Source organism: Megalops cyprinoides, chromosome 17 (genome assembly GCF_013368585.1).
Source record: "Megalops cyprinoides isolate fMegCyp1 chromosome 17, fMegCyp1.pri, whole genome shotgun sequence".
NCBI classification, from domain to species: domain Eukaryota; kingdom Metazoa; phylum Chordata; class Actinopteri; order Elopiformes; family Megalopidae; genus Megalops; species Megalops cyprinoides.
The window spans coordinates 12,065,252-12,168,339 of NC_050599.1; the positions used below are offsets into that span (position 1 = coordinate 12,065,252).

General features: G+C 42.5%; 4 protein-coding genes across 4 annotated transcripts in view; 2 read left to right on the plus strand and 2 right to left on the minus strand.

The window, feature by feature from the left end:
* usta (uronyl 2-sulfotransferase a) overlaps positions 1-6,819 on the plus strand; it is a 63,807-nt gene extending 56,988 nt beyond the window's left edge. Inside the window, exons 6-8 of the mRNA XM_036549866.1 lie at positions 604-701; positions 2,684-2,841; positions 4,626-6,819. Of these exons, the coding sequence (XP_036405759.1) occupies positions 604-701; positions 2,684-2,841; positions 4,626-4,921 (552 nt within the window). The 3' untranslated portion in view covers positions 4,922-6,819. The remainder of the gene's footprint in view (positions 1-603; positions 702-2,683; positions 2,842-4,625) is intronic.
* An 8,392-nt stretch (positions 6,820-15,211) lies between these two features.
* slc22a16 (solute carrier family 22 member 16) lies at positions 15,212-25,215 on the minus strand. Its single transcript, XM_036550059.1, has 8 exons — positions 25,062-25,215; positions 24,024-24,500; positions 22,206-22,323; positions 20,659-21,208; positions 19,756-19,883; positions 17,362-17,471; positions 17,045-17,144; positions 15,212-16,042 (listed from the first exon to the last, which is right to left on the minus strand). Exons 1-8 carry the CDS (start codon positions 25,106-25,108, stop codon positions 15,842-15,844), a joined length of 1,731 nt encoding a protein of 576 aa, XP_036405952.1. The 5' UTR covers positions 25,109-25,215; the 3' UTR covers positions 15,212-15,841.
* Positions 25,216-35,473: 10,258 nt separating this feature from the next.
* Positions 35,474-72,346, plus strand: mettl24 (methyltransferase like 24). The gene is made up of 5 exons (XM_036549483.1): positions 35,474-36,079; positions 51,865-51,963; positions 55,715-55,854; positions 61,786-62,011; positions 71,324-72,346. Exons 1-5 carry the CDS (start codon positions 35,696-35,698, stop codon positions 71,639-71,641), a joined length of 1,167 nt encoding a protein of 388 aa, XP_036405376.1. The 5' UTR covers positions 35,474-35,695; the 3' UTR covers positions 71,642-72,346.
* A 78-nt stretch (positions 72,347-72,424) lies between these two features.
* Positions 72,425-102,519, minus strand: cdc40 (cell division cycle 40 homolog (S. cerevisiae)). Its single transcript, XM_036549482.1, has 15 exons — positions 102,337-102,519; positions 101,673-101,759; positions 101,087-101,216; positions 99,257-99,343; positions 98,446-98,585; positions 96,461-96,557; positions 95,373-95,512; positions 91,290-91,364; positions 89,841-89,886; positions 86,816-86,917; positions 84,556-84,671; positions 83,472-83,605; positions 76,143-76,219; positions 75,238-75,382; positions 72,425-73,776 (listed from the first exon to the last, which is right to left on the minus strand). Exons 1-15 carry the CDS (start codon positions 102,517-102,519, stop codon positions 73,599-73,601), a joined length of 1,737 nt encoding a protein of 578 aa, XP_036405375.1. The 3' UTR covers positions 72,425-73,598.
* Positions 102,520-103,088: the final 569 nt, after the last annotated feature.

Here is a 103,088-nt window from a genome sequence, read left to right on the forward strand (position 1 = left end):
GGTGAAATTGTGTCAGTGCTCAGCTGTTTATCCTGTTGTACACATGCTGTAAACAAATGATGTAAATTTAAGTTTACTTTTAGCGCTGCCCCTGAATACAAAACTTGTCTGAAATGTAGTTGATGCAGTTGTAATACATGTATTTTCACTACCAAAAAAGGCCTGTGTTACACACAGTATCTCATTTGGACAACATGCCCATTGTGCTACCATCAAAAATCTTAATAACCTATATCAGAGTTCACTGCTCACAAAACTCTTAGAATGAAGGATCCCCAGTGATCAGCTCTTTTGGAGCTGAAAGACGGCATGCTCTGGTGTTTTTCCTCTTCCTGTGGTTAAGCAGAGGAGGCAACTCAAGTTTTTGTTATTCTCTCAGTAGCACAGTCAGTCTGTCACACGATGCAACTGAAGCAGTAAAGATCCCTCCATGGCTGAGAAGAGGGGTCTGAGGCTAGGTGTAAGAATGTCAATATTGCTGTGAGGATTATGTGGTGTGGCCTGGGTTCTCTTTGCTGGCTGGGCTTTGTGGACCCATCTTCATAGTGGCAATGACCTGTATGTGCTAGGGGGCCGTCTAAAATCTCCCATTTCCTTTCCCAGGACATCAACGTGTGCATCCTGGAGAATTACCCAGAGTGCTCAAACCCCCGCCTCTTTTACATCATTCCCTATTTCTGTGGACAGCACCCCCAGTGCAGGTAAGGGATTTTGACTTGTACTATGATGTGGAGACAACACGTATGTGTCTTATGATGCAAACAGGCAAACATGCTAATAACCTTATTAACATAATTGCCCTGTCAGTTAGGGGATTGGTTTCGTATCTTACTTCCTCCTGAAATTCTTGTTAGCTTCAAGATACCCTTTTTGTAGCAGTTGCAAATTTTTCGATTAAAAGTGTTTTGCTGTGACAGTTACTGCCTTCTTCCAGAACCAGACTGCCCAGGGACCTTAATATTCCATTTTGTTTTAACATTATTTTGTTTACTTGACATTGTTAACCCATATCCATGGAGTGTTACATAGGTTGCAGTTAATGTTCTGTATATTTATACAGCTGGATGTTTGCCGCAGCATTGTGGGTTCATTACACTGCCTACGGGTATAATAGCAGTGACCCACTGGGGAATTGAACCCGCAGCCTTCTGGTTAGATTACATTACTGCTATGCCACATGTCTGCCTCATTTTACTGTTTACTGTAGTTCACCGCAGCTCATTTCTTTGTACGCATTTTTCTGCTTCCACACGTGGCAAGCATGCATACTGCCTGTCTACTGTACGTATGTCTAAGGGTATTTCATAGATACTTCTTGAATGCTTCAGACTCCCCATAGGAATAGCCCTCTTGCACGCAGAAGTAATATTTGTATTAGGTTAAAAAGGGGGCATGGGAAAAGAGTCTCTTTCCTGTGTATGGGCCCAGCTATAGCATTCTAATATGGCTTTAGATCCAGCCTGACTGTTTGGCTTCTTGCCTCCAGTGTACCTGATCAGCTCATTATGTTTTTTCTATATTCTGTAATCTTTTTTTTTTTGATGTATTAAAATAATATGTACAAATGCACAATATCACACTGAATGCCATAATTCAAATGTAAAGACATTTTCTTTCATTTGTTTGGAGCACTTTTGTTTGATTACAACTATACTCGTGTACTGTTTAGAAATTGTACATGACAAAAAATTCATCAAGTGTGAAATGTACATCTTACAGATGAATGAATAAATAATCATGTCAGTAGTAATAGTAATTATTATTATTGTGCTGGAGCCCTTATCCAGCAGAAGGAGGTACAAGTGCAGACTATGAAATAGCCAAGCAGGCACAGTACAACAAAAACAACACCCAACTCCAAAAAGACACCACAATGCTGCAAATACACTTTTTTTTGCACAAATTCCCAAATATAATTACACTAAATTACTACCACCTGCTTCTTTAAAATAACTCCTGGTGATTTGGAGTCTACATATGGTGTGCTGAAAGACCTGAAAGAAAAGCATCTTCCCTGTGAGGCTGGATTTCATCCTGTCCTTGTTATCAAGCAGCTAATTGCAATTTAGGTGGTTCACAGTTGGGTCCTCTCATTTCACTGAGGGTTTGAATTTATTTGTCCAGCTGCTCCTAGTGTGTGGGCAATGTAGGCACCCCTGAAGTGCTCTTACAAATCACTGAGTATTGTTCCTGTCTGATGTTTATGGTGGCCTTTTTTCTTTGATTGCGCTGAAATGAAAGATGTATGATGCAGTAGATATTTCTGGTTGTGATAACAGTGATTGTGGTTGAATCTGAGCCTGCATCTTAGAGCACAACATCTCACCTCTGTTGACCCATTTATTGGTCCTGTACTTTGAGCAGTGTCTTCAGGAAAGTTTGGTAAAGTTTGAAATGTTAAAGCTTGTGTAAAATGTTAATTACATTAGTAATAGTTTCAGTCAAAGTGATGCTTTGGGATTAAATTGAGGCAGTAGTGGCTATTAAATAGCAGTAGTGACTGTTGCAGTGGTGGTAGGGATTGTTGGTGTCATGGTAGTGACTGTTGCAGTGGCGTTAATGACTGGTGGAGTGGCGGTAGTGACTGTTTGAATGGCGGTAGTGACCGTAAGAGTGACAGCAGTGGCTGTTGAACAGTAATGAATGTGTCTCTAACAGTGAGAGTGGCTTATCTTACGCGCAGGGAGCCTGGCATCTGGGCGTTGGAGCGCGCCAAGCAGAACGTTATGGAGAACTTCCTCCTGGTGGGCATCCTGGAGGAGCTGGAGGACGTTCTCCTCCTCCTGGAGCGTCTCTTACCTCACTTCTTCACTGACGTCCTCAGTATCTACAAGAGCCCAGGTAGCCTACTCTCCTCGCCTCAGTTCCTCATCCTGTCTCCTTCCCACAGCACTGACACATACACGCCTAGAACAAAATGCCCATTTTGGGGTGTGCTCACTCAATACACCAACAGAGTTCTAATGGAATGGTGAGAACTCTCCTCTCTTCACATCATGTGGCCTATGTGAACATCAAACCATGTTTTGATGTGAATGGAACATGTTCCCCTTTAATTATATACATGTAACTGCTTGAATGATTTTCTCTTCTTTCACTTGAGTGAGAGCTTTTTTTGTTAGTGGACATGTAATTAGGCTTGGTGCCATACAGATCCATAGGATTTGATGTTGCACGGAATGTGTAACAGCAGTCTGTGTCTTCTGTTAAAATACATAAGCAAGGAACTGGCATATGAGCTTCAAAAGACAATAATGGCCCAAATGATATTTCATAAGCACAAGCTAGGAGTTTAATATATTACGTTCACACTGCTTTATGACAATAATCTTTTCAAATTTCTTTTCAGCCCATGGGTTAGGATGTGCAATACATACATCAAAACTTTGCCCGCGGACATGATTATGATGCAAATAAAGCTGTCAGATTTGTCTTGCTCCAACACGTTTGTCTTCCTCCAACAGACTTTTTATGGGATGTCTTGTCTGCATTTGACATGACATGGCTTTGAGAATTCACCTCGTATATAACAGATTGAACATTTTACAAACACTTTCCACTTAATAGGCCAGACTCCCCTCCCCATGCTGCAAAGTCCAGGGCTGAGTGTGACTCTCAGTTCAGTGGTAATTGAAAACGTAGGAGGGCATTGCGTAGGGAACTGGGCCTGTCTTGTGTAACGCTTAAGGAGGTCAGGTGATCTTAGGCGGGGGAACAATAGCCCAGGCTGTGTACGCCCCTCCACCTACTGCGGCATGGGGGCTTTATTGAACCCACACGGAAGTCACATTGTTATGGTGACTGTTACGACACAAAGCACTTTTTCCCGCCAAAGCCAAGTCCCCCGTGTCAGGCCGCTGAAAGAACAAAGCGCTTAACGGTGTTTAGCATTCCAGAAAAAGGGATCTTCACAGTAAAAAGCAACGTAACATTTTGTGCTCAGTCATATACTGTAGATGTATCCTTCAGCTTGACTTCATTTTTTATTTCAACTGAAAGCAGTTTTCAGCAGTTATGGGGGAAGAGAACCACTTTCTGTCTGAGGTTACCACATGCTAGCAATAAGTCACTAATCTGAACCTGTCACAGCGTTTTGCTGTGGAGGGAAAAGCATTTTGATTGATTTAGATTAGTTGTTGATTGACAACACGTGGTGGCTCAACTCAATAAGTGGTTCTCATGCCCATCATTAGAAAACCATCTGTCAAAGACATCTGTCAGTTGTCCTCTGTCATGTGGAATTAGTTTTTGCTGCAGTTTCCAGCTGTGGACACTTGGTGGAGACATGGGGTCTGTTGTGGAGTAATGAGGTTTTAACGTCACAAACAGCAAACCAAGACAACAGAATGATATATATTTATATATATATATATAATTTTTAATTTTTTATTTTTTTATTCATTCAAGCTAAGAAAATATATAAAGAGATCCACTTCTGTAGTTCTTTGAAAATCGACTGATCTATTAATCAGCTTATATTTATTAGTTGCATTTTCACAACTGTCGTAGAGCACTGATCGTCCATTTTCTACAAGATTCCATTTTGGCTTTGGCGATGGGTGTTTGTGCTGGGCCCGTCACATTCCTGCATGTAACACCTCTGTCTATCGCTCTCCGCCTCGCAGAGTACAGGAAGATGGGCAACTTGACAGGAACGGTGCGCAAGCACACGCCCACCCTGGAGGCCCTTCAGGTGCTTTACCAGCGTATGAGGTACGAGTACGAATTTTACAACTTCATCAGGGACCAGTTCCACCTCATGAAGAAGAAGATCGGCCTCAAGTCAGTCTCCCCGCCCACGAACCAGCCCAGCTTCCTGATGAACTTGGCCCTGAAGACTCAGGAGCCCCTGGAAGAGGAGGAGGAGCAGGAGCTGGAGGAGGAGCTGGAGGACGCCAACAGCTGGTTGGTGCAGCCCTGAGCGTCAGCCGGGAGGAGGAGGCGCGGCCAGCGTTTCGGGAGGGAGGGGGAAGGGGCGCAGCCCTGTTTCAGCATTCCCAGGAGCTGGGGGTGTGGATGACGACAATATCCGTGTTTTTACGGGTACCCATTCTAGCCAGTGGGACACAAGCATTTTGCTAAGGTGTGCAGGATTTCAGAGTCTTCAAAAATGGACTTTATTGTCTTTCAACGATCAGTCTCAAGCAGTTTGTTTTTTTTTTTGCTCAGTTCAGGAGACTGTTCTGTGTGAATTTCTCCAGGTGTGGTGTGTGAGATGAATATGGACTTCTCAGAAAGATGTGCTGTCAGGAGAAAGCTGTGTGTAAGTGGATGCAAAGTAAGGCAATGCCAGCCGGAGGTGGAGGACAAGTGCTTCAAAAGTTGCCAGGGAAACGCCAGTCAGGGAGGTTCCAAGGCTGCCACAAGGGCTGATGGGAAGGCAGTGTACAGTATGAAATACATGTGAGCCCTCACTCACACGGATGCACTGTGAGAACTTCCCTATTCAGCGAAGCTCAGTGCAATCATGTGTCCGCTACAGAGAGTGATTGTCACCCCCTTCAGTAAGGATAAGAGCATAGTAACTCATGCATTGCAAGGATAAGGATGTTGATGTTGATGATTTACAGTTAGTTAATTGTGTCTTTGTCAAGACTTGTGCTGTGTCTCTCCTCTTTTCTGACCAAGTCAGATACATGTGGATTCTGCTGGAGTTGAGACGCCCTACTCTGCAGCATGAGTGGGCATGTAAATGCCCACTGCAGAGTGTGACGCCGCTCCCTAGAGCCAGAACAGGAGATTGATTAGGTGATTAGGTCCCTGGCCTTAGTTACCCGGGCCTTGCTTTTTTTTACTCAGCGAGTGAATCATTTCTCTTTGCGTGCTGTCCCCTCTGTGAAAAAAGAGAGGTGCTCATGTGGTGGCCGTTGGAACTCCTCTGAACGCAGTCGTGCCAAACCGTGACGCTGTGCCAGACCTGTCCAGGAATTCTCTCAATGCAGGCTAGCGCACTGCTTGGGGATGGTGACGTGGTGACAGGTGCTTTCAAATGCAAATGCACAACTTTTCAAAACCAAAACAAAGAATGGTGATATTCTGACCGTGCGTGTGAATCCACGTCTGAAACAGTTGTGGTGGCGCTGAGGTGCAAATAGGGGAGGCAGAGAGCTGGCCTTCAAACTGATTACAGTCCTGATAATAATCCTTCATTAATATGATTATCAGTGTTATCAAGAGCACCCATCAGCAGCTGATTCCCTTTGACCTGATTGTCTCTAAAGTAGTAACCCAACCTTCATGCGCTTCCTGTTACATCATTAAAGGTCAATGTAGCATCATTTTGAGTATAACAACAATCTCTATTTAACTAAACCAATTATTTTATTTTTTGTCATTGTAACTAATGATTATGTGAAGTGCACAAAGAGTTTTTTTAATGTTTGTTCATCCTGCAAAAAATGGTTCAGGATCACTTTCAAATGGTCTCTCCTTCTCCTGTTTGTAGCTCACAGACGGCCACTGAGATACATATACCTGTAACATACCGGTACACATGTGTATATACGCTTGTGTATATACAGGTAATGTGCCAATACATATACATCCTAATCATTGTTCAGAGTTGTGTCTGTTCAGCTCACAATGCCTCGTTATTTGCAATTTTTTATTTCAGTGCTGTTGTGTGCATCGATTAAAAGGATGACAAAATGTTGGTGGTTGAACAGAATTGCCAAAGCACTGGAGACATCAAGGCGAATCCATCAAACTTCACAAAAAAATTAACAGTATTTGAAAGTGAATTTGTGATTTGAGTGCTATTGTAGAGAAATGTTGACTTAAACACAATGATTATTCAGTAGAATCAGACACCAAGTACACCAAAATATGAATTCAGAGAATTCAAATTTGAATGTGTTTGCCTTTTGAACTGACACATAGTGGGTTGTGACATTAGTAAGACCATGTAAAAAAAAAAAAAAGAAAAAACAGAAAATAAGCTGTTTTCGCGATTTGAAAAACGTTATGGAACAGTTATGTTCCATTGCCTTTCCATTGTTATGTTTGTGCATTCTTAAACAGGTCACAGTATGATCTTAATGTTGTTTAATGATGATGTTTGTCAAAGCTTTGCCATAAACTAAATCAGCCGTTTACAGCAAAAAGCCAAGCATGTATGCTGGACAACTGCCATATTTCAGGTAACACAGAACTGAGAGCTGAAATTTTCCAAACCAAATCTCTAACAAACTGTCAGCCATAGGTTTACTGTTACATTATGTATATAAAACTAACTGACATTCATAATATCTAACGTATTTCAGATTTCAAAAGACCGAACCTATAGTTTTTTGCTCAACATCAATAAATACCGTTCCCTTCCTTACATCCCCATATGAATTTGTCACAAGAGAAGTTGGCACATAATATAAGAGGTCATTTGCTATAATCTGGTATAACTACACATGCCATAATACATGCCAGTTTAATATACAGCTGTTTATATTTAAAAATTGTACTGTGTTCTGGATTATCTTTTGACAGTTTAATTTATTATATGTGTACATTGCATTCCAGATGTATGTTTCTCAGGAAAGAAAACAAAAAGGTGTTTTAGAGAGAATTTGTGCTTCAGCATTCGGCATCTAACAATTATCAAGTATGTGTTATTAGCATTTAGCAGAGTTTTAAGTACTTTAATAAATCTTTGAACTGCTTAAATGCCCATTTCCTTGAGGAAAAAAGGTTTTCTAGAAATGGAACACTCCATTTTCTTGGACATCTTTGAAAATAAATATCTTCTAAATGTTGTGTTCTTAGTTTGTGATCTCACTGTTATTTCTTGAAATGTGTTTTTAGCCACATAACGTAACATAACCTCCACTCCAATGCCTTCCCAATGATTCCTCTTCTCTTTGCCAACTAAACTAATCCAGATCTTTACAGCATCACATGGCTGTAAACCTGCTGGTCAAAGCAGCTGTTTTTACTTCATTGACAGGAAATGTTTGTCTATTCATTGGCTCAGTGATCTGGCAATTAATAGAGATTTTTTTTTTTTTTTGCTCTGCAGGCATCTCTGAATATTTTGGGAGAGTTTGCATAAAATAAATGTAGATGATTCACTAACTGGCAGTATGTGGCTTGAGATTAACTAAATAATTTAGGAGACCATGGTGTCCTGGTGGGCCATGTTTGGCAGTGAGGGGGAATACACTCACCACATTTAGCAGAGTTGGCAGTGTTTATTTAAAGAAGAGGCGCTTCTCTGTTTGAGGACCAAATAATATTTGTTACCCAGGGAGCAGAGTACAGCACTACTTATTTCCACTGTTTTACCCTCATATTCATGTGACGCTGGTACATGTCAAATATTGACCCATTTAGAGACTTCACGCTGCCTGTTAGCTGTGGACTAGACTATAGTGCTGTTGAGGCTAGTATTTTTGGCTGAAAGCTCGCAAAGAGAGTAATGTGAGTTTGTTTAATAACGTTCAGTTCAAACTACTTTAGAGCCATATACACACACAGTAGATGTATGTGGCTTTGAAAGCTTTGAAAAATTGTTGGAAACGCTGCTTTTCATTTTTTGTAGTGTGCTTATGCAGTATATGATGACTGAAATGCACAGCCGTTGAAAAACAATATTTGTAATGTTTTGTGATAGCTGCAGTTAATTATGCCCTCTATCAACCTCTGTGACTTTTCTTTATGTGTAGTTTCTTTTGAGTCAGTCACTGCCCCACTGGTATCCCTCTTGTATAGACCTCCACTTAGCTTCTTCTCACCGGCTTCTTCTGTTCCTCTCTTCCATTGGCTATTCATATTCCACTACCCGCTCCCTTCCCATCATGTGTGGCTCCTATCAGCTGTTCCTTAAGTTCCACTCACTGACCATCGGGCCTGTCTATTGGCTGTTTCCTCAGGCTCCTCTCACTGACTCCACTTTTGTGTGTCTGCTGTTGGCTGTTGCTCAGGTTGCCCCCCTCTGGTGCTGTCTCTCTTGGAATCCTGGCCCTGCCTGCTTGAGTAGGTTCTATTTTTTCATCATGGACTCCTCTCCTTGCTGGGATCGGAGCCATCAACCCTGACAGACTCGAGCTTCATTCCAGCAACCAAAGAGCACCCCTTAGGCCGGCAGCCAGCAGGTTAATTATAAACTGATGGGGGTGGAGCCACAGAACAGCCACTATCTCTGCAGCACCCACGCAAGTCCAGATCTGTGCACTGCACACTGGTTTCTACCAGAACCACTGATAGCCTGCAACATGTCTTCATTTTACAGACAGCTTATCAGCACTGGACCTTAAATGGCTTGATACAAAACTTCTACACCACACTGAACACTATCATTTTACCCTAATAATAATGCCATCAGGAATTTTAACCTGCAACAAGTCCAGTCCCTGTAACCACAACTTAATACTGTTTCCACATGTTTAGCAAGAAATACAGTATGTGTAGACAGTTACATAAAAAGTGAGTTTTTATGTTGGTATTTGACAGCAAGGGGAAAATGCCACTAAGGGTGGACCCCCAGTCAACCTGAGGCATTAGAAGCATTGTTTGTTTTTAAATTACATTTGCATAGACCAGAGATCTCTTTGTCTCTGGGAACCTTCCAAAATCTGCCATTTTGAGAAGGAAGCTTAGATGTGACTGTTGAACTTTGTCAGGCCTGTAGCCAATGTGGTGAATACAGTGGTGTGAAAGTTAGAGTACAGTGCCGAACCTGCGCTCCTTGACAGGAAATGCACGCTTCTAGTGGGAGTTCTATCTGAATGCACTGAACAGCTGATGTCTCTGCCAGATGTGGGACTGAAGTCTTTTTTTATTGCTCGTCTGTGGTCAGAATGTCATGTGTGGGTGAGTGCGAATGCAGGGCTGTCCAGCGTCTGCGGCCTGAGAGGTCTCGGGGCTGGAACGTGCTCCACATACAGCACGGGCCCGAGCGCAAGGCAGCAATCCCTCTGTGTCTAATCCGGGATTTCCAGGTACGGTCCGCCCACCCTTTTCCACGCATAGCCACAAAGCTGCACCTGCGCCCAATGTGCGGTCCACCCCGCTATCTCTACCCGATGCAGCTGCGGCGCCTTTGCGCAATGCGTACCTGATTTGGCCGTACGTGCCTTGCTTTATGACCCCTGGAAATAGCAGATGGCAGACACGGTGGTGACCGATTGATCACGGCTGTCACGCTCATTGACATAGATCCGGCTGTCCAGCTGTGGCTTTGCAGACTATTACTCAGCGCTAAGAGCTATGTGGTATGTGACAGACCCAGAGCCCCTGTGACCTGACAGGGATCTCTAAGCAGGCAGTTTGATGACACTAAGCGGTACGCCGCTTACATCATTTGACCTTATGGCAGCGCTGGTATTTCAAGGGAAGTTCTACGTGTAAGTACTTTTCACACGCAAACATGACTGTGCCAACTTCAAAATAACAAGTGCAACAACTGGCAGTTATCTCAAATTCTGTGCTGGCTAGTGCATGGCGGTAACGGTTACTTTCAGAAAGTATTTTTGTGAAGCAGTATGTTTTGTGTTTCGTGTGTATATTGTGTTCTCTGAGAAACTGGAACCCATTTTATAAGCACAATAAGGCATTTTAGGCATTATATCATATAACAGCATACTCAGGGTCTTGTTGCACATGCACACCACAAAGACTAGATGTATGGTCTGCACCATATGATGAGGCCTTTCAAGATGAAGCAGTAAGTGAAAGTTCAAAATGATCGGCACAAACTTTTGATTCTCTAAACAGAGGCATTGGCCAAGGCCAAGCTAACACAGGGGCAAGTTTTATCCAGATACAGGGCTGGAATTTTTTTCTGTTTTTTTTTTTTTTTTGACCTGTTTTTTGGACTCCAGCTCCTCAGTTCTTAAAGCATATTTGTAAAGCGTATTCATATTTGTTAAACTATTTATTCAGAGTTGTTTAGGCATACATTACTGGTTTATATCAGTTGTACATTTACAGAATTGATTTGGGTGCAGTATTTTGCTCAAAGGTAAAATGGCACTTTTAGAAACTGAACCCTGCTTACAGTGGGCTCTTTCTCCACAGTGCTGCTGCTTGGAAAAACAGTCCACACAGGGTCATAATTTTCCCAATGATTCCATGCCCAAACAGAGATCTGTAGACTGCTTCAGTTTGTGCAGTTGTTCCAAATTTCACTTTACTCTTTGACGGTCGGCCGGGTGAATGTCATCTAAGTCTGATGTGTAATAGCTGCCCTGTGCCACAGAAGCCAAAAAATGCCAAGCTGTTTGCCAGGGGACCTGTTTATCTTTTTTTAGCATTGGCGCAATTGTGTTAAAATGACATCACAGAGCACAGCATGTTCCTCCGTACCATCTGAAAGCGGAATGGTTTAAGGAGGCACAACCTTTGAGTTAGTGGTAGAAACTGAGCTCAAGTGGTCCTCTTTTGTTTTTAGTAATGAAACATTCCAGGAGGCCTTCTTCCGTCTGCTTACAGTGAGACTGCAGTAAAAATATTTCATCCCTTCTGAAGAAGCTGCTTCCATTCCTGTTTTTTGCACTTCATGTAAACTCCCTATGCCTGTGTAACACCCTCTGTAATCCAGAAAAAAAAACATACCCACTTACTTGTGTTTTCAAGGTTAGAGTCTGAAATCCTTACCACTTAAGAGCCAGAAAAAAACTGAACACATCTGATCCCTCAAATAGATCTGTGATTTCCTTTAACACCCTCCATGAAGCCTTCACTCGTAAATAAGAAAATAAGAAGTTTAATGATGAAAACAGGCCATTCAACCCAGCCAGGAGAATTGTGCAAGCATGAGCTCCTTCTGCTTTATGATAGATTCCAAAATATTACCTGAGATGAAAGTTAAAGTAACTGTCCTGTTGGTCCCAAGGATCAGTATGATCCCTTTTTCTGTATACTGGTATCATACTTCTGTATTTCCAGTCCTCAGAAATATCCAAAGATTGCATAAATATTTCTGCCGGTAGTTTACATAAAATCTCTCCTAGTCCTTTAAATACTCCATGATATATACCATCATGGCTGTAGCGAAAGGCGAGAGCAGTCACCCCACCCGGCCTCCAACCCGGGTGCCAAACCTGCAGCTTGACCGCAACACCAAAGAGCCTGGCTCTCCTAGGGCCTGCTGACATATTTGTCTTAAGTGTTTGTAATTTGCTCTTACTCCTTGTTGCCTGTTTTGCAGAACCTCAGACTAACACTTAATTTGCCATTATTTCCAGCATGAACCATCACCATTGGCCCTACATGTTCCTCATCCTGCTAGGGCTGGAAACGCTTGGAAATCACAATTTCTGGAGTAGTTTCCCCATTACACTGCACGCACCCCTGCCTACAGTCACAGCCAACAGGCACCCAACTCTCTTAATCCCCCTTCTCCACACATTCCCTTCTCCCCCTCACTGGCATGCATGCAATCCGCTAAAATGGAATACAGGCAAGTTCCTGGAACTAATTCATTACCTCATCCGTTCTGCTGAGTCGCTCTCTGTCTTCAGGAAACATCTGAAGACACAGCTGTTCCACTCTCACCTGAGCACCTGACACACTTCCACCCTATCTCTTACTAAACTATCGTGTTGTAATGGTTTGGTTGTATGGTTTAACGTAATGGTTTGGTTGTAATGGTTTAATGCGCTTGCAAGCTCTACCTGCTAGTTGGTACCTCGCCTGGACAACCTTTGTAACTTTGTCATGCAGTACTTCTAATATTGTTGACTGTATGTATGGTTTTTCGCTTGTGTTGTATCATACCTCACTTGTAAGTCGCTTTGGATAAAAGCATCTGCCAAATGAATAAATCTAAATGTAAATGTAAACTATGGTGAAGGCTAGCCAGTTGGACCTTATTCTGACTTATTCTGAGGGCTTATTCTGAAGTTGCTCATCCAGACAGCAACGATCACAAATGAATTCATCCTTGATGGCTCCTCTGCCATCTTGCTGTAACTCACAAACTGCATCCACCACATATTTTTATGCCATGGCTTACCCTGAAGCTGTTTAACATACTACCCAGACAGATATACCAAGGTGAGGTGGCTCCAAACAAGCACCTACCTAGCAAGAAAAGAACAAGAAAACACTTCATTTTGCTAGCTAGCCAGCTAAATTTGGATCACTACTTCTGGCAAAAAACTAGTACTAAAAAGCACTACTAAAAAAGTGAAAAGGAGTCCGAAAATATTGAGATAGCACTAATTTATCACCTGTGCAGATTAGTAGCTATGAAAAGCAGTCTTTTTTAAGTGAAGATTTACTCTTCAGAGGCCGAAGAACCACAAAAAACTCCCATATTTCCATAATATCTCAGTTACAGTGTGCAGTATTTAAAGTGATACATTCATGAATTCATCAAAGGATAAATTGAATATAATTTGGCAGGAGCCATAACTGGAATTTGGAACTGCACCTTCATGGATAAGCGTAAGACAAAGGCTTTCCCTAGTACTGTAGCTATTTATACTATAGCCATGCAGCTCTAAGCTTGAGTTCTAACTATCTCCTAATTCCAGCAAAATGTATCAGCCCTTTGCACACAACACAGCTGTAAACTGTTGCACTTCCTGTTCTTGAGATTGTAATATAGTTTTGGAATGGATTCTAGATGAAGGATGCCTTATTCACCCTTAAAACAGAAGTTAACCACGCATATGTTTGTACAACAGGATAAAAAGTCTTTGATTGCTAGCAAGGTTCTATGTATATAATACCTGGGCTGCATGTATCTCCAGATTTATCTAGTAGACATTTTAGTGTCTTTTGGATCTTTCACCTCAGTGCTATTCCTCCATTGTTTTCCTTTAGGCCTTGTTTTTTGGCAGCCTTCTGGCAGAGGAGCTGCGTGGAGGGTAACTTTATCCATAATTCGTCACTAACCTCATTCTTCTTTTTGCTTGTCATACTGGTCAGAGGCCAGTTTAAACAAACATTTCCTGATTTTTACAGGACTTCCTGGTTTGTAAGCATGTGACCAGTGTGCCCCCCTGTATCTGTAATTAGTTCTCTTAATTCAGCCACACTTTGTGTGCTCTTCTAGCATTGTGTGCTTCATTTCTTTATATTGTAATTCTTGCTTTTCCTTTGAGTATTGATAACAACCCTGTGTGTGACTTGAATTATATACATTTCTCCTAGGGTTTAAACTAAAGGGCTCTTGTGAAAAATTACTACATTTGAAGTTCTGAAGTAAATTAGAAGGTAAACAGTGTCTTTTGAATGTGATTTAAGGTCTTGTCTAATCCATTTCTAATATCTGATATCCAGAACTTTTTAAAACCATCACATATGAAATGACTCAGAGGACACCATTTTCAACACAGTTTCAGTACCACTAAGGAAGCAACCAAACATACATATTTATTTGTCAGTTCATTTCTGTCATATTCAATATAAAACTGATTCTCAATATGAAAAATGCCATTAGAAAACTGAATCTATACATACACATGGTCAATATTAAGACTACAATAAGAAAACAACATCTGAATTCTGAGGTTTGAGAAATGAGGTGATTACTATCTGTGAAATACTATTGATCACATGTTATCAGAGGTTGGATGGTTATTTAGTCTCTCATGTTAGAAAGGTATCAAAATAATGCACACCACAGCTAAAGCTACGTATAGTGCACATCAGTACAGTGAAAAATGTTGATGGCTGATCCAGAATAGCTAAAATATCTGGTTCACCAGAGGTTACATATGTACAGTATCTCTTTAGTTTATGCTGTATTCCTTCAAAGGTTGTATTTGACTCAAATTTTGTTTCTTATTAATCTGTCATTTAATATACAAGATTTATCTTCAGTTCCATCTAACACCTAGCACTTTCTATAAGGCATAGATATTAAGTCTGTACTCCTGAATAACTGCTACATAATATCTTAATTTAGACACAAGCTACAAACGCAAATATGCTTTAGTGGTAATATCTTGCCACAGGCATCACATGCCCTTTTCAAATGCTGCGCTACAATTTATTAAATATTGAAAACATAATATTTATTTAAAATAAACTGAACCACAAGCAGACCACACATACCATTAATATCTAAATATTTGGGATCTGAGATTCCAGAAAGATAAACAGAACTACAGACCTGGAAAACAGATTAAATCATCAGAAGCTACATTTGCACGTATGTCAAAGACCAATCGATTATGTATCGTAATTTTTTTTTTTAAATGTTGTAAGGACATTCCCCATATTCAACAACCAAAAGGCTTTTCCTTCACACAGAATAGAAAATGTGTTGTGCGACTTTCACCATTATCTGGTCCTATTATTCTGATAACTTTGAATACAAAATGGCACACTAAGGACTAAATTGCATCAGCCCCAAATAACCAGCATGAGCACAGACATTGAGAAACACACCTTTATACTCCCTTGCTCTCTCACAGACACGCACCACCTTAAAGGACCTGTCCTTTTTTATTTGTGTTTATTGGTAGCAGTTTCTGAATCACTGGAGGGTCCACAGCCTCAGAGTATTACTGACAGATGCTCTCAGAGGTGATTTAAGAGGCTGCTGAGTGGCCATACAAGTTCCCCGGCAAAGAGTCAGACAGGTGTAAAATTCTCCCTGCAGAAGAGCAAAAATCCACTTTAGCACAAGACACGGCACAGTACCATTCTGCTCAGCCCAAACAGCAGTGTAGATTCAAGCTTGTGCACGTGAACAGCGTCAGGGGTCGGAAATTTTACCAGAGTCCTCTCATCGACATGTGATGACAGAGCAGCCATGGGGACTGGCTGCTCCCCAGAACGTGCCACACTCAAACTGGTCACTTGCAGATCTTTTTTTTTCACTATGTAACGTGGATGTGGTTACAGAAAGTCACATGTGTGAGTCCTGCTCTGTGGAAAGTCTTCCTGTTCCTCACGCCTTTGAGCAGTCTGTGTTCCCATCAGGCCGAGCGCACAGCTGCATCTCCACTTTCTCCTCCGGCCCGCTCTTCTCACTGTGGCTGGATCCTAGCGTCGCCGCCTCCTCAAGAGTGTTGGTCAGCGGCTTTCCGAGCGTCTCCGGCAGCAACAGCGTCAACACGCCAATCACAAATGCCAGGATTCCCACAATAAGCTGGGGGCAAAAAAGTGGGAAAAATGAAACTAATTTATTCACACCATTCATTCGACACTCTGCAAGCAGTTAATCAAAGTTGGTAATATAGCCACCACGTCTATGAATATATACGGGTCTTCAAATTTTCATGGAGGAGAAATGATAACATGTTGAAGACAGTAGTCCACATGTATACATTGTAAAACGTGAATTACTGTGTTGTCATAGGCAGGAAACAGACATAGTTAGGCGCAACAGTAGCTGCGCAAGTGTAGCTGGGCAGAATATGGATGAGATGGGCAAAACAGCCATGACACATATTTATTTCATGGTGTTAATGAATGTCCAGTATTGCCGTGTGCACTTATAGAGGTTCCTCCTCACTGTGGCATAACAGACAGTGAATGGGTAGAAACTGTATTAATCTATATGTCAATGAATGTCAATGACACAACAAGTCCCATCTTTTTTAAATAACTAGTCAAAATGTGTTCCTGTACAGGCTCCAGGTTTCTCATAAAATATACAAATTAACAGGAAAAGGAAAGGAATGAAATGAATTTGTTTCAATTTTCTGCTCATGAGTGGAAAACATCATTTTGAATACTAAACTGTGGATGCCTGGTTTTAATGTGGTCCAGCTGTCTGGGCCAGTATGTGCCAGAATACACTGAACTGTACTCAAGCCACAAAACCACAAATATTGGACTTGTATTACTCTTTATATTTTGGTCACTGTGAGCCTCTTTATTTTACCAGTATGCCACAGACTGCAATCCTAAAACATAGTTCTTAATTTGTTTTTGTTGTGATCCAGGATAGTTCCTTTACACATATCAACCACACAGTTCAGATGTGGTTTAAAATCAGCTTTTTGATCAGAAAAAAAGTTGCATCTATGGCTGGTAGATCCAAATGTCAGATACACGCCATTTTACCTGCAGCAAGTAGATCAAGATAGACACACAGTGTTACCTGTGGCAGACTGTGTGCATCCCTTAACCTCAAGATCAGTCTTACCTGTGGCAGGTAGATCCAAATGTCAGCTAGATACACGCAGAAGGGAGCCACAACGCTCCCAACACGACACATCATGCTTCCACTGCCAACAGCCAGAGACCTGAGGAAGCAGAATAGGGAGAGAGATGGTGGGCCACAAATGGAGCATGCTGCTACTGCCATCTTTATGCAGTATTGTGTGGAAGAACAGCTAACAACCTCTCTGGGAAAAAAAAATTGTTTGCAAAGAGTTCTGTGATAGGTCATTTTTGGAAGTGCTAAAAACAGAGTCAAACAAATAGCTACATTTGATTAAACCTTATTGTGAACAGACATACCTTATGACGGTTGGGTATAGCTCACAGCTGTACAGGTAGATTAATCCAAAGGCAATAGCAATGGCAAACTTTCCAGTCATACTTAAGATGATTACCAGCACTTCAATGTCCTTTGAATAAAAACACAGACATATGAACATGTATTATTACTCTGTACGTGGAAACAACTGTTTCTAACACACTATGAATTACTCTAATGAGTTATGAGTCTTCTTGCCAGTTCAGTTAATCTGGTTGATTTAACAGGGAATGGCCACAATACAAAGCCAATGCAATTCCAATTAGGAAAGTTCATTATGAAACCTACCACTTTGTGTATGGGTTAAATAAGTACCCAGCTTAATTACTATCATCAGTAATCACAAGATGTGGGACCTGCTCAAAACATGCAGCTCCACTTTCAAGCATGGCTGTTGTTTGCACGCCAAGATAAATTTGCTTCCCCGTTCTAATGGAAAAATTGAAGCAATGTGCGTAATTTAACTACAGTGCTTTTAGTAGTGGTTGTGTTTCCTTTTAAGAACTTGGACTGGAATGTTGGCCTGATTCATGACACTGTGGAAGGCAGTTCTGTGTGCTAAAATCCTCAGTAATAAGCTTTTATGTACCCCAGATGCTGTATCCTTTGGAAAAACCCTATTTAGTAAAGGGGCATCACAGCTCCTGGGCAGGGTGACCAAATGTATCCACAGAAAAAGATTTTTGACCCAACATCTGTGTCATGCTTGGTGAAGACAGAATCTGCTCCTCTGATTGACATCCCAGATGTTCCTACCACCCAGAAATACGTAACTCATGCTGCTGGCATGAAATCAGCTAGCAGTATGCCACCCAAGAACGGATTCACCCACTGAGTGCCGTAACTCCAGACAGTGACCTGACAGCATGCACTCACTACGCTGGACGCCTGGTGTATATCTGTCTGGAATAGTCTCATTCAGCTGCCAAGCACTTTGTTGGCTGAAAGTCTGACGAGTTACACAGAGCACAGAGGAGTCACCAGAGGAGGACAGCAACCAATTGCCACATTTTAGCAAGAGGTGAGCTGGGGAAAAAGAGAACGTGTTGCGTCCGTAAATTTGTCACTCATTTAAAGATGCAAATGTTGATAATGATACATCAAGTCTGACATGACTTAGAGCATCAGCACATATCTCATGCTCAGTCCTCATAATCTCACACGTTTGAGGGTGGATGTTTTTTCTTCTCATTTTTTCATGTTAACTGTGAAGAGAATTTCAATTGACTTACAGACAAAAGAGAAAATAGCAGGAGTGGCACTTCCAAGACACACTTCCTACGCATGGATTGTGAACATTAAAACTTGCTACTGCGGTACATTCAAATCATCACCTTGCGTAGCAATTAAGCTTCTGCCCTTTAAATAGATTTTTATAGCTGCTATTTAAAGCTGGGAATTCCTCCCCTGTTCAAGGATAGCCCAGTCTCATTTTGCCACATGACATTGCCACATTGCAAAGCTGAGGCAACTACGCTACACTGACCGTGCACTTCAGCTGCTTTCTGCACTCTTCTCTTTTAACTTTAACTGTCTTTCACTGTTTACGTTGTGGGCTATTTTCCCAGAGTGGAGGGGTTAGAAAGGTCAAAGGTCAAAATTGATGTTTCTGTTTGACATTTTTAATTCATTACCACTAGTATTTCAGAGCTGATCAGGGCACACATACACTTTAAACACCGCAGCAAATGTTTAGACATCATAGTAAATAGACTGGTTATGATTGGATTGTAACAGCTGAAAGAGGTTGGGTGTTAAATTTTCATTGAGGAATCCTTAGTGGTTCAGTCAGAAAACGTGCTGGTTCTGAGCACAGGTTCAAGGTTTTGTTGTATCACAAGAGGACAATGAGAGGAACATAGTTGTCCTAGCTCCGCAGTGAGAAGGGTGGTTTATCTTGGCCAGGCTTCCTTTATCACGCCATTCATTAACACCCTCTAGCGACTTGTGAATGGTGTCAATGGAAATGCATCTTTTCTCCATTCAGTGTTTTCTCCAATGTGGTGCACTGTGGCTTCACGTGAGTGTATTGGAAGATTGCACGACATTACATTACATTATTGTCATTTAGCAAACGCTCTTATCCAGAGCGACTTACACAGGTTACAATTTTTATATGCTAGCCATTTATACAGCTGGATTTTTACTGAGGTGATTCTGGGTAAAGGACCTTGCCCAAGGGTACAGCAGCAGTGTCCCAGTGGGGGAACTGAACCAGCAACCTTTCAGTTACAAGTCCTGCTCCTTATCACCATGCCACACTGCTGCCCCGGTTGCTTGCACTCATCATGCCCCTGCGTGATCACAGTTAGCAACTCCAAAATTGGGGGGCAGAAGTGGGGTAAAGCCTTAAAAAAACTTCAGTGCATGTTTACCTTCGGCACAACGATTATGAGCATGCAGGCGACGCCGCTCAGCAGCAGGGCTGGGGCGCAGGTCTTCTTCCTGCCCACCCTGTCCATAGCGGCACAGCCAATCAGGTAAGAGGGAAGCTCCACGGCACCTGGCAACACACAACACCAAGAAGATCAGCACGCAGCGATAAGGGCCTGTGTGCATTGCCTGCTAGATCAATGCCTTTTGGTGATGACCACTTCTCCAAGTAACATCTTAGTCAACCTAGAAATCTTACTTCAAGATATGGTAAAAAAAAAAAATATTAGCACCACATGTTTAAGATAAGGTGTGAGTCACACACAAAGTCACTTCAAAAATCATTTCTTTACTGTGATTCTGTTAAGTGTAAGATTTAATATAATTTTTGTATGTAAGACCTACAAATCATTATGTATTAGTCTCCTTGTGTATTTCTATTTTTTTAATCATATTATTAAATTCTCCAGTCAGTCGAATTAGAACAGAGTAGCAAAAGAGGCCTAAGCTGTTTATTTTGTAATTTGAACAGCGGTGCATTATATTTACATATCAACATTGCATAGTCTGTTACTAGGAAACTTCATTTCTTTCCAATGGATTTTTACCAGAGACAGATTCATGTGCAATGTCTAAACAAAGTGTACCACAGAAATGGCTCAGTGAGGTTTGTTTACATGGGCAGTAAGTGGGTAGTTAAAAATACATTTCAGGGCCACTCCTGCTGACACCGCAGGACTGACCCCTTGTGCCCCACATCCTCTAGCCTGCACATGTGTTTTTGTGAAATTCTGCTTATGTGCTGTGGTGGATATTATGCATCATCGAAGTCAACTATTACATATACACACAACATACATACTGTATAAAATCTCCTGTTATATTTTAACAAGGACAGGTCATACCTGCCAGGAACAGGTTGATGTACTGGTTTCCACCCAGATTTACGGACCCCAGCGAGAAGACGTAGTAGCCTAGGCTTCCGATGAACCACACCGCCCACACTGTCAGCGTCCTGCCTGCCATCCTCCAGGTGCCAAACAGGTCCAGGATGCTGAGCTTCTTCTGAGGCTTCTCCTCCTCGGGTTTGTCACCCTTGGTCAGAGAGGCGTCCTCCTCCGTGTCCATGAGGTCAGACACCTTCAAGGAGACGGGGAGGCCGTTGAAGCGGGCGATGCTGTCCAGCAGGGCCTGAGCCTCGTGGTACTTGCCCTTGGCCAGCAGGTAGAAGGGGGTCTCGGGGAACTTCCAGCAGAAGAAGAGGAAGGGGAAGGTGCTGAGGGAGAGGATGATCTGGTAGATCCACCAGACCCGGACCAGGTAGCCCACCAGGGCCACCACCATGATGCCTACGGCAAAGGCTGCGTGGACATGCATGGAAGTCCAGGTGCGTACCTTGATCCCCGTGAATTCTGTCACGTAGACGAACACCACCACCAAGTAACCGCTGGATACCTGTCAGAGAAACCAGAGACCTTTGAACACGGACAACCTAACAATGTACACAGCAAGGGGGTACATTTGGAATCAGCTTAACAAGGTCCTTTTTTCCCTCAGACCTGTGTTTGGTACAAATTCTACAAGCCTCCTTCCAAGACTATTTGAGTTTGCAGATTCCACATTACCAGCCTTATTGCACATGGAACAGCGAATTAAATCCCTGTGATTTACAACAAACCCCCCAGCTGTCCATCTATTCAACAGTAAGGGGAAAGTGAAACTTCATGACCCCCCACTGTGGGTGGAGCTACTATGCATGGTCAGTCACTCGTATGAACTAATCAAAAGATTGCAACACACTGTAAATGCTTCACATCAGCAAGCCATTGATAGCATGAAGTGGGTTAATGAGGTCCTAGTCTCCTACCACTAATCCCCCTAAGGTCTAGTTTTATACTATAGTAAAATTAACAGTATTTCCAATTTTCAATACAGTAAATAAAATTAAATCAAAGCCATTCACTTGACTCTTGATGCCTAATACTTATGTTTACACACTAATTCAGCAACTCTAAAAAAGATTTTCACTGAAACGCTGCACAAATGGCCACGATTTAAAACAATAAATAAATAAAAGCCCTCTGTGAAGTTCAACAACAACTGAAGGACACGTGGCTGAAAAAAATATCATTGTGGATGTGTAATAATGATCTGGGCAGGGAAGGTATTGAGCTTTGGAGAAAAGCAACAGCTGTAGAGGGCAGACGGTGCCAAAAAAACAGGGTAGAGATGGATATGCTACAGGCGAAAACAAGGGCCGTGTTTATGTGTCTCATAGTAAATTGAAACCATATCTTTCTACATTACTATGAGGATAAAACTGCATCTTTTTATCTGAGAAATGGCCAGATACAATTTTGAAGCCAGTTCTGCATGTCTTCCATATACTCCTGACATCTGTGGTTCATTTTTGACATTATCCTGTCTCAAAAAGCCTGATTTTCTCACTTACCATGGCTAGGAGAAATCGCAGGACAACAAAAAAGTAATAGTTTCCTGAAAAGGCAACACAAACTCCAAATCCAAACTGGCAAAAGCTGGTAAGCATCAAAATTGGACGTCTTCCAACTCTAGAGATGGGGGGGGGGGGGGGGGGGGAGAAGATCTGTTACATGGCACAAACATCACATGTATGTGCACGCACACATATATGCGCGCACATTCATCAGTTTCATTTAACAAGGCTATTTCATCAAATAATTTCACAAAATGACATATAACAGAAAATTACTATTTATGATCAAAGTAGTCTGGTTTCAAATATATTTTTTGTTCTGGTTTAATAGATTTGGTCCTATGTGCCCTTGAACATGAATGAACATACATAGAGACTCTGTAAATGCAAGACACATTTCTGAATAAATAACATTAGGCTACTCACAAATAAGATAAGTGAATAAGATTTAATGTTTGTCAAATTCCTCAGCTCTAAATAGGATATGTGATGCTGTCGACCCTTCTTATATTTTTCTCACTGAGTAATATCTTTTAGCAGATGCCCCTCAGCTAACAATGTTTGTGGCAATTACAACAAACACACATCATCAATAACCCAGTATGATTCCACAAATAAAACATTGCACTTCATAATTCACAATTATTCTAAAATACCCATACTGTAAAACACTCAAAGAAACAATTCACTAAATCAAGGGCTATTTAGAAACTAGTGTTTTCCTTCTGCACTATAGGAGAGAAATATAAATGAAAAATAACAATTTTCAACAGCTTTTACACATACTATCAGAGTTAGCAAATGACATTTGCTAGATATGTCCAGGTATTGTTTTAGCAAAGAGAAGATATACCAACAATAACACTGGTATGGAAAAATTACAACATACATCTGCATTGCAGCCACCTACATGTGAGTTTAGGCAGTACATGAGTTACAGCACCTTGGGGTAAAGTCAGGTAAAAGAGAGGCCAGTCTTCCAACAGACATCCACAGGCCATATACAATATTGCTAAATGACTGAACAGTTCTAGTGATATATGAAATATGAAATATGGTGTCTTGTACAGCTGTGTGCTTTGGAGGATTGTGATATTAAAACACATGATAAAAGATGTTTCTATGGCTTAAAAACAGTTTATTTTCTATGTAAATATACCAGAGCCCCAATGTACTAGATGTTTCATACATTCACACAGGATATATGTATGTCTGCAGATAACACAATTTCAACTGGAATAGAATTAAAATGAAACAGCAGGACTTACAGTAAAATGTGATTTATACAATTTCCTATTTTTGCTGTTTGACAACCCCCCACCCATGTGGCTGGTTAGATTTAATGGTAACACACAACTCTACTAACCCCAGTTGTGAGGATGGAATCTTCAGTATTCTTAGAACACCCATAATGTGCAGCTTTATGTCCCTCATGTGCAGCTTTAAGCCCTAAATCTTGCAGGGGCATCTTCCTGTCAGAGTACTGACAGCTGCTCTGTGGGAAAACCGGTGTCCTAATAGATCTACACTTCCTGACATGCCTAGATCTGCTCGTAATTTACCATGAGCATCTGCAGCAGTGAAGGAAACAATTAATCAGAGCTCCAAACAACCTCAACTCTTCTCAGAAGAGCCATCTTAGTACACTGACATCATTTCCTTAACTGTGTGTTTCTCTTGCATTTAAGGTCTCTATCTCTCTGGGCTTTTGGCATGGCATGGCTTATCTTACTACAAGGAACTGTATGCATTTAAAGGTGGTTGTGGTGTGGGACCTCATCTGACTAGGAAACTATAATAGGATGTTAACCTTACCTATCAGCGATGTCACCAAAAACCAGGGCTCCAATGAGGACTCCCAGCATAAAGGTTGGCTGGCAAAGCTTGGCTAGCCATTCCCTCTCGCACACCAAGTCCCAGTCCATCACTATGCTTTGCTGGACCTCACTGTTGTCATAGACAAACCTGCCCATGCAAGAGTGCATCGTCTTACTGCCGTCGAAATGGTACTCAAATCCCGTGCTGTTTATCCTTAGGGCTCGCCTGCACTGACTCAACTCCCATTGCTCTCCACTCACTGTCTGTACCACAACGGGTCCGTTGCCTATACTGAAGAACGGCCAGATGTCCTGGAGAGCTCCCACGCTGTGGTTTCCGTAGAGGACAGCGGTGACATTGTCGGGAGCTTCGCAGAGGAACTTCGGCGTCTCCACCAAGAACACGGAGGCCAGGTAGTGGATTCCACATGCGACAGACTGGAACACAGCGGCAAAATACAAACACGCCTGAAACCTAAACGGAGAAGCAGAAGTGAAACGAGTTTTAGGTCAATGATATACAAGCCAGGCATCATTAACTCAAACGACTTGCTTTCCATCCTTTACATACTCGCTAAAAAACAAATCACACTATCATAATTGCTAAACAAGTATGGTTTTGCATCCAAAATACGGTAACCACATGCGGACAGCCATCTGATCCATACTACAGAAACAACCATTTAATATTTAAAACAACAATAAGAAAACAATATAGTTATACGGCAATTATAGTGGACATGTGCCAACTGGGTTATATCGTAAATTACTAACCACACGTATGACACATGCAGCTACGGAACAACCAATAAAACTTAATACAACAAGAGCATTCAGTTCGAATTGCGAATTTAATCATTTTACAAATCTACCCAAAAAATCTACAATTGCGTTGCGCGGATGCAGTCAAGTTTTCAACAATTTATTATAACAGATATAGAACCAAGTTGTCCACCAACAAACTGACAATGTCCTAAGAATAAAACTTTATCAAATTTTGTTAATTAAAGTTTCATATTTGGACAACTTTACATACCTTTTAAAGTGTCCAAGTTCATCGAAAATTCGCTCCACATATTTCATGACTTCACGCACTTCAGGTCTGTGCCTCGGTCCTGTCCGTGGGCTAGGGATATAGCGAATGACCACCGACAAGTTGTTAATGCTGGCTATCAGACACTAGGGTAGGAGGAGCAGTTACGGCGTGGAGGAAATTTCCACTCAAGAAAAACGCTACCTCTGTTACGCACTCTTGGCACCGCTATATTGTGGGTGCGCGAGTTTACTCCTGCTGTTGTTTTAGTATTATTTGTCGCAGAAGTAACCTGATTTTGCGTACGTTTGAAAGTTGCAAAGTAAAATCGTTCAGCATCTTCCTAGTGCGTGATTTTTGTTTCCCTTTCCTCTTTGGCCGTGTTTTAAGGCTGACACTGCCGCGGTGCCGCCTTCTCAAAAACGGAGATGCGTCAGTAAGTAGTTTACGTTAGCCCCTAAAATAAAAGTACAGTGCAACGGTACGTCGATCCAGGAATTAGGCTTCTGTAGCTTCATTACAATGAACGAGTCTTGTGTCTAGTGAAATGAAAAACTGAAAACCAATATGCTAATGGTGACATCAGTCTTGCTACTTTTAAGACATATATATTAACATTGCGGTTGAAATTACTGGGTTCTCCTCTAGCAGACTGCTGAGTGCCGGGATTGTTGTTAAATCATACAGAGTTCATTGTAGCAAATACTTTGTAAAGTTTAATAACAATATCATGTTAAATGCATAGCATGAGAAGAACTGGTTCTCCAACATATTGGCTGTTGACCCAAATAACAGAGCCGCAATCGAAGGTGACAGTCGTCTAAAACCATGAATGAACGGTAAATTAAAAAATTTAAAAATACTTGCCTTTAGCCCACCACCCTGTAAAATGGAGAAACTACAGGAACAACAGCTATCAGCTCAGCAGCTATCACTATACTACCCTAAAACATCTCCACATTAATCAAGAGGTATTAATTGTTCCATGCACAACCCATTCTTAACATTTAAATTGTGTCTTCAATTGTGTGTCTTGAGTTGAGCACTGACTTTTGGGTTTGGAGAGTGGAGATTCAAGCAACTGTATGCAAATGAGGTATAAGAAAAAAATGTCCTGAATCACAGGAATCATCTGTAGTGTTTATGCTGATAGTGCTAGACAGCAAGATGAATTCAATTGAACCCCAACCCTTCAGGGTTTTATGAAAAACATTTTTAAAACATCTATGAAATACATGAATTCAACTGGGTTGACCTTAATGTTGGAGGCCATTGACATTGAATGGCAAGATGGTCGACTTCCAGACAAATGTGCACATCAGCTGACAGCACCCTGTAGTTTCATAGTAACAAGCACTGTGGCAACCAACCCAGCTGACAACATTTCAAATAGCATTTGGCCCACAAATTTATTTTTATGTGCTTTGTCATGTTGTGCCAATGAACTTGAGTTTTTAAAACTTGCTCAACAACACTGCAGTTCCCCAAGTGGATGTCATTGAGGATTCTCAACATAATGTCTTCGGTCAGTCAGTTAACAATCCGCTTCAACTGGTGACCTTCTTGTTTGACCTGTTTTATTTTTTCTCACTTTTGTGATGCATGATAGTGGTTTGAAGAGAGATCTGAAAAATATTCAAGACCACAGTCCTTCAAGAGTCCTGCTGTATATTCAATAAACCTTTTTATTGAATTAAAGAGGGAGTTAGCTTATTTATAATGACCTTCATAACATGGGTATCGATGGGTTTATTTTTCTTTGAGGGTGCCAAAAAGCTTGTAAAATAACTGATCCAGATCTGTTTAACTAGTATCTAATAGAAGAATTAATGGATAAGTGGTAACCAATAAAACAGCACCACACACTTTACAGAGCTATATGCAGAAGGAAACTAACACAGTTGCAAATTCATCAACATCAGCAAGACTGCTTTCATCCCACTTTTTTTACAAGATGTTATTGGGACCATTTGCCCATTTTCTCCTTTGTTCTATGTAACCAGTGATGTCTGATAAATATGCTCCTAAATCCAACGGTCACACTGGTGACTGTGCATGTTATTGCCACACTGACTGTGGAGTGAGGATCCCAATACAGACATTGTTCAAGACTGGCTTGACTCCAAGCAGACCATGTGCTGTTTTCCCTCACACTCCCAGTGACACAGATAAACCCTCAATGTAAGTCATGTACAGAACTCAGTTATGGGAACTCCTCACATGTATGTGATGGTATCACAGAAAACAGATTGTGAATTTCACAGAAACCTCAAATGATCCAGGGTAGAAACAGTAGAGAATTTTCTTTTTTTTTTGGTTTGGAAAATGGAGACAACACAAAGTGTCCATTGCTTTCTACACTGCCAAATATCCTACATAGTATATAGATATTATGTATTTATGTATAAAGGAGGTATTGTTGTAGGAGGAGAAAAAAGAACCATCTCTTACACTTTTTAAAAAATATTTTTAATAACATTTTCACCCTTTTGGAGAAGAACATGTTGTCGACATTAGATTTTTTGTGAGGCTTTTTTATCATTATCATTTTTTATTTTTGTCTGATCAAGTCCAAATATTAGAAGGGGTAAACACCCATGAATATCTCCCCAGAAATATGAGAGTTTTCCTTTTCCAACTCAACATGCCTAACAATGTTAATGTAGACTCTGTGGAAAATTCCATTACTAGTGATTAACGCTTCAGTGTAGGGGACACTGTAAGGAAAAGTACTGGTTGAGAAATTACTGCTGCTCTTAATGTTGATGCAGTATTCAAACAGTCAATAATTTTTCATTATTTAAGCTAATATTGATCACTAGCTAGCTATCTTACATATTTGGCTGCACTGGGAGAGGAGGCATGCAGGCTTAAATGTCCCTCACCAAGTCTGAGTTTTAAAGTTTCACAGGACAGACTGACCAAGGGTGAGCTGAGGCAGAGGGTCTGTCAGTCAGCACAGTGATTGGTTGTCTTTGCCACATTGACGTAAGCCGCTGCAACAGAGCGTGTTTGTCCGTTTTCGTCCGCGGCGCAGAGATCACTCCGTGCCGTCGCCATGTCCCGGGCATCACTGCAGCTTTTCCTCAGCACATTCACACTAACATGACTGCGTCTCCAACAATCAGCTGAGTCACAGTAAAGAAGCTGGCTGTCCAGTTTTTGGTGCTTTAATAAATGCACACACAACACAGTATAGGTACGCTGTGTGGAATATAATGAAGTGAAAGGCTTTATACGTATCTGATGGGTGTGTAGGTGGGGTGTGTGGTTATGTACTTGGGTGATCCACAAAAAACTCAGGCAGTAGCACATTGGTCCCTGGTTTGAAAAAGGTTGAGAAACACTGATTTAACAGACCTGCTCAGCATATGATTCTTTGCAATTATGATTAAAATATAGTTGGATTATGTAAGATTATGTAACACAACTGGAATTTCATTACAGAAATACACAACATAAAAGAATAAAAAATGTGTGAGGTCTCCTGGCTGCAGGTGACAGACTGTTAAAATTAATCAGTATTACCTCGCACTAGCATCACTGATTCACCATTCTGGCTGAGAACATAATTTTGATTCTGAGGAAGCACGCTTATGACTACCATATAGGCAGAGGTGACAAACAGGCAAACATCTTTCAGACCTGTGTAAGTGCCTGACGTAAGGGACATGAGTCACTTCCTGTTTCCCATCTGCTGAGCAGCTTCTCCAAATTTAATTGTTGCTTACAAAACCTCTCCTCAATTTGATTCAGCTGTTCTCAGAAGAATGTCTTTACACAATAAAACAATAGGTACAGGTCATTGGCTGTGACCTTCCTCAGTGGTAAAAGGTCCCACCTGTGGCGAGGTCTGTCAGTGAGAGACTTAAGTGGTATTGTTCAATGTCCCCGGCTCCCTCTTGTGGTGGGAAACTAAAAGAGTCACTCACTTAGGGAAGAAGTCGATCTGGCTGTGAGTGAAAGACAGTTTCTCAGGCCGCTCCCTCCAGCCTCAGCAAGTATCATCAGTAGGGCCATCTGAGACACTTGATGGCACAATGCAGATTTAACAATGCTCTGGTGAATAGCACCTCAGCTGTGCTCTCTCATTCGTTAAGTGGTCATCACTGCACCATTAGTCATTATTTCAGTTCAGTGGAAGTCCTTTAAATGTCTTGTTGAGCAGAGACGGTGAGAGACTGTCTCTGTCAGCTGCAGTCCAGCTTTCTTTGAAACTGTAAAACCTTGAGAAACGCAGTGGGAAGGTTTATTGGTTCAGCCATATTCAGATTTTATAATGAAAGTCTGCCTGCACTGTTGTGACCTGCCCTGCCTTTAATCAACCTGGCACATCACAAATATGCTTGATGGTGCATATGAAACCACCTGTTTGAATATCACAGAACTGAATACATCATCCTCTCTCTTTGTTGATTTCCACAGGGATCACAGATATGCTCCGTGCACTGGTGTCCATCCATCATTCTGAAATTCCAGGGCAAGTAACACTGCTTGTGGATTTGTTGTGGAAAAGCTGACAGCTGTCTGGTTCACACACCTGTGTGTTACAAGACAACAAGCAGATGGCTTTCGAAAAGGGCCTTGTGTGACCCGCCTCCAGTTTTCCCAGCACAGGAAGAGCGCTGCCATTACCCACACATGGCTGACCGACCCAATGCCACCATGAGAATCCCACAAGGGCGACTGGGGACCTGAGGTCCAATAGCACTGCTTGTTAAATAACTGTGATCATTGGTGGGATCTGATCCTCACTGGCAACTCCCACCGTTTCCTTGGTGTTTAGGTTTTTGCACTTTGATTTTACTGGATTGATTGACAGATTTTTATTAATGTAAATTTCCATGACTACAATGTGATTAAAATAGACTAATCGACAAAAACTAAGTTTTCAGTCAAACTAGGTTTCAGTCAATGTTTCTGAATGTGTCTGAGCGTGAAAGACTAAAATGCCACTGAATTTAACAAGCAGTAGGGTCAGTGTTTAGTTATTGTTGGCTAAATGAACCCAGTGTGTTTGGTTTTATATAAGTAATAAAAGCAAAAAAAAAACAGCATGCCGTTTATGGCAGCAACAAGCTAATAAGGTGCATATTGCTTTCATGCAAATTCTAATGTCACCTGCTCCAGACACAGTGTTGTTATTTTTCCCCATCTGGTCAGCCTTAAGCAAATGAGGAAACAGTCCAACAATGACACAATTCACCAACGCTAGGATGGAAAAAAAATCACCCTACTGTGATTGAATCTGTGGATAATGGTTTCAAAATGACGCAACTGGGAGTTATGTATACTGCAAGTGCCCCTCTCCACCCCCTTAGTATTAGCCAATGGGGGCCTGGCCCCCCAGTCTACTGCTGTTTCACAGCTGGTTAGAGTACTGACTGCCATTGTCAGGGCAGTCGATTAAAGCAATGCTGTTTTTCCAGACTGCCTAGGCACTCCATTCCACTCAAAGTCAAGTTCTTGGGGTTACATCAGATGTGAGGAGTCAACAGCGCAGTTACCATGGTGCCCTCCCACTAAGATAGAGCCCACAAAAGCATGGGATTATTCTCACGCATCTTCAGGTATGAGAATAAAATGATGTGTTTTTTGCAGCGCCTTTGTTTTCCCACTAATGGCTGGGATTTGAGTGATGGGAATGATGTTTTTTGGACCATGTAACACCAGCACTTAATCTCAAACTTTAAACCTCAGAGCCCCAGTTTGTACTGCCACCTCTACTCCTGATTCAAGAAGTTATTTGGGCCCTCCATGGAGAGCATCGTCATTAAATGACTAGACCTTTAACATACCTGTGGTACAGTGACTCTGAACTTTTTTTGGTCAGCGCATTTCTTGGTCTCAGTGTGAGGCATCAAACATACCCTCTCAGTGCTGACTCAACCATTTTCATTCTTATTGTGGTATATATGTCATATTCAGTATACACCCAGTACATTTGTCTCTTTTCGAAATGTATTGTATGTGTCCCCTCATGTGGCTTCATTTACTGCCAGGAGGTCCATGTATCCTTGTTTTAGAACTGTTGGTCTAATGAACATGTCAGATGAACGGCAGTGCCTAAGTTGTCCAAAAGTACAGACAGACTTGGGTATCACATGTGGCATATATCACACGCTTCTTTGATCTCCAAAGAGTTGTATCTTCAAAAAAGGCAAGGTCTTACTTCAGAGATATGAAGACGTGGTTGAAGCCCTGCACTGGGGACAGAGATAGTGCACCTTATTAAGCTGAGGGAGGATGGTTGACTTCTCTGACACAAACCTTTGTGAAGCAGGTTTTCCAGATAAAAAAAAGCTGCAGGAAGAAATGTCTTGGCAGAGTCAAATAATTTCAGCATTGAATCATTGCTGTCGTAAATATATACCTGAGGGAAATGCTGCATCCATTATTATCATTAAAAATAATAAATAAACAGTAACAATAACAACATATTGTTATTAAGGACAGGTTGGTGTCCCATTTTGAAATACCTTTTGACCAATGATCTTGTTATTCCAACAGTAGAACCATTATGATTATTTATCATCATAATTACTCAAGACTATTTGTGCACATAAATGATTACACTGTATCACAATAATACTAAGATGGCTGTTGAGCAGTGGCGGAACTCCAAGAACTAGGACTGTTCAAGGCGTTCTTGGAACATTTCAGCTCAGTTCCAGCTCTGAGAAATAAAAGAATTCTAGAAATTTCCCTTTGGAGACCCCTGAAGTGATTCTACTTAGAAGACTGTCTTCCACAAGCATGTTGTTCTGACGGGTAAAACTGGGATGTCAGCGTGTTGAGCGATTCCAGTGAGGGATATACCTTGGTGGTATCATTACCGGAGCCCGTATTCTGTGAGGAAGTGTCTTTTTTCTCTCTCTCTACTAAGGTTTACCGGTGTGTACTCACACTGGGAGCTGGTCCACACAGAGAGGGGAGGGTCTGTATCAGTCTCTGCAGCTGGGGCCTCTGGCTGCTCATTCATAATAAATCAAAGTCACAAGTAAGCAGCCTGCCTGCCACTGCACCCCCTTTCATCTGTGCATTCCCTGTATTTATTTTCATTACTGAACAATGGTCACAGCCCTACCTTTCTCAATTTACCCGTCTGCAGCCCGTGTCTCAGAAAACGACGTCCGCAGTTTGGTCATGGATGCAGATGCAGTAAAACCGGGCTTACATTCTTCCGTCAAAGGAACACATATAACTGTGGCTCATATAACTGTATATATTTTAAAAAAAACTGTAGGGGTTCATCCCATAAAGAATATTTCTAAGTGAATAATAACTCACTGTAGCGGTTGTGACGTGTCATGACGTCAGGGTTAGGGGCGCTCATACTTGCTCATCAGTGTTATTCTGATGTAATCTGAACAATAATGGCGGTCGAAGCAATGATGGCCGCACGGCTTGAGTATCTCCCTCTTCCCTTCTTAGTTGCTCAGTCGTTTAGTTATCTGTTTCAGTCGTTAAGTATTCCTTTTCGTTGTTTAAGTTAATTATTGTTTCGTCTTATTTGGAGGCGATTAGGACTGTTTTGTTGGTTTGGTTAGCATGAGTGTCCCGGTCTGATAACCTCTCAGAAACAGAGAATGCACTGGTTCCACAGCAGTCGACTTTACAAGGGTTTTGACCTCAAGACCACTGAACTCTGTAAGACCTAGAGCTACTGTATCTCATCTCCGTTCAGTCTTATTTGGAGGCGATTAGAACTGTTTGGTTAGCATGAGCGTCCCGGTCCACCGATCTCCAGGACATTCATTGCTTTGCACGTGTGTCTGATTCACCTGTCTCATTTCTCCCTGCACTCCTTAACACATCATCTTCGACCTTTAAAATATTACCCTAGACTACCTAAACTTACCTTTCCTATCTGTTATGATGGACTTGCACCGAAAGATTATGTGAGTACCGAATGTTTTGCAAATGCGTTTGGCGAATAGTACCCGCCTGGTTGCCTTGCAACTGCGTGTTATTTGCTTTAGCTGTGTTCGGCCGTAACAAGAACAAATGTAGATACAGACGGTAAAGGCTTTATTTAAAAATAAAAAATTAAAAACACTCTCATTTGCAAACAGGGAATCACACGAGCCTTAAAGTGAGTTCAGCAGCTTAGAGTCTCAGCTGGTTTTATTTCCAGTGGATGGCGCACAAGCGCCTCTGATCTGTGCTCGCGTTCCGTCTTGCCTGCCTCTCCCTGCATACTGTGCTCTGCAGCTCACTGTATGAAAAGCGCAGGATTTTAAAAATCATATTAATGTTGTTTTTGAGTTGAGTTTAATTCATTTAATTAATGTGAAGTGTTACAGCTTTTTCTGTGCTACAGTAGTGGGTGAGAGCTGACATTACAATTACAACTGACATCAGCAACCCGTCCACGCACACCGTTGCACTCTGTAAATGTATTTAATTGGTCACACTTTCTCTGCCTAATGTGATCTTAGGCTGTTTATTTATTAATGCACACCTATCCACAGTTTACTCTGTTTTCATTTTGTGGGTGGCAGTGTAGCATACTGGCAAAGAGCAGGGCTCACAACTGAAAGATTGCTGGTTCAGTTCCCCCTTGGGGCGCAGCTACTGTATTTTTGGGCCGGGTGCTTAACCCAGAATCCAGCTGTATAAATGGATAACGTGAAAAAATTGCAACCCATGTCAGTCATTCTGGATGAGAGCATCTGCTAAATGGGAGGGATACCATGAAAAGATGACAGAGATGATACAGAAAAGGAGGAGGTGGTAGGTGGGACATTCATACTTGTAGTTAAAACCAATTTACATTGGTTTGGCTAATTTTGTAGGCTGAACCAAATTCAATGGTTCCATTGCAGTGGACTTTACTAGGGTTTTGACCTCAAGACCACTGAACTCTGCAAGACCTGGAACTACTGTTTCTTATCTCTGATTATGAACACCCATTACAGTTGTAAATGACTAAAAAAGACTATTTACATTGCAGTTTTATTTTAGTAGCACTTAGATCCAGACCAAAAAAAGTTTAAATAGGTAAATGCAAAAATGTGGTTGAACATGTAAAAAACCTTGTGTTATCATGTAAAACACCTTTCGTGAAAGGTATTTGATTCAAATTGTGAAATAGGTGTTTAGAATTACTTCTCCGGAACGAAAACTGTGGACCTGCGGACATTCAAATCCTGCACCATGGCAACAGATGCATTCCGCAAACGTGTGCCATCTGCTTCTGGGAAGTGTCACATCCAAGAAGAACAGAGGTTGATGTGTGCAGACTGCCTGCCAACATGTGCTAATGTGAAGCACACCTCGCAGGGGTGGGAAGAGTTACAGCGGCTGCATACCTCTGTTTCCTCTCTGACACACATGAACATTCTGTTACTTTACGGGGACCAAATTAAAAAGCACTGCATGTCCTTTGCATGGGAAAGACAGTAATTTGACAGCAGAGCCTGACCCCATTGTGTCTGCCTTGCTGCGTCTCATACTTTCAGCAGATGGCAGTGTAGCATCTTATCTGAATTTTTGGTATGCGGCAAAAAAGAAACCTATTTTTCACTGTTATGAGAGACCGCTGTCTGCAGCCAGAGTCATCCTCGTGTTGATTTGTTGTTTGATTTTGCCCGATTCCAAATCAGAATGTACACACGGCTAATCAGATCTGTGCAAAATAATGCTGAATATTAATACCAAGGAGACTGATAGTTTCGACAGTGACGTTGATATGGTATTATTTACCTGGAAAAAAGGAACTACAGAATGATACTTATTGTCCTGTGGAATACCACAAGTTTATCTGCAGAGGATACATCTGCCAGACTGGCTTATTTATTGCTCATCTCTGTTGAAAGTAGATTTTCTTAATTGTGACGTAGTAGGGGAGTCAAAAGGCACGCATTACAAAAATAATTTGTGCAGCTGTGTTTGTTCAGATTAAACACATGTAAAAACACAGTGTGTAGCACGGGAATGTGTTTTAACAATACTGCCTAAACCTTGTCAAACAAACACAAACACACTAAATAATCAGTACATTTGAAAACAGTGTGTCTGGACGTAGACTTCAGATTCCACTGACGAATGTGTTGTGAGGTCCAACACTTCCACCCTTGCCACGTTGAACACTACATAATCCCCCACTTTTTTGTTCTCGGTTTCTTTGCTTCCCCTCCTTGTTTCCTCCACCCCCCCCCCCCCCCCCCCCCTCCCCCCACTGAGCCGGTCCTTTTAGCAGGAGAGTTTGGGTGCTGGCTGCCAGGCCTCCAGTACTCAGTGACTGATCTGTTTACACTGGCTGGTTTAAAGTTACAGAGCAGCCGCAGCCCCGGAGACAGACAGAGAGAGAGAGGGGGCGGGAACTCGCTGGTGTTTGGGGGAGGCGCTGCTAAGGGGGGTGGGGGGTTTGGAGGGGGGAGTTCCCAAACTTCTGAATGGGAGTAGCGCATTTGTCCTCTCCATGCTGCGGTGGAGCCTCAGTCCGCAGAAATGCTTGGCTGTGGGCAGGTGGCCTCTGTGACGGAGCTCCCAGACCGCACCTCCCCAGGGACAGACTCCAGCAGCAGCAGGGACAGAGGCAGGACTGCACGGGGCACAGAGGAGAAGGGAGAAGGGGCATGGGACAGGTTAGGCAGTGACTATACCGCTGGGCCGGGAGGATTTTGAGCAGCATGGCCCGGGAAAAACTGCCCAAGAGCCTGGTGCTCAAGATCTGCCTGCTGGTCGCCGCGCTCTGCTTCTGCGTCTGCATCCAGGTCTACCTGGAGCCTGTGAGGTGGGCCCGGCCCCTCCTCTCCTCGGGACGACCTGCACGAGGCAGCCGGCTTCCCCCGGCGCCGGGTCAGCTGAGCCACATGGGCAGGGGGACCCCCACGGTCAGTGCTGGAGGAGGAGAGAGAGGAGGCTCCTCAGAGCCGAAAGGAGGCGACGCGGCAACGAAGAGACAGGTGACCTACGTGAGGGCGCTGAAGAGGGACGCCGAGGCGGTGAGAGAAGCAGGGGGCGGCGGTGACAGGGTCACCAGCTGCTGCCCCCTTCCCCATCCCCACAAAAAGGTCAGTGCCATCGAGAGGGGAGGCTTAGGTACACTCAGTCTGTCAATGCCAGCGCCATTGGTCATAATGGTGAGAAATTGACAGACGGCAGGAATGAGAAGGAAAAGTCACAGAACAAATCAATAAATAATTAAGTCACACTTAAAGCTCCTTTGCAGGTAACAAAGGGCACGATATCTGTCACTTTGGGGAGCATGACTGTATATAAAATGTCTATAAAATGGTCGATATTGGGTTTGGCTGAGAGCATAGCTATATATAAAAGGTCTATAAAGTGATCGATATTGAGCTGGGCCAACTTTTTGCTCTTGGGCACTGAGCGCAGAGGCTTGTCATTTAGAAACTGCCTGCGAACTTCTAGCTGTCGAAGTTTGTTCTGAGGCTAAGGTGGAGACTCTTATATGCTGCTGATGGGCTCATGATTAGGTCTTTAAATGTGTAAATTCTCTGCAAATTAAATGAAAGAAATCAGTTTGCTCCCCCGAGGCAGTAGACAGCATTCAAACACGACTGACTGGAGCTACACAATAAGAGCTACGCAGCTCTTGGTTTACGCAATGATTTGCCATTCAGACGCTTGTGCTATAACTGTCTGGTCTTGGAGAAACGCGCAGCTCAGGAGCATGACCTTTGGCCTAGAGAAAGGGCACAGGAAGGATCTATCATCTCTGTGATTGAATTGAGTGCGAGATCTTCAGTGCATACCCTGTGATTAATTAGGTCTATGAATACTGCTCAATCACTTCTGCATGTGAAAGCACATAGTGTGGTGCAATGCATACTGAAAATGGTAAACTCCATGTTTTTCACATCACTGCCAATGAAGGAATGTGCTCAAGATATACATGAAATAAAGGGCTGGGCATGTGTCCAGATATTCAGCAATATACTACACATCTAGACACACAGCTAAAATTAAAAACAAATGTCTTTGCGACAAATTAATACTGTGCACATGTGTTGAAGTGTATATCATACAAAGTAAAGAAAACATGGGTCTGTTGTGGTCATAGGGGTCTGTGTGAATTGCTTGGGTGATTTCTGGTTACGATCTCTGGTTTTCCACCACATATTTAAAAAACCTTACCTATCTGAAAATCAGTTTAGGTTTCAGTCTGTGCGCTTTTTCTGATTCAGTGTTTACAACCAACATCCCTGTCAATATCCAAACTACAATCAATTTAATTTCTAATCAAAAATATCATGGCAAAAGGCTTTTTTATTTTCATAGTTTTCTCCACATCTTGCTGGCTCTGTGGCTCATCAATTTAGACATCAAACAGCAGCACTGACTTTCTCTCTGGCTCTCATGTTATTTTGATGTGGAGTTATTTGTGAGGGCTTGTCTCAGCCTTCCAGGTAGTGAGAGAGGTATTGGACATGACAGCCCAAGGCACTGGAGCTGACACGTCCCATTTTTCACACGTTCGCCTCTGTCGCTCCCTCTAGGAGCGCCTCTCAATGAGCAGGAGAAGGCCTAGAAAGAGCTGGAAATATCCATGAGCATCAATCTTGGGAGCAGTCATTCATCGAACAGAGGCACGCTCAAGACCAACCCACCCTCTGCTCCGCAGAGCTGAGCCTCTGAGATGAAACTTGACAAGCCAGGATTAGAAACTAGAGACAAATGTCACTCTCCGCTGGTGTGGACTCAAAGGGGCTTACTGTTGAGCCTGGTCTTTGCTCAGCGGACACTAATCCACAGCCTCACTCTGAGCCCTGGCCTTAGTCTTCAAGTCTTGAAAATCTTGGTTTGGTCTCAGCCCCAGAGAAATTTGTCCGGTGATCATGTCACATCACGCTGGGTGAGGACGTGCAGCCAACGAAAGTAAATCTTAAAGTAAGGGCCTTGCGTTTAGCCTTGGCCTTAGACCCAGACCGTCAAGCCACTCGCTTCGAACACTGCGGTCTTGACCCCACCGGTTTGTTTCTATGAAGCTGCTGGAGTGTATAAGCATCGAGCTGGCCTCCCTTCCCCCGCTCCACTGTTATTATGAAGAGCATTAGAATGACAAACGGCACAGAGCGCACATATTGACACACCTTCCTGAGAGAAAGGAGGGTCATTTCAGGATGCTGAAAGGCTCTATTGTTCAGGAATCTGGCCGCACAGGCCTTTAATGACAAAGCATGTAGGAGCCGAGGATAAAAAGAACGGTTGAGAAACAAAATTCGGATAAGTAAACTAACTTAACATGGGGTTCCCAAAGTATGCCTTAAAGCTTTTTTTCTACAGTGGAAAGACTTCAACAACCTTAAAAAATGTTACCGACATATGAAAAAGTGAGCTATGTTTGCCTCAGGTATTGTATTTCTGCATGGAAATGAACACAAGGGGGAAATGCATTTTAACAGTGAAGAGAGAGAACAAAAATTATACATTTGAATCATTTATCTTGATAAAGCTTCAGTCCTGAGTCCTGTCTTGAGCTTCCTGTTTGTTTTCATTACGGAGTGTCAGTATACAGGAAGTTACTGCTGAAACAACTGTCTCTGTAAACTCACTGACAGCAGAAGAGATTGAAGGATACATACGCATGTCTCCAGGGCAGGGCTTACAGTGAGAAGACAATGGTGACAACATTTTATGATAAATAACAAAGCAAAGTTGTGGGAATGTGATGTGTTACCTAGACACCAACTGGCTCTGTATCCTATAACACAGCATGCGTCTGAAAATAGTTTCCCATATTAGCAATGCTATTGCTGCTTTTCTGTAATGAGGTCTGTAGCAAAGAGTTTAGGTTTTTTTGGCAGCTGTCATATTTTGAGGCAAGCTGTAAGGTGTGCTTCAGTGTGAGGTCACCGGTAGACTTCACAGCTCTCTTCAGCACAAGAATCCAGTTGCTCATCGTCTGCTATTCATTTTCCTAGAGCATTAAGACCTGCATTGGCTTTTCTTCAGGAGCTTGGAACGTTTCGGGAGACACGTGGGTTTTTCATGTGTGTGGTGCTGTCATTACGTGGCAGTGTTCGTCTCACTCAAAGAAACATTTTTGTGAGCTCAAAGAGCTGCGGCACAATGGAAATCCACTGTAATGTGTTCCATTAAAGGGCTATTTATTTCATGAAGCTGTGAAATTCTTCCAGGCATATGTTCATAGTTTTGTTTTGAACCTCAGCAAACCTTGTGTGAACATTGCTCAATTGTACTCATTTGTTTTCAGTGCTGAGAAATTGCGTTTCTGCCTTTCTCACCTAAATGAAAGTTTTTTTTTGGGGGGGGGGGGGGGGGATTCTCTGGCATATTTGCTGTGACATACAACAATCAGAAAGCTGAAAGGTCTGTGAATGAGTAAGACAATGAGTAAGTCAGGGAGAACTTTTAATCCTATGTGTATGGCAGGATCTCAGACAGCTTTAAGCTGGAGACACAATGGGCCTCAGTGAAACCAAAGTGGCGCCTGCGAAACGTGTGTCATTAGAGGTCAAAGGCCAAAGCAGGCTCTCCTCTCTGAGCTAAAGCATAAGACCATAACAACATGCTATCTGGCATTTACTTCCTCAAAATCCAGCCATTATTGAATTTTACAGTCCACAGAGTATTCACAGACAATTCTGCCATCTGTGTTACCTGACTGCCATTTCTCTAGCACTGGATATAGGGAGGGAGCTTGTTGAGTGACTCTGGGAGGAACCGCTGGATTGCCCAGCATAGAACACAGATTGCCCAGTACTGGCTTTGATGGGCAGTTTCATGTGGTGTGGTGAGGTGGAAAGGTCAGCAGATAAGAGACGGAACTCAGAGGAACTGAACTGAACTTTAGACAGAGACTTTTATCTTCATGGACCAGGAAAACCCAGACACCAGGGGCAGAAACCAAGTGAAGAAACTCTGATATAACAGAGAGTGCACACTTTAAATGGCTGTTGGTGCAATGCAGCACTGGATTGGTTCCTGGCATTTGCAGCTGGGAGCTTGCCTTCTTTTGTCAGCAGTGCCGTGAAAACCCTTGTGGGCTTTGGACAAAACCAGAGCTGTCATTGAAGATGCATACATGAAAATGGCTCCCTTGTCAAATGTTCCCATATTTGAGCCTCCCACAGAGTTCAAGTGAATTAGAGCTATTGATGGGCAGACAGACCGACTCCCTCCGCTGGCCTGGACTCGCCACACATTTGGCTCACCCAGGCAATCCAAACGATTAAGTGCTCTCACTGTCTGCGGTTTAAGATGCCTTTGTCATGGCATAAAAAGTAAAGTGACGTTTTAAAAGTTTCCTGGGGTAAACAGCGCAGGAGAACTGAACTTTACTGCTGACAATAAAAGTACTCTTTGTAAAAAAAAAAAAAAAAAAAAAAAAAGCTTCTCAATTAAAATGAAATGATCTAGTACTTGCAAAGAGAGATTTCAAAGCAATTCAAGCTGACCTTTCTTACTGAGGAATACCTGGCTGGTGTGGCTAATGTCTAAGTTGGCTAAGTTAAACGGCCGTCTGAATGCGTTCAAGCACTCCGGAGATAATTGCAGCCATGGTTAACGCACAGTCCCGCTGGCTTGGGCTAATTACCATGTCATTTGGAGGGAAGAGACGCTCTCAGCTGGCATGGTGAGGGAAGGGAAAGAGAGAGAGTAAATCAAAGATGACACTTATGAGAGCATGGGAGAGCGAGGCAAAGCGAGATGAGGTCAAACCAGGTGAGGACCGTATAAAGGTTCCAGAACCTGGGCACTGGAGACAGCGCCATCTGTGTCTCAGTCGTGGCCATTGCAGCCGTGCCTGCTCTGACATGCTTTGATTTCACTGGCAGGGTGATGAATAGGATGGGCATTGCAATGAAAAGCCCAGATACAAAGAGCTGGACGGGCCTGCTTCCTCAAGTATGGCTGTGATCCATTATTGCTGTCAAGAAAGATTCCACCTTCTGCACTGATTTCTCTCCTTGGATAGAGACAAATGGAGCTGTGGGCTTATATAAAGTGAAGCTTATAAGTGAATTTCCTGCTGGAAGACACTGAGAGAGCCTGAATTTATTGTTAAATTCTTCACCTTTTTAGGGTGCCAATGTGTCTTTAACCAGAGCTGCACGCTCATTCAGTATGGTGGATACACCTACATTCTGCCCACTTATCTAATATAAATGAGGAACATCTTGTGGATTGTCACATGGTATGTGAAGGGTTACTGAGGTTAGGTGAAGTGAGGTGTCAGTGCTGGTCTCAGGGTGGAGTGTAGCTCTCGGGTTACATTACATTATATTCAATTATTAATTTGCTTAGCCATGGCGCCCTGGGCCAGTCAGAGTCAAGCGATAAATTATGTATTTACCGTATCCGCAGCAACCTCGTTTATGCTTTACATATTACTCATTTATACAGGCGGGTGTTCCTTAAGGGAATTCAGATTGAGCACCTCATCCAATGGTGCGGCAGTGATCTAGACCAGGATTCAAACTCGAAGCTGCCAGTTTACAAGTTCAGGTTTCAAACCGTTTTACCCAACTACTACTTAGTGGAAGCGGTACCTCTGTGTTTCTCAGGGCTTGAGGTCTGGCGCTGAATTCTGGTTCTGAGGCCTGGCTCTGAGGCCTAACCCTGAGGTCTGGCCCTGAGGTTTGGTTTTTGAACCTGTTTTCTGGCCTTTTGCTGTACCTCCTTCACTCTCTCTCCACACATTGCCTTTTCTCACTGCTGTCCTCCCAGCCAAAAGAGCCCTCACAGTCCTCAGCTAATTGACATGCAGCACCAAGAATAAATGCTGTTTTATCTCTGAACAGCTTCAGAACAGGAGAGGAAAAACCAAGGCCTCAACAGCCTTCGTTCTGCTGCCATGAAACAAGTGAGGAATCAATTAGGAGAGAAACCGAACTACGTTCTGTTTCCCCAATGTTTTCGCATCTATTATGAATGATCCATTTCCCATGCAAGGCTTGGTTTGGGGATGGAAAATGCCTTTAATTTGCACTGATGTTGTTTTTGAGCATGACCTGGCCACAAAACATGTTGGTAATTACCATCCTAATTAACTGCTTTTCTCTTTTCGTATGGATCATGGCAGACTCAATTCTCTTTGAATTAAAAATTAATATCAATCTGGATTTCGAGAAGCAGGCAATTTTTGTCAGGAGTCATGGCTGATAATTATATACTCCAAAAATATAGCCAGAATAACAGCAGCAATCTGAATGCTTGGTGTATATTAACTCTGTACCTCCGCAAGCAACTTAATGATGAACGCCACGTATTCTACCTTGACACATTACATTAAAACACATATTCCAAAGTGAAGGCTGCCAATGACAGGTTTTTTTTTCTGCATTGAGGAAAAAAGTGCTCATAATTTGAAACAGAAAGGGTGGTTTCTAAGGCAACCGCTGCCAAGTAGTGAGAGATTTGGGTTAATGATATGCACCATAACCCTTCGTTCTTCTTGTGACAGGAGAGCACTGCGGCAGAACACATGGAGTGGTGAATGTTGAATGCCAGGAGTTTGCCCCAGCGTTCCCGTTAAAGTGGAGCAGCACTGCAGTGCTGCAGGTGCGAAAGGCTCATTGAGCCCGGTTCAGCAAACCCGGGAACGTGAGCTAATCTCCCGCTTGAGAGAAGAATCCCATTCCGCCAGACTGAACCGCGAGGTACCGTTGTGCTCGCTGCATGAGCCGTAAAAAAAGGGCCTCATGCAGCGACCACAACAAGAGCTTGATTTTGTGAATGGGAACTCAGGAAAGTCACAGCTTGCTTGCTCGAGGAAACTTCATTAGTCTAACAACAAGACGTAAAACCATGTAGCAATCTGCACAGAGCCTGTTTTGCACAAAACTGAGGAAATATAAAATCATAGAACCAAAAACTCACCCACTGTTTGTTCTCAAAACTAATCTGTAAGTGATAATAAATAAATGGGTTTTGGGAGCAAACAGGATACAGATGCTTGGTTCTTTGATACATTGCTTTCTGTTCAACACCTGAGAAAATGAATTGATGTATTTTTGTTTGATATTGATAATTTAAATTGTGACATACAAACGACAATCATTGCTCATGTTGCATACTCAGCATGGCATTGGCCAAACACACTCAGGCAGCTACTGTAACTGCATCAAAAATGTTTGTCCATGATGTGACATGCTAAGTGTAATGATTATACAATAATAAACAGAATAGAGAAGAATTCTGAGAATAGAGATAATGTATCTTGTCATCCACCATGTTTGACTCCAGCTGTCCACAGTCCTTGCAAGTTTGTAAGATTCTCAGACACGGCCTTAGGATCATGTGTAAGGATTCCTGTGAAGCTGGCACAGCTTTAGTGATTGACATCAGAAGTCATTTGATCTGAGTCAGCTCTTTTGCGCCCTAAATTTAGATTGACTTGGAATCTGGTTTGAGGAAAGCAGTGTTCTTTTCAAAGCAATCTTAGAAATAGAAAGAGTGATATACATTTCAAAAGGATGCGGTGGACTGCAGATGCACTAAAGCCTTCAATAGTCATCAAGTAATTAATTCATGGAAAAGCACATTGGGGGGGTCATGGTGAATGTGACTGTAGTGGGTAAAACTGAGGTGTTCTCATTTCCATCACACACTGTTAGAATGTATGACTATATACATTGGAGAGTTTATTAATAATAATAGTAATAATAGTAATAGTGGTAGTAGTAATAGTATTGCTCTTATCCTTGTTGACATGTTCCACCTTTTACATTTATACAGCTGGATATTAGCTGAAGAATTTCTAGATAAGCATTTTTCTCAGGGGTTTGTAGCCAGAAGCAGCATGCCCATTTACTTTTTGGTGGGTGTATGTTTCACCATCTCTCTACACCGAAATACATGAAGTAGGCTGAGAAGCCAGCAAAAACATTTGCTCGAGTTGGAGTTCATGAGAGACAAAAACATGTATTCATTCCGCGAATAAGGAGGATAATCTTACCAGATAATCTTACTGAGGGGTTACAAGGAGAACGCAGACCATTTCTTACTGAAAGTAGTGAATTGTCCTTTTGAACATACACAGCAGCACATGCAGACTCCCATTGGCATGGGTCTGTTACTGACTGCCCCTAATCAGCAGGGTGCTTTTGGGAAATCCGTTTTGTTACACAGCAAAACGACACCTTGGGAAGATGTGTGTTTGTTCATCTTTGTTATATAAAAATATACAGTCAGGATCACCACAGTTAAATTTACATTGTGCATCCATTTAATACTTTATTATAGGGCTTAGACAACTGGATTTAAATATGCTAAGGGTTCATTTTCCCTTGTAATTTGTCATGTAATTTGAAGGACACTGAACAGACGTTTAATCGACTTTGACTAACAGAACTTTCAATCCATGGTTCCAGAACTCTGTGGTAACAGATGCACATTTACCCAGGTTGGGACACTGAAGTTTTGTTATGATGATGACTGAAGAAGAAAGTAGGTTGATTCAAACTAGATATGCAAACACAATGCCTAGCCTGTGTAGCATTAAAAAATGCAAGGCTTATGACTTCAGTGGCATTCAGCCAATCAATAACACCTTTGTGGTAAATAAATACATTGCGACAGACAACAGAACATTTTTGCTATGCCAAAACTGAAAAATTAATGGTTAATAATCGGGGTATGTGCACCATGCTATTATCCTTTGCTGAACTAAAAAGAAGAAGCAGGTTTATGGGGGCGAATATCATCATTATGGCGAATTTAAGGAGCGACAGCTGTCAGTCTTCTGACACATGAGCATGTTTATTGAGTAATCGGATAAGAACAGAGCACTACACCACCAAATCAATGCGAACAATCCACTTGTTCATATAGTGGTTCATTTGGTGGTAGTTTGTATATCGTATTGTTGTTGCATTCACATAGTGTCTATAGCACATGCGTGTCTAGCGTGAGTTTTAGTCACATAACTGTGGTGTAGTACTGTCTCTGTTTCAGTTAGTCACTCAGTTTCAGATATTCACTGGTCTAGTGGCAGTGTAGAGACACAAACCTTGATGCTACAGGAGATGAGAACGCAAGAGCAGTTGTCAAACTGTCCGACATGGTTATGGGGAAAAGTCAATCTTTCCTGCAGTCTGTGCACTTGCTACAAACAATTGGGCCAGTGTAGAGATGGTGAAATGAGGGCCACGCATTCATTCATATGGTGGAGATGTAGTGACGCGGAGACAAGTCGAGTCTCAAACCGCGGCAGCCTCACTTTGTAGGCGTTGATTAAAAAGCTTTCCTGCAGGGGGGAGGGGGAATGGCTAAGCTGACTCATTGGGAACACAAAGCAACTTAATTGAAATATTCAGGGTACGGATTGGATCCACCTGTCCTGTGATTGCAGCTTCAGCCACATTTCCCCCCACTTTCACATGAGCAGTTATGTAGGACATAACTGTAGTCATGATAGCTAATTGCTAATAACTAAAAAAAAGATTTCCTGCTGTTACTACTGCTAACTACAGCTGTTAACACAACATATATGTATACCTCATATCAGCTGGAGTAGCCACCAGCCTGTACATTCATTCCGTGTGCAGTAAGTGCTTTGATGTAATTTATTTTCTTTGAGGTCATGGCACAACAGCAGTGTGTGTGGTGAACTCATAAGGGAGCCGCTCAAGATCACTGAACTGTAGATGTAAGCAAGAGAAAAGAGCATTTAAAAAACCAATTGAATTTGGTTAAGACAGGATTTCAGGCACCACGCTCCTTCACTCTCTCACAAATGAGAATTTCTTGCCTTAGAAGCCAGGAATTAACCTTGAGTTAATGTCAAGCAATACTCTATAAATTTTGCAGTGCTTGCTGCTTTTTAGTTGTTATATTTGTTGTATGATTTTTAAGATAAGTTAGCTCTGTGGGGAGCAGGTACTGCACAGTTAAGCATGAACCTGGTCTCTTTTGGGACACTTTAGTCTTTCTAGCTTTTTCCATAGAGGATCAGAGTTCTTCCACATCATCCACGCAGACTATCCAACTCGGCTTATGCAGCATTAACTGACCCAAAGAGTCCCTGATTTCACATTAATGATAAAAACAAGCTGACCTTTTGGTATAATTCTGGCTTTTTCATAGACTAAAATTAGCCCTAATGCTTTTTGCTATAAAAGCATTGTGGGCTGTGATTGCCATTTGTGGCTAATCATAAAACGTCAATTTTACATTCCTGCCTACTTGCAGTTGGTCTCCTTGAGAACACAGCTTTTTGTGAAGTAGGCACAGCCAATCCCCAGCTGAGCCACAATACAGCTTATGTTATAAACCTCTCTGAGAAGAGTAAGAGCTAATTGAAAGCGATTAAATAACCATAATAATCATTGCCATTCTCATAACCATTATCATAGCTGGAATATAGTCACATTCAATTTTGCTTAGGAAAAGCCAGGTGCCAAGCCGGAGACTCTCTTAATAGGAATGGTGTTTTTTTTTCCCCTGAAGCAATACTTACCAATGAATAAAAAGGAAGAAATGCGGAGGCGACTATCTTCAAGAAGTGCTGTTGTGAGTGCTTTCAAAGGCATCTTTGCAAACAGCCATGCGGGAAAGGTCCTCTCAGCCAGACAGCCGCAGCTGATTGGCTGTGTGAGCTCCATGTAAGCAGGTGGCCTTAGGGGTGCCCCACAGGCCAGCTCCAGAGCACCCCACCCAGCTGCATTTGCCCTTTTCATAATTTCTGTCCCTGGGGGGCTCACACCCCATTGCTGGGTAATTACACAGCACGGATGCAAGGGGCATTGTTATTCAGCCCTTAAAGCGCAGGAGCCGCTGGCTGCAGATGGCAGTGTGGGATGGCACCGGCTTGGCTGGCAGCAGGGCTTTCACGTCTCAGCTCAGCTGTCTGGAATTCACTGCACATTCAGGTAGAGCCGTGATGGAGTTTCAATGAAGGATACATGTGATTAAGACACATTCAAGCAGAATATGTCTCTAAAACTGTGCCCAGGAGTAATGAAAAGTAAAATGAATGAATATAAATGTAATGTAAAGACGCTTGCAGTAAATCCTAAGCATTTGAGAACAATCTGCTGAACAGATGTTATTCATGGCCCTTTATAATGGGTATGTTTGGTCAGTATCCTTGCAGTAGCTCTTGACTCAGTTCAGCCCTGATCACTCTGCAGCAATGTCATAACAGAGCAGCCAGTAGGGTTTTTAATAGTTCAGGAATGACAACAAGAGCATTGATTATGTGCGGCTGGCAATCCAAGGCGGGATGCCTTTGTCTTTGTACCCGCAGTCTGAGTCAGCGCTTGAGCGGGTTTTCATGCAGAGCTGCGGGTTCACCAACAATGCTGCAGTGTCACTGACTAATCCTCTCTGCGCCGGTGCCAGAGCGCAACTGTTTCTCTGTTTGCTTTGGAATTCTTGGTCACTTCCTCTTTTCTTGTTTTGAACGGTGGAGGGAGGGAGGGTGGTGTGGGGTGTTTTGGGGGGGGGGGGGGTGTCGTGTGGTGTAGGGTGGGGGGGGGTATGGGGGTGAGGGTAGGAGTGGGGGGGGGGGGGGGGGTACCGGTGATTACACTTATAGCCCCCCTATCTTCTGCGGCTCCGGCGGGTCAGTATTCTCACTCTGCGACGTCTTCTCCAATGCAGCGTGATGCGCTGACGGCTTGTCGGCGCCTGTTTGAGCCCCCCCGTGTCCCGGGATTATTAACGGCTGGTTCAGCGCAGCGTGCTCCTCCACGGAGGGTGTTTGACTGCGAACGGATATGCTTTACGCTTCCTGTCGATTTTTACGACCCCAGCAGAACTCTTAAACCAAAGCCGTGCCTGCAGGTATCCATGCAAGTTATCCCAGACGGACTGCTAATTTTACGATTGCCCTAAATTAAATTAGTCTGTCAATTGTGTCAGCACAAAGGGTATGGATGTTGATGCAGATATTGAAATATTTGCAGTGGCATGAAGGTAACTTCATTTCATTACACTTACCTTCTAGTCACTAGGTCGCATGGACTCTGATACATTGATCTTTTTTTTCATTTTTGACTTGGCATATACTCAAGTACATAAACATAAACCAAGCTGAACTCCTGAATTTTAAAGGATGCTAAGAATACATATTTCATATTTTCATTTCAATCCGTGTGTTTGTGATGTTCTAGACTCTAAACAAAGCAATCACAAGGACACGTCTCAGGAGCTACACTTTGATGGTTGCTGTAATCACACTTAATGAATAATGTTATTTTATGCCTTAAGAAAGCTATTGATATTTTCATGTATAAGTCATGTAATGTTTCATTTAAATTTGGGCTCAGTTCTCCATCTTTTCCATTGGCTTTTTTGGCTTTGTTTCGTAGAGGCGTGCACTTGAAAATTGGAAAGTATTTTGAGTCTGCATCCTGGGATTAAGTGTTCGGCACTCTTTTGTGTTTACAAAACCCCACAGATCCTGCATGTTGTTTGACACACTCTGACACTCTCAAGCTCAAATTGCACCAGTAATTTGGAAGCTTTCTTTTGAGACTTGTTGGCCTGGTTCTTCCCTTTGCCGTGTCTTGTTTTCTTCACACGCATTGTCACACAGCTATCACATAAATGCCTTCTGGGTGTGCCATTAAAGAAAATGGCTGACATCACAAATATGCCTGACAATAAATGCTCAACAACAACTCAGAAATGCAGAAAACTGGCAGAAAAAAAATCACACCAGTTCCAAACTATATCCAATTGCTTTAATTTGGCATTTGAGATGGGACATGAATCAATGTCCAAAGGCAAGGGTTTAGAATGACACTTTAAAAAAAATGTTGGCTGTATTGTGTGTGTGTGTGTGTGTGTGTGTGTGTGTGTGTGTGTGTGTGTGTGTGTGTGTGTTGGCAGGGGGTGGGAGGTGGGGTGCATTGACAGGCATTCAGACGACCACTCCCGTAAGCCGAGGTATGGAACGGCGGTTCAGCCGGCACAGCTGCATGCTAGTTTACTGCAGCCAGAGAGCTCCGTTATTCAAGGTGCCTCTCCTCCTCTTCGAGAGCACTCAAGAGTGAAAGATTAAAACGGCATGGAAGGATACAAAAAGCGCAGGGCCATGGCAAATATTTCTCCCCGCTGCCACTGGCCTATTACCTCCCAGCAGGGGTGGGCAAATAGAGGGGCTGAATGGACAGGGAGGAGAACGCGGTCGGGGCGGGAGGCGGTCGGCAAACGAGACCCGCAATCTGCAGTGGGAGTTTAGAGCCCGTGTCTCTCTCTCTCTCTCTCTCTGAAAGCGAGGCAAACGGTGCTGATTAATTGCGCCATTAGACACGCTCCCCCGGCTCCCCGTGGGTCCGATTTCTGCCGCAATCAGGGGGAGTGGATGCCGAATACAAAAAAAAAAAAAAAACCAGCGGTACATCCTCCGACGTGGCGAGAGGCTGAATGTCAGGCTCAGGGAGGGCTCGCTTGATCAAACGTTATTGCAGCAGCCATTTCGAGCAGAGGGCAGAGGGATACAGGACAGTTCTATGGCTGTGACGTCGCACTTTCAATTAAAAGCCCAGCTTCAGGACAGAGGAACCAGCATCTGTACTGCCTGCTGCCCTGTATCATCAGCAGCCCTCAGTAATAAGAGGATGAATAATAGAAATGTAATATTTGAGCCACGGCTGAGAAAAGAGACTGTATGTGACAGCCTCAAAGGGAGACAAATGGAAACGTCTGCTGAAAGGGGGGGGGGGGATGATGAATATTTCCTGAGGTCTGAGGTGACAAGTGGTGGCAAAACCGCCGTGCATGAGAACATTTTATTTCCACAAGTGAAAGATTTGTGTGGCCTTGCCAGGAATCTTTGTCTCCTTGTGTAATGTTAGAGTATAAAGCGTAAGGTATAATAAAAATGTTTTCAGTCACTGCGACTCATGATTATAGTCATGCCAGGCGCCGAGATATATAGAGAAAAACTCTTCCTAAATTGGAGGCATATCGCTGTGATTAGGCATGGACAGTTTGAAAAATGTGTATTCACTCAGGCTAAACTATAATTCAAACTGGCTTTCTACTTCAGTGTGGATTAGTAGTTAGATGGATTGAAATACTGTATATATTGGATATGGGTGGCAACCAGTGGAAATTCCTATGGATACGGATGAAAGCTGAATGACTAACATCATACACTTGAATCCAACTTTAACAGTTTTAAATGTAAAATTATAAATATGCATTTGTATGCATAATCAATTGGACATGCCACAAAATGCACATTATACCTCTCAGCGAAGGATGAAAAAAACACAGATATACCACAACAACAGAACTGGAGCCATCTAGTTATTGACTGGAAAAAAAGGGACTTTGCATTGTTGACAAGAACTGTGCCTCAGTAACTGCGACCGTGTGAATTCCAGCAAAAATGAAGTCATTGAGTTTGCATGATATATAAACAGGGCCATGTGTCTGACAGACAAACACTCCCATACAGGGTCTCTGAGAGAGCAAGCACAGCTCTATCCACTCAATTGAGCACTCTGTCACTGTGGAATGAGGGGTTCTGAACCCCACATTTCGACTTCCTGTTCTCCCAAGACTGGAGAATGAGAGGGATTTGTTGTGTGCATGAACATGAGCCCTCCCTCTCTTTTTTTCCCCCACTAGCTGGGGATGAATGCATCACACGCAGTAATGATAAGAGGATTGTCCCTTTTCCCTGTCGGTCGCGGAAGTGGCCATGCGCCATGGACACGTGCTTTCTGAGCCGCTGAGCGCTCTGCCCCGGGGGCCTCTTATGAAGTGCGAGACCTCCCCCGGTGGCCACCCCCAGCGTGGGGCCAGAACGCTAACAAGGGACATGACAGCGAGACGCCCTCGCCACTCTATGACATCCGCCCGCCAGACTAACAATGGCACACGGCTAAGGACAGACATCTTTTCAATTCATAATGTGAGGACACCGGGGGCCATGGCCGCTCATTATATGTTCCGCAGCAGGGACACGAGCCAAACGGGGGCTGTTCCCTCAGCAAAGGAAAGTAAAATGTAACATAAAGTTAGAATTCATAAGTAAAAATTAAACCACTGATGCTGACTGGGTTGGACAAAATGCCGCAAGCTGTGTTTTTGGCTTTAATGTGATGACATGGCTTCGTGCGGTATGAGTCATCTGTTTCTAAGTGATGCCATTGCTGTGAAGCGTAGCATTTCTCCTCACGCACTGAAGAGTAGGTTACAGTATAAACTACATTTCAGCGCTATTTTGCTTGAGATTGATCTTTCTTTGCTTTCAGTGAAAATCATCATGTTCTGTACTGGATTTCTAAAGGAAATTCTTACCTATACATAATATGTCATTTTACATATCTTGGTTTACATATCTGAGATTTGTTCCATGGTTCAAAGACCTGTGTGATCAAAAAGCAATTACAAACAATGGTCTTAGATATTAAAATGATTCATATGTTTCATTTTGTTATTTGAAATGCCAAACACAGGGACAAACATGTATTAAAAGGTCAAGTCTCTGTCAGGTTGGATGCATTGGGAAAACATGGCACTTGAACAAAGACATGCAGCAAGAGGATAAGCATCATCGTTTGCTTAGATATTTTGGACACAATGTTTTTCATTTAATGTAAGTCAAATGTAATGATGCACGTCTTTGCAAAAGACAGTCCAAAACCAGTATTTAATATATTGTTGATATACACCAGCTTTGATACACCAGCCTAGAGAACTTCTAAGTAAATTTCAGTCAGTCTGGAAAGCATCTACAGCAAGTAGCCATACAAGGTGTCAGGTGTTGAAGCTCTCCAGGCCTCCAGGACTTTGAAGCTATGACATTTGTGCAGCACCTTATTTATATGGGTTTGGATATGTTGAGAAATGTACTTTAAGCGCACCTCTTCTGAATGCTGATTGGCCAGTCTCCTTTTTGTTGTAGGTCCCACGCTGGCACATTGACCTGCAGCCCTGGGCAACTCCCAGCCACTCCTTGGAGGATGAAGCCATTCGGTTCCTCAAATACATACAGACACCTCAAGTGAGTTCTGATTTACAGGAATATGAAGACAAAATAAAGCACATATATGCAAACTTCTGCTTGCCCAGTAATCTCGTACCAGAGACTCAATAAGACTTGCTATACATCAGTCACAATGAAGGGGGTGATTTCCTTTTGGGTAATCTTTCAACTGTGCACCTGTCTGTAATTCCCGCTCAAAAGGTGGCCAGTGGCCTCAATACCCAGAAACGCAGTATGCGGCCACGACCCCTTTGGGGTCACCGTCTCGGGGGCGGGAATAAAACAAAGCAGAAGAGAAGCAATTAGAAAATGTGTCAGTCAGAGTGAGGAGGAACATTTTAACAAGCAGACTTTAACAAATCACACATCCAGAAGCCTGATGAGAAGATTATAGGTCTTACACATAAAACGAGCAAGCTATTTAACCAAACCAAAGTTATTCACATCAGTTTTTCAACATGAGGAAGAGAAATCGCTGATTTCAGTTGACATGATAAATACATGGACAGAACTTATTTTACTTTATTTACTGCTCTTATTGATAACTAGCATATTATTTCTAGCTAGGTGTTCCATCCTGAATGCCTGCCACATTCTGATTAGTAAAAGATAGTGATTTGCATGGATGGAGAAAGGAGAAATTATCCTATTCCTTGATCCAACTTAAGCTTCCCCTGAATGTTTGTTATATTATTTCCATTCGCCTAACATAAAATAAGATTTGCTAATGGATAATGACCACAGGCTCATGTACATGAATATGAACTTACCCAATATTTAAGGTTTTACCTTGTATTTGAAAACCATATTTTTTGCTAAGATTGTATTACTGATTTTCTATTTGAAGCTACTGCCAATATATCTCAGTACCAGCATAACTAATCAAGCCATTTTCTGAAATAATAATTTCCTCAGCCATGATAAGCATACAAATAAATAACATAAATTTATTAAATAAATTTAGGTTTGTTTCAATTAAACATTATGGCAAGATTTTAAATACTACTACATAGCTATCTACATATTACATACATATACACAGTCAAAGCAATCGTCCCGTTATATAAATAAAGATTCTGGACGTATAACTAAAAGAATTCTAGTCCCTGTACAATTGGTGTACTTTTAAGTGCTTTTTTTCCAAGCCAATCAGCATGACTGATGTCCCTAACCATGACATAATGACATTTATTAAGAACATTCATATTGAGAACTGAATAAGAACCAATTTTTATAGAACTCCAAGTTCCTAAATTGTGACTTTGGCTGTTAAGATGGCCAGAATGCTAATAAAAAACTTCAGTTTAATGCACCAAAGCAGATGAAAGTTCCAGATACACTTAGCACAAAACATTTAATAGAGTGGCAATGGCAATATATGACTTTCGTTAAGTATTTTCAAAATGGAGATGTTATGGATTGAAATGAGGAATGTAAATCAAAATCAAAATATGTTTGAAATCAATATTAATAAAATGTCTCCTTTGAAGATCTTAGATTATGGAGCATATTTTGCTGTATGTAATACATCTAGCAAAAGTGCCTTTTTTGTTGGGCCTGCTCATAACATAATATGATCAATTTGTTTTTGAATGATGGTTGAAAAGTAAAAACATGTCTTTGTCTTGTGACAGCACAGAATCTTTTTTGCTCTGTAAAATCTTAAGATAGCTCTGAAAATTTATTAACATATTAATCATATTATTTTTTAAAATGGCACAATAACAGAGACTGAGAGGCTGTTCTGGAATCAAGACATAAAACAAGCACAAGAAACCAAAATATAAATGTAACAATAGCTCTGGATTGAATAAATGACTCAATCATTGAACAAGTTATGATTTTTGCATCAATTATGTAGACAGTGTTTTCTCTCTGACTACAGAGTGACTCAGATACAGTAGGCTCTTGATGAAATATGACAAAGGCACAGATTCAAGCTGTAAATGTCTTTTGGCCTTGACTTTGACTAACGAATTTAAAGAAGTGTTTTTGTCATTTCAGTCACAGCTTACTCTCTGCATTTCAGAAACTGCAGAATGTTGTGTAGGACAGTAAAGAAAAGGACAGAAACATGAGAAAAATGAAGACAAAATGAGAAAATGAGAAAAACTAAAATTTGCTTACAAATAGTATTCTAATTCAATAAAAAAGTGGCTGGACTGCATCAGGGCCGAAGAGCTTGTACTGTACTGTACTGTAATGGAGGGAAGAGGATATCTGATACATTACCCATCAGACATCCCCCTCTAATACTGCTCATTTGTCATCACTGACAAGCAGAGAATAGATCATGCTTCAGTAACAGTACCATTCTCAGCACAAATTTGGTTGATGGTTTTATTGTTTATTACAATCCATGTTTGTACTGTATTGTATGTATCGTTTCATTTCCTCATTGGTCAATTAATTTATTGGGGGGTTTGAAAACTATCATTAACAAATTTGTCTTAGACAAAGATATGCGCAGCTTGGCAGTTTCTGAAATTAATGAAAAAAGGGGTGTCTGAAATACAAAAAACAAACAAGGAAAACAGAATCTTGCCTTGGTGCAATTCTCAGTGTTCAGACAGAACATGCTTCAGTTATCTGGAATGGGTGCTGCTGTAATACTTGCAAGTCTTACAGGGAAAGGGTGGGAGGTCTCTCCATTCCATACTACTGGGCCTGGCCTTCTCCCACCTTCCCTCACAACACACTCTTCATTCACCAACACACCCTGATCAACGGGGTGGAAGGGTCTGCAATACAAATAAGATGTGGCTTATTTAAGAGTCAGGGTTATAGGTAATGCCAGGGTTACTGAGAAAAGATAACTGCATCAACATTAATGCCTTTTGCACTACCACAAATGCTACACATTGATGTAACTTCGGCAATCATGCAAACACTTTTTCCTGTGTCCAAAAACCAAAACAAAGTATCAAAGTCTGCAAGACAGAACTTCTAAAGGCTCCAAAGACTACAGCTCTGTGTCTTTCACATCAGGGTGACTTCCTGACACACGACTCCTCATACATGACTTCCTACATGCCTCTGGACTCCCACAATCCTCCACTTCATGGAGTAAATGGCAGCATGTTGGCAGCGAGGCTCCACAAGGGCTGCACAGTGAACGCTAAGTCCTGTGACACAAAGGCTATTGACCCTCACGCTGACGCTGGAGCCTGGCTGGCGGATTTTTCTGGCTTGCCCCTCTTGTTCTTCGGATTCATTGTTGACTGAATAAACTTGGCAGAACTTCCCGGGCTCCAGCTGCAGATGTTGATGAATGCACTTTTCTGTGGAACCCCCTCCAAGTTCATACCAAAAGCCAAGCTCTTTTGTTGAAAAGAGAGAAACTTCAATTCAAGTGATATGCATATATAACTACATCTGCCTTTGTACGGTGATAAAAAATGGGAGGTGGAAAACAAAAAAATTGCAGATGTGTATAAAATAACATGCTAAACATAGGATAAATTGAAATGTCACAGTATAAACTACTTTTAAAGTTAAATCTTTGGCAGGCAAAATGTTGACTGAATAAGAATTACCCTTTATCAGCTTGTCCTGTTCTTTTAAACCAGCCTTTCAACAATGCTTTAAGAGCTAAAGTTTGAGAAAAGATCTTTGCCAAGGTTAAATCCAATCTTTCCTCCATCGCCGAAAGCCCAGGCGTGAAGAGGTCAAGCAGGATGACTCTCAAGTGGATTTGGAGGGGGGTGTGAGCATTTGATGGGGATCCATGTGAGCCAGGGTGCTAATCAGACCTCTTGTCTCCTGGCAGATGTCCTGTGACACCGCGCTGGGGCCGGCTCCCCCCGGGAGCCCTCGGGAGCAGGGGGGGCCCTGGCTGGTGTGTCTGGATGACAGATTCAGCCTGGTCCACCGCATCAGGAGCAAGCAGTGTCGCGTCTACTCTCTGGGGTGAGTCTGGTACCCCCAACCCTACTAATGTGTACCCCGCGCTCGCTGGGAAGGGATCAGCGAGAGGTGGCTTCTCGTGGAGGAAGGGGGGGGGGGTGGGGGGTGGGAGTGGGCAGAAGAAAGAAGGGAGATGGGGGTGGGGCAGGGTGCTGACCCAGATCATCTGAAGAGATTAAGAACTCACGAGCAATGAAACCAATGGTTCGGAAAGCTTGGACAAGCAGCTTCTCTGTGGCAGAATTATTTGCTCACTGGCCTCTTGACTGATGGGGGAACAGATGGAGGGGGTAGGGGTAGGGTACATAGTTAATTTGGGTGTTGAGAGATGGCACAGGTGCATGTGTGTGTGTGTGGGGGGGTTGACTCACCTCTGCATTTACGGCTATTGTAGAAAAGGTCAGTTAAGGTGGGGAAGGGGGGTTAGCTCACCCCTTTCTCTGCTGGTGATGAACTGCCTTCACCTCCTGCCACACACAAGAACGACGGGGGTGTCACTGAATGCCAGATCCCCCTGAACAAAACGCCTGCGTGGCTTTAACAGGTCTATTAAAATAATTTGTCTGCTTATGTAAGGCAGTGTCAGCAAAGCCAGGGCTGTGTAGGCGCCCGCCCACTCTTTTAATGCTGCTTAATGTGCTCTTTGTCAAAGCAAATTTTAAAAGTCTGCGTGCACAACACACAATGCAATTATCCATTTACCTCCTATCCTGTGCTCAGAATACATTCATTCAAAGCGCTAATATAAGCTAATGAATCTACTGAATATGATGGTGGTGTCTGAATTAGCCTCGCATTTTACAGAAGCAGTGCCGTGTCAGTTTTGATGGATGATTTCAAGTCGTCTAGTCTCTGTTTTTGATGCTGACTCTTCTGTTGTGTTGACATTGACTAGCACCCGATTCATGTTTTGTGAAGTGAGCAGTGCATGTATCTTAGTCACAGAAACGTGACTCGACACGCTATCTCTTGGAAGCAAAGGCTTCAGGGCGATATGTTTGGCAGCGCTGTGGCCACAACCTCCAGGATGGCACGGTGACAAATACATTATGTGTTAATTGGAGCACATTCAACAGCTGTTGCATTATAAGTGTGGAACACGTCCATGAGTGAGAGACTATTGCATTTGGCCAGCTGTGTGGAGAGCCTGTCTCTGTGGATCTGCTGCTGCCTATTAAGATCTACCTGCTTACCCGAAGCGGCCAGCCTGGCTGCTAGAGAACATCTTTGTGATTCTGCTGCTGTCCACAGTGTGATCACTCTTGCTGCCAGAGGGCACAGAGAGGCAGTGTGAGTGACCGGTGGGAGACAGGAGCATGGATCCTTTGCGACTGGCAGAGGAGCAATCCAGTCATTCAGATTTGTAATAGCAGGTGAATGAAACACATGCTATGATTGCATTGCATTACATTATTGTCATTTAGCAGACGCTCTTATCCAGAGCAACTTACAAAGGTTACAGTTTTATCAATTTATACAGCCGGATATTTACTGAGGCAATTGTGGGTTAAGCACCTTGCCCAAGGGTGCAACAGCAGTGCCCTCTAGGGGATTCGAACCAACAACCTTTTGGTTATGAGTCCTGCTCCTTGCCACTACATCACACTGCTGCTATGATAGTATATTTATGATAGTATAATGTTTAAATGTAATATTTGTACTATATATGTTCAAATATTTCATCTTTAATGTGAACATGTGACTTTTCTTATTATGTTCTTAAAAACAAAAATAAAAAAACAACAGTACCAACATCTGGCCAAGTGGAAGTAACATCTTAAATAAACCTTGGTTGCAGTTCATTTGACTAACGACAATTTAAATAATTAAACAGCCCGCCCTACCCCCACCCACCCATTTGGGTTAATCGCATCACCGGTGGAGCTCAGTATGCACCAGAGACCAGCTTTCTCATCATCTGGATGCACAATAGGCCTTATTTTAATCAAGCGCTCTGCTTTGATCTCGTCCCACGCAGCTGGAAGTGGGCATACTGCCTTTTTTTTTTTTTAAACTGGGCTCTGACCTCAGCCTCACAGAGCTCCTTGGAGCAACCAGGGAAATGCCTTCCGAGACCCTGCCTTCTTCAGCATTGCAGTGGCTGATCATTTTTACAGGATAGGTCAATGAAGTCACTGACTGACTGAGGATGCTTTAATATGCCATTTTTCTATAGTGCTTTGAGGAAATGCCATGCACAGTAGATGTGTGTCCTCATACAAACTGCACCCAACATGGCTGTGGTTTATGCGTGTCACAAGAGACTTGATGCAGTTTCCTTTCATGTAATCAGATTTTTGTTGTTGCTGTTGTTTACTCATTGTTATGCATTATGCTAGCCTGTTTACCAGTCTGTGTTAGCCTTTCAGGCTAAATGTGTTTAGCCTCCAGTTTCAATTAAGTATCATCGCCTGCCTAAATTTCTCCAATGCCTTTCTTTTTTAGCTGCTCCCCAATTTGGGGGTCTTTGTTGCATTTTATACTTAAAAAAGCCACATACAAACCAAGTTATTTATTTACTCTGCTGTTACTGCATGCAATAGTCCAGTACCCACACTGAACTTGAGGTAAGTGTTAAAATGCAAACTCACTTTTGTAGTGCTCCTCCAGTTCCACTTTTGGAACCATGGATGTGTGGACCCTGTTCATCCACAACCAATTTAGAGAAGCGGCAAGTTGTACTGAGCTCTGGGGTACTCGTTAGGAGCACATTTGAAAGCAGTCAATGTTCAGGCTCGGTTACTTTCAACGTGCTGAAGGTCCTGGCACCAGTACATATATAAGAGGTTAACTCAGGCAAGAATCATTGCCTGCTAGCTATAGCATGATTGTAGTGTTGCTCTCGGCCAGTGTTGGTAGAAAACCAAGATATGGCGTAATACTATGGCTGTCTTCACATAATGGTTATGTCAACATTAAAATTCACTCACTTTGTTTCCGTATGTATAACTCCGTTTAGGCCTGTAAATGTAACATAATGCAGTGAGGTAATGCTGGTTTTAATGGCACAGTTTGGCTGCAATCGCGCTAAATCCCCCACTTTGTAGTAAATCAGGCTTCGCGCAATCTGTAATTACGGAAAATTATGAGAATGTACCTGCCCCTTTAAGTGATTCAAAGCTGAAGTCTTTCTGGTCGTAACGACCGTGCCCCCAGGTAATGTATCCCTGGCCTGCACCGCTCTTCGCTGGTTTATGAGATTCATTGTCTCTTCTGGATCCGTGCCAGGAGGACGGAGCCCAGCTCCTCTACTTTCCCCCCGCGGAGGCAACAGGCCAGCGCTTGTCTCCAGAAAGTCTCTCCTAATGAAGAAGTATTTGAAAGATAAAGGGCTATTTTTACAGGCACGCAGCGGATGCCGAAGGCTCCCATATCTCAACCATTTTTTTTTTTTTTTTTTCCCCTCCCATCTGCAGAGACACGATGGAACACGGACCCGCGAGAGGGGAACCGAACCAAGCTGTTAGCGAAACACAGGGTTTAATTGGGGTGGGAGCGTCGGGTCATTTGATTGCTGCAGCATACGGCGCGCGGAGTGTGTCCGCGGCAGGGCGAGCAGATGTTCCCTCATTGGCCAGCTGTGGGGGGAGCCGCGTGAACTCGGCTGCAAGGGGGCGCGGCTTAGCGGGCAGGCAGGCTGTCAGCTCCGCCTGGGCCCTGAAGGTGGAGCGTGACCGCAGCGTGTTATTAATGTGTTTCGGCAGCTCCGCTCTCGGGATGCAAGAACGGTGTGTTTGTGTGTTTGTGTGTGTGTGTTTGCGTTTGTGTGTGTGTGTGTGTGTGTGTGTGTGTGTGTTTGTGTGTGTGTGTGTGTGTGTGTGTGTGTGTGTGTGTGTGTGTGTGTGTGTGCATACATGTCTGTGTGCGTGTATGTGTGTGTGTGTGTAAACATGAGACACCTACTATCTACTGCCATTGCAGGATTGTGACTGGTTATGTTTATTCATATTTATTTGCATGTGTCAAGCTCCCTTGCCCATTCAGTTTGAAGAGAGTAATTAAACTTGAATGAAGTACAAAAGTAATGTAGGCCATCAGTATCTGTCCACCCTTCCATTCTCAGAATTTGTGAGTTGATGGTGGTTACAGTGACAAGGCGGTGTGCTAAAGGGAAGGGACATTCCTTTTCTGAACAATAAATAACCAGATCAGAGATTACTGAGGCCCTGCAGAGTGTAAGATCCATAGACCCCACACACCCCCACCCCCGCCCCCCAGGGACTTCAGAGATAAGGCTGTTGACTCAAGGCGCAGGAGTCTTCTAAAAGTGTTTAACTACATCACACAGGCCAATTCACCCAATCATCTGTCTTGTTCCTCTGGTGGTGGTAGATCCAGCAACATATGGTCACTATTAGTTTATGGAAATGAAAGAACCCACCATCTGGGGAAAAAAAGATGGATTATCTCTACAGGTATTTGATCTGTCCCCGCTGTCTCCATGCTGGAATCACATGAGAGAGACTCTTTGTTGCTGGTAGAGATAACATTAGACAACGTCCTGCTGTAATCTTAGTCCATTAGAGATGTGTGGATTGGCCCTCTGTATCTAGGCCTGGGTTCTGGCAGCCCGGTGTCTAAATATAGCTATTTAGAGACCACTCCGCGCTGCAGTTGACAGCAGCCTGCAGGTTCAGCGAAAGGCACAGGCCTGTTGGTCACCTCAATGTCACAGCAACGTTCTTTCAGTCCAGCCGGTCCTCCCGAGCCGAGCTGGATGTTTTAAGCATAGCGGTGTGATGTTAATTATTTTCAGGTAACAAAGACATCTTAACAGCCCCAATGGAAATGTCCACAAGGGATAAGAGCAGATCAGCCGTGAAACTTTGAAGGCAAATCCCAAGGCTGTAATTAAAGTGTCTGCAAATAATTCACTCAAAAGCCTGTCTGCTCAGGCCTCCTGATAAATTGTGTTTTACTTTGAAACATTAAAGTGTATTACAGCAGCTTGGAAGAAAGTGTTTTGACAATAGGTTAGGCATCTTGCACCAAGGACCTGTAAATTCCCCAGTCAGCTGTGCTTATCCATTTCACACAATGGTATATGTATCCAGCAAAGTGAGGAACATTGAAGGCATTGAAACAGCCATTAACTGTTGGTAGGGCTTTCTCTTCTGAGCTGCTACTCAGGTAAGCATGAGGGGAATCTCAGGGAAAGGAAGTGCTCATTTTCATGTGAATGTGGCACAGGAAGGACCCTCTTGTGGAAGGTTAAAAGGGCTCTTATGTCCGGATGGAAAAAAAGGGAAGAGCTGAGGCCTCTGAGAAACAGCGGAGGTGGTCATGTTGTTGAAGTACATAGTGTTCCTCCATGTTACTAAACCGTGACCACAGCTTTTAGGATATTTTCCAGAATCTCAAGGCCACTTCGGTAAAACCTTAAAATATATCAGTATTGTCCCCCCCTTGCCAAATCTGTGCGTATCACATGTGGCATCTATTTGACTGTTTGTTGTGCTCTCCCCTTGCCAGCAGTGGTGTAATTCCAATTAGAGGAATGAGCCCATGAACAAAAACACCTCACCTAAGCTGCAGGAGCTCATTGTTGCCTCCTTACTATCAGCTTCTTACCCAATGACTCACACTTTTAATAGCACACAAAGCAGAGAGTCAAATTTACTCCCCAGCCCAGACAGAAAAACATGCTTGCAGATAATTATTTCTCTGAGGCCCTCCAAAGACACACACAATCAGGGTCAACTGTCAATTTAAAACTATGTAACAGATAGGCCTAAAATGGTTAGCCCTGTGTAAAAGCTGCCTCTGTGGAATTACTCACTGGCAATTCCCTGAAACCTCCAACAAATGGTGTCAACCCCGTACCTCTGAGGAGCAAATTGGGCTCGTTCGCAGAAGGAATTCAGGAGGCAAAAAAAAAAAAGAAACTGCGAACAAATGTGTTTCATGATTATTCTCTCTTCTTCTCTCTCTAAGGCTGGGAATGGAGGACAAGCAGCTCGAGGGCAGCCTGGCAAAGGCTGGATGCGAGGTTCACTGCTTCGACCCCAGCATCAAACAGGCCCACCTGCAGGACTCAGACATGTGGCACCACCGCCTCTCTGTGGACTGGAGGGACCCCAACCCTGCCATCCCCGCCCAGCAGCAGCACAGCAACACCAAGAAGCTGGCCACCATCTTGAACGACTTTGGCCACAGGAAGGTAAGATGGCAGAGAGGAGGCGTGAAACAGAACAACTGCTTACTCACACGGAGCACACTGCAGAAACGAAAGAAAGAAATAAATATATCTGTGCGAGCAGTGATTACTTGGCCCCAGCTCAAGCAAAATATGTATATTATTTTCAGGCCAAAACTCAAAGATTCCTGTTATCCCCTCAGGGGAATTTGATCAGGCAATACACAACCGCCTACAAAACCAAGCAATTACTCATGAAAATGTATTTGAAAGGGATCTGTGCTTATCCTTGATTCAGCGAGATGTTTTCTGAGGGCTATGACGGCAATGTAAAAAAGAAAGCCTCATGTGATCCCCTCTACAAACAAGTTAATAATCTGACACAACAGGCTACGAAAAATGTCAAATACATTAAAAAAAATTATCACACAGCATCTTACTTCTAACTATTAACTATTTTTCTTCTCACCAATCCACCAGCTGGTAAATATTCCATATATTAACATTATGTAAGGATCCAAAAAAGCTTTTTCCCTCTATTCAATTTTCATCAAATGGCTCAAATTATGCAAGAATTTCTATTTGCATAAGGCCGACCATTGCTATTTAATGACTGCGGGCCTCTTGGTTGTCAGTTTAAACTCTCATGTCTGCATTGATTCATATGAGAGGAACTGCCAGAGGGAAAAGGACTTAACTTCAGTGAATAATGATGCCTTCCAGAACTCATACGGTACACATAGGAAAATGTCCGATTATCATAATTTGAATTTATTAGATACATAGGGACCTGTCATTGATGAATGCAAGACTGCAAGATATGGGGTCCAGCACATAAAGATAAAACTTGGGTAGATACAGTACAAACCTCCCTCCTTTGAGGTTCCCGTTCTCTGTGGCCATATGGCTGGATGCCAAGAATGCCAAACACGGCCTCTCATCTGTATCTTACATGACTCTATAAAATAGAATCTGTCCAGCTGCATTTTTTTGGATTTATGTAACATGTCCCTAAAGGCTAGTTCTTGCTTAGGCATCAGTGATCATTTTCATTTCAGACAAGGACATCAGATTAATGGAATTGCTGAAAATACAAATTGGATTCTAGAATATAAAGCCCACACGCATCGTAGAAATGCACATTATTTGCTTTTTGGTGCATGAAGGTGATACAATTTAATTTACACATTCGGTGCCGGGCGGAGATGCAGGGCTTACATTGATGCAAAGGAATATTACTTGAGCTAAAGAATCAAAAGCTGTTAGGTCATTTGTGTTTATGGTGGCGTGGGGGGGCAGTGGGTGCAAACTACAGGATCTTTGTAACCAGTTTTAGATGTTGAGTGACGCACACACTTCCAAATAAGACGTTAATGTGAAAACACGGCGTGCAAAAAGAACAGCCACCTACTTTTCCATCTAATTTGTTATGTCCACTGCACGACAGGAAACCAAGGAAACGTACAAAACACTTCAAAGGTCAACATAGCATTTCTTTGTATTTCTTATCGGCGTTTGCATGACTCATGCTTGCTGCTGAGCATTAGTACTGCTTTCACTATTGCAGTGCTGGCGCACTTGAGACCTGATCTTTTTTGCTATTGTATTGAATGGAAATTTGATCAGAAAATATACAAAAATATTGATCTGTTGCGGGTTCCCACTGTAGTTGTGGTGATGGATGAACATGGCATTGACAGACAGAAGAGAACATATTGAAATAATTTTGTGGTGGGAGAAATGCAGTTCCTGAAACTGGATACATTTTTCTTTCTGAGTTATTAAAGGGTCAAAAAGATAATACTGATGGTATAAGTGGAAGATTTAATTGTAACCCATGCAATTGTAATGGTTATGTTTATAGTGGAGTGTTACTAAACTTGCAGTAGTCCATGAGAAGACATAACAAGTTGTAATGCTCCTCATAACATCTCTGAAGACCAGAGGCCAACTTACAAAAGGTTTCATTTCCTTTGATACATGTGGAAATAAAAAGAAGGTATATTTCTACAGACAGGTCTGTGCATCTCACTGTCTAACTCCCTCAGCCAGCTGTTAGGCCATTTCCAGGACAAAAGCTGTATTATGCATAAAAAATGCTTCCAAGTGCCTCAAGTTGTTTTGCCATTAAAGAAGAATGAAACGCTATTTGAATTTGATATTCCTTGAGATAGGAAGTGATTAAGGAGTGAGTTATTCTGCAAGAATACTTTAAGATTCATCCCGATCACTGGGTGGGACCCTGCTGAGAGGTAATTCATGCATTCCTTCTTCCTAACGAGCAAAATCCTGGAAAAAAAACATAAAATAAGTCTTATTCATGAATCATTCAGATTTTTATACATTATACATTACATATAGACATGATTGGATATACACATCTTAAGGAAGCTGCATCGCAAACTGGCAAAATCTACATACATATGGGAAAACACTACTCTTTTGATGTGTGTATATTCAATATTTTAAATCAATGGAACAGAAGCATAATTAATCGAAGGCATGAAAACCACATTCATGGATTCTGTTATGTAAAGGATATTGAAAAAAATGAAGAATCTATCTTGTCTTCTTATACTGTCCTCTGTATAATACATCATGCCCTCCATATTTTTCATACCCCTGACTAAACAGCAAAAAAAAAAGAAAAAAGTATGATCATGACAATGATCATTAATGATAATTTTTTTCTACCTATTTTTTTTTTTGAAAATGTTATACCCTAATCTTAATAGCTTTGTGCAGCACAAGGTTTTTGTAGCTTGTTTCTGTGCCTGTTTAGTTAGCATGTAAGCAGGTACTGCAGAGGTCGGACACAGTAGTGTGGGGTAGTGTGTAAGGAACCAGTCTTGTAACCAAAAAGTGGTGAGCTACTGCTGTAGGGCTGAGTGAAGAGCTCAACCTGCATTGTCTCAGCAATGCCTTTGTCCAGGGTGAACTGCATCACTCACAAACTCATACATTGCTAGTGCATATGTCTGCCTACTTGCTAAGCAACAGCAGAGATCAACTCCTTAGTCAATGGGGTCACAAAGCTAATGCATTTCTCTGAAGAAAGCAATAGAACTGCATACTGAGATAAACACCATCTAGCTGCTTCGATTGCAAGGAAAATTCTGTTGGAGTACCTTATGTTATGTGCTGCATGCAAGTTTCGCGGATGGAGGGCTATTCAGAATCTAGAAGTTCTGCAGAGAGGAAAGAACTGAGTAGCCATGGGGAACCACTCCTACACTCACAAACAATGAGCAATCAGATATCAAGCAGTTCCCTCTGCTCATATCTCAACACTGTAGACATACCCTCACAGGGCCAAGCTGCTCAGCTTCTAATCAGTGATTAACTCTAATTAATATGCAGTGGATTCTTTTCATGTATTTGATACATACATGTGACAATACTATGTGCTGTTTATGCTCTGCATGCACGTCGCATGTTTTTTACCTGGCCCTTTCTACCTAATTGTTACCTGGCCCTTTACCTTTGCAGTTTGTTTAGACTGTGAAATTTATTTTTTTTATCTTTCACTGTCCTGCATTGTTTGTTTGGAGAGATAACCTTTGTCCTTAATTTCCCATTCATTCGCAACGTAAAAAAAAAAAACGTAACGTGCTATTGATGGATTTTTAGGGGCCATTGTTTACACAGACTTGTCAAACGTGTTTTGTTGAAGAGGAGATGAATGTACTTAATTTCATGGTAATTATTTTTAACAACTTAAGACAGCTAGGAAAATAATTACTCGCAAAGTTTTGATAAACAATGACTCATGTTTCGCCGTCCGTCATCAGGGATGTAGAAAAGCCCCCTGATTGATGACTGACGTCTCGCCGATGTGCGTGTTGTGCTAATCCTGAAAACTCATATATTATTCATCGAGTCTGCAATTGTTTCTACTTTTCTACGGGAGATAATATAGGCTTTGGTTCTCCTCTGTGCTTGACAAGGATGTCATTTACCAGATTAACATACAGGCTGTATCTCCTTCAGAATGAGGCAGACCATGTGACTCTGCAGGCGTAACAGCCCTGTAAATTCTCCTTGTGGCTGATAAATGTGAAAACCTGTGTCTCCTGTTGCTTCTTCATTAAAACAGGACTGAAAGCTTGTCGGCTTCGGTGAGGCCAGATGGACCTTGCCGAGTTTCAAACATGCAATACAGACCAAGCCACAAACTCATAATTAATCATTATGAGTCATAATTGATCCCAACAAGTGCCTTAACACTTCAAAAGCATTGTAAACCGAGGTGATATATAGATGTTTTAACTGCATGGTCCAGTAATAACGATTTGCTTTCTATTAAGTGCTATACGCCTGCAGGTTTCATATTCCAGAGAATTCCTGGAGGGCCTCCTTGGCTTTCATTCTGTATAAAGGTTCAGTTACTTGATGTAATTGCTGATGTAACATAGTAAGCACAAGATGAAATGTGCTTAGCTGCCGTGGGGAAAGGGTCTGTGCCCATGTTCTCAGAGATGTGGATGCATGTCTTTTGGAAAGTGTGTAGAAGTATTATGTTACATAGGACGCAGAAGTACTTGGCCTTGGGTGTGCACACAGCACAAAATATGGATTCCAAGTTCCAATCTCACAGCTGCAGACCGTGACAAGCATTGCATTCATCTCACATTGAATGAGTTTTTTGGTGAAAACTATCGTACATGTAATATGATATTATGAACATAACTGTTTATATAATTGCTGTTTTCTAAAATAAAAATAGTTGTTATTGTTTGGACATGTTAAAAAAAGAATTACCTAAAATCAGCGCAGTTTTTAGATTATCCTTCAACAGCCAGTTTCTAGAGGTAATTTCATAGAGTAATCTATGTCAAGATTAAATAATTTAAAAAATGTCAGGATTAAATAATTTAGAAACTGTCAGGATTAAATTAACTAAGTATCACAGAAAAAATCCATGCACAATAGTGAAACAAACAGAAGATTCTTATTTCTTTGTCTATATGAAAACACCAATGGCTAACAAAAGGATAAACTGGTAACCAACAGTTAGAGGTCCATTTGATACCGGTATTTGACTGAAACACATACACATAGAATACAGAATATGTTTTGGCCATGTGCTTCACAATATGCATATTCTGCAATACTTAAAAGATACACATGCAGTCATGGTGTATGCTTATTTCATTTTATGTATTGCTGAGAAAATATGATCAGAAATATTTAAACATATTACACGAAAGAAACATACCCAAGACTCTGTGCGTGAAACTATTGTGAAAGATGATGGAGTGAAAGTTAAATGTGATTTTTTGAAAAAAGGAGTTTGGTCCTCATAATTTCAGATTTTTCTAAATCTAGAATCCAGGAACTCAATTCATCTCTAAAATATGAATGTACTCCTGCAAAAAAATCACACAGAAGTTTCGGTTCACATCGATATTGCTAGAGTGCGTAATATGAGGAGAGTTGCACAATCCCATTTGGTAGGCTGATGCAGACATCTGGCACTAATTCATTTATAATGACTCGAGTTTTGATAAGCTGATTAATATTAATCAGGGAGGTTTTGGCTGGATGGAGCCTCTGTGAAAAATCTGGCACGTGATCAGCCTTTTGAGAGAACTTTCCCTGCACAGAATACAGGTGACGCACCCCCCGTTTCCTTGTTTGCCGTCTGGTGGAGAGGGACCCTGGGAGCCAGAGACAGGCTGATTTACACCGCTGCCTTAATGACATGTGCACACTACAGCAGCACCTTGGCGATCGCCAGGTTTCCTGTTGGCCGCTGATATACGGTGGCCAGGCTCCATTCTCTCACTTCCTTTGTTCAAAACATAAGAGCCTGCTTTTTCGCCTCTAAAGATGGCAATATATTAACAGGTGGCAAATGTTGCCAAAATGGCACAATAGTCTAATTAAAGACAAATAAAACGTGAAATGAGAGAAACACAGGTTTTCATACAATAGTGGTGAGTAATCAGGGGTCTTTGTCTTTGCTGGTGTGAAGGATGTTGAGGGAAAAGCAATACTTCACTACCTCTAAAGCGTTTTTCAAATGCTGGGTAAATATTATCAATCGTCAGCTGACAGGCGCAGAATGTTAAGCGGTTCAAGATGTGCACAAAATGTAAGGCCTCAGTCTTAATTATAATCACAATAATCACATGTGCGTCTGACTGTGTGTGGCTTTGTGTGCATACATTGGCATATACAGTACCAGCCAAACGTTTGCACACACCTGATTAAGATAATGGGAAACATTCATTCAAAGACATTTTAAACTTAAGACTTATACTTAAATGCTTGATATTTGTTTCTTAGACCAAATATAAATAGTGAAGTTGATGCCTGTGTATGAATTTCTTTCCAAAAAATTTTTTTTGTGGCTACTTTGCAGAATCTAAAATGTAAGGTAGTTTTTAGTTTTAGTTTGTTTTTTGGTCAATGCATACTTCCATTTGTGTTATTTCATAGTTTTGATGTCTTTACTATTATCGTAAAATATGGAAAATAGTAAAAACTAAAGAAAAACCTTTCTATGAAAAGGTGTGTCCAAACTTTTGACCATTACTGTATTTAGATATAATATTCTCCAGGCTCAATAGTAACTTTGGCAGTAGTTTCTAGCATTTAAATGCATGTTATTTGAAGTTGGTGACCCCATCGACTGAACTTCCGTGTCTCTGAAAGTGATATCCGGGGGATGCAGTTTAATTCACTCCCAGGCTCTGGGACACTGCAATAGAACTTCTCAAGCATGGGGATGAAATGACCGCTTTAGTCTGGATTCCTTGCGAGATCCCTGTGGGCAGAACATAATTGAGACCATATCATTCACCCCAAACCAGCTGGCCTACTTTGCCAGCTCTGTATGTATCACTGATGGCCTTTCTCCATTGCTCATCCCCAAGCTCTAGGGAGGCAAAATATTTTTTTTCGCTGTTCTAATTTTGCACTTTTTGTGGTGTCTGATACAGTTGGAGATCTCTCACTTCCCAGCCGAAGTTATCCATGCCATATGGTGGTGTTTATGGAGGACCGCCATGGAATAGGCTGTGGCTTTTCCAGAAGGCTGTTTGATGCTCATTTTATGGTCATGGAAGAATTTAGAACATGTCAGTTCATGCCCAGTTGCGATGGGCTGAATAAAAAAAAAACTGTATGAAGCACCTGTATTTCATTTTTAATTACGACAAACATTGCTAAAGTTGATGAAAAACATGACCTTACCACAAAATTAGCTGAAGTGTGGACTGCCATAGCGAATAACTGTTTTTACACTGTGGAAAATATTGTCTAAAATGTCAGTAAGCCCTAAAAGACTTTTTAAAATCAGTCCTCTTCTGATGACTGCTAAAAAAATACAGTTTAAAACTCAGGAGGAAATATGGGAATATGTCCAACAGGTCCTTGTCTCACCTCTGCCTAAGAAGCTTGTGTAGAACTGCAGTGAAATCTCCCTTCTCCTACTGTCCTGAAAACATTTGAAAACATTCAAATGCACATTATTCAACCAACAGCCCCACAAGGCTAGCCACTCAACCGAAACCTCTCTTCTTTTAATGACTGAGTCACTCCACTCTGCAAAAGTGGCACAGCTGAAAACCAGGTTCCCTGAACTCTGATATTATATATCTCAGGCACTGCAGTCAGATGGATCTTTCTCTCTAGGTAATCTGGAGTGTCCAAAGTGTCCCACAGCATTTTCACACAAGTCCACCTGGGCTCTGGGCTTGGCCCCTTCTGTTTGCCCATTACACAAGCCCCCTTGGTTCTGCTATTTCTTCTCATGGCTTTTTTAGCATTGCTATACTGATGACAGCCAAGTCTTCCTCTCCTTTCCCCTTATCTTGGAGACAATTCTCATCACACTTTGCAATCTCAATATCTCATAGTGGATGATGAAACAGCATTAAAACCCAACCTTGCCAAAAATGTGTTGCTCTACCTCCCAGCCAAATCCTCACTCAGCCACAATCTCTCCATTACTCTTGATAATACAACAGTGTCTGCATCTAAATCTGCCAAGAACCTCCGTGAGACACCGGGGAAGCAATGCTTCACTGATAATATAGCGTCATTGATCTGGAGCTGTAGATTTTTTCATCCGCAGCTGAAGAGTCTGCACATTTCTCACATCCCAATGGATCTGGCTCCTAGTCCTGGCCTTTGGGTTCTTTGGCATGGACTAATTAAGCCTCACTTGCATGTCTTCAAAACAATAATTTCTAAACAATTTCACACTAAATTTGGAAGGTTTTTGCCCATTTACTTTCTGCTCACCATCTGTTTGCTAACTGTGGTACTTTGAGAAATAGGTCATGCTTAATTAGCAGGTAGCAATGAATTTATCAACTGTTCTCAAACCGTATAAATAGACTGTTAAAATAAAGTGTGACGAAATTCAGAAGGCATTGGAAATTGATCTTCCATAATGGCTCAAGTGAAACTAGGGCATCATATAAATTGGCCTCCTGCATGCAAAGGAAGAATTTCTCTTTAAACAATTTGGCCCAATGATGAGGCATAATGAACATGACTGCAGTCAAACACTGGGAGCTGTGGAAAACACACTCCTTTTTTACAATGTGAAAGGCAAACAACCGGTTCTCTCGAGAGTCTACATTGTTAAGAGAGAATGGTTAAACAGATTTCTAACAATGGCAATTTATAAATAAGGGAGAGGGAGAGCTGAGAGGCAGTGCACTTCCAAAAAGCCAGCCTTAAATGGTGCTGGAGGAGTTTGGAGCACATCCAATGTTTTTCTATAAAACTGTTATTCTGAAACTTGGTACACAACAAGCTGACAGTCTGGCCTGCTGGCATGGTTGAAGGTAGTTAGAGTGTTGTAACACAGCTGTCGTGTTCAGCCTGTTGAGTCTTCGAAGTCTTCACTGGAAACTCGTTCTAACTGGCATAATGGCATGACCCAATGAAAGGAACTTGCTGGCACCACTTAGCCAATCAAAGATCACCATATATTTGTGAACAGACAGATGAAGCCAGCGGAGTAACAGCTGTTTTAGAGGCACTACAAAAGAAATCAGAGTGACAGAGGATGTTTCCATAAATTGTAGTACGTGTATACCCAAATAAAATGTTAAAAACCTCTGCAAAGATATATCCCCAGATAGACTCCACATCATTTGCCAAGATTTCCTGTTTTTCCCCAAATTACACTGCGTCAGACTTTGACAGTCTGTTCACTGTGGCAGCCTCAGATCTGAAGTTACAAACGTACAGAAATAATGTGAAACTGTATGTTCTGTAAGAGGCCCAGTTGGGATTCCGTGAAGCACTTGAAAAATAACAATAATGATATTAATATTTATAGCGTATTAAGCTGACCTCTCTCTCCTTGCTCAGATCGACGTGCTAAAGGCCGACATGGAGAGCGCGGAGTGGAAGATCTTGGAAAACCTGATCTTGGAGGACGTGCTGGAGGACATCGGGCAGCTGCTGCTGGAGGTACACTTGCACTGGCCTGGGTTCGAAGTGAATGGGGATGACAGCACAGTGGTGCGCTACTGGTACAGCCTGCTGAGAGAGCTGGAGCGTCACCACTTCCACCTGTTCTACAGCCACAGTGACATCAGCAAACCCCGCCTCTTCCTGCACAGGAACCTCTTCAATGCCAGCAGCAGCTACACTCTAGGCTGGGTCAACACCAGATGGAGGCCATAGTAAAGACACTGACCGAGCAGTGTGTCTGGAGCATGATGGGAGATGTAGTTTGCATAGACTGCTTAAAAATCAAAAGCTAACTGCTCAAATTGTGAATTCTATACTAGTATACACTTATGAGGTCTGCAGGAAAAGGGAAAAAAAGCCTCCACCTCATTGAAGCTTTAAGTGGAAAAATGTTTGGATGTAAATTATCCAGTTAAAAGGAGCTGTCCCCATGCCCTTGTGTGGGTTGAACAATGTGCCAGCAGCCAAACTTTAGGACTCTTTCTGGAAATCATTTCGAATAATGGGATTAGGACAGAAACATTTGTTTGAGCATGCTTCGTTTGCCATGGAGATTATCCAGGAGGCTATATGGAACATTTCTTCGGAGGCAGGGAGATCTCTCTGTGAAATTAAGATACTGACTCACCCCTCTGTTGGAGGGGCCAAGCTTCCCAGAGTAGCTGCAGGCTAGCCCTGTTTTTAAAACCACAGCGAGATGCACCAAAGTCAAGAAACACGACGACTCGTTTAACCAAACATTTTTCACATTGCTTTAAAACGTGATGCTGCTCCGACAGCAGATTTTATAACTACCGTGTAGTTGAAGGAAATTTCTGAAATTGCTGGGAGGATTGTGGATTGTTTATTATAGATCCTACACAAGGACACTCCTGTCAGTCTGATTAGGGCACATTGAAGATGTGGAGAGAAAAAAAAGAACAGATTTTCATTAAAGTGCAAAACCCAACAAAATCCTGTGTGGTGCCTAATTATGTGAAGCAGAAATGCACTTTTCCTTAGTCAGCCCCGAGGACCATAATGAGTGAATGGGTTCCTCAAGGAAAGATTTCCTTACTCCACTCTTGAATAATCAAATGTCAAGCCGGCTACTCTCAGGATTAGTTCATTCAACGCGCCATTCCCATTCTTCTTTGCCACTGATTTTCAAATACAGAGAACCGGAGATCCTTTGTTCCTTTGAGGATTAAGGTATAAATCAATGCGAAGACCCAGCATTTAATTAAAAACGTTCTGATGTGACAAAAAAAAAAAAAAACCAGGGGGGAAACAAAGAAGTGTCAAACCCTTGCATGGAAATTAATGGAGTTATTTTGTCGGAACTTATTTCTGCTGAAACATTTTGGAATGTGAAAATAAAGCATTTGGGTCATACTGGGAGAGAGGAGCACTTTCCACCATCCAGGCACAGGAATGTACAAGCAGTAAACATATTCCTCCCTCACATTCCAGCACTGAGGTCCTGAGAGATGACAGCACACAGACCCCGTACAATGCTAACATGCAGTCATAAAGGTTCTCTTGTGGTGCCCATCCCAGCAACATCTGATGTGCTGGACAAAGACAGTACTGCTTTCAGTAATATGTTTCAGCGGCAATATCACACCTAACTGGTAGCTGAGGGGGCTAAGTCTTTTATAAACTCTGGTCTGTGTGGAGAAGATCCCTGACATGGAGTATCAGAGGACCCTTCTTTGTGACAACAGTCAATGTATGGATATTCTTGCCTACAACAGATGTAGCTTCACACATACAATACACTAACTATTCTGTTTATAGAGGTCGCATATATTCACTTACATGAAAAGGAATTCCAAGAGTTACACAAGAAAACCCACATTTTTCAAAGATTCTGACTGGAAATATACAAAAATTTATTTTCATAAAGGGGCAAACATGTGGAAAAAGTGTTTTTGAAATTCACAAATGAAAACACATAAGATGGTAGATAAGCAATGCTGTTAATGTGTTACGACAATACGATTCATTAAAACAAAGCTACTTTCTTTTAAAATTTTGTCTGAAGTGAGACAAGACCTGATCACCATCTCCTCTGCACTGACAGCACCCACGTGTGGAGAGCTGATTCTGCAGTAAAAATAACAGAACAGTAAGACTGGATGCCAGCCCTACTGGAACTCTGCGGGGCCACGAGCCCTCAGACGCCGCTCTAGTCCCACAGCTTGATCTGCCCGTCCCAGCCGCAGGTGATCACCTTGGAGGTCTCGTGAGGGTGCCACAGGGCGCTGATGCACACCTTGTCGTGGGCCTTGATGCGGTGGTACAGCTTGGTTGTCTTCCAGTCCCAGATGTTCAGCTTTCCGTCAGCATCCCCGGACACCACGTAGCTGTGGAAGAAACCAGATGTTGGTTAGTGTGCGGCAGCAAGTTGCTTCCTTTTAAAAATGGCTCTATTATATAACAACACCCCCCCCCCCCCCCCAAAAGAAAACCAAAAGAGCAATTCCAGCAAACATGAGAAACACAGTCAATCAGCGTACTCGTTTACTTTCCAGTCTGGTTTATATTTAGTGCAGAATTTGGATCGTCATCAACAATGCTGTCTAGATTAGCTTCTCTCCTCTCTGAAAAGCAGACCCTGGCTCCTGAATCAATTGAAGTGGATCTGAAATTGCGTATGAAACCAATTCTGTTAAACGCATGCTAATATGAGGCTTTCGGGCAGCTAAGTTTGTAAAGATAAATAACCGGAAAGAAAAACTTTTAAGAAAATTTGACATTTTGAAAGGAAATTCAGACACTTGCAGAGATTTATAGTTCTCTTTGGCGTAGAAGACTGCCTGAGAGTACTGAAGGTCACAGCAATGCTTCACAATAGCATGCTTTCAGTTAGTGCCCAGTTTTAAATCTGCAGTACCAGCACAATAAAGAAATTTGTGCACTGACGTTCAAGGTTAAATCATAACTGTCACTATCGCACGTCTTCCTTCAGTCGCAGTTTTTATCTCAGTGTGGTTAACTCCTGGAAGGAATGACCTTTTTGCTTCTCAGGAACCACTTCTTTACTAACACATAAACCACATCCCCGTGTAGCAGCTCCCATCTTTTCTGGCAGACGTTTCACATATGAAACTGCTTTTGCTTTCAGCCTCAGTAAACAAAAATAAGTAATAGTCCGGGTCTGATAGATAGTTCAGCCAAATGTCTTCACAACTGCTTTTCCTTATAAACCCCCCAAAAGGGGAAGCTTCTATGACATGTAGTCTAAATAAATATACATCATCCAATGCTAATGAACTGGACAAAAAAATTCCAGTACCCTTACAGGAACACTTATCCCTGTAACTTTTATATTAAACTTATTTAAACTACATCTATGGAGACTCTATTGAACAAATATCAGTAGTTTACCACACATTAAATTGGTATATCCTACTGGACCATAAAAAACATTGAAAATGTATGTAGGAAGAAAAAAACATCAGGGAAAGTGTTTAGTCAGATGTGCCAATCACATTCACGGACTGATCAAGTCAGATTCTTACAAGGCTGATTATAAATGGCCGATACATCCAAGCACTTTCCACTATTAAATGTCTCCTAAAACCACCATGGGTGCCGTCTAAGATTTTTTCAGACCCAACCAACAGTTAAAGTGTATTCTGCATGGATCTCTTGGTTTGAGTGGGTTTCAGAAAATTATATATTTTCACAACACCATCCTTTACATGGGTAAGATATCCTAAGAGTCTAACAACTATATACTACACATTCAGGCAAACAGTAAACTGCTTGGTAAATAAAATTAGCCTGTCAAGACAGCAGACTGTGTGGCCAGAGTCTCCTACCTCATGTCGGGGGAGAAGTCCACCTGGCAGGCATAGCCTGCCACCATATGTCCCTTGAAGATTTTCTTCTTGTTCAGCCGGAATCGGTTTTGCGCTCCAAAGATGAGGATCTGATTATCCATAGACTGGCAGGCCAGCCACTTACCTACAAGCATCCAAACACATGTGCTCTTAATTCAACTGGCAAGGCCAATGAGAGCCAAGCAAATAAACATTGTTATGAAATAAAAAAGAAAAAGAAAAAAAGACTGGTCTGACTCATCTGTAAATGGTTGTACCGTGCAGGCCGACAGCTGGGATTTAATGCATTTAATGCATATTGTTTTCTCGTTTTCCTTCCAACAAAAACAACACTCAAATACCCTCACCTGCGCATTTGCCACTCAAGGACTTACCGCCGTTAGCCGTTGCCAGCAAATTTCATGATTCGGTACACTTCATGAAAAGAACAGCCAGCACATCGTGGAAATAATAATCTTGGGGTTTTTTTTTGTTCCCCAGAAAGGCTGCCGCTATCACGAAATGCCAGTTGGGTGGGAATCAGAATATCTTGCCCAATTTCACTCGGTGCACTCACCACAAACCTTTGTTTGCAGAGAAAAAAAAACAGCTCTCGTGCTTCACTACTTTCTGTGCTCTGATAAAATGGTTCGCATTGAACATTCATAAATTATTCACTCAGAAAGGCAACAATAGTTGTCAAGACAAAACATGAACACCGCCAGAGGGAAAAGAGGGCCTATTTTGATTCCACATAAAACCTAAGTGTTAAAATATGCACACTTTTCCTTGAGAAAACAGACAGACATTTAGATTTGAAGTGAAGAATAAAAAATACAGCCTGGCTAACAATCAGAGCAAATGCCTGGTTAGTAGCATTGTGTGGAAAGGCAAACCCTACTCACCATTTGGCGACAGCGTCACGGCAGGCATGGAATGCATACTGGGCTCGGCGATGTATTTGAAGTCCACAGGAATGTCCCTGTAAACAACAGCAAAGTAAACAATGGAGGTGAGGACAAGCGGCCAAGGCGTGAGGGCGACGCTTTGTCTCTGCCACTTGTGCTCTGGCAGGGAGCGGCCCAGACAGAACAGGCGCATGAACAAAGAACTGTGACCTGGCCCGGCGCTAAAAGGGCCCAAACGCAGAGAGAGGGGAGCATAATTAAGGGGGCTGGGTGGGGGCGAGGAGTCTGAAATGTGCTCTCAGCACCAGAAAAAAAATGACAGGCACAGGGCTCATACACTGGCCCCCATTAAGGACAGATACAAGGCTTATACACTGTTCCCCATGATGGATAGATACAGAGCTTGTACACTGTTCCGTATGATGAACAGATACAAAGCTTAAACACTGTTCCCCATGAGGGATAGATACAAGGCCTGAGCACTGGTTCCTGCTATGAACATATACAAGGGCTACACACTGGTCCCCATTGTGGACATATACAAGGCCTATACACTGGTCCACACATGGTTCAGATGCTACTAGGGCTGATCCTCTACTGGGGAGAAGTAGTACAATAAAAAAAATAGCTAGTGCAAATTCTTCTCTGTAGCAGTGCTGTCACAGGGAGTCATTTCCCAGATTCACCATGGCGTGTGTGGTGGATAATCACTCGAACAAACAAATCAGCAGGGTCATCTGTTCTGCCACCAAGTGGCCAGCGAGTCTCCTTCAGACAACCAGATCTCATTCTACTGCACTGCCTGTATTTGCATTCAACACCAAAACGGGTCCGCTCTCTTCAAAGGAAGGACTTACTTAGCTAGTTACATTATCCGTGGTGCACCATCAATGCAATGACATCAATTTAAGGGCAAAAAATAGTAAGGAGTTACTTTTTAAGTCATTGAAGAAAGCATTTTCAGAAAGTTAATAAACCATTAACCACTTCCATTAAGGAAACTCTCACAATGTAATGGATATGTTTTGATATGTCTTGCAGAAGACCCCATGCCTTCCTTAGAAAAGTGCTTATCACTCACATCATAAAATAATCACATTTCCTAGGTCCCCATCTCTCTCCACTGGCCTCTAGACATGGTTCACATCTAATCCAAAGCCATGGCTCTGCACCTCTGAGCAGTAGCTCAGGACTGGCTCCAGCTTGCAGTCATCAAACCCCACACCCCTGCTATACCTCTGTGCTTCCACCCTTTGCCTACCTAACGGTCCCCCTACTGGTGGAATGCAAATCCCAGTCACAGCTCATCTCTACTCTCGCCCCCTAGTGGTGGAACAAGCTATCTGCATCAGTCAGAGCAGCAGAGCCACTGGCCACATTCTGGCACGGAATGAAAACTCACATCAGACCGCCTTAGCTCCCTGAACCAAGGCTCTTCTCTCACCCAACACTAACATACATAATGCCAGAGCTTCTTCACTGCTGGTGCGCAGTTTGATTGCTATTACAATACTCCTCTGTTTGGCTCCTTTTATGTTACCACGTTCATAACAGCACTTATGTAACGGTATGCTAATCTGACCTCAGCTATGTTATACATTGAAACTGTTATTAACCATTTTATACCTACACCACTTTTGTCTGCATTACTACATGTACTGGACACAAGTATCCGGTAAATGACTAAATGTAAATACTATCTGCCCAACACTTTCACATAAATGGTTAATTACCAATTAAGGACCTAGTACTTAATTTTACATATTGTTCATAAGCACAAACCATAAACCCAGGACTAAAAGGATTAGTAACAGATTCATTAACAGCATTATAATACAAGAAATTCAGATGTTGTGAATAAACTGAGATTTCACATGAAATGCTCCATTGGTACATAATATTCAGTTACATGTCAAACGTTTAGTTTTTAATTAAGCAAAGCACAGCACATTTAATACCAAACTACCCAACAAATATGCCTGTCCGTAACAGACAACCCTTTCTCATTTCCAGCAAGCAAAGTGAAATGGCTATTCATGCAAAAACATTTTTACTGAATGATCGGCTATGAGATAGTATCAGATGTAGCTGCCAAAGCCCAGAGAGAAAAGCTAACAGAACAGAAGTCACTGTGAGAACGGAATATATGAAATCCCATTCATTTGTTTAAAAGAAACAAGACTGCAATCCAATCCCGACTGTTTCCATGGCATGACCCCCATGGGACATTACTCAGTGTGAGCTTTTGTGCTCCCGCAGAGAACTGAAGATTACCTTTACCTCTGACCTTGTGAAGTCTTAAAAGGGCTACAGCAGCTAAAATGGCTCGTGAAAACATGTCCTGACTTCTTTTCTACTGGGAATAAAGACTTTCCAATCCAATAAGGGAAGCCACACAGGACAGAACACAACGTGTCTGCTTTTAAGAGGCTACAAGAGACGTGCGCTTATGGAAGCTCCGCACTGAATACCCCAGTATCACAGCGCACGGGGACAGCTGGGGCCTCCTCATTGTTAACAAGTCAAAATGGGAGCACACTCAATGGAGACCACCGCTGTGGGGAGCCTTCCAGGACACCAAGGGGTCGTCAAACTTCGCACTCGAACACAGACGCACTTCCTTCTTGAGCTCAGTGACCATTCAGTCCAATACTACACACACAAAAATAAAAAAGCTCCAAAAGGAACACACTTTCATGGTTATGTACTTACTGGAATCAAAACTGGCAGAATAACATCCGTCCCTCTCAACCCAGAGAGAAAATAATGCTATTTTACCCAAACTTCCTCAATATATGCACACCACAAATCAGTCTAATCTCGCCTGATAGAAAGCCTTAAGGCATGACTGATTTAATACTTTCTGCGAGATGCCAAGCCTCCCTGTATATGGAAAGTGTTATACGTGGAGTCGGAGATGATACGCCAAGGTCTCATAATGCACACTTGATCCTTTACAGGGACCTCTGGGCCAGGGTAAGCATACCAATGTCTATCACAGAAAGGACTGCAAGAAAGACAGAGTACAGCTGTGCATGCTAACACTCAGCGTGACCGGGGTTATTTCTTAAACAGAGCTTGTAAAGGTACTGGAGACTGGAGTAGGAAGCAGTAACTTAGGCGTCTGTGTGCGTTTCTCATTACGGCACAGGAAACTGGCAAAGAATTCCATTAGTGAGTACAGGTTTCAACAGGTGGAGGCAAGAGAAATGAAAGATTTGGGGGAAAAGAGAACCAAAATGAGAGGAGCTCTATCGGCTCACTACGCGACCCCCTCCGAAGCAGCCTTCATATACCGAACAAATATCACCGCTAGCTTTTTCGGTGTGTCACGGGATTGCAAGGGTTTCTTCCTCCTGCAAGACATTTTGCTGAACCACCTCCATGTATTTTGAGATTACTGTTGTCGCATATCATTAGTGGTAATAATACGCTTCAAGCCAACTTCTCCCCCGAAGAGGCTCAGTGGACAAGCTGTTATTTCAGCAAGACGCAGCATCTTACAGTGCTGTTTTAATAAGATTGAGGCTGGGTAAACACAATTGGCCGCAAGCGACTGAATCCGGAGAAAATAATCTGCCTACGCAACAGACATCTCACCAGGGGCACGCCAGCCTCACAGAAATCTCCTCCGAAAACAGAGGAACGCCATCACATTCCAAGGTTGCTTTTAGAACCAGCACTTTACAAGGAAAGGAAGCAAGTCAGGCACATTGTCAGGTTATAGTTTGGATACGCTTGAATATCGTGATCCAATTACACTTATGGGTGTAACCATAAAAACAGCACATTTTATATGGGCTTGTTTGACGTCATTCTAAATGTGAAGCGTAACAAAAGGACCTCAGCAAACCCGAAACGCGGAACAGCTTCTGCAGACTGCACCCAGTTAGCTCTTGTAGATCTCCCTCCTCCTCCGCCCGCGTCTACACAGTGATCCTCTGACAAAGCCTTGCTGGGTGAATCGCGGGTCAGGTATTCACAGGACTGGGGCCTAGCCAATTTCTTTTCCATTTCCGCCATTTCCTTCTAGCCATTTCAGATCCCCAACAAACTCCAAAAATGAGTGTATCGGAGAGGGGGGGATACATGCATTGCTTTATGAGGGAACACATCTTTGGCTGCTCTGGGAGTCTGATGCCCCCCTATGATAGTCGAGGCAGTGAGACTGCAGGGAGTATCTGCCTTCGTTGACCTGCAAGGTCAATGATCCAGCCTGAGCGTGGCTTTATCTGCCTGGAGCCGGTCCTCTGCAGCCACACGGCACAGCTGGGTCTTTTCACTGCTCGGGTGGGGCACACGGGTCCAGTAAACACCGCCACCTCACCCACGCACCCCAAACCAGAGCGCGCAAAATAGGAGGCAACTACTGACGCCACTCGCCACACAGCGCAGGGGGCTACACAGATCAGCACAGCCGACAAAAGACCCTTTTCAGGGGCAGAAATGTTTTCCCCTTTATGGATTTGCAGTGGCGGGAGGGCACTTGCAAAGATGGGAGAAAAGTGCGTTACGTGAGAGAGGCCCCTCTCGTCTCAGTGTATATAATGCGCTTCAGAGCGCTTGCTGGCTATGCCAATGCTCCAGAGAGCTGCACTCAATCCATTCAGCAGTGACCCTCCCCTGTAGCAGCCATCCACCTCTCCACCCCCCCACCCCCCCCAAACCATGCATCAATCAAACACCCTGACAGCTACAACCTGTAAAAAGGAGAAGTGTGGCACCTCCAGCACTCTGGATGCAGCCAGAATCTCCTCTAGCTGAATAATGATGTCTTGATAATGAGGAGTAAGTGCTCCTGGCAACACCCTGTAAGTGCATTAGACATCATATTGATTAATCTTTGGATTTCAGGTTCATAAGTAGACAGCCTGAACAGAGGGCGCCTCTTAAATCACAGCGAGGCAACAGGACTATATGATTGGAGTTCCTATTTCCTGTTGGAATCTCATGATTTTTCTAAACGCTGTTTAATTTAAGACGTAAAATTGTGATTTTTAATATAGGTGACGGTAAAGCTCATACATTACTACAATGTATGAGCTAAGGGAAAAAAGGACAAACAAAACACTCCTAAAATTCAGGGAGTTTTGAAACAATAGGTCATACTGCTCATCATTTTCTCTGACCTCCTCTCTCTCTCTCTCTCTCTCTCTCTCAGACTGATGCAAGACTCCAAATTTAATTTCCTCATAATTCTTGACTATTCCGCACTTGATCCTTTTAATCCCTCCATCTGAGCACGCACTGGCAGACTGGCCAGGAGAAGCCCAAGCCCATCTGGTGGAAGTGGGCACAGAAAAGCTCCCATCCTGGAGGGGCTGCTCCACTCCCTCACAAAAACAGATCCAGAAGAAGAGGCCTCAGAGTTAACGCTGAGCAAGGCCAGACCTTCAAACCCTTACTCCTAAACCCCGGTCATAACTGAAGACCCACTGGGAGGGTTTTCCCATGGGCCTCAAATAAAGGGGTACACTCACCGAGGGGGCGATACAATTAGCAGAAATAAAAATTCCTCAGACGGTCAGAGGTGGAACTGGACGAACTCGTTAAATTGCATTTCCATAAATAGCCTCGTTTTGTTTTTGTGTCCATTTGTGGAAATGCAGCTCCAGGCATTTCTAAATCCCAGCTCATTCGCCCTTTGACAGACTTATGTTCCCTTTATGAATGTACCCCCAAAGTATCTTTAGAGCTGGATCACTCAACAAAAGAAAAATAGTAAGTTCTGCTTACTGTGAGAAAACTTTGATATTCAACACAAGAGGTTTTCAAATCCTAACTATCCAAAAGCTAATACCCAAAAACGTACTATAGCCACATGTGTTTCGAAACAAAACTAAACTACAAGAAGGTACATTTCAGGGAAGTTATCCCTTCTAATACACCACCCGTGATTTCTGCACAGTCCTCTCATCGACATCTTTTAAATATTTATGTTCTTTTAATGAAAACTTTTGCCTTTGTTTATCCTTGGGATAACATTCACGGTGGCACACTGAGGGAATAACATGAGCCATGTTTAACATGACACACTCAAGGTCACCTCAACCTAAATATTTGTTCGACCAAAGAGGTTTCAACGTTACAAGCACTTTCGGAATAAGACTGGGACATTGAGGGTTGGAGAAAGAAAGACTATGCACCACACACTCAGCCTGCTGGTCTCCCCCAACCAAAACCCTTCAGCAAGCAAAATTCCTTGAATCTAATACACAGACGCATGCATATCTTTACAACATCTTGGCCAGGGCTCAGCGTGAGAGTTCGGCGTTTGGGAGTGGAGTGGAGTCCTTGGCTTTCGGTGCGTAGTGGGTGCACAGATTGAGTGCCAAGAAGAGCAATGATTTGGTCTGTGCGATTTTTCACGGTTGGTGGACCTCGCAGTAAATCTAACGGCTTCCTGAAGGTCAGACCCAGATCTGGCGCTGTCTGATGCCCGATTCACTTACTGATCTCACACAGAATACATCAAGCGATGGACCTCCCTGTGGGCGCAAGTGAACATTTGCAAGTCGGTCCGATGAAATATGTCCTTATTAATGTATACATTACTGTGAAATGTTAGATGTACTGTGCTCCTACACAGCCATATCTGCTGAGGTCTTCCCTATGTACTCTCCGCTAGACAGGCTGAGCAACAGCTCAAAATAATGCCTTTCCTCATCTGAATCAAAGACACGTTATATATCAATACCATTTACATAAATAGAGGACCAGTGCATTCTGTTCAAGCACGCTTCAAAAGAGCACTGTCTGGGAAGAAAAACAATCAGTATATGGAAGCGATTATTGAAGACATGATTTCCAGTATGAACTGCACATGGTATTTTCAGGAAAGGCTACACATCCACTGAGACACGCCATTTGTCACAAAGATTGTGTGTATCAGGTAAAAAATAATTTTTCCTGGATATGAGCTTTTACCAGACCAGTTGGTTGAATCACAACCGAAATTTTGAACTTTTGGGAATTGGGGGAACTTGTAGCATTTTTTGTGACACTGTATATGTAACTGACTCTGGGAGATCATACAGCCTCTGGTTTTCATCACAGCGCTATAGGAAGTAAGTGCCTTACACTGGGTACGGAACAAACATAAATAAAATGGACAGCACCTTCCAAGCACTGGTTCTTCTGAGGACTCAGCACTCATGAATGAAAGGATTTTACTTCATATGATTGTTTTTTCTATTGATGGAGTCCCAAATCACATGAGCCGTTACATGTAGGCCACGAAGAGAGCTACACTGCGTTTCATACTCTCTGGGAACCAACACACGGCACAAGGGGGACCGCTTCAAAACCGAGACGGGGGAAACTCACCACTCCCAGACTCGCAGGCTCTTGTCGTCCGACGTGCTGACGAAACGCCTGTTTTCGTCCACGAACGTGATGGTGTTGACAGCGCCCAGATGCCTATCGTACTCCTGGACCACTTCCCCGGTCCGGACGTCCCACTGCAGGAGGATGAGAGACGGCCGCCGGCGCGCCGGGTGGCCCAGATAATCATCAGGAACAGGGTTTGGTGCTCGCGCTCAGATTAGCCGCCTTGCGCGAAGCGGCGAAGAGCGCTACCGCACGGCTTCATTCAAAGGCTGTCATTTCATTGCAGATACTGATCTCGGAGAAATCACAAGGGCTTTCTGCTATATTTCACTCAACTGTGATCCATGCAGGAGATAACCGTGGATTTAAACAAACTTCTCAAGGGCTGCTGAATGTTTGTTATTCCTGCCACATCAGCATTGCAGGCATTTCAAATTGAATTCGGGAGACAAAAAAAAAGAGAGCCATCACGGGTCCATCAAATGACTTAATCTGAATTGTACACACGCGTCTGAAAAACTTTAGTATACTGCCATTTGCTGGAGGACAGTACAATTACCCAGGGAGAGAGCAATTTTACACCTTAACAACAGGGTCAGAAATGCCCTTTTCTTTTTTCTGGGCGAGAGTGGAGAGGTTTGCCGATGCCACCGCTTTTCCAATTCAGCGGCGTTCGTTCGCGCTTTAATTGCCTTTCCAGATGAAGGAGTGTGACTTGGAAGTGTTTGTCTTCAAGCTCCTTTCTTCACCCCCCTCCTCTGCCCCCATCCCCCTCCTCTGCCCCCCCCCCCAACCTCAACACTGCTCTGTGATTAATGGACTCCTTTGCAGCCGCTACAAACGGGAGAGCTTTGTGTTGCCTTTTAAAGCCACTGTTTACGGTGGGGCTTGCAGAGCATGAAATTCGCTCGTGTCCAATCTTTCAAAGCAGCGCTACCTGCAGAGCCAGGCTAAAAGATGTCCTGCTGGGGCCAGACGGGAAACTGGATACGAAGCAGCCAACCAAAAAAAAAGGCACAGGCGACCAATAAAAAAAATAAATAAATAAAAAAAAAACATTTAGAGAGGACACAGATCTTACCTGGACAATCTTCTTATCGGACATTCCGGCCACAAAGAGGTTCTGCTTGTCCTCATCGGGGTTAAACTTGACGCAGTAGGGAACCTTCCTGTTGGTGAATCTGGAGATGCACTTTCCTGTTGAAAGGAGAGCACTCGCAGGTTAGAGCCCTGGCCTCCGCTGGGAAAAATGCACCTGTGTTTGGTGTGCGATTTCAGACAAACTGCAGAAACTGGCACTGAAAGACAATGAGCGTGGCAGGCAGAAGGGAGAACATCTGAAAGGCTGTTTTGGGGCCTAATTCCAAGGTACTGACCTGGTGTGCTTTTGTTCTTGTTTATAAAAACATTACAAACCACAAGGCACACCAGACAAATAGACCCCTGCTCCACAACGCCTCTTACAAAACCAAAACAAGAGAATAAATGTTCCTTCCGAGCAGCAACAACATCAAAGGCTTCATCCGAACTTTCCAAAGCGCTTAATGCAGTGCTGGACCAGAGTCCAAGGCCACGTTGACAGTGAAAACAAAGAAACACTAAACCTGGATATTTCTCTTAAATCCCATACTGCTTGCTGGAACAAAGGGAGCTACACTGGCCATCCACTCTGAATTTAGAGAAGGGGTACTGTGGCAAACAGCTACCACAACTGTGAAGAATCTTAAATAATCTCTAGGCGTTTAGTTGAAAATGAAGAAAAAAAAAAACAGAAATGGAGTTATTGCTGTATATAGGAAAACTGCCTATGTTACAGAGGATTAGCGGAGATGATGAGGACTACACTGTGTCTGTGTGAGTGCATGAGTGTGTGAGAGTGTGCGTGCGCATGTGCATCTCTGTGTGTGTGTGTGTGTGTGCATGCGCTTGGCAGAGCCCGAAAGCTGCCCGCTTCTTTTGGAGCCGGGCTTAGGTTCCCCACATGGAGCAGATTCAGCTAAATATGCAGTGTTCTCAGCCCCACCCCCTCCGGTCCTCTGTGAAATGAAATTCATGAGCTGAGCGTGTTGTTCCAGGCCGCGCCGCCTGCCTCCCAGCTGTGCGCTCCGCGCTCTGCAGATGCAGTCAAGTTCTCCGGCTCTCCCGCCACACCAGACTTCAGAGCCGGAGAAAGCCTCCGGTCACAGGACACCGCTGTCCCAGTGTCACGCAGCACTGTCCCGCGGTTGCCATGACAGCACACAGCCCTCCCCCCCGCCCGCTCGCTCGGGTTTAATGGCTACAGGTGAGGGATACGGGGTTCCAATTACAGGTCGAATCACGTTAACCGAGGAAGGAGGATGCGGACCGTAATCCTCTTACACAAAGAAACAAACAGGCTACGTGAAAGAAACTAAAAAGGAAAGGATATTCAATAGCTGTTCGGACCATTGTGTGGAGCTCTGCCACAAGGTACTGGACCAATACTGAAGAACCAAGGCCGGCTTGGAACAGCCTTCTCCATGCTGTTAACCTCTCGGGTCACGATATCATTCCATTTCAGATTTCAATTACCTCCCTGATGTAAATCCCGTCTCCTGCCAATGCTCATTTTGCTCACAACCATATGGCTTACAATAACATGCCTCTCACATCTAGTGAAGCAAACTAGGCTTTTCAATTCTGAACACACAGTGCATCTTTAATGGATCCTTCTATCTGAATTATGATGCACTGCCGACAGCCATTAAATATTACCAATAAAGTCAGCAACCCCAATAATGAAAAACAAATAAATAAATCAACAAATAGCAATGCCTCCTGTGCTCACCATGGCCGTAGCTGGACACCCTGAGAAGCACTGCAGAGCGGTGGTGAACCGGTTTGATAAGTTTGGGAGGACTTTGTTTATTTGCTGCCACCTGGTGATGGAGCAGAGACCGTCTCTGGAGGATTGCATTCCCCCCCTAACGTTGCACAATCATGCCGTCAGAACTTCACAGAGAACCATTCAGACAGCCTGGGCAGAAGGCCCCTGAAGGCCAGCATTGTGTAGGTCATATCTGACAGGCATCCTTGCACATGGTACAGTCCCGGATCACATTTCTAAACCACGGTTTTCAAAAGGTAATTTTCTCCAGAAGTGGGTGAAGGCTGGGTAATATGATTCTAGGTTAGAATGCCCCTTTATAAAGCAGAATATTTTAATGAAAACACTAATAACTGTAACAAATACTGCTGGACGAGAAAGAAGTGGTAAAATGCATGATGACTTTTTTTATGAATATTTGATAGTGATGTCACCCTTTACAGGAGAACAAAGTCTGTCCAAACGTCTGGCGAGGTAAAGGAGTCACGCTTACCTGTCTCCGTGTCCCACAGTTTCAGGTAGCGGTCATAGGCCGCACTGAGGAACTGGGTTCCTGCGTTGTTGTAACAGATGTCCCGCACCGCTTTACTGTGGCCTGAGAAAAAGAGAGAATGACCTTGAGTAACTGATCACTTAATACCTCCACTCACAGTGAATGAGCCTGGCTCCAGTGCAGCCCAGCTCCCCCTGAGGTGCCGCTGGCCCCATCTGACTTCTGCTCCGTCCCTGAACACCGCTGAGCAACGGGGCCCCTGTGCCACGTGTAACAGATGACCGCGGGCCTGCCTTATCATGGCTGAACACATATGCGCAAGAGATGCTCAGAACCCAACTACAAAGGTTGGTTTTCAAAAGTCATCACGCTACGCACAACCAGAGATGACGTCTGCCCGGGTTCCATATCAAGTTAAAAAAAAAACGTCATCAATGCCTTTGTGAACACAGGGGCTAGTCGCAATACTTGTCCCACAGCAGACAGACATGTCATCTACAGTGGTGTTGCCTGGCTCCTCTTGTCTCTCTGTGATGTATTTTGATAAATTTCCCAGCAGGAAAGTAACAGGAGAGAACAACGTGTGCCCGTCTGCCTTTTATTACTTTTCTGGATCACACATGATAAATCACAGCAAAGTGACAGGCCATCCCTCAGGACAAACTGCAGCCAAATACACTGCTTGTTAAGATCCATTTTTATCTGCCTAACACAGAAACAGGGGCAATAAAGAGAGCCCATGGAGGCCTCCTCCTCGGCTGGCTTTTTTTCACCCTCTCACATGCGCCCTCTCATTAATAATCGGTCCCGCTCCTGCATTTTACCTTTTTTTTGGTGTGGGGGTGGGAGGGGTATAAAAACCATGGTTATATGTGTATTTTTTTTCCTGACACAGAAACTTCATTAAGTTAATTAATTCTTAAGCCTCCCCCCCACAAAGAATTGTGCACTGTTCAGAATGGTCCCTGAAGGCCGCTACATAAAAAAAATTCAATTTCTGCGTATTATAATAAAAAATCTCTTAAGAGATCCCACTGACACATGCAGGACATATCAAACCATAAAAGACATCTGTAAGAGTCTAGAGAAAGAAGTGACGGGGGCAAAATTAGCCATCAAAAGGTTTTAAATAAGTCTTCACTATCCACATGAGAATGTCCACCATAAAGCTGGTGGGGGTGGTGGGGTGGGGGGAGGGTAGGTGCTGATTCTACTGCTAATGTCAGCAGTCTTACTTCCCAAGCTTACAGGGCCTTACACACCTCGCCCTAAAAATGGGTATTTTAATATTAATACTAATGGAAAAAGTTATATCAAAGACCATGTATGCATACAACAAAGGACATGCAAAAGCTGACCAAAATAGCTGATACTGCTCCCCCTTCCTTTTTGATATTACTGCAGACAGGAGCCAAATGCAACCATTCTTTTCCATTATCAGACTAATACACTGAAACTCACTGAGCTGAGCCCAGCTGCAGGCAAAGTTACTCCCCTCCGTTTAACTTACTGCTACCAGCATGCAAACTAAGTGTGCTGCCTAAACACCCGTTTCACTAAAATATACTGTATATACCACAATAGCATCCAAGACTTTCTTGTATTATGTCGCTTTTGAATATTCATACATAAACAAAAAAATCCATGAAAAAATGCAAATGATAAATGTTGTGGCATTTTCTATGGATGTGTTTGAACAGGGGCTAAAGCAATAGCACCTCCATCACTTTGTGCTGTTAAATTATTCACACCACTTCAGAGCGCTGGCATCAAGGACCTAGACCACGGCAGACTGTATTGCCTCCAGTATCCCTTGCTGTCTCTCAGACTTACTGTTATTGGTAGAATACAATTCCAAGTTATCCCCTGACAGCGTTTCAATATTCTCAGGTCCCATTCAAACTTCATACAGCATACTCTGGCACAATAAGAGATCTGAGTATTGGTAAAGCAACAAAGCACTGCCGGAAAAATATGCTGCCTTGACAATCCGAAATCTGAAAGTCTAAAATGTTCTCGCTTTAGTTCTCTAAAACACTTCTTTCATGCTTCTATCTTAGTTTTATTACATTATACTTTTAACCAGTACATCAGAAATTATACCACTGCTTCTTTTTCCAGCAAAGAGTAACCTGCTGTGCATCACGGCGTATCTTACCCACTTAATTTATGTGCATACCCTAAAGCAAAATGGCTCTTTTTGTAGACTATCCCTTCCAAGGCCTTCGCCTCACACTAAGTTACTTAAAGTGATCAATCACTCAAATTTCAAAATTTGTTAAACGTTTTCTAACACTGAAAACGGGCCACAATTGAAGATTCCACAGTTCAGCTTCTGTTTGCACACCGCCAGGCTTTTAGATAGCAAGAACAGCGCAAATTAGACCTCTCGCACTAATCGCCATTTTCAAGGTAAGAAAACGTTTCAGTGATGTTCTAATTTGTGAGAACTGTGGCTTTAATGTCAGGCTCACGCTATGCAAGACAGGGAGAGCTCTCAAAGCCTTAGCGGGGGAATATGCGAGGAGCACGGTGACTGGATCCATGGTGACAGCTGCAGCAGCCCCCGAGAGAATGAGTCACATATCACTCCATGTGGTACATACATTATCACACCCGCCTCTGGGCCCTGCTGAAGAACACTGCTCCCATCAACCTCTACACTTCACATGCCCTTACAACTGACGGCAGACGTGGAAAAACCTGATAACTCACATTAAGTCAGTTTTCCTCTTAAGGTGTTATGTCCATCTAGGGAAACATGAAACGTCTGCGTAGGATGTGATTTGTCCCATTTAAAAGATCTGTGCACTAAAGGTCAAAGAAATTTTCAAACCTCAAGCTGGCTGCCACCTGTCCTGTGATTGCAACATTTAGGTTACGGCATTTTTCTAGGGCATCTTTCAATTTTCTGCTTACAGTAAAACAGGATTTAAAAAATGTCACTTTGACTGTATGATATCATCAGTGCAAACTCAAAGACAGCTTCATAAATCTGAATTTGGATAAGATCAGGTAGACTTACCAATAAATGTACGTAAGCACCTCCGGTCCTTGTACACCTCCCATAGCTACATCGAGGGGGGAAAAAAGTAAAAAGAAGAAAAAAAAAATAATGTCCATTTTGTTACCAATAAAACATCTCCCAGAATGCACCGCATCTTTAATGAGACTGAAAACACTGCTGCCAGCAGTGTGGACGGCCAGGCTACACACCCCATGAGTGCTTTGGGCACGCTGCCCTCACTGGTTGTCTGTAGAACTACTCATTAAACCTGAGACAGGTGCCGACTGCAGTCACAGAGACTCTGCGAGAGGGAGTTTCACACCAGCCAAAGAGCCTGTTCTCACTGACACCAGGTGTGCTAAGGGGTGTTGGACTGCAGGCCTGTTCAGACCAGACTTGCTACACAGACACACGAGATATAATGGACCGCTGATGATGTACAAGAGGTCCTAATGTTTACACATTTCCTGTTGTGCTGCAAAGTAAAGTAAATCAATGTGTCCTTTTTGAAAAGGCTTGTATTGTAACATTTGTAATTTTTTTAAAGAAAGACTACCCCCCAGGGTTTAGGCAGAAAGTGACATACAAAGGTAGGTTAAGCACAACTGAAAATACAAATGTAAAAGGAAATGTGACTAAATTTTCAATAGCTCTCCACATGTAACTGAAAAAAATATGAATAATACATTCACTGACTAAGACAATTTTACATTATTTATTACAGAAAATATTGATACGTGAAAAAGATGTTTCAATCCTGGTTCTCCATCTCTGCGTTTAAAAGGCTTCTATAAGGAATGGTTTTTATTTAAAAAAAAAAAAAAAAAAAGGTTTTGTAAATGCAAACCATTCCTTATAGAATCCTCTACAGGAAAGGCTTTTTTGAACAATATGCATTAAATCAAGAGCACAGACGTTCTTTACTAGTCGTTATGTGTGACGTCTAAAAAAAGGCACGCACATATATATGTATATATAACCACACTTCAGGGTGCAATTAGCAAAGAGCTTTGACTGATGTTTCACACTTCATATGCCAAACGGTTACTGAAAAAAGTAAAAATAAAGGCAACCTCGCCGCAACATTAGTCATTTCTTTCATTTCCACATGAGGACTCCGCACAGTGAGATGTCCATTAGTCTATACTGCAGGTGTTCGAATAAATCACTTCAGCCATCATCACCATGCTGTGCCAGTGTCAGAAATCTACAATCAGTTCTGAAGAATGGTGCCCCGGGTCTCATCTGACCCAAAACAAATACAAACTTCAGACATAGATGTCACAAAGGTGCAATTTCCTGTTTCATGAGTATCTGACACAGGGAACAAATAAGAACGCTGGCAGGGACTGTTCCCGAAAGCGGTCTGAAAATGGCAGCGAGGTGGGGCAATGTTATGAAGGGGTCACTTAACAAAAGCCACCTCACAGGGGGGTGGGGGGGGGCCTTCCTCCGGGATGGACGTACCTTGATTTTGCAGTCCATGGAGCACGACAGCAGCAGATGACCAGACACAGGAAAGAGGCGGATGGCGCTGACGCCCTAGAGGAGACACCGCAACATTGCATTAGTGTCAGCGAAGTGAGTCACGTGACCCAGGTCTGCGCCTGCTGACGCTGCTGGGATTGGCTCCCTCAACACCATTACCACCCTCCGCTGGCTGGCCATCTATCAAGGTGTATATTTAGCCGGTGCTAAGGCCGTGTTTTTCACAGATAAGGCTGATTTGTGGTCGGAATGAGATGGTGCTCTGGGAGGGGTGAGGGGGTTGAGAGAGAGAGAGAGAGAGAGAGAGAGAGAGAGAGAGAGAGAGAGAGAGAGAGAGAGAGAGAGAGAGAGAGAGAGAGGGAGAGAGCTAACCAAGGACAAATAACACAGAGCTACATTACATTACTACAGTACATTACAGAGCTTAATAAGATTGGTTATCATCTAATTGTACTGCTGGCTGGATTGTTCTGCAATGGCTGAATGCGGCAAAAGTTGCCTGGAAAGTTTGATTCAAGGCCGAGTGATAATCTCTGCATTTCTTTTCCCATGGTCCTAATTATCCATGCAGTTAGGCTTTGTTCACATTTGAACTAAACAGAACCAGCGGCTATATATACACCTAACTACTGCGGGTGAACTGATGATAAACGACTCTTTCTCTTCATAAAGGGCAGAATTTAGATAAGTGCAGGGCCAACCCATAATCACACGCCCGCTAGGGTTTTCTTCAGTAGTTACACATTTCATTGATTTAAGGAATATAATGGACGCTGCTTAAACATTCTTAATGCTAATGAATGAAATTGCAGATACTTTCAGTTTGGCTGTGAAGCAGAGATATAAATTCAGGCCACGAAGAGGAGAAAAGCTGAATTATGCAAAATGCAATGCAGTACTTTTCTAGGCTTATAACTTGCCCCATGGCAATAGCAGTCTGTGCAAGGTATCCTCCATGAATGCTAATTCTACACTGGCAAACAGAACACAGCTGCATGGTTTTAGGCTGTTGCCTCTACCAACGTTACTCTTGTGGTTGTTTTGATCATAAATTTATCTGCGGGGTCTGTTACATATGAAATCAATAGTCAATAATCACCCTGATTATTCTTCTAATGTGCATGATGTGCATTTCAGATGAAATGGTGATCACTTGACATGGTAAGCATATTTTGGATCAGACTGACCATGGTTTCAGGTTAAACAGATGGACAGAGCTGACCTTTGGATCCCCCATGCTACACTCAAATAGTTTTTTTTTGTTTTAAGCGTTTTTTTTTTTTTTTTTTTTTACTTCATCCAACTGAAATAAAAAGGGATTCAAGTATTGATTCAAAAAATAAAAAATAAAAAAAAAGTTACATCATTTCTACACTTTTCCCACTGCAAGACCGACTTAACCTCAATTTGCTATAAGAAGTGCATTTTAGATACGCTACAACGTTAAACCTTCTTGAAGCATGCTGAAAATGTCAATAGGTTTCCAGCCACCAGATAAGACAGAAGTGACTGCAGGCAGTGCGATTAAGCCAGCAAAGATTGGGAGTAAGCAACTTTATATTAAACAGTGCTAGCGAGGGTGGAAAAACTGCCCCCTCTGTACACCGATGATGTTCTCTAATGAATTTGTGAAAAAATTAATACAGCGAGCAGCTCATTTCTCTGCAGACTGATCTTAATGGCACACAAGTCATATTTTTAAGCTCCTCGATAAGCACATTAAAATTTTCTTCTGACGCAGAAAACATTCCACTTTTAGGTGACTTACTCCTCAAAATTATTCTCTAATTGGTGTCTGAATATTTCCCACTTATTGACGTCAAAAGACAAAACAGAATTCTAGAAGGCGCATTTGTCCCCGTCAAAATTATGCCAACATCATGTAGTGACACGAATGAATCTAACAAGGAAGGTCCTAAATGGACCAGTTTACATTACCTACATCTCTGGAATGAGTATTCATACAGACCCAGGACTCTCCTTTTGTCAGGTTTGCTTTCTTTCCTCCACCATTCCCCATCTTTGCGGTTTGTGGGCTTTCAATTTCTCACCTTTCAGGTCTATGAAACATAGTTCGTCCAGCACTTTGTGACAACTTAATAGAAAAAAAATGTGAATATATTTTGATTGATTGATTATTGGTCTGAAAGTACATGTCATTGGGAATTTTAATTAAAATAAGTTGCCCATTCATCATCCCTTTCACAACAGCACTATACAACCTTCCTTTCTTATAACATGTCAAATTAGCCACCACAAATTTATATCAACAGAGGAAAAATGCTAAACAGAGACATCACAACTTCAAGGACAAAGTATTAGAAGCTAGGGACAGCTGGATGTGTCTATGAACTGAGGAATCCTGCATTTCAGATTCATTTTGTTAGAATGGCTCTCCTGTCATGTAGACTCGAGAAGACAGGCCGAAGACAGCCTGAATTCATTACAGCCCATGATCCCTGCTTCCACACAGTACAAGCAGAATGGGACTTTTCTCTGCTAAGCCACATGCGATTAGCTGGCTCTCCAACACAGCGGAGCACACGGCTAATCCCCACTGCTTACCAAGCCTCCGCTGTGCATTGTGTGCCCCGCAAGGTGCTGATGATAGCTGCTCACCGCTGCCAAGCGCTTCCCCGGCTGCGCTTACCTTCTCCTCCCTACATTTCCCATCCAAGGGCCTTTTACCTGAGCGCATCTGAAACGGTGAATGGTCAAGACATCCGCTGCATTTTTATCATCTCCGTTTCAATTTTAGGATTTCACGACAGGGCAAGAGGCACAAACCCTCAGACACATTCCCTGCCAATCTTCTGCAGAGATGAGGACAGCACGCCCAATGCGTAGCGATTTGAACCATTCCAGGTTCTGATGCAGATTAGCGTACCTAGTGCATGCTATCTGTGGGTGGCTTCCACTTGTTACACTAATCTGCAGTGGCCAGAACAGAAACGTGCTGGGAGTGCCATTTCTCTCTCTGCCTCTGTAATGTCTCAGATATCCCACTGCAAAAATATATCCTCTGACCCCAAGCACCAATCCATCGCTGCTGGGCCCAATAAGTCGATCTCTATTCACTCTGGATCTAGTGCCAGACTGTAAAAATCAAAGAAACATTCTAGTTCGTTGAGCACTGTATGGTACTTTAACCCCATTTTATAGCTGTCAGCAACGTTTGAGTAAACAGGGAATACTGCTTCCAATCTGTGCACCTACAACCTTTTTGCAGATTTCTTGGAGAGCGTTTGGTCCTAAAATGGTGTGCCTCAAACCCTACACTTAAGGGACCACACCAACAGAATAAAAGCTGGGGAAAAAAAGTTATAAAACATTCTGTCATTTATTCTTCATATGTCAGTTTCCCAACTTTGAATTAGGAACTCCAGACACTTCTTTTGTGGAAAGCCTTTATCACTATGAGATAAAAAGGCGCCACATATAATTGTAGCATTTAAATTGTAACTGGGGTGATGCCTTCAGACAAGGGCACTTTTTCCACTCATGATAACAGATCAAAAGGGCATTTTTTGAAGTCAGTGACTAACTTCTAAACTCAAGAACCCCCAAAACCCTGGGTTAATCTTTCAAACAAGAAGCAGGGTAAGAGACTAGTACACTTGGTATTAAATGACCCCAGTGTAATGAGAAAGCATTACATTAGAACAAAACTATTAGTGGCTGCAGTACAATTATTACATCAGACAGCATGAGCAATTCTGCTGCAGATTTCTCCTTTACAGACATCTGTCTTAACACTCCCATTCCCATAATGCCGCACAGTGACCATGTTCTGCTATGCCGACTGCTGTTAGGGGGGTGGGGGATCATCTCATCACCAATAGGAGGGTTTCCCATAAATTCCAAAACTCTGTTGTCAGGACTGAACAAGCAACAGACGTTTGCTTAACAGAGAGAAGCTGTAACATATAACATGATGATCCCTGTGACCATTTACTGAAGCCAAAAATGACATGGGACAGCAAGCAACCCCTCAGGACCATGGCTGTATTATACACCAACACCTGTATCCCCGTTTGACATCCAAGAGAAAACACAACCCACCTTTGTGTGCCCGGACCAAACATGAATCTGCTTTTTGGGCAAGTAGCACTTCTCCGGAATATCGACAGAGCGCAGGTTGATTCCAACATCCTGAGGGACATGCAGATATGACCTGCCTTGGTAGTCGTACATGTCTTTGACTGAGGGGACAAAGCAAACAGAGGCATCAATGGAAACATCCTCAGTCGGTAGTTTTGTACACAATGACACTGTACTTGTATGAAGGACAACTCTAAAGTGACTATCAAGCATTTTCCCAAAGATGACATATTTGTTGCTATGGTATTACTGTTCTGTGTTTCTGTTTATCATTTTGCATTTGTTTGTCTGCATCTGCCAAGAAGGAAATCTGAAAGATGGCACTGAAATGGATGGTACTGATATATTTCTGGCAAGGACACCAAAGGCATCTGGGCACAACAAATTTCACAGGTGCAATGCTAGAGATTGCTTTGCCAGTGTCCAACAGAGAAAACTACATACTGCCAGCCCACAAAGATACATTAGACTCCTGGGAAGAGCAAAAGGCAAATAAGGTTGGCTAGACTGACAAATTCAGCAGGAGAAAAGAGAAGGAGCTAACAGCTCTGAGCCTACAACTGACAGCTTTCATGTCCCAAAAATGGGTAGCAGAAACTAATTTCCGTTTAATTAAACTCAACATTAAAACTTCCCAGTAATTAGACTGTGGTCCATTTAACCACATGAAACTGAGGATGCGGCAAAAACTGAGCGCTCTGGCAGCCAAGTGTAAATATTGACTCTAACATTAGCTACCAAAAGCAAGCATGAAAAAAAGCTGTGAAAAATTTCAGCAGATATGATCATCTACATCCATTTCAACAGTGGTATCTGAAAGAGAACAGAAATGTTTCCATTCTCCCAGGGAGCTCTTACAGGTCTCTGAAACATGCTAAGGTCAAATGGGTCGCGTTTGTCTGATTTCAAATCAGCACCGCTGGAAATGTCAGGACAACTCACCCGGGTTAAAAGCAAGAATACATAAACGTACGGCTCAGCTAAGGTGCCTGGCCCAGCGGAGGCAACAGCGCTGGAGTTAGCATCGAGAGGGCAGAGCTCCAGCTTACCGTGGAGTATGGTCTTCTCTTCTGCAGGGGCTTCCTCCTCGTTCTTCCCTTTCTTCTGTCTCTTGGCGGTGATCTCATCCAGCTCCTTCTGCTCCTCCTGAAAGGCAGAGGAAAAACCATTGCCACGACCGGAGGGAAAAAATACGTACTTACCAGCAAACAAGTGCTCTCAGGTGGAGAGTAGGGAATTATTTGATGAAACACAAGGAGAGAACGTCCTTTGCATGTCCATTTCAATTACCTCTGAGGTTACGAATGTCTGTACAGTTTGCATACACCAGTTTATTTGTAATCGCTGTCCGATGCTTGACAGTGAATTAATTACAAAACCTACAGAGGAGCACTACCTTTTCAAACAACTATCAAACATAAATAACAGAGAAACAGCAGCCCTGTGGCATTTTAACTGTCTATTTCACTACACTGTTAAATTTAATTTAATTTTTAATTTTTAGTAAGTTTAAAAGCTGTCTTTGCAGGGAAAATAAAATGAGATTTAGGATGCAGCCATGTGAATCACCAACAATTTTGCTGCATGTTCTGGAAAAGTGCCATGAAAAGAAAAGTTCATCAACCTGCACTGGTTCACAGGCCCAGTTAGAAAGCAAAAGCATATTCTTCAGAAAACCAAGACACGTAGACTAAAACCACATCAGAGCACCTGAGGGAGACCTGGTCTAGAATACTGAAAACAGAATGCAATAGTATGCAATTCTAAATCACATGCTTGTGTGTCGTCCCTGCTAATGTCTATATGCAATTAAATAGCTATTTATGTTCAGCCATTAAGGGAAATTTTCATTCTGCAGGGGGCAATGGAAACTTCTCGTGCTGAAATATTTTTACTGACCCTGTAAAGTGGCTAATGTTAGTCAATCATCTCATGCATCTCATGTGTGTAAAAATACATCTCAGCTAGATAAAAGGGAACATTGCAAATATCAAATAACCTAGCAACCTAATTTAGATACAATGTTTTGTTTAGCTGACTGCATCATTGGTCTAGCTAGAAACAACATTTCTTGTAACCCTCCTAAGACTGTACTTGCAACCAGACAACCATACCTGCAGGACATCTTGTGAGGGTAAATGTAGTGTATGACAACGTTTCATCACTGGAGATTTAACAACAATTCCACTACTCATTAAAGTTATGGCTCGCAGGAAAAAAAATGGCAAGCAAGCAATATTTTACAGCCCATAAATCAAGAGGAGCTAAAGTGTGCTATGATGGTTTTTGAGAACAACTAAAATATGTTTAAAATTTTATTTGGAAGATGAAACCAATACGCCACCATTCAGGGAAATGCATAACTGGCAATTGGTGGCCCTACAAAGCAGGCTGCGAGATGTCGGGAATGCAGTGTCAACTTGCATCATTTCACTGAAGAGAAAAACAAAGCTTCTACTGGCAGATTTCTACACAGCCACACAGCCCATTGCACTCCCATGACATGCACTAGTTCAAAGGTGCTGACAATAATTCAAAACATTAGATTTTCTGTCTACAAAACATAGCAAAGAGGCTAGGAACCCTTGTTACCCTTTCCACTGACAGATGATTTAGGGCTGTCAAGCCATGTACTTTCATTTCACATTAATTTATGTAATATTCCCATTCCTATCTGTCATTTCAAAAATCTATAATAGGAAGGTCTACAAAATATTTTATAACCGGCAGTCCACTGTTGCAGGATCACGCAAACTATGAATGGTATTAATGATAACATTTACAGCTGATATGACAAACTGAAAAACCTTTTGAAATTTCAAAAAATTTGAAAACCTGGAAATACCTTTCAATGAAGTTCATACTAGAATTACAATACATACTGCGCAGACTAACAATACGACTTATATTACACACACAAATGCATTTGTGCTAAATCTAATTTGTTCAAAAGTTTAAAACTGCATTTACTAAATCCCAAGCAGCAGCGGTAGGCGTTCAAATGGAACACAAGAAGACTGAAACAGCCACTTACTTCTGATGGTTTAGCGACCTCCTTCTCATCCACATATTTGGCCCAGGGTCCGAGGAAGCTGTCGATTTCAGAGGCATCGCCTCCTTTGACTTTCTTCCTTTTCTCTGCCTTCTTTGCACCGGCCTCAAAAACGGTTAATCCTAAAAGAGCGTAATGTCCACGTTCACATTTGTAATTACATTTCCATATGTATCGCAAAAGAAGGCACCAGTTCCATAAAGATTTCCTTAATATCAACATATTCTAAAGCCCTTTATACCCTATTCATCCTCTCACATCTACAACCTATTGGTTTCTCTTAGGGAGGTTTCAAAAAAGGGATTACATCATCAATAGGATTAAGAGTTCATAATTGCCCCCTGCTGGTACAGTGGTAATGCACCACAAGGACATGGCCAGTCTCACTACCTGCTCTTTTTAGTTGCTCCCCATGGTTCCAATACCCTAAAATCGTCAGGCTGTAACAAACTACAGCATTTTAGCTACAGGCAAATGTTCAAATGTCTCTTTACCTGATGTTAGTTTAGAAAATTTATGAAAGACTGGTCTGAGTAAACCTTTGTGAGATTTTGACTGCTTGTGATCCTTTGTGTCCATCCACAAGCTATGCCAAAACTTACATCTTTGTAAGTTTATGTACGCAATGCACACGAAGTCAAGAAGCTCTGTGGAATAGTGCAGCTCTTGCCTTTCTTATAATCCTTTTTTAGCGCCACAGATCAGCAATGCAACCCTGGCCTTGCTCTGAGTGCTGTGCAGAAATCCAAATAAGTGTAACCGTTTTGGGTATTACAGTTGCAGCATGGATTACCTTTGTTCTTCTCTGCCTCCTCCACTGCTCCGATGTAGCTACTGGATGAGACTTGGCTGGTGTCCACTGATGGATCAAGAGCGTAGCCTGGAAAAAGGTCAGACGTTTGTGAGAACTGAACAGCATATTGAACAGCATTACGCTTTAAAGGGCACCTAGGGTGAATGAATACAAACTAAAGGATAAATGAAGTCAAATTATTTATATATTTTCTCAGTGAGCAGTCTGTTTCTCTGTACTGACGCAAAACAGTCTTGCTGGACACCAAACATCTCAAAATGTGTTTCTCAATTGAAAAACTTAACATTAGCATCAGTTACATTTCAATTCAGTTCAATTCAGATAATGAAATAAAATTCAATTCATGAACTGAAGCAGTGAACTGTGACTGAGGTATTCATAGAATGTGTCATACTTCATGGTATGCATAGAAAATAATGGGTGACTTTTAAATCATTCTGTGAATTGACTGAATTGAAATGGCATTGACCTCAACTCTGCATGCAGCCATTATATCTACTGCATCAAAATGTTAGTGAGAGCTCAGCTGGAATGAAAAACCCCATCACACACACACACACACATGTGCCTCCAAAACCATGGCTGGTTTTTGGGCAGTGTCCTTTGCCAAGGAGAGATGAGTTTTATCTTTGCAGCTCCGAAGGAAAAACACATGCCCATTTCAACTTTGGAAAGGAGTGGAGGTACACTGGCTCACTTTCTTCCTAACACCTGTAAAAACTGTTATGCTGTTACATTTGTATGTCAGACAGATAAACTATGATCTTGGTACCTCCTGACACATTCCATGGGATATCTCCAAAACTTTTCAAAGTGTAACATATAATATATCCCAAACAAACTCAAACGAGAGGTGAATTTCGTGACTTGGAATTTTGCCATTATGTGTTTGCATAAAATTATTTCCCTTTCATAGTCTTTCAAAGCAGAAATTCAAACAACATTGCAGCTGTTGGTACTGAAGCTAATATTTTAGTTGTGCTCATTCTAACACCCCTAACTCTTCCATTTCCCATGCCAAAGATGTTTACCAGAATGGTGCACAGCATGCTCAGAAAAGTGTTGATAATAAATTTAGTCTTTTGGAACCTGAAAACAAATCTGTGAAGTTCTGTGAATAAATTATAATATAATTACAGTTTCGAACCTTTCAACATTTTCACCCATGACCCATGTAAGCATGTAGGTAATGATGTGTTGAGGCCATCTTCAAATGAACATTGTCACTGGATAGCGCTCCAGGCTCATTACAAGTGCACATCTCTCCAAGATGTATAAATATCCTTATTTTCTCTACTTGTGCTTACAGCATGCTCTGTGAGTGTCGTGCCATAACAGGTACAGGATAAAATTGTACATTAACATTAATGTAACAGTCCCTCAATTTTAAAGACATTCTCAGAGCATTTCTTAACATTTCACCAATATATGCATGTCTGGGCAAAAAACAAACAAGTCAATAAAGACCAAATAATCATGTTTATGTTTTGTTTCTGGCACTACACTGATTTATACAGTCATTTTTTATAATAAGATGCTTTGAGAGTTCTAAATTAATGAATACATTGCAACAGCGGTGATTTATTTTTGACACATTTGGAAATTTACGGCACACATTACCATGACACGACACAAATTTAACAGCGGTTCTACAACACGGTCCTGTTACATACAATTAAGGATTTACAAATAGATTAGCAAAAGGCAAATGCTGTCTTTCATTATCATTCATGAACTACACTTCGGCATCTTATATATTATATTGACATAATCTTTTATGTATTAGGAGCTGCAGTTTTAAGATCTTACCAAAGGTAGAGAAGGTCCTCCTTTGCTGCTCAAACATAAAGTCATTGACATGAGCTGGCTCAGCATAGCCAGACAGCATGTTCCTGGGTGCTGCCATCTGCTGTGTTTTAAATGGGTTTACTGGGCCAAACTGGAAAAGAACACAGGAGAGGGTCAAAGATTACATTACATTACTGCCATTTAGCAGACCCTCTCACCCAGAGTGACTTACATAGGTTACAATTTTATCCATTTATAAAGCTGGATATGAACTGAAGCAATTGTGCTTTAAGTACCTTGCCCAAGGGCACAGCACCAGTGGCCCAGTGGGGAATCAAACCTGCAACCTTGCGGATACAAGCCCTGCTCCTTAACATTATGCTATATTGCCACCTGGCAGATAATGGCAAAAGCCTTGCAAAACTTGTCAAGTGTCAATGATAATGTCCATGCGAATTTGTAACAATGAAATAAACTGTAAGCACAATTATGTGACTATAATAACGTTAATACCATCAGCATAAGTTGGTACATGTCGTGCCATTATTCCTCCTGTGTCGATTAGATTTTCTCCTCTACGTCTCAGGAACTCATTACATATTCTTACCTCCGGGGCAAACATGGTCTCGTATGTGGGATTATAGGTGACCTCCTTGAGCGAGGGGTCCAGATGAGTTCCTGTCTCGACATCTTCCTGCGTGGAAGACGAAAATGTCAACACCTGCAGACTGCTTTGCATTTAAGAAATTCTTCTATTGCTGACAAATGCAGTCAAATACATCCGCGTAAACTAGTCACATTAGAATACCAGTTTGAAGTCCATCTCTATTAACAGCAACTGGAATTTGAGAGCTACCTAACTCTTCTTAGTTGTACTGTAGGCCAAATTTTGTTTGGGTACCTGGCTTGCTATCTATCTACCACTATGATAACTAGAAATTACCTACAAACTATTACCAATTGGTCGTAGCCATTGCAACAGGTGGGCTATTTAAGGTCTTAAGGAAGTGGATAATAGGAATCCTTTGCTTCTACTATTCAACGTTACAGCAAGGTCTTATGGAGACAGTAGGTATGACGTTACTAGCGAGCAAACAAATAACATATCTGGCCAATTGGGTAGTAAATCATAGTTAGTTTTACTGCGTACACAGACACTTCCAAAACATTCAGCTAACTTTCTGATAGGCGCCTTGGTTAGCCGATTTAGTTAGTTAGCTAACGTTAACTATGGAGCTTGTTACTGGCTGAAGATTGACGCGTTCCCTTACCTTTACGGCGACCTCCGGAGCCGAATTAAGCTTCGCTAATGAAGTTGTTTTTCCAGAACTTAAAGGTAGAAGGTGAGCGATTGCGTCGGGGTCTATTTTTTCTGGACTAGCGTTAGAATCGCCCTCATTATCCGAATCAGAATCAGTTCCGTACGACACAAGGGACGCCATGCCGGTCGACATCTTGAATTTTGTAAATATCCGGCAGGAAGTGTCCTAAAAGATAGCTAGATTGCAAGATACAATTAACTGGTAGATGAAACACATCACAGCGGCTGTCAAATCCATTAATTGAGCACATAAAACAGCATAATTTATACATCAATAAAACTTAACTACACATCAAGATAGCCATCTAGTTATTGTTCAGATATTTACAAAGAAGAATCCCTTCTAGGACAAAGCTAATCTGTGAGGACTTTCCTTGCTTTGAAAGCGCGCTCAACTATGATTGGTTTATATGCGTCACGTGTGTCCTAAAGGCCAACCAGACTCAACTGCGTGTGGTGCACGAAGAGAAAAGCAACGCAACCTAGCCATTGAACACAGGGATGAATCAAACGCTCAAGCTTTCAAATGCGGTTTTTGCTTTTGGGCTTTATGGAAAGCATGCAGTATATGAAATGTACAGTAGCAAGACTATTCTGTGCACTTTTCACTAGAATTTTAAGGATTCACAAAGTTAGCTAGCTAATTCAAATATATGTTTTACATATGAACCATATGTATGCATTTATCCGTTGCACTGTATA

What these genes read in the sequence shown, in the direction of transcription:
- slc22a16 (XM_036550059.1), bottom strand. Translation starts at nt 25,108, where the DNA reads ATGAAATATGTGGAGCGAATTTTCGATGAACTTGGACACTTTAAAAG. An exon ending in TCATAATCGTTGTGCCGAAG is followed by an intron (nt 17,472 to 19,755) that starts GTAAACATGCAC and finishes TTTTATTCAAAG; the next exon opens with GACATTGAAGTGCTGGTAAT. An exon ending in TTTGGATCTACCTGCCACAG is followed by an intron (nt 16,043 to 17,044) that starts GTAAGACTGATC and finishes TTTTGCCCCCAG; the next exon opens with CTTATTGTGGGAATCCTGGC.
- mettl24 (XM_036549483.1), top strand. Translation starts at nt 35,696, where the DNA reads ATGGCCCGGGAAAAACTGCCCAAGAGCCTGGTGCTCAAGATCTGCCTG. An exon ending in TGTCGCGTCTACTCTCTGGG is followed by an intron (nt 55,855 to 61,785) that starts GTGAGTCTGGTA and finishes TCTCTCTCTAAG; the next exon opens with GCTGGGAATGGAGGACAAGC. An exon ending in ACGACTTTGGCCACAGGAAG is followed by an intron (nt 62,012 to 71,323) that starts GTAAGATGGCAG and finishes CTCCTTGCTCAG; the next exon opens with ATCGACGTGCTAAAGGCCGA.
- cdc40 (XM_036549482.1), bottom strand. Translation starts at nt 102,519, where the DNA reads ATGTCGACCGGCATGGCGTCCCTTGTGTCGTACGGAACTGATTCTGAT. An exon ending in AGACCATGTTTGCCCCGGAG is followed by an intron (nt 101,217 to 101,672) that starts GTAAGAATATGT and finishes GTTCTTTTCCAG; the next exon opens with TTTGGCCCAGTAAACCCATT. An exon ending in GGAGGCAGAGAAGAACAAAG is followed by an intron (nt 98,586 to 99,256) that starts GTAATCCATGCT and finishes ACGCTCTTTTAG; the next exon opens with GATTAACCGTTTTTGAGGCC.